The sequence below is a fragment of the Salmo trutta genome, chromosome 9 (genome assembly GCF_901001165.1).
Source record: "Salmo trutta chromosome 9, fSalTru1.1, whole genome shotgun sequence".
Lineage (NCBI taxonomy): Eukaryota > Metazoa > Chordata > Actinopteri > Salmoniformes > Salmonidae > Salmo > Salmo trutta.
The window spans coordinates 28,278,366-28,422,544 of record NC_042965.1 but is presented as its reverse complement, the minus strand read 5'-3'; the positions used below and the strand labels follow the sequence as shown (position 1 = coordinate 28,422,544).

The following is a 144,179-nucleotide window of genomic DNA, read 5'->3' as shown; positions in this document are numbered from 1 at the left end:
CTGTAAGTCGCTCTGGATAAGAGCATGTGCTAAATAACTAAAATGTACTGTCTAGGGCTACTAGCTACTAATACAGACTATCTGGACATGCACCTAGTCAGAGTGAATGGCCTATGAGAATGCATATACAATACAAAGTAGTAGCATTTCTATTGACTGAACTTAGTATTGTATCTCAAGTGTGAATCAGTGAGAGTAGTTGAACATGCCTTGACTTGAGTGGTGTATCTAAGTCAGGGATAGGCAACTAGAGAGAGTCAGCTGCAGCTGGTCAGGGGGCCAGAAAATAATTATTACACTTTACACTACAAATTGACCACAATTAAGCCCCCCAAAAAATGGTATTTGAAAATAACAAATGGAGACCTGTCCCAAAGCCACTCCTGCATTGTCTTAGGTGTGTGTTTGGGGTCGTTGTCCTATTGGAAGGTGAACCTTCGCCCCAGTCTCAGGTCCTGAGCATTCTGGAGAAGGTTTTCATCAAGGAGCTCTCTGTACTTTGCTACTTTCAGCTTTCCCTCAATCCTGACTAGTCTCCCAGTCCCTGCCGCTGAAAAACATCCCCACAGCACTGTAACGATGGAGCCAGGTTTCCACCAGACATGAAGTTTAGCAATCAGGCCAATGAGTTCAATCTTGGTTTCATCAGACCAGAGAATCTTGTTTCTCATGGTCCGAGTGTCCTTTAGGTACCTTTCGGCCAACTCCAAGCAGGCTGTCATGTGCCTTTTACTGAGGAGTGGCTTCCATCTGGCAACTCTACCATAAAGGCCTGATTGGTGGAGTGCTGCAGAGATCGGAGAACCTTCCAGAAGGACAACCATCTCCACAGAGGAACTCTGGAGCTCTGGCAGAGTGACCATCGGGTTCTTCTACCATTTAAGAATGATTGAGGCCACGGTGTTCTTTGGGACCTTCAATGATGCAGACATTTTTGCTACCCTTCACGAGATCTGTGCCTCGAACACAATCCTGTCTCGGTGCTCTAGGGACAATTTCTTCAACCTCATGGCTTGGTTTTTGTTCTGACATGCACTGTCAACTGTGGGACCTTTATATAGACAGGTGTGTGCCTTTCCAAATCATGTCCAAACAAATGAATTTACCACAGGTGGACTCCAATCAAGTTGTAGAAACATCTCAAGGATGATCAATGGAAACGAGATGCACCCGAGCACAATTTTGAGTCTTACAGCAAAAGGTCTGAATACTTGTGAAAAAAAAAGAAGGTATTTCTGTATTTAAATGTTTAATACATTTGCAAAATTTTCAAAACTTGTTTTCGCTTTGTGATTATGGGGTATTGTATGTAGACCGAGGAAAACAATGAATTTAATCAATTTAAGAATAAGGCTAACGTAACAATGTGGACAAAGGGAAGGGGTTTGAATACTTTCTGAATGCACTGTATGTCTCCATTTGTGGGAATACTTGGGAGCATATTTTTTTTAATGGTGATTTTAGTATTTTTAGGCCAACAATTAATAACAATTTTTACAAAACACTTGGGGGGACCCCAAAAAATGTAAATCGCCTGCGGGACGGTTGCCGACTCCTGATCTAAAGTGTCTTCATAAGTGATTGTGGGTGTAGTCCAAGGCCTGTTCGAATACTTCCTTGATGTATACTGTAAATCCAACAGTGGAAGCCTGGCTCTCACCAAACATGTTAGATCAATGATTAGTTCATGGAAGGAATGATTGTTCCTGGGTATTCGAACAGAGCCCAACAGCTGTGCGCTTACCTGTGCGTTTGCAGTTGTGGGGGTGTTGAGGAGAGTGGCTAAGGGAGGACAGGATCTCTGTGATGGGACTGAGTGTGGGATTCTTGGATGCATAGTCTCTCTTCCCATACAGAGAACGGTCCACCGCCTTCTTCGCAAAGCAACGCTTTGCTGAGTTCTAGAGAAACAAACACAGTGAACACCTAAGCTGGTTTGCCCCATTCTTACATCACTCCTTGTTTATTCATTGTTTTACTGTCACCTCTGAGGAATGCAGTTATTACAAGTGTAGCTCAGTTGGTAGAGCACGGCACTTGTAACGCCAGGGTAGTGGGTTCCATTCCCAGAACCAGCCATACGTAAATCGTATGCCAACATGACTAAGTCGCTTTGTATAAAAGCTTATGTTAACTGGTATATACTACAGTGCATTCGGAAAGTATTCAGAGACGTTGACTTATTCCACTTTGTTACGTTATAGCCTTATTTATTCTAAAATGGATTAAATAAAATGTTTTCCTTATCAATCTACACACAATACCCCATAATGACGAAGTGAAAACAGGTTTTTTGACACTTTAGCAAATGTATATATTTTTTTTATACAAAAATACCTTATTTACATAAATATTTCAGACCCTTTGCTGAGACTCAAATTGAGTTCCGGTGCATCCCGTTTCCATTGATCATCCTTGATGTTTCTACAACTTGATTGGAGTCCACCTGTGGTAAATTCAATTGATTGGACATGATTTGAAAAGGCACACACCTGTCTATATAAGGTCCCACAGTTGACAGTGCATGTCAGAACAAAAACCAAGCCGGTTGAAGGAATTGTCCGTAGAGCTCCGAGACAGGATTGTGTCAAGGCACAGATCTGGGGAAGGGCACCAAAAAATGTCTGCAGCATTGAAGGTCCCCAAGAACACTGTGGCCTCCATCATTCTTAAAAGGAAGAAGTTTGGAACCACCAAGACTCTTCTTCCTAGAGCTGGCCGCTCGGTCAAACTGAGCAATCCAGGGAGAAGGGCCTTGCTCAGGGAGGTGACCAAGAACCTGTGTTTTAATAAAATCAACTATGTGCGTTGAGCTTGTCTGATGCCTCAAGAGGGCGCCATAGCTAGATAACCAGAAGAAAAAAAACAACCCAACTACTCTCCTCCTGCTGGCTTACGCAGATTCTGCCATTACTCTCCTGAAGTTGCCGTAATAGGCTACACGAAGAGTCTGCAACCTTTCTCATGTAGAATACTATTTCTACCGATCTGCCTGCCAGTTATGGTTTCACATATGCACATTTGTCAAAGTTTCATTTAAATTTATAATACTGCCTTTATATCTCAAAACCATTGTCATGTGGTTAATAAAAATTCTATCCAAATTAATTAAAATGATAAAGCTAAAAAGTAACTTCTATTGCCATCTATGTAAGAACAGCCTACATAAAGCCAACAAATAACATTGCAGCCTGCAGGTAGAAAATATCCAGATTAAAATAAATATCCAATAAATCACATTGGCTACACATTGCCCATCTGCAATGAACTTGAAACATTGTATCAACTATTAACTTGGGTCCTGCCCAAAGCTTGCCTAGCGAACATTGTAGAAAATATTCTCGGCCCTCATTTTCCCATGCCAGTGAGCTCTGGACAGACACAGCTGTTGGCTATTTGCGCAAGGGATAAGAAGCAGTGTTTGACTTAGGCAGTAGCTCGCTGAGTACTGGCACCTCAAATGTTCTACTGCTTGGGCTCCTGCTCCTCTTATAGAATAATAGCTCAAAACTATTGTGAAGCTCCTGCACCTAAATATAAACAGTACCCGCAGCCAAAATAAGTACCGGAACCTATTTCAGTCCAAGTCAAGCACTGATAAGAAGCCTATTTTATGACATTTCCACTGGATAAGAGCATTACATTTTCCCCTTTCATGCCAAGTGCTTATTGAAAGGGAGAGAGCTGGAAAGATTTTTCAAATACATTGAGGAACTATTGTAATTCTCAATGGATGTAAAAACAAACTTTGTTTGCTTACTGTTTGAGGTGAAGAAAACATTACTTTGGGAATTTCCACAGGTTATTAGTAGTGGTGCATTAAGCCAATCAGAAATACTATCAGATCCCCAAATGGGCACATTTATATACCTACATTTGCACACAGGCTAGGTAAACTATAGGCCTACTTCTATACGTGCGCGTCTTTACTCAACATTGACAGGAGAGCTCCAAACAAAAGACAATGACTAAATTGACAGAACTAGTAAATGGAATGAAATAAACCAAAACGTGTTTCTCACAAGTGTAGCATAGGTTGTGCACTCTGCAAACAACGTGTCCACTCCGACAATGAGAACAGGGAGACTGAAATAATAATATTGAATGCATTAAAAGAAATGACCGTAACAAACATTGTAGATTAGCAATGACAAGAATTAACAGTAAATGTTAACTGGTGACATACAATACCAAGAAACACGAGCAATGGACATTAGACCGGTGGAAATCTGTCCTTTGGTCTGATGAGTCCAAATGAGATTTTGGGTTCCAACCGCCGAGTCTTCGTGAGACGCAGAGTAGGTGAACGGATGATCTCCGCATGTGTGGTTCCCACCGTGAAGCATGGAGGTGGTGTGATGGTGCTTTGCTGGTGACACTGATTTATTTAGAATTCAAGGCACACTTAACCAGCATGGCTACCACAGCATTCTGCAGCGATAAGCCAACCCATCTGGTGTTGCGTTTAGTGGGACTATCACTTGTTTTTCAACAGGACAATGACCCAACACAGCTCCAGGCTATGTAAGGGCTATTTGACCAAGAAGGAGAGCGATGGAGTGCACAATCACCCGACCTCAACCCAATTGAGATGGCTTGGGATGAGTTGGACCGCAGAGTGAAGGAAAAAGCAGCCAACAAGTGCTCAGCATATGTGGAAACTCCTTCAAGACTGTTGGAAAAGCATTCCAGGTGAAGCTGGTTGAGAGAATACCAAGAGTGCGCAAAGCTGTCATCAAAGCAAAGGGTGGCTACTTTGAAGAATCTCAGATATAAAATATATTTCTTTAACACTTTTTGGGTTACTACATGATTCCATGTGTTATTTCATGTTTTGATGTCTTCACTAATTATTCTACAATGTAGAAAATAGTACAAATAAAGAAAAACCATTGAAAGAGTTGATGTGTCCAAACTTTTGACTGGTACTGTATGTAATGGGGAATTGACATACACCAACAATCAAATGCAAACAATTCACACAATGAAGTTGTATAACAAGGAATATGCACAAATTGGCAAGAGAGCGCATTCTGGAGAGAACAGTGCATTGTGCATCTGGGGCCATGATCAATCCCACGTCTGCATTGGCCATGCAGCATTTACGGTGATACGACCTCAGCAAAAGTCAAGCCATTCATACTTCTTGCACTTCGCAGAGCTGTTATCAAGGAAGTGAGTTTGTATTTATACAGGATGTACCACCCCCACCTACCGTCAACCAATCATGTCAATGCGGAGCTTTACAAAGCCCTCTGCATTGTTACAACATTTGGGAGGCACATAGTGATGGGTACAGAGCTGGATTTAGCCTCTGCATGCTCCGCAATTGCGTCACACCCTCCATATGGAGACTCCGACCACATTTTCGTATCGAGCATAAATTGGCTTTTAGTCTTGGCCGCCGCAATAGATTAGTTCACTGAGATGGGTGCAAATGTTACCGCTCGACTAAAACAAATCTCGGTCAACCAACAGCCCAACGACCAAACAATCGACTAATTGGGGTCAGCCCTACCAGAAGGACAACCATCTTTGCAGCACTCCACCATTCAGGCCTTTATGGTAGAGTGGACAGACTGAAGCCACTCCTCAGTAAAAGGCACGCGACAGTCCGCCAAAAGGCACCTAAAGAAACAAGATTCTCTGGTCTGATGAAACCAAGATTGAACTCTTTGGCCTGAATGCCAAGAGTAAAGTCTGGAGGAAACCTGGCACCATCCCTACGGTGAAGCATGGTGGTGGCAGCATCATGCTGTGGGAATGTTTTTCAGTGGCAGGGACTGGGAGACTAGTCAGGATTGTGGCAAAGATGAATGTAGCAAAGTACAGAGAGATCCTTGATGAAAACCTGCTCCAGAGCACTCAGGACCTCAGACTGGGGCAAAGGTTCACCTTCCAACAGGACAACGACCCTAAGCACACAGCCAAGACAACGCAGGATTAGCGTCGGGGCAAGTCTCTGAATGTCCTTGAGTGGCCAGCCAGAGCCCAGACTTAAACCCGATCAAACATCTCTAGAGAGACCTGAAAATAGCTGTGCTGCGACGCTACATATCCAACCTGACAGAGCATGAGAGGTTCTGCAGAGAAGAATGGAAGAAACTCCTCAAACACAGGTGTGCCAAGCTTGTAGTGTCATACCCAAGAAGACTCGAGGCTGTAATCGCTGCCAAAAGGTGCTTCAACAAAGTACTGAGTAAAGGGTTTCAATACTTATGTAAATGTGATCTGTTTTTTTGTAATACATAAAAAAACATTGTCTTTATTCGGTATTGTGTGTAGATGATTTAATCTATTTTAGAATAAGGCTGCAACGTAACAAAATGTTGAAAAAGTCAAGGGGTCTGAAAACATTCAGAATGGACTGTATATATTATTATAACAATCCCAGTAGTTTCTTCTTTGGCCCTTTAATGCTCATTCCCTTCCTTTCCAAAACTAAAGTAAATACCACAAGTACTCCAAACACCACCACCTTCTAAATTAAGTTTAATTCTTGCAGAAATTTGAATGAAGTAACCACCTAAATTCCTTGAGTATGAGAAAGGCAGATTGACTGTGGCTTACAACGAGGCAAGTAGCTTGGTATATGTAATACCTCCCTGAGGCTTAGCTCACTGTACTACCCACAGCCACAGTGTGTAATATTATACATCTCTGTAGAGAAACTTATGAGTGATGAGCAGAGCCCAGACTGACCTTCATCCTCCCACAGGCAGACTTGGCAGCAATACGAGACGACCTCTTCTTCACAGGCTCACTCTTCTCCTCTGGTTGCTGAAAGAACAGAGATAGATAAGAGAGATATGAAGAGATATACATTTAGAGAGGTGGCATTAGGATAGGATCTATTTGGATACACTCACAAGCTCTTCCATTGAGATTAACCCTAGATCATCAGATTAAGATAGCAATAATATTATGATAATCTTATCTCTGGACCAATATTATCTAATTGGTGTGTAAGTGGAGGGAATGAGGATATCCTGTTCAGTGAATGAGTGGTGTGTTACCAGACCTTTCTCTTTCTGCTGCGAGAGCGGGCTGTGGCGGCTGGTTCTGGCTCCAGGGCAGGGTCAGGCATTGGGGCAGGGTCAGGCACTGAGGCAGCATCTACAGCAAACACACCTCCGCTTAAGCCTCTCATTTGACCTCACTGACACCCCTGTAAACACTAAGCCAATGACTTGAGGCTGAGGAGGAGAGGTGCTGTTACATAAGGGGAGGGAGTGAAAGGTGGGTGGAATAGAATTTGAAGTCTGACCATACGTCCCAAATGGCACGATATTCCCTATATAGCGCACTATTTAGGAAATAGGGTGCAATTTGAGACACACCACCAGTCTAAACTGAAGTAACTAGATCTCACCTGACATTTCCTCACAAACAGAGTCCTCCTCTTGAAAAGCTGAGGTCAGATCCAGAGGTCCAGTCTCCAGCTCTGGAAATACATACAGCAAGTGACAACAATGTGAAGTTTTACACAGAGCTTGACTAGAAACAGCTTCCTCTCAGCAATGATCACCGTTCAACAACCAACCTGCATTGTCCATCCATGAACTGTCAACATCTTCTTCCATTGAAGGGAAAGGGATCTGAGGGCATAGAGAATTACTGCATTATTTACATGGTCAATAACTAACCTACATGCTGGATTACCAGAAAGAACAATTCAATGATTGGTCGTACTCATTAGGGAACACTGTAGCAAAACGTTTGGCAAAGGAATACAAGTGTTTCTTATTGGAAGTTCAGGTAGTCCCTTCCTGTTTCAGTACCCGTCTGCTTCCGTTTGGTGCCTAATGAATACGACCCTGGCCTCATCATTTTGGGGCAGGTCAATCACTGTGTTGGTGATTGACAGGTACCTTTCCCTGAGTGTGGGCGCTCTCCTGTTCCCCACAGCAGGGTCCCATAGTGAGCGGTGGGGAGGCTCCAGTTAGACAGGGGCTGCTGAAGTCCGGCTGAGCCAGGGTTAAGGGGGTCTTCAGCAGTGACCTCAGCTGGGACCCCCCGCTAGATGTTAGGGCGCGGGCCGGGGTTCCCCCCTTCCGTAGAGGGGTGCTGGGGGGCAGGTTCTTGTCAAACAGTTCAGGGGGCAGTAGGATCCCGAAACGCACCTGCTTCTTCATAGTGGAGTTAACGTTACCACCCTCAGCTTCATCTGAAGGACAAATAAATATTGTTTACTCATCAACATCACTTGACCATAACAGCTTTATTCAACCTCCTGCTTCTCGTACAGATAAATGTTAGAGGAATCATGACCAACAACAGTCTTTGCTGCTCTCAGAAACAAGCCTTTTCTTGCTTAGTCAATACTGTCTGTAGTATGCTTAACTTGCACTGGGCTTCAAAGCATGATAAAGATGAAAGGATAGGATCCTCTTTAACAGAGGAGAGCAGCATATTTACCAGTGGTGTTCATCTCCAAAAGAGCTGGCATGGCGAACAGCTGGGGCAGAGTTGTCCTGACTCGTCCTGAATGCAAAACCAGAGGTTGGCTGGGGCTGTGCAGTTCAAAAGAGCACTCCTGTGGGGTGAGAGGGAACCAAAGATAATGTTTGTGAGCCAGGCAGGAACCTGTGGTGAAAGTAGCAGTTGTGTTCGCTGCAGAACTGTGAGGGCTTCACAGAGAGGAAAGGAGGCTGGGGTGTTGTGTCCCAAATGGGACCCTATATAGTTCATTACATTTGACCATTCTTCGGCCCTGGACAAAGTTATTATTATTATTTTTTTTTTTACACCAGGTGAGTTGACACTACATACGGAATAGGGTGCCATTTGGAACACATATTGGTGTGTGTGTGTGGATGAGGCTAGATGAAATCTTACCTGGTCCTGCTCCTCCTTGGTGGGAGTGCAGTGCTGCTGCTTCATAGGAGAGGGCTGTGGCTTGCCCTGGGACACAGCATCAGTACCCAGGGCTGGTGACAGAGACACACTAGAAGGTTCTACATTGAGAGCTGACTGATGGTCCTTGTTCTGGGCAACTGCAACCTGAGGAGGTGATCATGATGGGTTAGTGGTTGTCAGAACATAGTGGTCACAGTATAATGGTTCATAATAATTCATTTAGTTTATAAAGACTTTTCTTACCAGTTGCTCAACATGCACACGACAAAGTTGAAAAAAAGACACCAACAGATTCTGAATGGTTTGCCAAGTTATATTAGTCATTTAACAGAGAAATGTTTTGCCAGTGTGATGAGGTTACCTCCTTGTTCTGTTGCTGCTTCAGTATGGTGGCAGTGCGTTTGAGGACAGGAGTGGTGGCCTCCCTAATCTCCTCCACACACTCCCCCAGAGTGCGTGCTGTGCAGCGCCTCTTACTGGGTGGGGAAGTCAGAGAGGGATGCTGGCTCACTGGGGACATGTTCTCCTTCCCACCACCATCACAGCTCCACCCACCTGATAGTTAAGACAACACCCATCAACAACTACAGCCCAGAATAGAAAACTCTTAAAGAATATACTAAAAGGGACAATCTGTAGTATCTGGATGAGACATTTTCAGGAGCTCCAAAAACATTACACAAGAAAAATGCTGGTTTCTCCATGCCCTCACTGAAGTATAACACATATATTAAAACTTAAAAGGTGCTACACATAGGATTTGTATTTTTGCACTGTAATTTTAGAAAAACGTCCATAATACATCTTCTGCTAATAGTGGAATGATAGTGTTTCACAGTATTACTTACCCACCAGTGTTGTGATTGAGAAAACAAGCAGTGAATAGTGTAGGGAATCATTGTACCACAAACTGAAATTGAGGGAACAGTGTAGAATTTTAGCAACCAGGAAATGACAGAACAGCTTTCCCAGTTCGACAACAAATTCTGCTCCTTCTGGAAAAATCAATAGGCGAATATCACAGCCAATCACAACACTGGCGTAATACTGTAAAACACCATCATTCCACTATTAGCGCCAGATACTGTATATTATGGACATTTTCTGAAATTACAATGCAAAAAATATCTTACAAATCCTGTGTGTAGCACCTTTAAACATTTTGGGGGGAAAAAGTCCAACATAATCTGATAACTTTTAAATAGTATACTCAGACAAAGCACCAGTTTCAGTTCACGTAATAATATGTGATTAATAACTGATTTATCCTTTTTCATTGAACCAGACTGACCACCAGACAGAACATCTCTTGTTTTGATGCATCCCCCTGTGTGATTGTCCTGTTTCAGCACTGCTTCATTCTCCACATTCATAATGCTCTGGAAGATGGCCATCTTCTGCTTTAGAGTAGAGGGGACTCTGGGAAAGAAGGGGATGGCTTGGGTATCCTACGAAGAGAGAGAAAAAAGAAATGCACGGTAAACACAAATGTCTTCACATTTTATGTGACGCAATTGGTTAATTTTCAATGACAAATGCAGTGTAGCAAGAGACAGCTTATAGGCTTGTCATAAATGTAACTAAGACTATTATAGCTCCAACTCAGATGAACCCAAACCGTCCTAGAGGAACTTTTATCTGCAGTGCACTAGTTATGTTTATTGCCATCTTTGAGTATGAATGAATGAGCAAACTCATCTCACCTGTGGTGTTGTGGGGGGAGTTTTCATCCTTTGTTGGGCAATGTAGCGGATTAGGGAGTTGGTCTCTGGTGAACTCCGTACACCAACATTGGACCTCCGCTTCACCTTCAGCTGAGCTAGGCGAGATTTTTCTGGGGAAAGACAATACATGCACCATTCAATGGGACATTCTTGATTCAGAAAAACAAACAATTGTCTTGTGTCTTGACAAAGCAATGTCTAGACCTTGAACATATAGCTAGCTACATTGCCCAGATACATTTGTGTTTAGGGTTATAATAATGAGTTAATTGCAGGGTAAAGTCGGAAAGAGCAGTGGACCCAGTGGAATGATATCAACAGAGTCAACTCACTTCTTCTATCTGAATTACCTTTGACGTTAGAAGATGGGGTGAAGCTTTGAGTGGAGATACCCAGTTGGGAGGGTGTGAGCAGGGTGAAATCCAAGGGTGATGTGATGTTGCTCATTGGAGAAAGACACGAGGCCTCCAGTAGAGTCAAGTTGTCCATTTTCAACTCTGAACTTAACGTTAGCTACCTTCAACAGAAAGGATTGGAAGCACCTTAAGTGGGTTCTGTCATCTAAACCAAGAAAGCACGCAACTGTTGTCAATAACAGTTGATAAAATTGGGTCGATAATGCATTCAAGGGCAAGAAGGCTGACAAACCAAGCAACGACTGATGATCACACAAAAGTTTAAACGAGTGCTAGCGAGGAAAGGTGATGCGACAGGCGTTTGTAGCTTACAAGTTATTGACGCTATGCATCCAACAAGTACATATTAAAACGAAGTAAAGCCATTTAACACCTTTAAAAACCAGCTCTGACGTTAGCGAAATACAAGTTCACATTTACGTTACAAAATGGCTAGCTAACGTTAGCTCAGAGTTTCTTGGCCAGCTAACTTTAACAATACATTCACTGAATTGACAAACATATTACCTAGCGAAACAGATCAGCGACCATAATAATAATAATAAGCTAGCTAAATGACTAGATAGCAACAACGAAACCGTTTCCAGCTAGCTAACATGTTATAGCTGGCTAGCTAGCTATAACATGCTAGCGAAATTTGAATTTCGCAACACTCACTGTAGCCGTGGCACGAAATTCCTTCCGCGACTCGAATAAAGGCGAACATTTTGTTGAACGTAAACATGTCCAACAAAATCATTACATGTACGTTTAACAAACGTAAAAGTAAATTCAAAAACGTTTGCATTCAAACGTATCAAGATACTGACATAATGCGATAGTTATGGACATTTGGGGACTATTTCATATGTCTACAGAAGGATCTAATTTCATACGAACTCGCCAATGAATGTGAAAACACGTGTCACGTGTCTCTGCAATATCCAATGAATCACATTTGATTTAGTACTCCAAAATGTGTCCCTACGCATTCAAAATAAGTATGAACAGCTCAACTATCCCAACGTATTCCCGAAACAAATCTAAGCTAAAGAAACGTCCCGACTGTTCAGAAATACAGTGGTATTTTCATGCACTCTTCTTTGTATTACAACTTAGTCTCACATAGCCTATATAATGCATCTAAAATGTCAAGAAATTGTGATGAAAACCAAATAGGCAAACAGTTGGATTGGTTAGATCCCAAACTTGTTATAGTCCGGTGCCTTCAAGCATACAACTTCCAGCTGCGTACCCCCTCTAGCACCAGTGTCAGCGCACTCTCAAATGTTGTTTTTTGCCATCAGTGTAAGCCTGCCACACACGACATATTTATTAAACATAAGAATGAGTGTCAGTTTTTGTCACAACCCGACTAGTGGGAAGTGACAAAGAGCTCTTCTAGGACCAGGGCACAAATAATATAATAATAATAAATAAAACATCTCTTTATTTAGCCATTTTACATATAAAACCTTGTTCGTTCATCACAAATTGTGAATAACTCACCACAGGTTATGAGAAGGGTGGTCTTGAAAGGATGCACATAACTCTGCAATGTTGGGTTGTATTGGAGAGAGTCTCAGTCTTAAATAATTTCCCTATCCAGAAATCTGTCAGTGTCTTCTGATTAAATTCAATTTTCACAGAACGCTTGTTGCAATTTCGATGAGGCTCTCTCGTTCAGATATCAGTAAGTGGACTGGAGCCAGGACATGAAAGGGATAACGAATCCAGTTGTTTGTGTCATCCGTTTCGGGAAAGTACCTGCTTAATTGCGCACCCAGCTCACTCAGGTGCTTCACTATACCACATTTGACATTGTCCGTAAGCTTGAGTTCATTTACACACAAAAAAATCATACAATGATGGAAAGACCTGTGTGTTGTCCTTGTTAATGCAGACAGAGAAGAGCTCCAACTTCTTAATCATAGCCTCAATTTTGTCCCGCACATTGAATATAGTTACGGAGAGTCCCTGTAATCCTAGATTCAGATAATTCAGGTGAGAAAAAACATCACCCAGATAGGCCAGTCGTGGGAGAAACTCGTCATCAGGCAAGCGGTCAGACAAGTGAAAATTATGGTCAGTAAAGAAAACTTTAAGCTCGTCTCTCAATTAAAAAACACGTGTCAATACTTTGCCCCTTGATAACCAGCGCACTTCTGTATGTTGTAAAAGCATTACATGGTCGCTGCCCATATCAATGACTAATGCAGAAAATACACGAGACTTCAGGGGCCTTGCTTTAATTAACAAAGTTAACTATTTTCACTGTAGTGTCCAAAACGTCTTTCAAGCTGTCAGGCATTCCCTTGGCAGCAAGAGCCTCTCGGTGGATGCTGCAGTGTACCCAAGTAGCGTCGGGAGCAACTGCTTGCACGCCACTATGTCTCCCTGTCATGACTTTTGCGCCATTAGAACAGATACCAACACATCTTGACCACCACAGCCCATTTGATGTCACAAAGCTATCCAGTACTTTAAAAATATCCTCTCATGTTGTCCTGGTTTCCAGTGGTTTGCAGAAGAGGATGTCTTCCTTAATTGACCCCCCCCCCCCCCCCCCCCCCCCTGCGAAGCAGTAATTGTTTCAAAACCTCTCCGGCCATGTCAGTGATGCGTCGTGAAACAGCGTCGTTTGATGATGGCATTGTCTGTTTAGTTTTTCGGCCTTTTCCCTAAGCATTGTCCCAGCCATATCCGTGGTAGCAGGAAGAATTAAGTCCTCCACAATAGTATGGGGCTTGCCTCTCCTAGCCACTCGGTAGCTCACAATATAAGACGCTTCTTGCCTTTCTTATTTGGTATCTGTTGCTTTTATACATGTCTTACTACTCGAAAGTCGTCTTTATTCTCACTCAAAAACTCCCATGGCTTATTTTTCAAATGGTCATGTTTCGTTTCAAAATGTCTGCGCAAGAGTGAAGGTGATTGGATATCATTATTATACTAGGTTACCTGTATTTGACATTGTGTTGTTATTTCGCTGAACACTAGATGGTTTAATTTCATTTTTGGCAGTGAAACGAGACTAATCATGCGAGAAAAAAACCTCACCCAAATGTATTGCCCCATTGGAAAATATAAATGTACTGTTTGAAAATGTGGAAAAGAAAAAAAAGAAAATGTGAATAACATTTTTATTTGGCGTACCCCCGACGGCATTGCACGTGTCCCTGGGGGTACTCGTACCCCAGTTTGGGAATACCTGGGTTAGATGAATTGGTCCCTCTCCTGATAGGCCCTACTCTGACTCATCTGCTGCTACTCATACAGAGTTGTACTGTGTATTTCTCCTCAGTCTGTTCACAGTTGACTTGATAATTGCCTCCTCCAATCTGTCTGCCAGATAAACATCTTTATGCATTTACCTTTTTCTAAACAGGGAAGGGAGAGTTTGTGTTCCTATCTCTGTAGTATTTGTCTATGAGTACAAGACCGAGGACATCCAGGATTGTAGGAAGAAAGACTACAGAAAATCTGATGTACTGTTTTCTTCCTTCCACTCACTATCTCTCCCTCTACAGCACATCCACCTCCTAATTCACATCTGCAGAGCAGTCTGCTTCCCTTCATGTCCTCTAAATTCAGTTCCAATTCAAGGGGCTTTATTGGCATGGGAAACATATGTTTACATTGCCAAAGCAAGTGAAATATATAATAAACAAAAGTGAAATAAACAATAAAAAGTGAACAGTAAATATTACACTCACACAAGTTCCAAAATAATAAAGACATTTCAAATGTCATATTATGTCTATATACAGTGTTGTAACAATGTGCAAATAGTTAAAGCACAAAATGGAAAATAAATAAACATAAATATTACACTCACTGTCGTGTCTTTGGCTATGCCGGATTAAGTGATATGACATGCTATCCTATAAAATCCTTTCTCTGTAATTAATATCACCTGATTAGCTAATCATGTAAATGTAATTAACTAGAAAGTCGGGACACCACGGAAGAGTGTTTATAGAGCTGTTATCTTCCGAATAAACTCTTAAAAACGTAGTATTATTTTACATCGATAGCAGTCAATATTAATCGTCACCTTATTTTCAGTCTCATAATGAAAGTTGTAAATTCTTGGTTATCTTCACGAACCCTGGCTAACAAGTTGAATCAGCAATACAAAATTGGGTTTAATTATTTATTTACTAAATACCTAACTAATCACACAGAATTACATATACACAGAATACAAATGATGTCATACAGAAAACGACCCTGGTGGACGGGGCCGACATGGCGGCTTGTTACACAAAGAAAGGGGGTTGGGCTTGAATGAAAGAGCGGGAAGACTGAGGAACAAAAGAAACAGCAGCTATGCTATCGTAAATACAGTATCTTATGCATTCTAAATTACCGCCCATTTGGAAAAGGAAAATGCAATAAATATTTACTCTGAGCTGCGCTTCGGTAGGTTGGTCGTAGATGCTGGCCGGGTTGGCCAACAGGGATCTTCCTGTCCTCGGAAGAATGTCAATGGTGGTAAAGTGGATACGTTGTAGTATCTTCGTCTGTGTTAGACTGGATCCGTCGTCCGTCCTTTCCTAGCCCACGTCTACAGCGGCTGCTGCTAACTCAACGGCTAGGAAGTATCACTTCTGTAGTGAATAAGTTCAAAGTTCATACCATTCACAACCAAAGCTCACGCCGAGGTTGGCTTAGTTCTGTACTTGACATGTGTGTCCTTGTAACGCAGAGGCTGCAGACCTCACGTAGTGGAACTCCTGGTTACATTGTGTCATTGTCTTATATAGTGGCGAGTGGAGAAGGGTGTGTTTCATCGTTTATAACCCCTGTCTCTTCACAAGGGCGGGCCACTGATTTAAGCAGGGCACTTTCCTTATGAAAACCCAATTCTTTCATTTGGAAGCTAAAATTACATTTAATCTCCTAACAAACAATTTCAATATCAAACATTTCAATTGCATAACAATTCCATGTGACTCTGATAACTAGAGGGTGCATACTTTCCCAGGTACAGTTTATGTCGTCCTGTCATCAGTCATAATGTCTCAGATGACAACCGAACTGACATCCATACTCATTAAGTTCCAACGCATATTTCCAACTGGTTCTATTACCGAAATATGGTTCCTTTTCCCCATTTGTTTGATGTTCCCAGATTCTCTATATTTAACAAATGCTATTCAACAGTCCTTCAGTAGGGTCAGAGAGAGAGGGGAAGGGGGAAAGGTATTTATGGGGGGTCATAAACCTTACCCACAGGCCAACGTCATGACACTCACACTAGTTCCAAAATAATACAAACATTTCAAATGTCATATTATGTCTATATACAGTATTGTAACGATGTGCTAATGTCACGACTTCCGCCGAAATTGGTCCCTCTCCTTGTTCGGGCGGCGTTCGGTGGTCGACGTCACCGGCCTTCTAGCCATCGCCGATCCACTTTTCATTTTCCATTTGTTTTGTCTTTGTCTTACACACCTGGTTTCAATTCCCCAATTACTTGTTCATTATTTAACACACTGTTCCCCCATGTTTGTTTGTGAGTATTTGTTTATTTGTATTGCTGGCTGTATTTGTGGCCTTGTATTTATACAACGTGTATTGTGATATTATTGAGTAAATTGCTTTCATTACTCATATCTGCTGTCCTGCGCCTGACTCATCTCACCAGCTACACACAGATGCTTTACAGAATTACTCACCTGAAATGGAGTCAGCAGGAGCAGACGACCCCCCCTTTTGCGGTTGAAGAGCGCGTCCAGCAGCACGCGACCATGTTACAATGTCTGGGCACCGCCATGGATCGCGTGCTTCAGACGATGGATAGATGGGAGAGAGAAGGAGGTCTTTCAACGCCTCCACCAGCCCCACTACAGCAGGCTCCACTGTCCACCACTCCTTCACCCGGTCCCAGCGGGATTTGGCTCGCACTCCCAAGGGAGTATGATGGGACGGCTGCCGGATGCCAGGGGTTCCTACTCCAGCTGGAGCTCTACCTGTCGACCGTCCACCCGGCTCCTTCAGGACGTGAGACCGTGACCGCCCTCGTCTCCTGCCTCTCAGGCAAAGCCCTGGAGTGGGCCAACGCCGTATGGAGTGAGGGAGACGCAGCGTTGGACCATCACGCGGAGTTCAACCGCCGCTTTCGGGCAGCTTTCGACCACCCGCCTAAGGGTCGAGCGGCGGGTGAACGTCTGTTCCACCTGAGGCAGGGGATGAGGAGCACGCACTATTTCGCTTTGGACTTCCGGACCCTTGCCAGCAGCGCGGGATGGAACGACAGGGCCCTGATCGATCACTACCGGTGCAGTCTGCGCGAGGACGTCGGTCGGGAGTTGGCCTGCCGAGACACCACCCTCACGTTGGACCAGCTGGTGGACCTGTCCATCCGGCTGGACAACCTGCTGGCCACCCGCGGACGTCCGGATCGGGGCCCGTCAGTTCCATACCCCAGCACCTCCGAACCGATGCCCATGGAGCTGGGAGGTGCTGCGTTTAGGGCGTCCGGAGGAATGGTCATTCCCTGCACCATCTATGGCCGCAGAGGGCACACTGCTGGTCGGTGCTGGGGGGGTTCCTCAGGGAGTCGAGGCAGCAGGCAGGGCACTATCGTGTCCCCCCAGGTGAGTCGGCACCAGGCTCACCCAGAGCCCCCTGTTGCTCATGTGTATGTGTATTACATTTCCTGAGTTTTCCCCGCATTCCCAGCATAAGGCACTCGTAGATTCAGGCGCAGCTGGGAATTTTATTGACTGTTCATTTGCCCATAGTTTAGGGATCCCCCTTGTTCCTGTGGATATGCCCTTCCCTGTGCACGCCCTAGATAGTCGAACATTAGGGTCAGGGCTGATTAGGGAGGCCACCGCTCCACTAGACATGGTTACGCAGGAGGGTCACAAGGAGAGAATCAGTCTCTTCCTTATTGATTCTCCTGCGTTTCCCGTGGTGCTGGGCCTACCCTGGTTGGCCTGTCACGACCCCACTATTTCATGGCAACAGAGGGCTCTCAAGGGGTGGTCATGAAAGTGCTCAGGGAGGTGTGTAGGGGTTTCCATTGGTGCGACTAAGGTGGAAAGTCCAGACCAGGTCTCCACCATGTGCATCCCCTCAGAATATGCCGATTTGGCTCTCGCCTTCTGTAAGAAGAGGGCAACTAAATTACCCCCCCATCGACGGGGGGATTGTGCAATAAATCTCCTGGTAGACGCAGCACTTCCCAGGAGTCATGTGTATCCTCTGTCACAGGAGGAGATGGCGGCTATGGAAATATATGTCTCCGAATCCCTGGGGCAGGGATACATTCGGCCCTCCACTTCACCTGCCTCCTCGAGTTTTTTTGTTGTAAAGAAGAATGATGGGAGTCTGCGCCCGTGTATTGACTATCGAGGTATCAATCAGATCACTGTGAGGTACAGCTACCCGCTGCCTCTCATCGCCAGTGCGATCGAGTCAATGCACAGGTCGCGCTTCTTCAAAAAATTGGATCTCAGGAGTGCTTACAACCTGGTGCGTATCCGGGAGGGGGACGAGTGGAAGACGGCATTTAGTACCACCTCAGGGCACTATGAGTACCTCGTCATGCCGTACGGGTTGATGAATGCTCCATCAGTCTTCCAGGCCTTTGTTGACAAGATTTTCCGGGACCTGCACGGGCAGGGTGTAGTGGTGTATATCGACGACATTCTGATATACTCCGCTACACGTGCCGAGCATGTGTCCCTGGTGCGCAGGGTGCTTGGTCGACTGTTGGAGCATGACCTGTACATCAAGGCTGAGAAATGTCTGTTCTTCCAACAGTCCATCTCCTTCCTAGGGTACCGCATTTCCACTTCAAGGGTGGAGATGGAGAGTGACCGCATTTCAGCCTTGCGTAATTGGCCGACTCCCACCACGGTAAAGGAAGTGCAGCGGTTTCTAGGGTTTGCCAACTACTACCGGAGGTTTATCCGGGGTTTTGGTCAGGTAGCGGCTCCCATTACCTCACTGTTGAAGGGGGGACCGTTGGGGCTGCAGTGGTCGGCTGAGGCGGACAGGGCTTTTGGTCACCTGAAGGCTCTGTTTACCTCGGCTCCCGTGCTGACTCATCCGGATCCCTCTTTGGTGTTCATAGTGGAGGTGGACGCGTCCAAGGCTGGGATAGGAGCCGTGCTCTCTCAGCGCTCAGGCTCGCCACCAAAGCTCCGCCCCTGTGCTTTCTTTTCGAAGAAGCTCAGCCCGGCGGAGCGAAACTATGATGTGGAGGACCGGGATCTGTTGGCTGTTGTTAAGGCTCTGAAGGCGTGGAGACATTGGCTTGAGGGGGCTAAACACCCTTTTCTCATCTGGACTGACCACCGCAATCTGGAGTACATCCGGGCAGCGAGGAGACTGAACCCTCGCCAGGCAAGGTGGGCCATGTTCTTTACCCCTTTTGTTTTCACTCTGTCCTACAGACCAGGTTCCCAGAACGCTAAGGCAGACGCGCTGTCCCAGATGTATGACACAGAGGAGCGGTCCATGGATCACACTCCCATACTTCCGGCCTCTTGCCTGGTGGCACCGGTGGTGTGGGAGCTGGATGCGGACATCGAGCGGGCGTTACGCACAGAGCCCACTCCCCCCCCAGTGTCCAGCTGGGCGCCTGTACGTTCCGTCTGCTGTCCGCGACCATTTGATCTATTGGGCCCACACGTCACCCTCCTCTGGTCACCCTGGTATCGGTCGGACGGTGCGTTGCCTTAGTGGGAAGTACTGGTGGTCCACCTTGGCCAAGGATGTGAGGGTTTATGTTTCCTCCTGCTCGGTGTGCGCCCAGTGCAAGGCTCTCAGGTACCTGCCCAGAGGGAAGTTACAACCCCTACTCGTTCCACAACGGCCGTGGTCGCACCTGTTGGTGGACTTCCTGACGGATCTTCCTCCCTCACAGGGCAACACCACGATCCTGGTTGTTGTGGATCGGTTTTCTAAGTCCTGCCGTCTCCTCCCTTTGCCCGGTCTCCCTATGGCCCTATAGACTGCGGAGGCCCTGTTCACTCACGTCTTCCGGCACTACGGGGTGCTTGAGGACATAGTCTCTGATCGGGGTCCCCAGTTCATGTCCAGGGTCTGGAGAGCGTTCATGGAATGTCTGGGGGTCTCGGTCAGCCTCACCTCAGGTTTTCACCCCGAGAGTAATTGGCAGGTGGAGAGAGTAAACCAGGATATGGGTAGGTTTCTGCGGTCATATTGCCAGGACCGGCCGGGGGAGTGGGCGGCGTTCATCCCCTGGGCAGAGATGGCCCAAAACGCACTCTGCCACTCCTCCACTAACCTCTCTCCCTTCCAGTGTGTACTGGGGTATCAGCTGGTTCTGGCACCTTGGCATCAGAGCCAGATCAAAGTTCTTGCTTTGGACAAATGGTTTAAGCACTAGGAGGAGACCAGGGACGCCGCCCATGTGCACCTGTAACGGGCCGTGAGGCAGCAGAAGGCGTGCGCCGACCACCACCGCAGAGTCCCCGCTCTTCGCTTCGGGGGACCGGGTCTGGCTCTCGACCCAAAACCTGCCCCTCCGCCTGCCCTGTCGGAAGCTGGGTCCGCGGTTTGTGGGGCCATTCAAAGTCTTGAGGAGACTGAACGAGGTATGCTACAGGTTACAGCTTCCCCAGATTACCGTATTAATCCCTCGTTCCATGTGTCTCTCCTCAAGCCTGTGGTGGCTGGTCCACTCCAGGAGTCTAAGGTGCGGGAGGTTCCTCCGCCCCCTCTGGACATCGAGGGGCCCCGGCGTATGCTGTTCGAGCCATCCTGGACTCGAGGCGTCGGGCGAGGGGCCTTCAGTACCTCGTGGAGTGGGAGGGGTACGGTCCGGAGGAGAGATGCTGGGTGCCGGTGGAGGACGTCTTGGACCCTTCGTTGCTGCGGGAGTTCCACCGTCTCCATCCGGATCGCCCTGCCCCTCATCCTCCGGGTCATCCCCGAGGTTGGTGTCGGCGTGCTGCTGCTGAAGCCGCGCGTCAAGGGAGGGTAAAGTCACGACTTCCGCCGAAGTCGGTCCCTCTCCTTGTTCGTTCGGCGGTCGACGTCACCGGCCTTCTAGCCATCGCCGATCCACTTTTCATTTTCCATTTGTTTTGTCTTACACACCTGGTTTCAATTCCCCAATTACTTATTCATTATTTAACCCTCTGTTCCCCCATGTTTGTTTGTGAGTAATTGTTTATTTGTATTGCGGTCCGTATTTGTGGCCTTGTATTTATACAATGTGTATTGTGATATTATTGAGTAAATTGCTTTCATTACTCATATCTGCTGTCCTGTGCCTGACTCGTCGCACCAGCTACACAGAGACGCTTTACAGCTAATAGTTAAACCACAAAAGGGAAAATAAATAAACATAAATATGGGTTGTATTTACAATGGTGTTCGTTCTTCACTGGTTGCCCTTTTCTTGTGGCAACAGATCACAAATCTTGCTGCTGTGATTGCACACTGTGGTATTTCACCCAATAGATATGGGAGTTTATCAAAGTTTGATTTGTTTTCGAATTCTTTGTAGTCTGTGCAATCTGAAGGAAAAATGTTTCTCTCTAAAACGGTCATACATTTGGCAGGAGGTTAAGAAGGGCAGTTCAGTTTCCACCTCATTTTGTGGGCACTGTGCACACAGCCTGTCTTCTATTCAGAGCCAGGTCTGCCTACAGCGACCTTTCTCAAGAGCAAGGCTATGCTCACTGAGTATGTACATAGTTAAAGCTTTCCTTAATTTTGGGTCAGTCACAGTGGTCAGGTATTCTGCCACTGTGTACTCTCTGTTTAGGGCCAAATAGCATTCCAGTTTGCTCTGTTTTTTTGTTAATTCTTTCCAATGTGTCAAGTAATTATCTTTTTGTTTTCTCACGATTTGTTTGGGTCTATTTGTGTTGCTGTCCTGGGGCGCTGTGGGGTCTTTTTGTGTTTTTGAACAGAGCCCCACGGCCAGCTTTCTTAGGGGATTATTCTCCAGGTTCATCTTCTGTAGGTGATGGCTTTGTTATGGAAGAATTTAACGTCTCTTTTCTGGATTTTGATAATTAGCGGGTATCGGCCTAATTCTGCTCTGCATGAATTATTTGGTGTTTTAAATTGTACGCTTAGGATATTTTTGCAGAATTCTGCATGCGGAGTCTCAATTTGGTGTTTGTCCCGTTTTGTGAATTCTTGGTTAGTGAGCGAACCCCAGACCTCACAACACAAAAGTGCAATGAGTTATGTAACTGATTCAAGTATTTTTAGACAGATCCTAATTGGTATGTCAAATTTCATGTTCCTTTTGATGGCATAGAAGGCCCTTCTTGCCTTGTCTCTCAGATCGTTCCCAGCTTTGTGGAAGTAACCTGTGGCGCTGATGCTTAGGCCGAGGTATGTATAGTTTTTTGTGTGCTCTAGGGCATTGGACTCTAGATGGGATTTGTATTTCTGGTCCTGACAACTGGACCTTTTTTGGAACACCATTATTTTTGTCTTACTGAGATTTATTGTCAGAGCCCATGTCTGACAGAATCTGTGCAGAAGATCTAGGTGCTGCTGTAGGCCCTTCTTGGTTGGGGACAGAAGGACCAGATCATCAGCAAACAGTAGACATTTGACTTCAGATTCTAGGATGGTGAGGCCAGGTGCTGTAGACTGTTCTAGTGCCCTTGCCAATTCGTTGATATATATATTGAAGAGGGTGGGGCTTAAGCTGCATCCCTGTCTCACCCCACGACCTTGTGAAAAGAAATGTGTGTGTTTTTTGCCAATATTAAATGCACACTTGTTGTTTGTGTACATGGATTTTATAATGCCGTATGTGTTTCCCCCAACACCACTTTCTTTCAATTTATATAGCAGACCCTCATGCCAAGTTGAGTCAAAAGCTTTTTTGAAGTCAACAAAGCATGAGAAGACTTTGCCTTTGTTTTGTTTTGTATGTTTGTCAATTAGGGTGTGCAGGGTGAATACGTGGTCTGCCGTACAGTAATTTGGCAAAAAGCCAATTTGACATTTTCTCAGTACATTGTTTTCACTGAGGAAATTTACAAGTCTGATGTTAATGATAATGCAGAGGATTTCCCCAAGGTTGCTTTTGACGCATATCCCACGGTAGTTATTGGGTTCAAATTTGTCTCCACTTTTGTAAATTGGGGTTATCAGTCCTTGGTTCCAAATATTGGGGAAGATGCCAGAGCTGAAGATGATGTTAAAGAGTTTAAGTATAGCCAATTGAGATTAGAAAAGTGGTTAAACCACACATCTCCATTTTGGATAGATAACTCTTCATGTTGTTGTTTGTTTAGTGTGTTAAACTTTTCCCAGAATTGGTTCTATTCTATGGATTCTAAAATGACATTGAGCTGATTTCTAGCATGCTGTTCCTTCTTTTTCCATAGTGTATTTCTGTATTGTTTTAGTGATTCACAATAGTGAAGGCGTAGACTCAGGTTTTCTGGGTCTATGTTTTTGGTTGGATAGGTTTCTCATTTTCTTTCTTAGGTTTTTGCATTCTTCATCAAACCATTTGTCATTGTTTTAGGTTGTCTGCTTGAAATTTTTAGATTTGATAGGGAAGCTGAAAGGTCAAATACACTTTTTAGGTTTTGTACTGTAAAGTTTACACCTTCACAATTGCAGTGAACTGTTTTGTCCAGGAAGTTGTCTAAAAGGGATTGCATTTGTTGTTGCCTAATTGTTTTTTGGTAGGTTTCTACACTACTTTCCTTCCATCTATAGCATTTCTTAATATTGTGCAGCTCCTTTGGCGTTGATGCCTCATGATTGAGTATTGCTCTGTTCAGGTAGAGTGTGATTTTGCTGTGATCTGATAGGGGTGTTAGTGGGCTGACTGTTAACACTCTGAGCGACTCTTGGTTGAGGTCAGTGATAAAGTAATCTACAGTACTACTGCCAAGGAATGAGCCGTAGGTGTACCTACCATTGGAGTCACCTCGAAGCCTACCATTGACTATGTACAGACCCAGCGTGTGACAGAGCTGCAGGAGTTGTGACCCATTTTTGTTGCTTGTTTTGTGATAGTTGTGTCTAGAGGAGCATATTTAGAGGGAATACTGTTTGTTTCCCTGTGTGCTGAGAGTGTCAGGTTCTTGTCCGGTTCTGGCATTAAAGTGGCAACAGACTACTACATGTCTCTGGGCCTGGAAGTGGTTGATCTCACCCTCTAGGATGGAGAAGATTTCATCGTTAAAGTATGGGGATTCTATTGAGGGGATATACTGTAGGTAGCACACAAGGAAATATTTCTCTGTTGAGATAATTTCCTTATTAATTTCAAGCCAGATGTTGTGACTAATTTAATGGAGTGAGTTAGGTCTGCTCTATACCAAATTATCATACCCCCTGAGTCCCTTCCCTGTTTCACACCTGGTTCGCTTGGTGGATGGGACTACCAGCTCTCTGTAACCTAGAGGGCAACCAGTGGGTCCGTCTCCTCCATACCATGTTTCTTGTAGGATGACAATGTCTGTATTTCCAATTTTTTTGATGAAGTCTGTTCCTGCTCTTTAGGCCAAAGGCAGATAACCTCAGACCTTGTATATTCCAGGATGAGATAGTAAGCTTTGTGTTCCATAGTGTCTAGTGTTGTTTTCGTGTGGTTTAGGCTGGGTCCATTACAGTAGGTGTGAGCAGAGCATGTTGAGCATCTGATACATACCTCTTAGGTCACGGGATGGTGTTTGGGCGGGTGTACTAGTGGGGGTTGGGCCTGTTGCTCTGCTCACGGCCTGGGCATATGTGCGGCTGTCATGTTCTCTCTCTCTCTCTGTCTCTCACTTTATTTCTCTCTCTGTAGCCCGTGTGTTTCTGTGTGCGTGCATGTGAGTGCGATGAGATGAGTAAGAGCATACATAGCCGTGGTTGTTGACCTATAAAGAGGAGATTAAAGCATTCTCTGTGGCCCAGCTGTGTACTCTGTGACATCACACTCCCACCTCTCCCTCCCCACAGCTGGGTCTCTGGGTCTGGCACACTGAGAGCATGTGGCTTCGCTAGCACCAGGCATACGGGCAAGCAGCAGGCACAACGTGGACAGGGAAGAGGAGACTGGATGAACACTAGACATGGTAATGCAGGCCTTGAAACTGGAGAGAGAATAGGCCTGATAGAATAGAATAATAGGCCTTATACTGTATCAGGCCTAATAAAATAGAACCAGGCCTATTAGAATATAGCCAGGCCTATTAGAATATAGCCAGGCCTATTAAAATATAGCCTTGGCTCCCAGGCTTTGCTGAAGGTGAGTTGAACGGCTCTGACAGAGGCTTAATAGAATATAATAATGACTCAACCTAATATCAGGCCTAATAGAACATTATATTGAGCCTAATAGAATAATAGAATGAATGACATGTTCAAAAAAGGACTCCAAAAGCACAGGGCCAGTAGGCCTCATTTAAGATGTTAGGGTGGCAGGTAGCCCAGTGGTTAAGAGTGTTGGGCCAGTAACTGAAAGGTCACTGGTTTGAATCCCATATGTGTAAAATCTGTCAATGTTCCCTTGAGCAACTTAACCCAAATGTTGGGTTGCTCTGTATAAGAGTATAGGCTAAAATGTAAGTGTAATGTTACTAATTGGTTCAGTTTCTTTACGAAGCCCTTATATAACCATTATAATTCCCCTGTGTGATAAAGAAGAATCTTTCCTGAGGTATCTTAAATAAGTTCCTACATAACATGTGTGATGTGATGCGCTCTCTTTTGATGACTTCTGTAACCGTAATAGCCTTGGTTTCATGCATGTTAACATTAGAAGCCTCCTCCCTAAGTTTGTTTTATTCACTGCTTTAGCACACTCTGCCAACCCGGATGTCCTAGCTGTGTCTGAATCTTGGCTTAGGAAGTCCACCAAAAACTGTGAAATCTTCATCCCTAACTACAACGTTTTCAGACAAGATAGAACGACCAAAGGGGGCGGTGTTGCAATCTACTGCAGAGATAGCTTGCAGAGTTCTGTCCTGCTATCCAGGTCTGTACCCAAACAATTTGAACTTCCACTTTTAAAAATCCACCTCTCCAAAAACAAGTCTCTCACCGTTGCCGCCTGCTATAGACCCCCCTCGGCCCCTAGCTGTGCTCTGGACACCATATGTGAACTGATTGCCCCCCATCTATCTTCAGAGCTCGTGCTACTAGGCGACCTAAACTGGGACATGCTTAACACCCCAGCCATTCTACAATCCAAGCTTGATGCCCTCAATCTCACACAAATTATTAATGAACCCACCAGGTACAACCCCAAAGCCGCAAGCACTGGCACCCTCATAGATATCATCCTAACCAATGTGCCCTCTAATTACACCTCTGCTGTTTTCAACCAAGATCTCAGCGATCACTGCCTCATTGCCTGCACCCGTAATGGGTCAGCGGTCAAACGACCTCCACTCATCACTGTCAAACGCTCCCTGAAACATTTCAACGAGCAAGCCTTTCTAATCGACCTGGCCCTGGTATCCTGGAAGGATATTGACCTCATCCCGTCAGTAGAGGATGCCTGGTTATTTTTTAAAAATGCCTTCCTCTCCATTTTAAATAAGCATGCCCCTTTCAAGAAATTTAGAACCAGGAACAGATATAGCCCTTGGTTCTCCCCAGACCTGACTGCCCTTAACCAACACAAAAATATCCTGTGGCGTTCTGCATTAGCATCGAACTGCCCCCGCGATATGCAACTTTTTAGGGAAGTTAGAAACCAATACACACAGGCAGTTAGAAACGCCAAGGCTAGCTTTTTCAAACAGAAATTTGCTTCGTGCAACTCCAACTCTAAAAAGTTTTGGGACATTGTAAAGTCCATGGAGAATAAGAACACCTCCTCCCAACTGCCCACTGCACTGAGGATAGGAAACTCTGTCACCACCGATAAGCCCACTATAATTGAGAATTTCAATAAGCATTTTTCTACGGCTGGCCATGCTTTCCACCTAACTACCCCTACTGCATTCAACAGCACTGCACCCCCCACAGCTACTCGCCCAAGCCTCCCCCATTTCTCCTTCTCCCAAATCCATTCAGCTGATGTTCTGAAAGAGCTGCAAAATCTGGACCCCTACAAATCAGCTGGGCTTGACAATCTGGACCCTTTCTTTCTAAAATTATCTGCCGAAATTATTGCAACCCCTATTACTAGCCTGTTCAACCTCTCTTTCGTGTCGTCTGAGATTCCCATAGATTGGAAAGCAGCTGCTGTCATCCCCCTCTTCAAAGGAGGTGACACTCTTGACCCAAATTGCTACAGACCTATATCCATCCTACCCTGCCTTTCTAAGGTCTTCGAAAGCCAAGTCAACAAACAGATTACCGACTATTTCGAATCCCACCGCACCCTCTCCGCTATGCAATCTGGTTTCAGAGCTGGTCATGGGTGCACCTCAGCCACGCTCAAGGTCCTAAACGACATCGTAACCGCCATCGATAGGAAACAATACTGTGCTGCCGTATTCATTGACCTGGCCAAAGCTTTTGACTCTGTTAATCACCACATCCTCATCGGCAGACTTAGTAGCCTTGGTTTCTCAAACGATTGCGTCGCCTGGTTCACCAACTACTTCTCTGACAGAGTTCAGTGTGTCAAATCGGAGGGCCTACTGTCTGGACCTCTGGCAGTCTCTATGGGGGTACCACAGGGTTAAATTCTTGGGCCAACTCTTTTCTCTGTATACATAAATGATGTCGCTCTTGCTGCTGGTGAATCTCTGATCCACCTCTACGCAGACGACACCATTCTGTATACTTCTGGCCCTTCTTTGGACACTGTGTTAACAACCCTCCAGGCGAGCTTCAATGCCATTCAACTCTCCTTCCGTGGTCTCCAACTGCTCCTAAACACAAGTAAAACTAAATGCATGCTCTTCAACCGATCGCTGCCTGCACCTGCCCGCCCATCCAGCATAACTTCTCTGGACGGTTCTAACTTAGAATTTGTGGACAACTACAAATACCTAGGTGTCTGGTTAGACTGTAAACTCTCCTTCCAGACTCACATCAATCATCTCCAATCCAAAGTGAAATCTAGAATTGGCTTCCTATTTCGCAACAAAGCATCCTTCACTCATGCTGCCAAACATACCCTCGTAAAACTGACCATCCTACCAATCCTCGACTTCGGCGATGTCATTTACAAAATAGCCTCCAATACCCTACTCAACAAGCTGGATACAGTCTATCACAGTGCCATCCGTTTTGTCACCAAAGCCCCATATACAACCCACCACTGCGACCTGTATGCTCTCGTTGGCTGGCCTTCACTTCATAATCGTCGCCAAACACATTGGCTCCAGGTCATCTACAAGACCCTGCTAGGTAAAGTCCCCCCTTATCTCCGCTCACTGGTCACCATAGCAGCACCCACCTGCAGCACGCGCTCCAGCAGGTATATCTCTCTGGTCACCCCTAAAGCCAACTCCTCCTTTGGTCGTCTCTCCTTCCAGTTCTCAGCTGCCAATGACTGGAACGAACTACAAAAATCTCTAAAACTGGAAACACTTATCTCCCTCACTAGCTTTAAGCACCAGCTGTCAGAGCAGCTCACAGATCTCTGCACCTGTACATAGCCCATCTTTAATTTAGCCCAAACTACTACCTCTTCCCCTACTGTATTTATTTATTTTATTTATTTTGCTCCTTTGCACCATATTATTTATATTTTAACTTTTAACTTTCTTCAAACTACAAATCTACCATTCCAGTGTTTTTCTTGCCATACTTTATTTACTTTGCCACCATGGCATTTTTTTGCCTTTACCTCCCTTATCTCACATCATTTGCTCACATTGTATATAGTCTTATTTTTTCTACTGCATCATTGATTGTATGTTGTTTTACTCCATGTGTAACTCTGTGTTTTTGTATGTTGTCGAACTGCTTTGCTTTATCTTGGCCAGGTCGCAATTGTAAATGAGAACTTGTTCTCAACTTGCCTACCTGGTTAAATAAAGGTGAAATAAATAAAAATGTTTGTGTTTCCTGTTCTTTTCCCATAGCTACTTGTTTCAATTAGTGAGAGTATACGACTAGGCCTACATCCTTCCTCTGCACATTCTGCCTCTAATGCACTGAATGCCCAGGCTGTTATCTCACTAATGAGTTGAAGCTCACTCTGATTTAAATTTATAGTATCATTTTGTACCCTTGAATGTTGGATAACTGGGATGTTTATGCTTACACCCAGTCTCTTGGTTTGATGGTTCATTTACATGAACCCCCAGCACACACATACACAATTTGAGTAGATTTCTACTTTTATTCATGTATATATACACATATAAAAAAATAAGGACATATGTACAATGATAATAAATATCGACATGTTTTTACAAGCAAAATAAGTTACTTAACATCCTTTCATAAACATTAAAAGATTAAGAACAAACAGCCAGAGGAACTTTTGCAACTTAAATCCAAAAAGGACATTAATAATAATGGTAATATAATAATATTATTGAAAAACAACAGAATAAAAAGGCTTAGGTGAGAAGATTGTGGAAAGCGTTGTTTTTGACAGGCAGAGTGTAATCTCCAAAAAGGCAGTAACTGCTCATTTGGTCGAAAATTAGTTAATGTCATTTTTGCTACATTAAATGCTTAATCATGTGGACATGTATCCTGCCTCTATTGTATTGTGGTTTGGAGAAATTAGGGGTCATGTTAGCAGTAACTGCATAAAGTTACTGTGAAACCAAGGTAAATAAAAGCCATTTTTCTCAGATCCACTATGAGCAGTCACTGCCTTTTTGTTTGGTAGGGCAGTAATAACGAGCCTATATAGATCCAGAATTGCACATGCAGATTTTTTGGGGGGATTGTGCCTTACATCACTTTTGTGAGTTTGATGGATAATTTTCTTCTAAGAGAGTTTTATGACATATCAGACATAATGTCCAAGGATTTTAAAAAATACATAATTGTAAGACAAATCAGTTAAATATCTATACCAATCTTAACAGCTCCAGTAACTTGAATTCACAGCAATGTTAACAGATTGTAAAGTGTCTGAACCAGTGCTTGGTAACATATTCAATCTATACATATTAAATGGGTGTATAAATATTTAAGATTTTATATCAAACCTCAGATCATGAAATCACGAGTTATCATGTGGTTAAAAGGAAGTTGCTTTGCTTGGTTGGTCCTATGACGCTCTGATGATTTGTTTACTTTCTCATGTGGTAGGAAGTCAGGGATCGGCTTCAGTAGATTACTACTGACATCTAAACAGGATGTTGACCATCCACAAGCTTGTTGCCTTCTGAAGAAAATTAAGCTCTAAATAAAATATGCAGGAAAGTTCCAGGCATGAGAGTTCTTTGAACTGAAGTTGGACAGACTGTTGAAACTTAAATATCGAAGTGGAATAATAAAATAATATCTAATAATACACCTTTTCAAAAAAGCAACTGCAGTCTACTTTGGCTTATCCGAAGGTGAAGAGGCACAGCGAAAGTAAACATGTTAAGAAGATGGACAAATTCATGAACAAGTCCTTAACAACTCTTAATCATAAATTAAACTTTTTTTAGTAGAAAACATTAGTGTCTGCAAAAGTTTGAAACATGATACACTTCTTTTACAATTATGATCATGTCATCAGAGATGTGTACAGTATATTTGCAGAGAAGATCATGCAACACTAGGATGAACTAACCACTGATGGCCAAGTAAGTACCTCTTCAACCCAGCGATCATTACAATATTCTACATCCCCTTCAGCTGTCTCTAGTATACATTTTGGTGAGAAAGAAAGAAACATCGTACTCCTCTTGTTCCTCCTTTGTGTTGTGTTGTTCTCTGGTCCCTGCAGATGTGTCACAAAGCCACCCCTGGAAGACAAAGCACAGGAAGAGGAACAGGTTAGAGTGGGCACACAGTGATATGTAGTCCCTGGAGCAGTAGATTTAATTGTATATGCAAGGCTGTAAAACTTGATCATGGCAGTTATTTTTCTGGCTAGGTCTTTAGGTGTCTCTTAGGCTGGTCCCAGATTTGTTTGTACTGTCTTGCCAACTCCTACATCAACTCCTACGCCAAGTCATAACAATGACCTAGTAGTTGGAATGACAGCACAAACAGATCTGGGATCAGGATAGGTGTCTGTAGGCTTTCAGAGAGAGAGAGAGAGAGCCATACCTCTGATTGATGAGCCTCTGATCGCTCTCTGGAGCCGTTGGTTTGTCACAGGCCATTCATCTATCTTCCATCTGTTGTCTGCTTGTCCCTCTAACAGCACAGGCAGCGTGGGTTTACAGTTCAGTGTCCATCCTTCTCTCTGAATTCAGGCTTTCCACAGTAGCGCCAGGTCATTCTCTGGACATCGGTAGGTAGGTAGGTAGGTAGGTAGGTAGGTAGGTAGGTGGGTGGGGTTTAGGGAAATAAGGGGTTATTAAAGGGTGTGTCTAGGACAGGTACAGTGCTGTGGCCCGTCCCCTCCAGGACACACTACTACATCCACCAGGTTTGGCATTCAGGGCAGTGCAGGGGAGGGAGGGCTCCTTTTGGCAGTTCAACCCGCCACCAGCCCCACCCATACACATACATATTATAAAGCACTTGTTGAGACATCCACTGCAGTCGCAACAGTTTAGTGAGTTTACCTACATTCCCCCGTGCCGTCTCCACTACATGACTGAAAGCAATGCCTTCGTCTCATCTCAAATTCTGAATAATAAGTGAATGTGCTGTTGTAGGTTCTGTTGTGGGATTATGTCAAACAGAAATTTCCATAATCACATCACAAGGAAGTGTATCTGAATGGGTTTAACTGAAATTCCCATGAACCACTTGTGTAAATGTGTAGTGCAGTTATTGTAAAAGTAGTACTAAAATGTATTTACTAGTGTGGAGGTTATTTGGGGAGAGATCTACCTTGAGCAGGGATAGGAGAGGTTTGTACATGCTTCTCTCACATTCTCATTCACAGAGGGGTGCTTTAAAGCCATTGGTCTCCATTTGTTGTTTCTGTAGTCCGTAAGACATAGAAAAACAACACATAAAAATGTCTTAATTTAAATTGTCACAATATATCAATGTGGCAGGGATTGAAGACTTTCTCAGAGGAAAGACTGACAACATAAAAAAAAGTACAAATCGAGCCGAGAAAGTCTAATTGAGAGTTTGTCCTTCATGTAAACCCCCTGTGTCTTTCACGCAAAGCTCCCTTCATTTTCTCTCTCTTCATCTCTCCCTCTCCTTCCCAGGTTTTACCCCCGGAGAGAGGAACGTGATTGTCGTCTTGCTTTTGAGATTAATTTGTCTTTTATGTGACTCTCTCACTCTCTTTGCTCACAAATACAAAATCGACTCCCATGTTAAGTGCAGAAAGCGAAAAATTCTCCAACAGAACAGAAAAAAGTCAAGCTAGCTCCTCTCATCTTTCAGTCAGTCGACTCATACTGCTTGATTATTGGATGATTGGTATAGCGCTGAAGCTACAACCTTGTCATGAGTTCTTGGTCCTCTCTTATCATGAAGCAGTGCTCTCAGGAAACCTTTCCATTTGTTTGACTGCCATGCTTGAGGTGTAGGCCCTCTGCGTTCAATTGTCTTTAAATACAGAATTTACACAGCTTGAGATTTCCAAAAGCAAGTTAAACTGCTGAAGAAGTTAAAATGTGACAGCCAGTTTGGCGTATGGAACACAATAATAACAGGAGCGGATGGAACACAATAATAACAGGAGCGGATGGAACACAATAATAACAGGAGCGGATGGAACACAATAATAACAGGAGCGGATGGAACACAATAATAACAGTAGCGGATGGAACACAATAATAAAAGGAGCGGGTGGAACACAATAATAACAGGAGCGGATGGAACACAATAATAACAAGAGCGGATGGAACACAATAATAACAGGAGCGGATGGAACACAATAATAACAGGAGCGGATGGAACACAATAATAACAGGAGCGGATGGAACACAATAATAACAGGAGCGGATGGAACACAATAATAACAGTAGCGGATGGAACACAATAATAAAAGGAGCGGGTGGAACACAATAATAACAGGAGCGGGTGGAACACAATAATAACAAGAGCGGATGGAACACAATAATAACAGGAGCGGATGGAACACAATAATAACAGGAGCGGATGGAACACAATAATAACAGGAGCGGATGGAACACAATAATAACAGGAGCTGATGGAACACAATAATAAAAGGAGCGGGTGGAACACAATAATAACAGGAGCGGATGGAACACAATAATAACAGGAGCGGATGGAACACAATAATAACAGGAGCGGATGGAACACAATAATAACAGGAGCGGATGGAACACAATAATAACAGTAGCGGATGGAACACAATAATAAAAGGAGCGGGTGGAACACAATAATAACAGGAGCGGATGGAACACAATAATAACAAGAGCGGATGGAACACAATAATAACAGGAGCGGATGGAACACAATAATAGCAGGAGCGGATGGAACACAATAATAAAAGGAGCGGGTGGAACACAATAATAACAGGAGCGGATGGAACACAATAATAACAGGAGCGGATGGAACACAATAATAACAGGAGCGGATGGAACACAATAATAACAGGAGCGGATGGAACACAATAATAACAGGAGCGGATGGAACACAATAATAACAGGAGCGGATGGAACACAATAATAAAAGGAGCGGATGGAACACAATAATAACAGGAGCGGATGGAACACAATAATAAAAGGAGCGGGTGGAACACAATAATAACAGGAGCGGATGGAACACAATAATAACAGGAGCGGATGGAACACAATAATAAAAGGAGCGGATGCTGATGAATATTCGGCGTGTGTGTCACATCACATGCTCTGTGCTAAAAGCATCTTCTGCCAGTCACAGAGTCAGCCAAACAAGCATTGGCAGAAAGAGAGAGAGAGAAAGAGCATGGAGTGACAGTGGAGCCGAGAAAGAGAGAGAGAGGAGGGAGGTAGGTTAGTTGCCGTTCGTTGTCTCTTGTTTTGTTTTTTCATTACGGCAGGCGCGGAGAAATACTACACAGACGACTCTTCAGGGTTGGCGTCAGGCAGCACGCTCCTCTGCTGCAGGGTCCGACGCAGCTCCTCCTTGAAGGGGCTGGAGTAGTCGTTCCCGCCCCCACTCAGCCCCAGCCCTCCTCCACCAGAACCAGCCCCGCTAACCCTCTCCTCCCCGGCCGAGCTTAGGTTGAGGCGGATGTAGCCGTTGCTGCCGGAACCCCTGATGTTGGTAAGGCTGAGCCGGCTGGGGGAATGGATGGGCTGGCCGGGGATGGTGCTGGGAGACGCCGTTGGAGCGTGGTGGTGAGACTGGCTGCTGGGGCACAGGGCGTGGCCCGGAACGATCTTCAGAGAGCCGTCTGAGTAGTAGTAGTTGGCACCCGTCTCCCAGAAGCGGTCCTCGTCGCTGGGCATTTTACTGGGCACGAAGGTGGGTGGCTCCTTGGGCAGGGTGATGGGGTAGACCAGGGTGCTCTCCAGAGGCTTCATGTCCGCCCCTTTACCTAGGGCCAGCTTCAGACGTCTCCTCAGATACAGAGCTGCCACCAATAGTAATAAACAGGCAGCCCCCAGGGTGATCACCAACACCCAGAACAGACCCATGCTGCCATCAGGAGCCCGGGCCGCCATGACCACAGGGGCGCTGGCCACCACCGACACCTGGTAGCGCTCCGTCTGGAACTTGACCCCCTGCTCCTCGGAGTAGCACACGTAGCGTCCCGCGTGCACTGGCATGGCGTTGGGGACCACCAGAGCCTTCAGGGCCTGGTCGAAGCGTGGCCCCCCGGCCTCCTCATCTCCTAGCTGCAGCTCGCGGTCGTTGAGGATCCAGGAGGGCTGGGCCAGGTTGGACACCAGCTGGCAGGGCAGCACCATGTCTGATTCTACCACTACTGTCACATTCCTCAGCCGAGAGTTGTCTGGGAGAGAGAGAGAGGGTATGTGTTAGCCAAGATGTTTATATCCTGAACTCTAAGTTCAACTCATCAACTCTAAGTTCAATTGAGTTCAATTACCTCTATTAGATTTCAATTATCAACTCTTAGCTCAACTCAACATTTAAAAACTCCATTCAACAACTCAGCTGTAGTGACAAGCTATCACCACCAGGGGCCACCAGTCCAGTTTGTCTTTCCCACTCACCAGGGCTGGGGATGGCCACAGGCTTGTCAAACTTGGCTTTGCTCCTGCTGAATCTCTCCAGCATCAGATCTTGGGATAGGGAGGAGGTAGACCTGTGGGAACAGAGAGCACAGAGAACAGGCATTAATAACATGTATTTTTGCTATACTGTCTGAGAAGCCTCCACTGAGCTTCTGCTGGCACAGTCAGACCCAGCCCACTGAGCAGGGGCAGAAGGGAGAGGAGGGGAGGGAGCGAAGGGGGGAGGCAGGACCCCTGAGCAGGGGCAGAGGGGAGAGGCAGACATGCTCACCCACGGTGGAGGTCAATGCGGACACAGGCACGGCCCTCGCTGTCCCAGGCGCAGTAGGGGTCCCGGGACAGAAGGCAGTCTGGCTGCGACTGATAGCGGCTGCAGTTAGCCAAGGGCAGCTGGAGCACCTCTGAACGTGAGCCAATGTACAAGTACTTCTGCAGACATAGACAGAGAAAGAGGGAGAGAGAGGGGTGGAGACAAGAGGGTAAAAAGAGAGGGGGGAGAGCAAGAGAGGAATGGAAAATAGAAAAAGAACAATTCAGAGAGAGGGCAGCAGAGATAATAGGATAATCACTCTAAATTACAATAACATTTTGTTCTGCTAGAGAGAAGAGTTTGTTATGAAATCGCTGGCCATGAAAAGCCTGGTTTAGTTCGATAAGGATCAGCATGAGTGTAATGCCAGTCAACATGTGTGTAATGCTGTGAAACAGAGGTGATGAGTAGGGCCAGGAGTCACATGGTAATCTGATGGGATAATGGTGATGAGTAGAGCCAGGAGTCACATGGTAATCTGATGGGATAATGATGATGAGTAGGGCCAGGAGTCACATGGTAATCTGATGGGATAATGATGATGAGTAGGGCCAGGAGTCACATGGTAATCTGATGGGATAATGGTGATGAGTAGAGCCAGGAGTCACATGGTAATCTGATGGGATAATGATGATGAGTAGGGCCAGGAGTCACATGGTAATCTGATGGGATAATGGTGATGAGTAGGGCCAGGAGTCACATGGTAATCTGATGGGATAATGATGATGAGTAGGGCCAGGAGTCACATGGTAATCTGATGGGATAATGGTGATGAGTAGGGCCAGGAGTCACATGGTAATCTGATGGGATAATGGTGATGAGTAGGGCCAGGAGACACATGGTAATCTGATGGGATAATGGTGATGAGTAGGGCCAGGAGTCACATGGTAATCTGATGGGATAATGGTGATTAGTAGGGCCGGGAGTCACATGGTAATCTGAGGGGATAATGGTGATAAGTAGGGCCAGTAGTCACATGGTCATCTGAGGGGATAATGTTGATAAGTAGGGCCAGTGGTCACATCGTCATCTGGTGGGATAATGGTGATAAGTAGGGCCAGTAGTCACATCGTCATCTGGTGGGATAATGGTGATAAGTAGGGCCAGTAGTCACATCGTTATCTGAGGGGATAATGGTGATAAGTAGGGCCAGTAGTCACATGGTCATCTGAGGGGATAATGGTGATAAGTAAGGCCAGTAGTCACATGGTTATCTGAGGGGATAATGGTGATAAGTAAGGCCAGTAGTCACATGGTTATCTGAGGGGATAATGGTGATAAATAGGGCCAGGAGTCACATGGTCAGAGAAGACTCTTGTCTCCAGTGATGGTCTATGTGTAAGTAAGCCTTGCCCAAGCCAGAACGGCCCATAGGTAAGGACCCTATCTCCTGTTTCTGTAGTGTGAGAAAGCTTGATGCACATATACACCTTGTTGGTCTGTCTATGTGTAAAGCTGGGGAAAACTCCAGATCCTAGCGATGGTCCATGATGGTTTAGGGCCAGGGATACCTCCTGGGCCTAGTGACAGTCTACTATATGGAGGGCTGGGGAAAACTCCAGACCCTAGCGATGGTCCATGATGGTTTAGGGCCAGGGATACCTCCTGGGCCTAGTGACAGTCTACTCTACGGAGGGCTGGGGAAAACTCTTATGCCTAGTATAGGGTTGCAAAATTCCTGGAACGATCAATAAATTCCAATTTTATCTGAAATTCTGGTTGAAGGAATCAGGAGGGAATAAGCAGGAAATCCAGAATCCTCCAACCAGGATTTCTGGAAAAGCAGGGAATTTATTGAAACCCTAGCCTAGTGGTGAGTGTTACCTTGGTGTGAGAGATGGTTAGGCTGTCCACTGGCTGGGGAGAATCAAACAGCTGTATCTCTTCAATCACATGGGCCTCCGAGCCAAAGATCACTACCCTCTGTAACCAGCCGTCTGCTACAGAAGGAGAGGAGAGGGGGAGGGGAAAAGGAGAGAAAAGAGGATAGGACGATACGAGAGAACAGATGGAAAGAGAGGAGAGGAGGAAAGATTGTGGAAGGAAAAGATAAGAGGGAATACAGAGGAAAGGTAGGAGGCAGGAGTTGGTAAGATGAGAGGAGAGAGATACATAATGTCAGAATATTGTACTGTAGTTTTCTATATGGGTAGTATTGGGATCCCCTGCTTTGAATGGCGATTGAGCTGCTGCTGCCGGCGGTGTGACATTGTGTGTCTGTCTGGGTGTATGAGGCTTTTATGAGCAGAGATGTGCTGTGTGTGTTGTGCCTGCCCTCACCACAGTGGGACTGTTAAGGATAATGTGAGGGACTGACCCTGCACACTACAGGAGCCTGGCACAGAGCAGAGCAGCAAAACACACACACACACACACACACACACACACACACACACACACACACACACACACACACACACACACACACACACACACACACACACACACACACACACACACACACACACACACACACACACACACACACCCACACACCATGCTCATCTCTCGTTGTGTCGGGAATTTCGGCTAATCCCCCAATCCCATCCTCCGTTTCTAACCGCCCTCGCCAGATTTGTTCTCTCGGCATAAGCTATCGTCCTGCTGCAGTTAATAGCTAATCAAGCCTGCAGCCCAATTGGCAGTGTGTACGTCTGCCAAGGGCCCCATTGAGTTTGTGCTGTGAAGCACAGCAGCAGGGGGCCTGCCAGGCTACTGAGCCCATCGTCACTCTGACAGTTATGGGCCTCCAACACACCGCAGGCACAGTAAGGGAAACACTCTGCACCGCACTGCAGTGAGTGAAATTATAAATAGCTAGTAGGCTATTATAATTAGCTAGTAGGCTATTATAAATAGCTAGTTGGCTATTATAAGTAGCTAGTAGGCTATTATAAATAGCCAGTAGGCTATTATAAATAGCTAGTAGGATATTATAATTAGCTAGTAGGCTATTATAAATAGCTAGTTGGCTATTATAAGTAGCTAGTAGGCTATTATAAATAGCCAGTAGGCTATTATAAATAGCTAGTAGGCTATTATAAATAGCTAGTAGGCTATTATAATTAGCTAGTAGGCTATTATAATTAGCTAGTTGGCTATTATAAGTAGCTAGTAGGCTATTATAAATAGCCAGTAGGCTATTATAAATAGCTAGTAGGATATTATAAGTAGCTAGTAGGCTATTATAATTAGCTAGTAGGCTATTATAAATAGCTAGTAGGCTATTATAAATAGCTAGTAGGCTATTATAAGTAGCTAGTAGGCTATTATAAATAGCTAGTAAGCTATTATAAATAGCTAGTAGGCTATTATAAATAGCCAGTAGGCTATTATAAATAGCTAGTAGGATATTATAAGTAGCTAGTCAGAAGTACTGTAGTTGGAGTAAGATGAAGTTGTCCTGAAACTGCCTGAACACTGATCTCTTGTAAATTGTGGGTCTCTTGTTTTTTGGGGGGGATTGGGGGTAAATTGATCATACATCTGTGGTTCAGGGCAATTTCTCTAACATATTTAGTGAGCATACGGCTTCATCTGGGCCCTGTCAGAAGGTACCATAAACATACTTACTGTATATTCATCATTGGTAGGTACTTATAGAGCATGTTGTATTCCTTGTCAGTGGTTACCTGTTCCTATGAACAGTATATAGTTCTACATAGTTACAGTGCCTTCAAAAAGTATTCATACTCCTTGACTTATTTTGTGTTACACCCGGAATTCAAAATGGATTTAATATATTTTTTCTCGCCCATCTACACACAATACCCCATAATGACAAAATTAAAACATGTTTTTAGAGATGTTAGCCAATGTATTGAACATGAAATATCGAAATATCTCATTTACATAAGTATTCACACCCCTGACTCAAAACATGTTAGAATCACCTTTGGCAGCAATTACAGCTGTGAGTCCAACCTGTACCATAGATTTTCAAGCTGATTTAAGTCAAAACTAACTAAGCCACTCAGGAACATTCAATGTCGTCTTGGTAAGCAACTCCAGTGTATATTTGGCCTTGTGTTTTAGGTTATTGTCCTGCTGAAAGGTGAATTAATCTCCCAGTGTCTGGTGGAAAGGAGACTGAACCAGGTTTTTCTCTAACATTTTGCCTGTGTTTAGCTCCATTCCATTTATTTTTTATCCTGAAAAGTGCTTAACGATTACAAGCATACCCATAACATGATGCATCTACCACTATGCTTGAAAATATGGAGAGTGGTACTCAGTAATGTGTTGTGTTGGATTTGCCCCAAACATAACACTTTGTATACAGGACCAAAAAAGAATTGCTTTGCCACATTTTTTGCAGTATTACTTTAGTGCCTTGTTGCAAAAAGGATGCATGTTTTGCAATATTTCTTATTCTGTACAGGCTTCCTTCTTTTCACTCTGTCAATTAAGTTAGTATTGTTGATCCATCCTCAGTTTTGTCCTATCACAGCCATTCAATTCTGTAACTGTTTGAAAGTAACCATTGGCCTCATGGTGAAATCCCTGAGCAGTTTCCTTCCTCTCCGGCAACTCTCTGTTCTTTGTGATTGAATCTGTGTTTGAAATTCACTGCTCGACTGAGGGATCTTACAGATAATTGTATGTGTGAGGTACAGAGATGAGGTAGTCATTCATAAATCATGATAAATACTATTGTTGCACACAGAGCGATTCCATGCAACTTATTATGTGACTTGTTAAGCAATTAAGCCCATTTTTACTCCTGAACTTATTTAGGCTTGCCATAACAAAGTGGTTGAATTCTTATATTTAGACATTTTAGATTTTCATAGAAAATTAATTTGTACAATTTTCTAAAAACATAATTCCACTTTGACATTATGGGGTATTGTGTTTAGGCCAGTGACACAAAATTTAAGCCATTTTAATTTTAGGCTGTAACACAACAACATTTTGAAAAAGTCAAGGGGTATGAATACTTTCTGAAGGCACTGTACCTGCACCAATGAACAGTATATAGGTGTATAGTTATATAGTTGTATTTAGTTATCTGTGACTATGAACAGTATATAGTTGTATAGTTATATAGTTGTATATAGTTATCTGTGACTATGAACAGTATATAGTTGTATAGTTATATAGTTGTATATAGTTATCTGTGACTATGAACAGTATATAGTTGTATAGTTATATAGTTGTATATATAGTAACCTGTGCCGATGAACAGCATGTTGTATGCACGCTGGTCCAGGGAGCTGACCCGGTCCACTGCCAGGCGGGTGAAGTTGATGCCCTTGGTGAGCAGTAGGGGGCGAGCCTGAGCCTTCTCCTCCATCAGAGGGTGCTTCTTGGCAAAGTTGAGGGTGGCGTCTGGCAGCTGAAGAGAGCTGTTGTAGCCGTTCTCCCTATGCCAGCTTGTAATGCACTGCACCGTGAAGAAGAAAGGAGAGAAGAGACAGAGAGAAGGAACAGAGAGAGGTGAGGGAGAGAGGAAGAAACAAGGAATGTTGTTAGTTGTGGGACAGACTGGCATCGCTTGTTGGCTCTGATCGCTCTCCAGACTCCCTTCTCCCTGTCCAACTCACTCTCCATTCCTCCACTATACCCCTTCTTTCATACCTCTCTCCCTTTCTCCCCCCCCCCAAAATCCATCACTCACCGCTCCGGGCCGTGGGCTGGGGACAGTGCCAGTGTATCGCCCCCATCTCTGGGAGCCCTCTCTGTACTCCTTATACGGGCCGTCAAACACCTTCTTCACCTCCCCTATCTGGTACTGACACACCACAGACACATCCACATCACCCCTGGGACAGGAGAGAACAACAAAAAAATGGGCGTAAGATGATCAAATTATATTTTATTTGTCACGTGACGAATACAACAGGTGTAGACCTTACCGTGAAATGCTTACTTACAAGCCCTTAATCAACAATGCAGTTCAAGAAATTGAGCTAAGAAAATATTTACTAAATAAATTAAGTACCATTTTTTATCAAAGTAACACAATAAAATAACAATAACGAAGCTATATTTTTATTTATTTCATTTTTTATTTATTTTATTTAACTAGGCAAGTCAGTCAGTTAAGAACAAATTCTTATTTTACAATGACGGCCTACCCCGGCCAAACCCTCCCCTAACCCGAACAGCGCTGGGCCAATTGTGCGCCACCCTATATACAAGGGGTACAGGTACCGAGTCAATGTGCAGGGTTACAGGTTAGTTGAGGTAATTTGTATATCTAGGTAGGCATAAAGTGACTATGCATAGATAATAAACAGCGAGTAGCAGCAGTGTAAAAACAAAGGGAGGGGTCAATGTAAATAGTCCGGGTGGCAAGGGGGTAGCAGGTAGCCTAGTGGTAAGAGCATCGGGCCAGTAACCGAAAGGTTGCTAGATCGAATCCCCGAGCTGACAAGGTAAAAATATGTTTTTCTGCCCCTGAACAAGGCAGTTAACCCACTGTTCCCCGGTAGGCTGTCATTGTAAATAAGAATTTGTTCTTAACTGACTTGCCTAGTTAAAAACATTTTTTTTTGTATTAATTGTTCAGCAGTCTTATGGCTTGGGGGTAGAAGCTGTTGAGGAGCCTTTTGGACCTAGACTTGGCGCTCCGGTACCACTTGCCTTGCGGTAGCAGAGAGAACAGTTTATGACCTGGGTGACTGGAGTCTTTGACAATTTTTGGGGCCTTCCTCTGACACCACCTAGTATATGGATGGCAGGAAGCTTGGCCCCAGTGATGTACTGGGCCATACACACTACCCTCTGTAGCGCCTTACGGTCGGATGCCGAGCAGTTGCCATACCAGGCAGTGATGCAACCAGTCAGGATGCTCTCGATGGTGCAGCTGTAGAACCTGTTGAGGATCTGAGGACCCATGCTAAATCATTTCAGTCTCCTGAGGGGGAAAAGGTGTTGTCGTGCCCTTTTCATGACTGTCTTGGTGTGATTGGACCATGATAGTTTGTTGGTGATGTGGATACCAAGGTACTTGAAACTCTCGACCCGCTCCACTGCAGCCCTGTCAATGTTAATGGGGGCCTGTTCGGCCCTCCTTTTCCTGTAGTCCACGATCAGCTCCTTTGTCTTGCTCACATTGAGGGAGAAGTTGTTATTAGCTAGGTGTGTTGTTTCTGTAGTCATTTTACATTGTCTGTTTGTATGACATGCGGGAAGTGTTTTATTAGGAGAGAATAACTTATTTTTTTATAACAGAATTGTAAAAGTCCATCACAGGATGTTGGTGGCACCTTAATTGGGTAGGACGGGCTCGTGATAATGACAGGAGCGGAATAGGTGTAATGGTATCGAGCACGTGGTTACTATGTATTTTATGCCATTCCATTAGCACCGTTCCAGACATTACTATGAGCCGTCCTCCCCTCAGCAGCCTCCACTGAAGTCCGTCTATACACAGAGAAGACACATTAGCTGACTCAAGGCTAGTAAAACTGTAATTTTGGGTATAAAATAATATCTTCAAAAGAATTGGAAAAGTTTATTGACTTAGAAGTCACGCCAGGCCAGTGTTAACAAAAGTGCTAAGTTGGACAGAGAGATTCTCTTTGGCACATCTAACTCCCTGGCAGTGCTATTGTGTCTGCGTCCCAAAAGGCACCATATTCCCTATATAGTGCACTAATTTTGACCTGGGCTCACAGGGCTCGGTTTAAAAGTAATGCACTATTTAGGGAATAGGTGCCATTTGGGGACGCAGACAAACGCTATTCTCTTTGGCACATCGACTCCCTGGCGTTAGTGTGATTGTGACTCACCACTGGGCGTGGAAGATGCCATAGAAGGTGGTGGTGCGCCAGTCAATGCCTGGCAGGGTGAAGACTTCCCGCAGGTTGTTGAAGGTGACGTGGCGTTCAGGGAGAGAACACACCAGCCTGGCCTTCTGGAAGGTGGTCCACTTCTTCTGCAGGGTCCTGGTGCCCCCCAGATCACCCTAAGAGGAGAGACACATAGTCAGTCAAGGGCCAGGAGTCAGAAGAGGTGCCATAATGCCAGTAGGGTGTAAAAATCTGTTTACTTCCATAATATTTACTGATGGTTTTTGACAGAATGGGGTGAGAAGAGTGATTGTAAAGGAGAGAGAGATCACCCTGCTGTGATAAACAGACAGACTGGGAACAGAGGAGTTAGGACGTAGTCTAGGGCAAGGAGTTAATCCAGACCACCAGGAAAAACAACGGGTTATATAATGTAATGATAGTGGATGGTCAACTCTGAGCTCATAACTCGTAACTTCTCCTGATAACCATTGAACCCTAATAAGGATAGAACTGGGTGAGAGGAGTGAGTGTAAAGGAAGAGTAAAACGGAAGTGTGTGTGTCTCAGTGTAAATAGCCAGTTAGCATTTACTTACCAGTACCCAGAGTAGGGTTGAGTGGTGTGTGTGTTCCAGTGGCTGTGTGTGTCTGTTGGTGTGTGTGTATGTGTATTCTGGTGGCTGTGTGTGTGTGTGAGAGAGACTGCGTATGTGTGTGTGTCAGAACCACAATGGCCTAACAATTCACCAGAATGTCCTGACAAGGTAGGAAAACAAGAACATTTTTGAAAAGTCAGGACTTTTTTCATGTCCTGAATGTGTTAAAATGCAATTTTAGGCTTAAGGGTGAGGTTTAAGGTTTGGGGTTAGAAGAGTTAGAGTTTGGAGTTAGGGTTAGGAGTTAGGATAAGGATTAGTTTAAGGTTAGGAGTTAGGATAAGGGTTAGGTTAAGGGTTAAGGTTAGGTAAGGTTTAAGGTTAAGTTTAGGAGTTAGGATAAGGGTTAGGATAAGGGTTAAGGTTAGGTAAGGTTTAGAGTTAAGGTTAGGAGTTAGGTGAAGGGTTAAGGTTAGGTAAGGTTTAAGAGTTAGGATAAGGGCTAGGATCAGGTTTAGGGTTAGGTTAAGGTTTAGGGTTAAGGTTAGGAGTTAGGATAAGGGTTAGGTTAAGGGTTAAGGTTAGGTAAGGTTTAGAGTTAAGGTTAGGAGTTAGGTGAAGGGTTAAGGTTGGGTAAGGTTTAGGAGTTAGGATAAGGGCTAAGATCAGGTTTAGGGTTAGGTTAAGGTTTAGGGTTAAGGTTAGGAGTTAGGATAAGGGTTAGGTTAAGGGTTAAGGTTAGGTAAGGTTTAAGGTTAAGTTTAGGAGTTAGGATAAGGGTTAGGATAAGGTTTAAGGTTAGGTAAGGTTTAGGGTTAGGAGTTAGGATAAGGGTTGGGTTAAGGTTAGGAGTTAGGATAAGGATTAGGTTAAGGGTTAAGGTTAGGTACGGTTAAGGGTTAAGGTTAGGAGTTAGGATAAGGGTTAGGTTAAGGGTTAAGGTTAGGTAAGGTTTAGGAGTTAGGATAAGGGCTAAGATCAGGTTTAGGGTTAGGTTAAGGTTTAGGGTTAAGGTTAGGAGTTAGCATAAGGGTTAGGTTTAGGGTTAGGTTAAGGTTTAGGGTTAGGATAAGGGTTAGGATTAGGTTAAGGGTTAAGGTTTAGGGTTAAGGGCTAAGGAAAATACGATTTTGAATGGGAATTAATTTTTACTCCCCAAAAATTCCTGAAAACAAATCTGTATGTGTGTAACCATATATGCGTGTAGCCTACCTTGCAGACGCGGGCCACCCTGGCCACAGTGAGCTCTGTGTCACAGTCCAGCTCTACAGCTCTCTCACTGAAGAAGAAGTAGATCTTGTCATCGTCCCCTTCCTTACTGCCACTGCTCTCCCTCACCAGGGCCGAGCCCACAAAGTCAGGCTCTGAGAGGACAACACACACGCAGGAGCATGAGATGTGCGCACACACACGCACACACGTACACACGCACAGACACACACACACACACACACACACACACACACACACACACACACACACACACACACACACACACACACACACACAGAGCCACCTACACTCCCTCTAATATAATGTAATGTTTTACCCTCTAACCTCATCTCATTTAATACCCTTCCATCATCTTCCATTATCTCTCTCTAACACCTCTTCCCCCTCTTCCCTCATGTATCACTCCTGTCCACTCCTCTAACCTCATCTTTCCACCTCTCACCCCTCTACCAGGCTTTTTCACACTCACCTGCTATTTCCATCTCTCACTGCCTCTGAGGTCCTATTAGCTAGCCCCTAACCTCTCCATTTCTCTTCTCCCTCTCCAACTCTTTCACCATATCTACAGTTCCATCTTCCCCTCTCCCTCACTTGCTCCATTTACCTCTCTCATTCTATCCTTGCTTTCTTTTTACATACCTCTCCTTCTCTCTCCTCATTTACCCCCCCCACACCCTTTACATACCTCTCCTTCTCTCTCCTCATTTACCCCCCCCCCCCACACCCTTTACATACCTCTCCTTCTCTCTCCTCATTTACCCCCCCCCACACCCTTTACATACCTCTCCTTCTCTCTCCTCATTTACCCCCCCACACCCTTTACATACCTCTCCTTCTCTCTCCTCATTTACCCCCCCCACACCCTTTACATACCTCTCCTTCTCTCTCCTCATTTACCCCCCCACACCCTTTACATACCTCTCCTTCTCTCTCCTCATTTACCCCCCCACACCCTTTACATACCTCTCCTTCTCTCTCCTCATTTACCCCCCCCACACCCTTTACATACCTCTCCTTCTCTCTCCTCATTTACCCCCCCCTCACCCTTTACATACCTCTCCTTCCTCTCCTCATTTACCCCCCCCCACACCCTTTACATACCTCTCCTTCTCTCTCCTCATTTACCCCCCCCACACCCTTTACATACCTCTCCTTCTCTCTCCTCATTTACCCCCCCCCCCCTCACACCCTTTACATACCTCTCCTTCTCTCTCCTCATTTACCCCCCCCCCTCACCCTTTACATACCTCTCCTTCTCTCTCCTCATTTACCCCCCCCCCCACACCCTTTACATACCTCTCCTTCTCTCTCCTCATTTACCCCCCCCACACCCTTTACATACCTCTCCTTCTCTCTCCTCATTTACCCCCCCCCCCACACCCTTTACATACCTCTCCTTCTCTCTCCTCATTTACCCCCCCCCACACCCTTTACATACCTCTCCTTCTCTCTCCTCATTTACCCCCCCCACACCCTTTACATACCTCTCCTTCTCTCTCCTCATTTACCCCCCCCACACCCTTTACATACCTCTCCTTCTCTCTCCTCATTTACCCCCCCCACACCCTTTACATACCTCTCCTTCTCTCTCCTCATTTACCCCCCCCCACAGCCCTTTACATACCTCTCCTTCTCTCTCCTCATTTACCCCCCCCCCCCACCCTTTACATACCTCTCCTTCTCTCTCCTCATTTACCCCCCCCCACACCCTTTACATACCTCTCCTTCTCTCTCCTCATTTACCCCCCACACCCTTTACATACCTTCTCCTTTCTCTCCTCATTTACCCCCCCCCCTCACCCTTACATACCTCTCCTTCTCTCTCCTCATTTACCCCCCCCCACACCCTTTACATACCTCTCCTTCTCTCTCCTCATTTACCCCCCCCCACACCCTTTACATACCTCTCCTGCTCTCTCCTCATTTACCCCCCCCACACCCTTTACTACCTCTCCTTCTCTCTCCTCATTTACCCCCCCCCACACCCTTTACATACCTCTCCTTCTCTCTCCTCATTTACCCCCCCCCACACCCTTTACATACCTCTCCTTCTCTCTCCTCATTTACCCCCCCACACCCTTTACATACCTCTCCTTCTCTCTCCTCATTTACCCCCCCCCCCCCCACACCCTTTACATACCTCTCCTTCTCTCTCCTCATTTACCCCCCCCCACACCCTTTACATACCTCTCCTTCTCTCTCCTCATTTACCCCCCCCCACACCCTTTACATACCTCTCCTTCTCTCTCCTCATTTACCCCCCCCCTCACCCTTTACATACCTCTCCTTCTCTCTCCTCATTTACCCCCCCCACACCCTTTACATACCTCTCCTTCTCTCTCCTCATTACCCCCCCCCACACCCTTTACATACCTCTCCTTCTCTCTCCCTCATTTACCCCCCCCCCCCACCCTTTACATACCTCTCCTTCTCTCTCCCTCATTTACCCCCCCCCCCACCCCTTTACCTACCTCTCCTTCTCTCTCCTCATTTACCCCCCCCTCACCCTTACATACCTCTCCTTCTCTCTCCTCATTTTCCCCCCCCCCCACACCCTTTACATACCTCTCCTTCTCTCTCCTCATTTACCCCCCCACACCCTTTACATACCTCTCCTTCTCTCTCCTCATTTACCCCCCACACCCTTACATACCTCTCCTTCTCTCTCCTCATTTACCCCCCCCCCACCCTTTACATACCTCTCCTTCTCTCTCCTCATTTACCCCCCCCCCCCACACCCTTTACATACCTCTCCTTCTCTCTCCTCATTTACCCCCCCCACACCCTTTACATACCTCTCCTTCTCTCTCCTCATTTACCCCCCCCCCACACCCTTTACATACCTCTCCTTCTCTCTCCTCATTTACCCCCCCCACACCCTTTACATACCTCTCCTTCTCTCCTCATTTACCCCCCCACACCCTTTACATACCTCTCCTTCTCTCTCCTCATTTACCCCCCCCCACACCCTTTACATACCTCTCCTTCTCTCTCCTCATTTACCCCCCCCACACCCTTTACATACCTCTCCTTCTCTCTCGTCATTTACCCCCCCCACACCCTTTACATACCTCTCCTTCTCTCTCCTCATTTACCCCCCCACACCCTTTACATACCTCTCCTTCTCTCTCCTCATTTACCCCCCCCCCCACACCCTTTACATACCTCTCCTTCTCTCTCCTCATTTACCCCCCCCACACCCTTTACATACCTCTCCTTCTCTCTCCTCATTTACCCCCCCCCACACCCTTTACATACCTCTCCTTCTCTCTCCTCATTTACCCCCCCCCCCCTCACCATTGAGCCAGGCCGGCAAGTATTCACTCTTCATGCTGTAGTGTTGCTGTCCCAGGTTCCTCAGGATCACAGGCTCAGTACCCAGGAAGTTATTCAATGTGGCTGAGTACAGCTCCTTGTCTGGGAGACACAGAGACAGGCAGGATGAGCACCATTCCAGAACATTTACACATAGAATAAAATAGAGTAGAGTAGAGTGAAATAGATGGCCTACCCACTATGAGGCCTGTGTGGCCTTTAGCAGGGTCGTAGGGACACTTGCCCTTCCCATCCTCCAGGGAGCCAGGGTTGAGACTGAAGTGGTCTGCATTCTGTGGGTTGACAACAGGACACACGCAGAGACACACACACAGACACACAAACACACAGAGACACAGGTGGTCAGTGCATGACTAACACAGCTCCGGGCTCTGTCTGTCCGTGACAACCGTTCTAACAGGAGCCACAGTCCTCGCTCCCTGCCTTCGCCACACCGTCTTATCATATCTCCGTCAGGCAGGCGCACACACACACACACACACACACACACACAAACACAAAGCCAGATACCACTGCCTCGTTTGCATGGGATATTCTTTCCTTTGATACAGATGATTCAGCCGTATGGGGAGGATGTGGTGTGGAGGTGTCAGACAGAAGATAGAAGACATGACACCATGTCACTGGTGCTGCTAGCTGTGACACCACCACAAGGACAGATCAACTCTAATATTACCTCCAGACAGAGTGGGATGAAGACAGATTTAAGGTCAGGAAGTGATTGAGACCTTGTTGGTCCCAAATAGCACCCTATTCCCAGGGCTCTGGTCAAAAGTAGTGCATTAAGAAGGGAATAGGGTGCCATTTGGGACTCTGCCATTGAGAGCCACTCACGATGTAGGTGCACTTGGGCTGGAAGGCGAAGGTTCCACAGGTGTAGAGGTGGGTGTGGTTGTAGCTCTGCAGGAAGCGGATGTAGTTGAAGCACTCCGTCTGTGGGAGAGGAGACTAACACTGAAGAATAATATTCCACCATTCATAGCAATAATCATCAATTCAGTCTAATGAAGTACTCGAATGGCAACAGAAACTTTTTAGGATCCTTACCTGGTTGTTCTTGCCCTTGGCAGAACACTCTCTCTTCTTCTCCTGTGGTGCTGGCCACTCAATCTGCAAGAGATAAAGAGAGGGAGCGATAGAGGGATGGGAGAGAGAGAGAGAGAGAGAGAGAGAGAGAGAGAGAGAGAGAGATGAGTGCAAGAGAGACAGTCACAGATAGAGAGTTGGAAGAGGTAGAGATGTCTTTATTCTTTTGGAACTTCTGTGAGTGTGATGTTTACTGTTCATTTTTTTTCTTTTTTTTTCTCACTTTTGTTTATTATCTATTTCACTTGCTTTGGCAATGTTAACATATGTTTCCCATGCCAATAAAGCCCTTAAATTGAATTGATAACAGCGAGAGAGATAGAGAGAGATGGATTTAGAGACAGTGGGAGAGAGAGAGAGATGGTGGGGGAGAGAGAGAGATTGATCAGAGAGAGAGAGATTAATTTAGAGACAGTGGGAGGAGAGAGAGAGAGATGGTGGGGGAGAGAGAGATGGGTCAGAGAGAGAGAGATGGATTTAGAGACAGTGGGAGAGAGCGAGAGATGGTGGGGGAGAGAGAGATGGATCAGAGAGAGAGAGATGCATTTAGAGACAGTGAGAGGAGAGAGAGAGATGGTGGGGAGAGATAGAGAGAGATGGAATTAGAGAGAAAGAGAGAGATGGTGGTGGAGAGAGAGATGGATCAGAGAGAGAGATGCATTTAGAGACAGTGAGAGGAGAGAGAGAGAGATGGTGGGGAGAGATAGAGAGAGATGGAATTAGAGAGAAAGAGAGAGATGGTGGTGGAGAGAGAGATGGATCAGAGAGAGAGATGCATTTAGAGACAGTGAGAGGAGAGAGAGAGAGAGATGGTGGGGAGAGATAGAGAGAGATGGAATTAGAGACAGTGGGAGAGAGAGAGAGAGATGGTGGTGGAGAGAGAGATGGATCAGAGAGAGAGAGAGATGGATTTAGAGACAGTGGGAGAGAGAGAGAGATGGTGGTGGAGAGAGAGATGGATCAGAGAGAGAGAGATGGATTTAGAGACAGTGGGAGAGAGTGAGAGATGGTGGGGGAGAGAGAGAGATGGATCAGAGAGAGAGAGATGAATTTACAGACAGTGGGAGGAGAGAGATGGTGGGGAGAGATAGAGAGAGATGGAATTAGAGACAGTGGGAGAGAGAGAGAGATGGTGGGGGAGAGAGAGAGATGGATCAGAGAGAGAGAGATGGATTTAGAGACAGTGGGAGGAGAGAGAGAGATGGTGGGGAGAGATAGAGAGAGATGGAATTAGAGACAGTGGGAGAGAGAGAGAGATGGTGGGGGAGAGAGAGAGATGGATCAGAGAGAGAGAGATGGATTTAGAGACAGTTGGAGGAGAGAGAGAGATGGTGGGGAGAGATAGAGAGAGATGGAATTAGAGACAGTGGGAGAGAGTGAGAGATGGTGGGGGAGAGAGAGAGATGGATCAGAGAGAGAGATGAATTTAGAGACAGTGGGAGGAGAGAGATGGTGGGGAGAGATAGAGAGAGATGGAATTAGAGACAGTGGGAGAGAGAGAGAGATGGTGGGGGAGAGAGAGAGATGGATCAGAGAGAGAGAGATGGATTTAGAGACAGTGGGAGGAGAGAGAGAGATGGTGGGGAGAGATAGAGAGAGATGGAATTAGAGACAGTGGGAGAGAGAGAGAGATGGTGGGGGAGAGAGAGAGATGGATCAGAGAGAGAGAGAGATGGATTTAGAGACAGTTGGAGGAGAGAGAGAGATGGTGGGGAGAGATAGAGAGAGATGGAATTAGAGACAGTGGGAGAGAAAGAGAGAGATGGTGGTGGAGAGAGAGATGGATCAGAGAGAGTTAGAGATGGATTTAGAGACAGTGGGAGGAGAGAGTGGGGGAGAGAGACAGTGGGAGGAGAGAAAGACAGTGGGGGAGAGAGAGAGAGATAAGAGGATGACACAGCAGATGGTGAGATAGGTGCAGAGCGGGGACATAGTGAGACAGTTGGCATCCAGTGGCCCTATCATCCCTCTAAACCACACCAGAACAGCAGCAAACAGGTGGGCTGCTTATTACTGGGATGCTCACAACACAGAACTATTGGATGTTCATAATCAGTCACACAACAATCCAATTAACTCTCATTTTATAGTTAAATCAAATAACAATCTCTATACTGCTGTTCAAAGACGCATTTGTCTCAGTGGATATAAGATGTGAGGTACAGAGGCACGTTAACAAGTTATACCAAGCCTTCATTGTACTAAGCTTTTCATGGACTAATTACATTGATTAACATTCATATAGATAATCATGTAATCACTGTGTTACACCTCCACCACTGAACAAACGACATCAGAATCAGGCCACTTTAATTCCATTCAACATTGTTAAGGAATGTTGCACAAGAAACTGACTGCACTCTTGTCGCAGGTCTATGGGGTTGAGGTTGTAGCGGTGGTTGATGTCTGCCGTGCTGAGGTGTGTGTGTCTGTCTGTGTGTATGTGTGTGTGTCTGTCTGTGTGTAGTTACCAGAGGTCGTAGCTGTCTGCTGATGTCGTTAGGGTCCAGGGCGAACAGGACCTCTCTAGCTCCTACATACAGAACCCTCTCGTGTTCTGCTAGAGTCACCATGGTGTAGTTCCACACGCCTAGAGCCCGGAACCTGGCCATGCTGTCCAGCACCTCTGTAGAAAAGCACACATACAGCGCCTTCAGAAAGTATTCATACCCCTTTGAATTATTCCACACATTTTTTTCCCCCACCCATCTATGCACAATACAAAGTGAAAACATGTTTTTAGAAATATTTGCACATTTATTGAAAATGAAATACAGAAATATCTCATTTACATAAGTATTCACACCCCTGAGTCAATACATGTTAGAATCAACTTTAACAACGATTACAGCTGCGAGTCTTTCTGGGTAAGTCTCTAAGAGCTTTGCACACCTGGATTGTACAATATTTGCACATTATTCTTTTTTAAATTCTTCAATTCTGTCAAGTAGGTTGTTGAGCATTGCTAGACAGCCATTTTCAAGTTTTGCCATAGATTTTCAACATGATTTAAGTAAAATTTAACTAAGCCCCTCAGGAACATTCAATGTCGTCTTGGTAAGCAACTCCAGTGTAGATTTGGCCTTGTGTTTTAGGTTATCGGCCTGCTGAAAGGTGAATTAATCTCCCAGTGTCTGTTGGAAAGCAGACTGAACCAGGTTTTCCTCTAGGATTTTGCCTGTGCTTAGCTCCAACTATTTTTATCCAAAAAAACTCACTAGTCCTTGCCGATGACAAGCATATCCATAACATGATGCAGCCACCAACATGCTTGAAAATATGAAGAGTGGTACTCAGTGATGTGTTGGATTTGCCCCAAACATAATGCTTTGTATTCAGGACATAAAGTTAATTTCTTTGCCACATTTTTTGCAGTTTTACTTTAGTGCCTCAATGCAAACAGGATGCATGTTTTGTAATATTTGTATTCTGTACAGGCTTCCTTCTTTTCACTCTGTCATTAAGGTTAGTATTGTGGAGTAACTACAATGTTGTTGATCCATCCTCAGTTTTCTCCTATCACAGCCATTAAACTCTGTAACTGTTTCTTTGTAGTGACTGAGTGTATTGATGCACCATCCAAAGTGTAATTAATAACTTCACCATGCTCAAAGGGATATTCAATTGTTATTTTAAATTTATTTGTACCCATCTACCAATAGATGCCCTCACAAGAATGGCACCTATTGGTAGATGGGTCCAAAAAAACATCGAATATCCCTTTGAGCATTGGAAAACCTCCCTGGTCTTTGTGGTTGAATCTGTGTTTGAAATTCACTGCTCGACTGAGGGACCTTATAGATAATCGCATGTGTGGGGTACAGAGATGAAGTAGTCATTCAAAAATCATGTTAAACACAATTATGGCAAACAGAGTCCATGCAACTTATTATGTGACTTGTTAAATACATATTTACTCCTGAACTTATTTAGGCTTGCCATAACAAAGAGGTTGAATACTTATTGACTCAAGACATTTCAGCTTTTCATTTTTAATTAAAAACAATTCCACTTTGACATTATGGGGTATTGTGTGTAGGCCAGTGACACAAAATCAATTTTTAATACATTTTAAATTCAGGCAGAAACACAACAAAATGTGGGTGTGAACACTTTCTGAAGGCACTGTACCTAGATAATACAGTTTGAAACACACACGTTTCACTTAACCTAAGATTGGCAATGCACATCGAAGCGTCGTACATGTTTATGTCACAAATGAAACACCTTTGAGGTCATAATTATCAGAGTTCAGCAGCAGTGGGATGTTGATGACTTTTTCTGTCATCAAAGTGGCACACACACACGCACATACACACACTCACACACACAGAGACACATCCTCCCAACACACACACAGCGACACATCCTCCCAACACACACACAGCGACACATCCTCCCAACACACACACAGCGACACATCCTCCCAACACACACACAGAGACACATCCTCCCAACACACACACAGCAACACATGAATAGACACAACCACACACACACAGAGACACATGTCTAGACACAACACACACACACACACACACACACACACACACACACACACACACACACACACACACACACACACACACAGAGAGACACATGTCTAGACACAACACACACACACACACAACCACACACACACACACACACACACACACACACACACACACACACACACGTCTAGACACAACACACACACACACACACAGAGACACATCCTCCCAACACACACACAGAGACACATCCTCCCAACACACACACAGCGACACATCCTCCCAACACACACACAGCGACACATCCTCCCAACACACACACAGAGACACATCCTCCCAACACACACACAGCAACACATGAATAGACACAACCACACACACAGAGAGACACATGTCTAGACACAACACACACACACACACACACACACACACACACACACACACACACACACACACACGCACACACACACGAGACACATGTCTAGACACAACACACACACACACACAACCACACACACACACACACACACACACACACACACACACACACACACACACACACACACACAGAGACACATCCTCCCAACACACACAGACCCACACACACAGCAACACATGAATAGACACAACCACACACACACAGAGACACATGACTAGACACAACACACACACACACCCACACACACACAGAGACACATCCTCCCAACACACACACAGCGACACATCCTCCCAACACACACACAGCGACACATCCTCCCAACACACACACAGCGACACATCCTCCCAACACACACACAGAGACACATCCTCCCAACACACACACAAAGAGACACATCCTCCCAACACACACACAGCGACACATCCTCCCAACACACACACACAGAGACACATCCTCCCAACACACACACGGCGACACATCCTCCCAACACACACACACAGAGACACATCCTCCCAACACACACACACAGCGACACATCCTCCCAACACACACACAGCGACACATCCTCCCAACACACACACAGCAACACATGAATAGACACACACCCACACACACAGATACACATGACAAGACACAACACACACACACACACACACACACACAGAGACACATGACTAGACACAACACACACACAGAGACACATGAATAGGCACAACCACACCTACACACACACACACACCCAAACACACAATGCAGCAAAACACAAACACACAGAGCCACAGACAGTAAGAAACCGATAGAGCGGAAATGAAAATGCAGTGTAGTTTCCATTATCCACGCCTGTGTTCCCTGCCGCGTCTCCGTGCCTCGCTCTTATCAAAGGGAAGTCATGTGCGAAACGTCAGACAAGCCTCAGTAAAGTGATATCATGAATTGAATAATATTTCTGTTCCTCTAAAAATAAGACCTGAGCTCCTTCAGGAGGAGTAATGATTTATGGTGACGACATCATGTTACTTCCTTCCTGGCTTAGTTTGAGGGTATAGCAACGAACCAGAACTATAGAGGCGATGGGTTGGAGGACAACAAGTCAGAGACAAAAAGAGAGGGGGAGGGAGAGAGATGGAGAGAGAAAGAGAGACCATGGAGGTATAGAAATCCAGGATAAGGAAGAGAGGAGGGGAAACTTGAGGGGATAGGCAGTGGGGAGAAGGGAATAAACATGGACTAGAGTTATTATCTAGAGAGCAGCAGCGTATAAACATTGGAGGGTATGGGCGCGTGTGCTGGATGAGGAGAGACAAGATGAGAGGAGAAGAGATCCTCAAGGGAGCCAAGAGCACATCTGCTAGGTTCTACCTTGCCAGAAAAGGTCTGGTGTTGACACACACACACACACACACACACACACACACACACACACACACTCCCAAACAACCCTCCGGGGTACCTGCTTAGTGACTTGAACGTTTCCCCACAATAACGGAACATTTTGCAGAGCTTGAAGGCGGTTGTTTAAAATGATTAGTGCCACTGTCATTACCAGTTGCTATGGCAGGCTGCACTTCCCATCTGTCACCACACAGCGTCAGTCCTGAGGCCAGTCTGACTGCCTGCGTGTTAGGGGGGCTTAATGAGGGGTCTCTGTCAGATTAAGCAGGTATTATGAAAAGATACTAGATATTAAAGGCCCTACATAAGAGAAGAGACTAAACTAGTAAGGGAAAATATAATGAAAGGGAGAGAAGGAGTAACATGCCACAGAAATGAGAGCAAAGAGAAGGTCTAATGATTTCAACAGATGAAACACACACACACACACCACAGACCAAAGGGAAAACTGCAAACCCATAAAATGTTGACTGTGGGTGAGGCAGCAGAGGTCTGTGTCTCTCCACAGTTGAACTCTTGAGATGTGCCAAGGTCACTTCTATGGGTTCTATGGAAACAGAGTACCGGTGTTCCATCTGTCTGGGACTTTAGCTAGCCACTCCGCTATAAGAGTTCTATACTCCCATCTCTGTGATGTCTTGCTCCAGCTCCCATCTTCACTCTAGGTGTGTGTATGTGCGTGTGCTGCGTTATGGGAGAGCGCAGGTTCAGGCTGGTGGAGGGAAGGGCCAGAGCAGCAGAGAAGCCGACCAGGGAGCAGGGCTTGGCTGGTGGAGGGAAGGGCCAGAGCAGCAGAGAAGCCGACCAGGGAGCAGGGCTTGGCTGGTGGAGGGAAGGGCCAGAGCAGCAGAGAAGCAGACCAGGGAGCAGGGCTTGGCTGGTGGAGGGAAGGGCCAGAGCAGCAGAGAAGCAGACCAGGGAGCAGGGCTTGGCTGGTGGAGGGAAGGGCCAGAGCAGCAGAGAAGCAGACCAGGGAGCAGGGCTTGGCTGGTGGAGGGAAGGGCCAGAGCAGCAGAGAAGCAGACCAGGGAGCAGGGCTTGGCTGGTGGAGGGAAGGGCCAGAGCAGCAGAGAAGCAGACCAGGGAGCAGGGCTTGGCTGGTGGAGGGAAGGGCCAGAGCAGCAGAGAAGCCGACCAGGGAGCAGGGCTTGGCTGGTGGAGGGAAGGGCCAGAGCAGCAGAGAAGCCGACCAGGGAGCAGGGCTTGGCTGGTGGAGGGAAGGGCCAGAGCAGCAGAGAAGCAGACCAGGGAGCAGGGCTTGGCTGGTGGAGGGAAGGGCCAGAGCAGCAGAGAAGCAGACCAGGGAGCAGGGCTTGGCTGGTGGAGGGAAGGGCCAGAGCAGCAGAGAAGCAGACCAGGGAGCAGGGCTTGGCTGGTGGAGGGAAGGGCCAGAGCAGCAGAGAAGCAGACCAGGGAGCAGGGCTTGGCTGGTGGAGGGAAGGGCCAGAGCAGCAGAGAAGCAGACCAGGGAGCAGGGCTTGGCTGGTGGAGGGAAGGGCCAGAGCAGCAGAGAAGCAGACCAGGGAGCAGGGCTTGGCTGGTTCAGAGCTCCTTTAGGTCTCCTCCTTTAGGTCTCCTCTGATGTGCCTCCATGCTGCTGCTCCAGCCTCTCCTCTTCAGTTAGCTAGCGCTCCTTTCAATGAGAGCTTTACTGGAGATACTGCCAGGCTCTGCTTATAGCTGCTAACCATGGAGGAGCTCACACACTGCACTATAATTAAAGGGCTATTTTAGGCTCTTTGAAGCATCAACATGCAGACTAAAATGATTCAGACCAAGAAAGAAGGAAACCTACACTGTACAGCACCCGACCACTACAAAAGAATACACACACAAACCCTGGTCAAAAGCAGGTGGGTCATTCCATGAAATGAGTGCATTTTGCATCCCTTTGATATTTTAAGTAGAAGTTGTGCAATAATATTGAATAGAATTTTAAAAGCCTGCTATACTCAATAGAGTGCCCTTTAATATAAACCACATGGAAAATTAAATACATTTTTTTTAAATAATCTTGCTAAAGTGCCAAGATTCTGCATTTTGACACGTCCCTCTGTGCCTCCACTGTGACTTCTAGGAAGATTTTAACCCACTTAACACCAACATTTATCCAAGTTTTCACCATCATTGTAAAGCCCTAGTTATTCTGTTGACAATGTCATTTTTGAAGATCGTTATTCACTTTAAGGTAAAAAAACAACACCATGTTCCTCATTTTAAGGGCAACCCTGTTTTGTGAATTGAACTCTTGTTTTAATAGGGTGAAACTATTCCTTTTTTTTATTCTTCAAAAGAAACATTGAACATCTAATAGTCAAATCATAGTGTAAAAGCGGGTGAACTGGTTTTACTCCTTTTGGCCATTTTGTGGTGGATAACTAAGCAGGTTGCACATAACACATCAACCCTATTACCCATAGACATGTTTAACAATAAAACAAATGTGAAAGCTTGAATTCAATTGCCCTTCCCTGTTGCACACAACAAGCTTCCATTCCCTCTGTCACAGGAGAATTTATGGATGATTTAAGATGAAGTCGTCAACCCTGTTATGGTCAACCCTGTTACTTTACTTGGCACTTAATAGGCACCTACTATAGTATTTATTTGTATTATTTTTTTTTAGATGGGAAAACATGTTTTTTTTTAAGTTGAAAATGCACTCTTTATGACAGAATGTTAAAATTAGGTGACCAAGTTACACCAACTCAAAAGGCACCTAATTGGTGGAACAACCCAGGTACCCACAAGGAGATAAATACACAGACAAACAGTAGTTTAAACAGTAGTTTAACGGACACACACACAAGCCCAGTTGTTGCATCAGGAGACAAGAGGAACTTCAGAGGAGATTGTATTGAAAGTCAAGGCATGAGACAATGAGTACATGGAGAGAGATGGGAAGAGCTGTGTAAATGCTGTAGATTGGGGGGGAGTGGTGAGAGAGGGGTGAAGTGGACTAGGATATATGGGGGAGGAGAAGTGGGAGGGCAAACATGGAGAGGAAATGCTAAACGTGGATTAACACAACAACAGGACAAGTGGAAGACCAGGGGTGATAGGAGGAGAGATGAGTGTGATGAAAGCAGAAACAGGGCCGTGACTGAAGCAGTGGGAGATTGCAGTTCAATTCTACACAAAGACGATTAAATCAAGTTGATTTATTCCACAAATGACCTTGCTGAAAAAGAGTGCCATGGTTAAGAGTGCCCACTTCATGCTGCCTAGCCGCCTTGCTTTGGCAATGTAAACATATGTTTCCCATGCCAACAAAGCCCTTTGAATTGAATTGAGAGGGACAATGAGAGAGAAAGACAGAGAGAGAGAGAATGGCGCAAGGATGGATTAATGATAATCATAACTGTTTTGTGATGGACCCCCAGTAGTTTACAGAACAATATGACTATTTATATTTTGCTCTGTCAATCAAAAGTGTTGGAAAAACTTGTCAATAATCAACTGACTGGCTTTCTTGATGTCTATAGTATTCTCTATGGTATGCAATCCGGTTTCCACTCAGGTTATGGATGTGTCACTGCAACCTTAAAGGTCCTCAATGATGTCACCATTGCTCTTGATTCTAAGCAATATTGTGCTGTTATTTTTATTAACATCCTTGTGGGCTGGCTAAGGAGTATTGGTGTCTCAGGGGTTTTTGATCTGGTTTGCTAACTACCTCTCTCAAAGAGTGCAGTGTATAAAGTCAGAAAATCTGCTGTCTCAGCCACTGCCTGTCACCAAGGGAGTACACCAAGGCTCGATCCTAGGCCCAACGCTCTTTTCAATTTACATCAACAACATAGCTCAGGCAGTAGGAAGCTCTCTCATCCATTTATATGCAGATGATACAGTCTTATACTCAGCTTACCCCTCCCCGTTAAATGCTCTACAACAGGTATTCCCAAATTGGGGTACGCACAATGCCATCGGGGGTATGCCAAATAAAAATGTGATTCACATTTAAAAAATTATAATAATTCAAACAGTCCATTTATATTTTCCAACGGGGCTATACATTTGGGTGAGGTTTTTTTCTCACCTGAGTAGCCTCGTTTCACTACAAAAAATAAAATTAAACCATCTAGTGTTCAACGAAATAACAACACAATGTCAAAAACAGGTAACCTAGTCAAATAATTAACATCCAATCACATTAACCATTACTCTCTCGCGGGAATTCCACTAATGGTCCATATGTAGTCAAAAGCTTGCATGATGACGAGTTTCTCACACAACTGGCCTATCTGGGTGATGTTTTTTGTCGCCTGAATGATCTGAATCTAGGATTACAGGCACTCTCCGCAACTATATTCAATATGCGGGACATTAACAAGGACAACACACAGGTCTTTCCTTCATTGTATGATTTTTTGTGTGCAAATTAACTCAAGCTTACGGACAATGTCAAATGTGATTTTTTGTAAAGTGGTTGTTCCACTGGATAGCATAAGGTGAATGCACCAATTTGTAAGTCGCTCTGGATAAGAGCGTCTGCTAAATGACGTAAATGTAAAATATAGCGAAGCACCTGAGTGAGTTGGGTGCGCAATTACGCAGGTACTTTCCCCCGAAACGGATGGCACAAACAACTGGATTCATTATCCTTTCATACCCTGCCTCCAGTCCACTTACAAATATCGAAACAAGAGAGCCTCATCGAAATTGTAACAAGCTGTTCTGTGAAAATTGAATTCAATCAGAAGCCACTGCCAGATTTCTGGATTGGGCTGCGCTCAGAGTGTCCTGCCTTAGCAAATCGTACTGTTAAGACACTGATGTCCTTTGCAACCACGTACCTATGTGAGAGTGGATTCTCGGCCCTCGCTAGCATGAAAACTAAATACAGGCACAGACTGTGTGTGGAAAATGATTTAAGACAGACTCTCACCAATACAACCCAACATTGCAGAGTTATGTGCATCCTTTCAAGCACACCCTTCTCATTAACCTGTGGTGAGTTATTCACAATTTTCGATGAACAAATAAGGTATTATATGTAAAATGGTTAAATAAAGAGCAAAATTATGGATTATTATTATATTATTATTTGTTCCCTGGTCCTACAAGAGCTCTTTGTCACTTCCCACAAGCCAGGTTGTGACAAAAACTCACACTCATTCTTATGTTTAATAAATGTATCGTATAGTGTGTGTGGCAGGTTTACAATGATGGCAAAAAAGAACATTTGAGAGTGCGCTGACCCTGGTGCTAGAGGGGGTACGCAGCTGGAGGTTGAATGTTTGAAGGGGTACGGGACTATAACAAGTTTGGGAACCACTGCTCCACAAACAAAGCTTTCTTAGTGTCCAACAAGCTTTCTCTACCCTTAACCTGGTTTTGAACACCTCCAAAACAAAGGTGATGTGGTTTGGTAAGACGATTGCCCCTCTCCCCACAGGTGTTATTACCTCTGAGGGTTTAGAGCTTGAAGTAGTCACCTCATACAAGTACTTGGGAGTATGGCTAGACGGTACACTGTCCTTCTCTCAGCACATATTAAAGCTGCAGGCTAAAGTTACATTTCCTCCATCGTAATCGCTCCTCTTTCACCCCAGCTGCCAAACTAACCCTGATTTAGATGACCATCCTACCCATGCTAGATTACTGAGACATCATTTATAGATCGGCAGGTAATGGTGCTCTCGAGCGGCTAGACGTTCTTTACCATTTGGCCGTCAGATTTGCCACCAATGCTCCTTATAGGACACATCACTGCACTGTATACTCCTTTGTAAACTGGTCATCTCTGTATACCCGTCGCAAGACCCACTGGTTGATTCTTATTTATAAAACCCTCTTAGGCCTTACTACCCCCATCTGAGATATCTACTGCAGCCCTCATCCTCCACATACAACACCTGTTCTGCCAGTCACACACTGCCAAAGCACACACATACCTGGGTCGCTCGTCTTTTCAGTTCGCTGCAGCAAGCGACTGGAACGAGCTGCAACAAACACTCAAACTGGACAGTTTTATCTCAATCTCTTCATTCAAAGACTCAATCATGGACACTCTTACTGACAGTTGTGGCTGCTTTGTGTGATGTATTGTGGTCTCTACCTTCTTGCCCTTTGTGCTGTTGTCTGTGCCCAATAATGTTTGTACCATGTTTTGTGCTGCTATAATGTTCTGTTCCTACCATGTTGTTGTTATGTTGTGTTGCTACCATGCTGTGTTGTCATGTTTTGCTGCCTTCTATGTTGTTGTCTTAGGTCTCTCTTTATGGTGTTGTGTTGTCTCTCTGGTCCCTGTAGCTCAGTTGGTAGAGCATGGTGTTTGCAACGCCAGGGTTGTGGGTTCGATTCCCACGGGGGACCAGTATGGGAAAAAAAAAAAATAATGTATGAAATGTATGCATTCACTACTGTAAGTCCCTCTGGATAAGAGTGTCTGCTAAATGACGTAAATGTGTGTTTTGTCCTATATTTATATTTTATTTATTTTTAATCCCAGCCCCCGTCCCCGCAGGAGGCCTTTTGCCTTTTGGTAGGCCGTCATTGTAAATAAGAATTTGTTCTTAACCTCTCTGGGACACACTATTCAACAGCCAGTGAAAAGCAGGGCGGCAAATTCAAAACAACAAAAATCTCATAATTCAAATTTCTCAAACATACAACTATTATATCCCATTTTAAAGATACACTTCTCGTTAATCCAAATACATTGTCCGATTTCAAAAAGGCTTTACGGCGAAAGCATAACATTAGATTATGCTAAACAAAAAAAAACACACAGCCATTTTCCAAGCAAGGAGAGGCGTCACAAATACCAGAAATACAGCTAAAATTAATCACTAACCTTTGATGATCTTCATCAGATGAAACTCCCAGGACTCAATGTTCCACAATACATGTATGTTTTGTTCGATAAAGTTCATATTTATATCCATAAACCCCATTTTACATTGGCGCGTGATGTTCAGAAAATGCTTACCGACCCAATAGGTCCACAGATGACGCAATCGCCATCACACTGCACACTGCCCTAACCCATCTGGACAAGAGGAATACCTATGTAAGAATGCTGTTCATCGATTACGGCTCAGCATTTAACACCATAGTACCCTCCAAACTCGTCATTAAGCTCGAGACCCTGGGTCTCGACCCCGCCCTGTGCAACTGGGTCCAGGACTTCCTGACGGGCCGCCCCCAGGTGGTGAGTGTAGGTAACAACATCTCCAACCCACTGATCCTCAACACTGGGTCCCCACAAGGGTGCGTTCTCAGCCCTCTTCTGTACTCCCTGTTCACCCACGACTGCGTGGCCATGCACACATCCAACTCAATCATCAAGTTTGCAGACAACACTACAGTGGTAGGCTTGATTACCAACAACGACGAGACGGCCTACAGGGAGGAGGTGAGGGCCCTCAGAGTGTGGTGTCAGGAAAATAACCTCACACTCAATGTAAACAAAACAAAAGAGATGATTGTGGACTTCAGGAAACAGCAGAGGGAGCAGCCCCCTATCTACATTGACGGGACAGTAGTGGAGAGGGTGGAGAGTTTTAAGTTCCTTGGCGTACACATCACGGACAAACTGAAATGGTCCACCCACACAGACAGAGTGGTGAAGAAGGTGCAGCAGCGCCTCTTCAACCTCAGGAGGCTGAAGAAATTCGACTTGTCACCAAAAACACTCACAAGCTTTTACAGATGCACAATCGAGAGCATCCTGTCTGGCTGTATCACCGCCTGGTACGGCAGCTGCTCCGCCCATAACCGGAAGGCTCTCCAGAGGGTAGTGAGGTCTGCACAACGCATCACCGGGTGCAAACTACCTGCCCTCCAGGACACCTACACCACCCGATGTCACAGGAAGGCCAAAAAGATCATCAAGGACAGCAACCACCCGAGCCACTGCCTGTTCACCCCACTACCATCCAGAAGGCGAGGTCAGTACAGGTGCATCAAAGCTGGAACCGAGAGACTGAAAAACAGCTTCTATCTCAAGGCCATCAGACTGTTAAACTGCCATCACTAACATTGAGTGGCTGCTGCCAACATACTGACTCAACTCAAGCCACTTTAATAATGGGAAAATTGATGTAATCAATTTATCACTTGCCACTTTATATTAGATAATGTTTACATAACCTACATTATTAATCTCATATGTATATACTGTACGCCATACCATCTACTGCATCTTGCCATCTTGAAATAATTAGATGTATCACTAGCCACTTTAAACAATGCCACTTTATATGTTTTCATAACCTACATTACTCATCTCATATGTATATACTGTACTCTATACCATCTACTGCATCTTGCCATCCTGATGTAATGTATCACTAGCCACCTTAAACAATGCTGCTTTATATGTTTTCATACCCTACAATAGTCATCTCATATGTATATACTGTACTCTATACCATCTACTACATCTTGCCTATGCCGTTCGGCCATCACTCATTTATATATTTTTATGTGTATATTCGTATTAATTCCTTTACACTTGTGTGTACAAGGTAGTTGTTGTGAAATTGGTAGGTTACTTGTTAGATATTACTGCATGGTCGGAACTAGAAGCACAAGCATTTTGCTACACTTGCATTAACACCTGCTAACCATGTGTATGTGACAAATACATTTGATTTGATTTGAAATGTATTGCCTCCAAAACTTCCGGTGAATGAGCACATCAATTTACAAAAATACTCATCATAAACGTTGATGAAATTTACAACAGTTATTGAAAGAATTATAGATACACTTCTCTTTAATGCAACCGCTGTGTCAGATTTCAAAATAGCTTTACGGCGAAAGCACATTGTTCAATATTCTGAGTACAGAGCTCAGCCATCAACGCAAGCTATACAGTTACCCGCCAAGTTCTGGAGTCAACAAAACTCAGAAATAGTATTATAAATCTTCACTTACCTTTGCTGATCTTCGTCAGAATGCACTCCCAGGACTCCCACAAGAAATGTTTGTTTTGTTTGATAAACTCCATATTTATGTCCAAATACCTCCTTTTGTTCGCGCATTCAGATCACTATCCAAAGGCAAAATGCACGAGCGCAAAACCAGAGACGAAAAGAAACATGTCAAACGATGTTTACAATCAACCTTAGGGTCTTTTTAACATAAATCTTCGATAATATTCCAACTGGACAATAGCGTATTCATTACAGAGGAAAAAGAAGGAACGGCGCGCCTGCACAGTAAACAACTCATTGGTCCCAGGCTTGAGACAGCTCTTATTCTCTCCCCAGTAACAGTAGAAGCATGAAACAAGGTTCTAAAGACTGTTGACATCTAGTGGAAGCCTTAGGAAGCGCAAAATGACCCCACAGACACTGTAGTTTGGCTAGGCAATCACTTGAAAAACTACAAACCACTTCCTGGTTGGATTTTTTCTCAGGTTTTTGCCTGCCATATGAGTTCTGTTATACTCACATACATCATTCAAACAGTTTTAGAAACTTCAGAGTGTTTCATATCCAAATCTACTAATAATATGCATATCCTACCTTCTGGGCCCGAGTAGCAGGCAGTTTAATTTGGGCACGTTATTCATCTGAATTTCCGAATACTGCCCCCTGTCACCAAGAAGTTAACTGACTTGCTTAGTTAAATAAAGGTTAAATAAATAAATGACTATACTCCACTTTAGATCATGCCATAGTCTCCATCTCAATTCCATTCAACCAGGGACATAGTGGAGGATGGAGGGATCCTCTCTCGATTCAATTCCATTCAACCAGGGACATAGTGGAGGATGGAGGGATCCTCTCTCGATTCAATTCCATTCAACCAGGGACATAGTGGAGGATGGAGGGATCCTCTCTCGATTCAATTCCATTCCATTCAACCAGGGACATAGTGGAGGATGGAGGGATCCTCTCTCGATTCAATTCCATTCCATTCAACCAGGGACATAGTGGAGGATGGAGGGATCCTCTCTCGATTCGATTCAATTCCATTCAACCAGGGACATAGTGGAGGATGGAGGGATCCTCTCTCGATTCGATTCAATTCCATTCAACCAGGGACATAGTGGAGGATGGAGGGATCCTCTCTCGATTCAATTCCATTCAACCAGGGACATAGTGGAGGATGGAGGGATCCTCTCTCGATTCAATTCCATTCAAAGGGCTTTATTGGCATGGGAAACATATATGTTTACATTGCCAAAGAAAGTGAAATAGATAATAAACAAAAGTGAAATAAACAAAAAATGTATTAAAAAAAGAACAGTAAACATTACACTCTCTCTGTCTCTGTCTGTCCTCTCTGTCTGTTCTCCCCCAATCACACACCCCACCTCCATCCATCTATCCCTCCCTCCATCCCTCCCAACCACTCATTACCGTAATTGGTGGGCAGAGAGAAAGACTTCGAAAACAAATCCAATTTTGATAAACTCCCATATCTATTACGTGAAATACCACAGTGTGCATCACAGCAGCAAGATTTGTGATCTGTTGCCACAATAAAAGGGTACCCAGTGAAGAACAAACACCATTGTAAATACAACCCATATTTATTTCCCCTTTTGTACTTTAACTATTTGCATCATTACAGCACTGAAATAGCCATTATATGACATTTGAAATGTCTCCATTCCTCTGAAACTTTTGTGAATGTAATGTTTACTGTTAACTTTTGATTGTTTATTTCACTTTTGTTTATTATCTATTTCACTTGCTTTGGCAATGTAAACATATGTTTACATGCCAATAAAGCCTGTTCAATCAGTGTCACTCATTTGCATTGGTTTTCCTTTTAAGTTTTAGTGTCATTCTCTGCATCAAAGCATCCTGCTGGCATTTCAAACAAACCCCCACCCCTCTCCCTCTCTCAATTCAATTCCATTCAGAGGGGCTTCATTGGCATGGGAAACATATGTTTACATTGCCAAAGCAAGTGAAATAGATAAACAAAAGTGAAATAAACAATAAAAATTAACAATAAACATTACACTGTTGTAACGATGTGCAAATAGATAAAGTACAAAAAGGAAAATAATTAAACATAAATATGGGTTGTATTTACAATGGTGTTTGTTCATCACTGGTTGCCCTTTTTCTTGTTGCAACAGGTCACACATCTTGCTGCTGTGATGGCACACTGTGGGATTTCACCCAGTAGATATGGGAGTTTATCAAAATTGGGTTGTTTTCGAATTCTTTGTGGATCTGTGTAATCTGAGGGAAATATGTGACTCTAATATGGTCATACATTTGCCAGGAGGTTAGGAAGTGCAGCTCAGTTTCCACCTCATTTTGTTGTCAGTGTGCACATAGCCTGCATTCTCTTGAGTGCCAAGTCTGCCTACGGTGTCCTTTCTCAATAGCAAGGCTATGCTCACTGAGTCTGTACATAATCAAAGCATTCCTTAATTTTGGGTCAGTCACAGTGGTCAGGTATTCTGCCACTGTGTACTCTCTGTTTAGGGCCAAATAGCCTTCTAGTTTGCTCTGTTTTTTGGTCAATTCTTTCCAATGTGTTAAATAATTATATTTTTGTTTTCTCATGACTTGGTTGGGTCTAATTGTGTTGCTGTCCTGGGGCTCTGTGGAGTCTGTGAACAGAGCCCCAGGACCAGCTTGCTTAGGGGACTCTTCTCCAGGTTCATCTCTCTGTAGGTGATGGCTTTGTTATGGAAGGTTTGGCGCTCTCTCTCTCTCTCTCTCTCTCTCTCTCTCTCTCTCTCTCTCTCTCTCTCTCTCTCTCTCTCTCTCTCTCTCTCTCTGACTACAGATGCTGTGCTTTGTATAGAGCTGGTTTACAGGGCTGTCAGTGGGGTTGGGCTAGGAGAGTTAAAGTACACACACCAAACTCCATTTTAACTGCTCCTGACTGGGCCACAAGAAAGGCTGGGGCGAGTAGCATCTAGCGGGGCTGTGTCTATGTCCGTTAAGTGTTCGAAAATAACCAGCTAATGGATACTCCAGTCAGGCGTGCTCAAATCAGGGAACAACGAGGGAGGTGTACTGGAGTGTGTGTGAGAGATGAAAGAGAGAAGAGTGGAAAAGAAAGAGAGGAGAGAGAGAAAGGGAAGGGAGGATAGAGAGAGTGAGAGAAGAAGTAGAGAGAGAGGGAAGAAGCAGTTAAAAGTGTCTGTGTTTTTTCCTCTTCAGAGCCCAAATTACTTAGCCACACATAATTCTAGAAGTGGGGCTTAGGCCTGGGTGGGGTGTGGGGGAGAGGGAATAAATATTATCTCTGCTCCCATCTCCCTACTTCCCCCTCCCTAACCCTCCCGATCACCACCCACCCCAAACTGCCTGGGAGCACTAAATCCCTCAGACTGCTAGGCTAAGCATTATACACACTCTGGTAGCTCTCTCAATTCAATTCAATTTAAAGGCTTTACTGGCAGGGGACACATGTTTACATTGCCAAAGCAAGTGAAATAGATAATAAACAAAAGTGAAATAAACAATAAAAAATGTAGAATAAACATTACACTTACAAAAGTTTCAAAAGAATAAAGACATTTCAAATGTCATATTATGTCTATATACAGGGTTGTAATGATGTGCAAATAGTTAACCTCTTGGACTTACCCTAGGATAGGGGGCGCCACAGCGCATTTTGAAAGAAATTCGTGCCCATTTTAAACGGCCTACTAATCAAACTCAGAAGCTAGGATATGCATATAATTAATACCTGTGGATAGAAAACACCCTAAAGTTTCTAAAACTGTTTGAATGGTGTCTGTGAGTATAACAGAACTCATATGGCAGTCAAAACCCCGAGACCGATCGAAACAGGATGTGGAATTCTGAATTGCGGACTCAACTTCATCACTTTGCCTATAAATCACACCGTGAGCAATGGTTCATTGAGCACTTTCTATTGCTTCCACTAGATGTCCCCAGTCTTTACAAAGTGGTTTGAGCCTTCTACTGTGGAAACTGACAGATTGACACGCTGTTGAAATTGGTCACAGGAGGAGGGCCATCACCATTATGACGCCTGTCTACCCCCTCCTTTCGAAACGTTTTGAAACACAATACAATCGTCCCCCTCGAATCTTATTGGCTCTCTTGTTGAAACAGGCCCTGAAGATTTATGTTATACAACGTTTGACATGTTTGAACGAACCTAAATGGGGGGAAAATGTTTTTTTTTTCGTAATTGCTGTCCCGCGGCCGACGGAGCATTTGGATACAGCCTTCAGACGCGCTAACAACAGCAAGCTAATGGAACATAAAGGATGGACTTTTTTGAACTAAAATACATTTGTTGTGGACCTGGGATTCCTGGAAGTGCTTTCTGATGAAGACAACTAGTGGTAAGGGATTATTGACAATAGTATACAAGATTAGATGTGATATGCGATTGTTCCAAGATGGCGCCGAGCTGTATTTACTAGCTAATTTTCTGAGTATCGCATCCCCTTTTATCGCAAAGTGTGATTACCCAGTAAAGTTATTTTTAAATCTGGTATTACAGGTGCTTTCAAGAGATATTCATCTGTAAATCTTAGAATGACAATATTACATTTAAAAAATGTTTTCGAATAGTAATTGAGTAAATTGTAGCCCTGTTTCCCGGGATGCATTTGAGGGAAAATAGTTAGTCAACGTCAGGCGCCGATGTAAAATGCTGTTTTTATATATAAATATGAACTTTATCGAACAAAAGAATGCATGCATTGTGTAACATGATGTCCGAGGTGTGTCATCTGATGAAGTTTGTAAAAGGTTAGTGCTGCATTCAGCTGTTTTTTGGTTATTTGGGATGCATGTGGTTGGTCGGAAAATGGCTATGTTGCTACTTTTACCATGTACTCCTCTAACATAATCGAATGTTTTGCTTTTCCTGTAAAGCCTTTTTGAAATCGGACGACGTGGGTCGATTCAGGAGAGGTGTATCTATAAAACGATATGAGACAGTCCTATATTTGAAAAAAAATTAAATAAATTTCGTTATGCTAATGTCGATAGGAGTTTTTCGCTGGATATTCGTCCCAAGAGGTTTTTAAAGTACAAAAGGGAAAATGAATAAACATAAATATAGGTTGTATTTACAATGGTGTTTGTTCTTTACTCTCTCTCCCCCTCTCTGCTTCGTTCTGCTTTTCTCTGCCTCACTCTTTATTGGCCTACTCTTGCTCGCACCACCAAACACACACACACACACACACACACACACACACACACACACACACACACACACACACACACACACACACACACACACACACACACACACACACACACACACACACACACACACACACAGTTGATGTTTATGTGATCTGTGTGTGCAGAGACAGCTCCACCGTGACATAAAGCACTTTGTAGATGTTAAGCTCTGTGTGTTTGTCTTTTCTGTCTCTTCATCACTGCGTTGCTCCTCTTACTCCTGTGAAGATATTTCCTCTCCTTTTATGGCTATCTGCTCCTCTCTTTCTCTAACTCTCTCTTTCTAATCTATTCTCTCTTTCACTCTTTCTCTAACTCTCTATTTCTAATCTATTCTCTCTTTCTCTAACTCTCTATTTCTCTCTCTCTCTCCCTCTCTCTCTTTCTAATCTATTCTCTCTTTATGCTCTCTCTCTTTATTCTCCCTCTCTCTCTTTATGCTCTCTCTCTTTATGCTCTCTCTCTTTATGCACTCTCTCTCTCGCTGATATTGACTGCATGTCAATTGCTGTTTCCATTGTGTTTCCATCCACACCCCTCACACTAACAATGACGGTTGAGAGTCAGGGATAGGAAAAGTAGTGTGGGGGAGAGGGGGATAAAGAGAGAGAGAGAGAGTGGAAAGAGTGTGACGGAAAGAAAAGAGGCTGCTTTTATATAATAGAAGTCTTGATAAGTACAGCTGAAGTGTGATGTCTTTGTGAGAATAGTACAGGCAGTTTGGTTCTTATCAGGGCTGAAAGCAAAGAAAGGAGGGAGGAGTGGGATAAAAAGGAGAAGAAAGAGAAGGAAGTGAAGGAAAAGAAAGGACAGAATAAAGGTGTGAGGTGGTTATGTGGTATATGAGTGACAAAGAGGCAGAAGTAAATCAACTTCCCCTTCTGAAATGATATTTTCTCAGCTTCTAACAATTGCTATTGTTTTCCATTGACAGCTGGACTTAAAACAGACAGATGAAAACAGCAAACACAGTGACTGTGAACAGTTAATATTTTAAGTGTGAGAACTAGTGTGCTCTCGCTGGAAATAGAAGGCATTTGAGAGAAAACAGCGTCAACAGCGTCTACGGCATCACAGCATGTCAAATTGGAAAGCAAGTCTATTTTTCTTGCGTCTACACGGAGCAATCTGGTAAAAGCAAATAAATTGCGTGGGTCGTTTGTAGAAATGGAATTAGAGGAACCGTTATGTCTTCCCAATGCTAAGTAGACTAAAGATGTAGTTTAAAATGTATTGGGCTATAAGCTAAGATTTATCAGTCAAATAGGCTACTAGGCAGGGTAGCCTAGTGGTTAGAGCTTTGGGTTAGTAACTGAAAAGTTGCAAGTTCAAATCCCTTAGCTGACAAGGTACAAATATGTCGTTCTGCCCCTGAACAAGGCAGTTAACCCACTGTTCCTAGGCCGTCATTGAAAATAAGAATTTGTTCTTAACTGACTTGCCTAGTTAAATAAAGGTAAAAAAATTTTTAATAAAATTGAAAACACTTGCAGCCTACCTGTGTTGATTTCAATCAAAGGCATATAGCCTAGTCAGGCTACAACTAGAGGACTCGGATTTCAATAGAGAATACTGTTTATGTATAAGAACGAGATATGGTTGTTTATAAGCAACTCTGGTTTATTAGCTATAACATCCTTGTGAGCTAGCAAAGCAACAACAGTTTAGCACTGGTACGGTGGCTCTCGTAGGACATTTCAGGAACTCACAACAGTAACGCTGAGGGGCTACATAGCGAACAAGCATCACTGTTTATTATGGATTTTCATGACAACGTTGGCATATAGAGTGTATGTGAATTGACACTGGCTACTCTGGGGTCTCTCCATGTGATTTTGGCTTTAGAGTAGTGAGTACATCCATTTTTCATACTGATCCCCCATGGGAATCAAACCCACTAACCTAATGTTACAAACGCCATGCTCTACCAACTATGAATGAGCCCTATGGACCCTGGTTAAAAGCAGTGTACTATACTGTGAATAGCGTTTGACTTCAGGTAGACACTCACCATGGTATCTGACGGTCTTGCGTGGTATTGGGTTCCAGTTGAGACTCAACGACTTCTCCCAACCAATCAGAAGAAGAAACATCAGGACCTTAGCCTCACCCATGGCTCCGATATAGCCAGGCAGTCTCAGCGAGGCCGTTGATTCGCTGGTTGATGTTGAGTGACAGTGGAGATAAACAGTGTGGGAATAGCCTCTGGCAGCCTGCCAAAGACAGATGAAACATAAAGTCAGTTAAAGCGTCATGAACAACCACCACTATGTCTCCCCAGCCGAGCAGCCGGACGACATTCACAAACATCTTATCAAACGAGGTGGGAGATTTTAATACGGTTTTAAATACCTCTATGGACCGGAAAGGAAATCACACTACAAACTATCACCCTCAGGCACTTAAGGAAATCATGAATGTCATGGATATATTGGAATTAGTGGATATATGGAGACTTAAATACCCTGACCTAGTGAGATATACATGGCAGAGGCTTAATCAAGCTAGTCGTCTTGACTACTTTCTTATGTCATTCTCTCTGGCACCAAAAGTTTAAAAAGTGTTGATAGGGAACAGAATGCGGTCGGCTCATCACGTAATTGGCATATATATTACTCTTACAGAATTTCCACGTGGGAGAGGATATTGGAAATTTAATCAAAGCCTACTGGATGATAACTTGTTTTTAACTAGTACAGAAGAATTTATAACAGATTTTTTTCAGACATAAAATAGGTACAGCAGATCCCCTTATTGTATGGGACACTTTTAAATGTGTCTTTAGAGGCCATGCAATTCAGTACTCATCTATAAAACAAAAGCAATTTAGGTCAAAAGAGTATATTAACAAAGGAAATTGAAGAACTAACAGTACAGATAGATAGCAATAAAAACGGTACCATAGAGGCAAAGAATAAGTTAGAGGAAAAACAAAAAGAAATGGAGGAACTTATTCAAGAAAGATCCATATAAAAATAAAGTGAACTGGATGGAATATGGGGAAAAATGCACCAAATTATTTTTCAGTCTTCAACATAGAAATGCTACCAATTTTTTTTTATTGAAACTTGTTACAAATGATGGAGTCACTCATGATTCACCAAACTATATTTTGAAAGAGGAAGTAAAGTACTTTAAGAATATGTTTTCGTTTCAGCTCCACTAACTGAAACTAATTGTATGCATATTTTTCCTATTAATAATGTAAAATTAACATCTGTACAGAAAGACTCATGTGAAGGTCAAATTACAGAAGAGGAACTTCGTGATGCAATTAAAGCCTTTAAGGCTGGGAAAACTCCAGGGCTGGATGGCATACCAGCGGAAGTATACCAAACATTTTTTTATATACTCAGAGGACCACTATTAGTATGTTTTAACCACTCCTGTATAAATGGTAGATTATCGGACACGCAACAAGGTCTGATTTCATTATTACTGAAACAGGATCCAAGTGGTATATATAAAGATCCAGTCCATTAAAAAAATTGGAGACCTCTTACACTTCAGTGTTGTGATGCAAAAATTCCAGCTAAATGCTTGGCACATAGAATGAAAAAGGTTTTGGCAGATATTATTCAACCTAATCAGACAGGTTTTTTACATGGACGATACATTGGAGATAATATAAGACAAGTACTGGAAACAATAGAATACTATGAAATATCGGGGAAACCAGGCCTAGTTTTCATAGCTGACATTGAAAAGGCTTTTGATAAAGTACGACAGGAGTTTATATATAAATGCCTGGAATATTTCAATTTGGGAGAATATCTTATAAAATGGGTTAAAGTTATGTATAGTAACCCTAGGTGTAAAATAGTAAATAATGGCTACATAGTTTGTCACGCTCTGACCTAGGAGAGCTGTGTTTTTCTGTTTATTTAGGTCAGGGTGTGATATGGGTGGGAAGTCTATGTTTTTTGTTTCTATGTTTTGTTCTTGATTTTCTAGTTCTAGGTTGAGTTTTGATGATCTCCAGTTAGAGGCAGCTGGTTTGTGTTGTCTCTAATTGGAGATCATATTTAAGTTGGGGTTTGTCTATGGGGTTTTGTGGGTAGTTGTTTTCCGTTTTGTAAGTATTACCTGACGGAACAGTTGGCTGTCGTTTTTGTTGTTTTCTGTTTAGTGTCTTCATTAAAGTAAATATGAGCACTCTACACACCGCGCCTAGGTCCCCTTCATATGACGAGTGTTACATAGTTTTAAACTGTCAAGAGGAGTAAAACAAGGTTGTCCACTATTGGCATTTCTATTTATTATGGCCATCGAAATTTTAGCTGTTAAAATTAGATCCAACAATAATATCAACGGATTAGAAATCCGTGGCTTAAAAACAAAGGTGTCATTGTACGCTGATGATTCATGTTTTCTTTTAAAACCACAATTAGAATCCCTCCACAGCCTCATAGAGAATCTAGATACTTTTGCTAACCTCTCTGGATTAAAACTAAATGATGATTAAGTGTACTATATTACGTATGTGGATGTGGACATACTCGGTATACATATCCCGAAAGAAAGAAATTATCTCACTCTAATAAATTCTAATAGAAAGTTAGCAAAAATAGATAAGATCTTGCTACCATGGAAAGGAAAACACCTGTCTATTTGTGGAAAAATCACCCTGATTAACTCTTCAGTCATATCACAGTTTACCTATTTGCTTATGGTTTTGCCTACACCTTGTGACCTGCTTCTAAATTATATGAACAAAAAATATTCCATTTTATTTGGAATGGTAAGCCAGACAAAATTAAAAGGGCCTATTTATATAATGAATATTCGGAGGGCAGAAAATATGAAATATTAAGCATTAGACCTCTCACTAAAGGCATCAGTCATACAAAAGTTATACCTAAATCCGAAATGGTTCTCTAGTAAATAAGAATGTCTCACCCTATGTTCAAGAATGGCCTTTTCCCCTTTATTCAGATTACAACTGCTCACTTTCGGTTATTTGAAAACGAAATAATCTCCAAAATATAGTTATTTTTTAAACAAGCCTTAGAAAGTTGGTTGTAATTTCAGTTTAATCCACCTGAAAAACAGAACAAATAAAATAACAAATATTGTGGTTAAACTGAAATATACTAATTGATTCAAAAAAACGTATTTTTCAATATATATATAAAAAAGTTATAATCTTTGTAAATTATATCATAAATAGGACTGGTGGAGTTATGTCACACATGCAGCTAACACAGACATATGGAAATGTCAGCTCTACCCAAAATTACAATCAATTAATTGCAGCATAACCACAAAAATAGAAGAGGCAAGTGGAAGGGGGGAAAGTAAGGAATTTGTCTGTCGGACCTGCATTAAAGACCAAAAATGGTTATAGAAAATTGTGACAAATAAAAATATATACCAGTTTCATTTAAGGACCAAAAAACTGACAGCTGTGTCATATAAATTGCAAAATCATTGGGAAGAGATTTTTGATGTACCCATTCCATGGCACATGGTTTATGAATTGACACAGAAAACGATGCCAGATTGTAAACTTCAAATTTTTCAATTAAAATTATTATACAAAATTCTTGCAACCAATAGAATGTTATATATATGGGGGATACAATCTTCCCAGCTCTGCAGATTCTGCTGTGAGGAGCCAGAGTCATTAGATCCTTTGTTTTGGTACTGTCCATATGTAGCTCGTTTTTGGTCACAGGTCCAGGAATGGCAACATTTACCTAGAACTAACGCTGCAGATAACAATACTGGGTTATTTGAAAAGTCATAGTCAATCGATTAATAATATAATAATTATTTTAGCAAAAATGTTTACCTTTAATTTACAATCTGTAGAAACTATGAGAATAGAAAGGTTTAGGACTTTTGTGAAGCATCACAGCACAGTTGAAATATATGGCAAATAGAAATCCAAAATGGATGATGTTAAGAGATAGATGGGAGGGGTTGAATGGAGCTGAAGGGTGGGACTAATAACAATAAGATAACAAATCTAAAAAATACTTGGTCTGTAAAATGTATATAGGTTCAGAACTTTTGTAAATAGCACAGTTAAAAATAGAAATCAAACTGGATGGACATCAGAAATAGAGGAAGGCCAGGACTAAAAACAAACAAAATATAACTATTGTAAAATAGATTGTGTCTGTAAAATGTGAATAGTATGTATAAACTGAAGGTAGAAGCCTAAGTGTTATTGTTTATTAGTTCACTCCAATTGGGGGAGGGGTGGTAGGGTTTGTGGGGAATAATAAAGGATAATAGATCAATCAATCAATAAAAAAAGGAAACATCTTATCAGAGCTCTGTCAAGCCAATTCAAAGACAGTTACTACATTGAAACACCAGGTAGCAAAGTTAATGTATGTTGGCAGCCCGTCAACTACACAGAAAATGAATGTCAAAGCAAGGACAATTCAACACACAATGTAGTGGATGATAATTCTCCTAAATGGGTATGTCAAACGACAAAGTTGTTTTGTCTTTGACAGGCGATGCTAACAGCAGCATGTTTTAATAATGGAGGTAAACAATACAAACATTACCACAGACGCAGTTTGAAACACTCAAAATGCAACAGGAGTACACTATAAAACGTAACCCACTTTCCCTCCTTCCATGGAATCGTCATTCCACACCTGCTGGTGTCTATCAGAGAGCCAAATCAACACTTTGATGCTGTTTACTGATTTGAGAAGGTTGACTTCAAAATGTGCATAAAATGTCAAATTGTGTTTACTCTTGGAGATGGATGAAAAATGTCTGTCTGTGCCGATGCATTTTATTGCTCGATGTAAGTCAGCCCCAAATGTTATGTGAATTTTAAATGTCTGCTTTAATGGGCAGACTTTATGTCTAGTTTGCCATTCAGGAGACCGGGGTGTGAATTTAGATGCAAAGCCTGTACAGCACATTCTGCACCCAATCTGACTTCTATTGATTTAGTTTTTGGGAAAGAAAGAGCAGCCGCACAGAGAAAGTCCAAGATTATCTAAATGTGCTTTAAATGACTAGACTTAGTGGAGGGCCGGGATAAAACTATTTGATGACTTACAGCTCACAGTTCTGACTTCAGGTTTTATTGGATCGATGGAGAGGCCTTTGGCTTAGGGTTGAGTAGAGAAAGAGAGAGGGGGAGGGAGGAATGGAGAGAGAGAGAGAGAGAAGAAAAGAGAGAGATAGAGAGAGGAGGGAAATAGAGAAAGAGAGCCTGTGTGTTTAGAAACATGGAGGGTGTCTGGAAGCAGCAGCGAAAGGCTTCACATTATCTCCCAAGCTGCTGCGAGTCCTCAAATCTCAAATGGCATTCTCGCCTCTTTTTTTCACTCTTTCTGCTGAGAGATAAGACATTGACTGAGTGAGCATCCTGGAGGTCGGATTAAGAGGACTAGACCTGTGTAAACATACTGTAGCTGGGGGAGGTGAGGGTAGAGAGATGGGTGAGGGTGGACTCAGGGTGTTTCTCCTCAAAAGCCTATAGCAGATTCCAACTCAGGGAACTGCTAAGCTTTGCAAAACATGTCTGTCATGACTGTAGCTATTTCCCAGACAGACAGACAGACAGACAGACAGGCAGACAGGCAGACAGACAGACGGACAGACGGGCAGACGGGCAGACGGACAGACAGACAGGCAGGCAGGCAGGCAGGCAGGCAGGCAAGCAGGCAGACAGGCAGACAGGCAGGCAGACAGGGAGGCAGACAGCAGGATTGTGCTGAATTCAGAATTGAATTGAGAAGGCCTCAAATTCCAATTCAATTCTTGAATTTGAATTGAACTAGTAAACAATACAGAATTGCAATTGGAATTTTAATTAAAGGAAATATAATTGAATTCAGTGAAATTCAAATGCCTCTTCTGTTCTATATTAAGTGGAGTCTATATATCTTGTACATAAAACATCCAACATGTCATTATATACATGCGTATAAAATATTGTTGACACAATTGATTTTCAGGAAAAATTCTTAAAATAAATGATCAAGGAAAACAAAACCTGAATGTGAATATTATAGGTTATTGTATTTCATTAATCACAAACATTTAGTTAAATATGGGGGAAATACTGCATTTTCTAGAATGCGTTAGTTTAACGCTCAAGTTGACCCTAAAACCTTCAAAAAGAAGCCAATCAAATTAAATAGTTGGTGAAAATATAATTGGCTATTCTAACCACTAAGGTTAAAAGAGTTAATAAACACTGTTTCCAGAGAAAAGTTATATATTCTTTGGTATCTGGAAGTACTACCAGTGAGATTCAATGAAACTCTCATGTTCTATTACTAAGTGGAATTTATTTGAATTGCACGGAATTAAATTATACTTCCTGTCACGCAAATTCAAAACATGCAGACAGGCAGACAGGCAGGCAGGCAGGCAGGCAGGCAGGCAGGCAGGCAGGCAGGCAGGCAGGCAGGCAGGCAGGCAGGCAGGCAGGCAGGCAGGCTGTATCCAATCACCTTTTAATGATTGGTGGTGGGGACTTGTTTTCACTGGGCTGCCTAATGACGTTCAACAAATTAGAAACGACACGGCAGGCTAATAATATCAGTCAGTGTTCCGACAAACGCTAGCTAATTAGTCTGCCGTCTCCCCTTCCCTCCCTGCCCTACTCTCCCCCCTCCCTCCCTGCCCTACTCTCTCCCTCCCTGCCCTACTCTCTCCCTCCCTGCCCTACTCTCTCCCTCCCTCCCTCCCTGCCCTACTCTCTCCCTCCCTGCCCTACTCTCTCCCCCCCTCCCTCCCTGCCCTACTCTCTCCCCCTCCCTGCCCTACTCTCTCCCCCTCCCTGCCCTACTCTCTCCCTCCCTCCCTGCCCTACTCTCTCCCCTTCCCTCCCTGCCCTACTCTCTCCCCTTCCCTCCCTGCCCTACTCTCCCCCTCCCTCCCTCCCTCCCTGCCCTACTCTCCCCCCTCCCTCCCTGCCCTACTCTCTCCCTCCCTGCCCTACTCTCTCCCTCCCTGCCCTACTCTCCCCCTCCCTCCCTGCCCTACTCTCTCCCCCTCCCTCCCCTACTCTCTCCCCCTCCCTCCCTGCCCTACTCTCTCTCTCCCTCCCTCCCTGCCCTACTCTCTCCCTCCCTCCCTGCCTTTCTCTCTCTGAGGGAGCAGGATCAAACACCCTCACACCCTCCATGATATGAGCAAAAAAGCTTGAGGAAACTTTTATGGAACATTTCCACTCAGTCTCAAAAGAAGTTTAAAGACTGTCTAGGGGTAGCAGAGGTGTATCAAATTGAGCATAAACACACATGGATACAAGCACACACACATACACTCCAGAGGGCTGCGTGTGAGCAGACCCCTCCAGACAGCAAGCAGGAAGTGAGAGGTCATGACCTGCCATGGTGCACTGCTTTATTCTGACCTGCTAGGCTGGCACATGAACAGTCCTCCTTGACCCAGCTCTGACACTGTTTGTCCTGTTGTCCTGAACAAAGCATCAGCTGATGGCTGAGTGTACTTGTGTGTGTGAGTGAGAGTGTTAAAGACAAAGTGAGCGTGGGTGTTAAAGAGCTGCATCTACCAGACAGCATAAAATACTGTGTCCTTGGATGTGTGTGTGTGTATGTGTGTGTGACGTACTGGCAGGTTATGCAGAGTTTGTATGAGAACAGGCCTAGATGAAAGAGTCATGATGAAAGGGGGTTTGATCAGCTGCAGACTGGGCGTGTGTGTGTCTCATGGGAGGAGAGCATCCATCCCCACAAGCCACAGATACACACACACACTTCCTGCCAACATCTCATTGCATCGCTCATGTCCCCATACTGTCACCACAGTACCTGTACACAAGCCCACTCATCTCTACTACATCATGTACGGGCTAGTTAACTGACCAGGGCTGGGGACAATTCTATTTCTGTATTCAGACAGTTCAGGAGATGAATTGAAATTCAATCCACGACCTGAACATTGCCCATTATTTTTCAATGTGGACATTCTCATTCGTGAAATACATGTAATCAAACCCTAATGACCAGTCAACAATCGAAAACTATGTAAGAAACCACAGCCCTGTCCCCTACCAGACACAAGGTATATCACTATATACACAGTTGAAGTCGGAAGTTTACATACACCTTAGCCAAATACATTTAAACTCAGTTTATCATAATTCCTGACATTTAATCCTAGTAAAATTTCCCTGTCTTAGGTCAGTTAGGATCACCACTTTATTTTAAGAATGTGAAATGTCAGAATAATAGTAGAGAGAATGATTTATTTCAGCTTTTATTTCTTTCATCACATTCCCAGTGGGTCAGAAGTTTACATACACTCAATTAGTATTTGGTAGCATTGCCTTTAAATTGTTTAACTTGGGTCAAACGTTTCAGGTAGCCTTCCACAACCTTCCCACAATAAGTTGGGTAAATTTTGGCCCATTCCTCCTGACAGAGCTGGAAGACCCATTTGCGACCAAGCTTTAACTTCCTGACTGATGTCTTGAGATATTGCTTCAATATATCCACATCATTTTCCTCCCTCATGATGCCATCTATTTTGTGAAGTGCACCAGTCCCTCCTGCAGCAAAGCACCCCCACAACATGATGCTGCCATCCCCGTGCTTCACGGTTGGGATGGTGTTCTTCGGCTTGCAAGCCTCCCTATTTTTCCTCCAAACATAACGATGGTCATTATGGCCAAACAGTTCTATTTTTGTTTCATCAGACCAGAGGACATTTCTCCAAAAAGTACGATCTTTGTCCCCATGTGCAGTTGCAACCCGTAGTCTGGCTTTTTTATGGCGGTTTTGGAGCAGTGGCTTCTTCGTTGTTGAGCGGCCTTTCAGGTTATGTCGATATAGGACTCGTTATACTGTGGATTTAGATATTTTTTATCTGTTTCCTCCAGCATCTTCACAAGGTCCTTTGCTGTTGTTCTGGGATTGATTTGCACTTTTCGCACCAAAGTACGTTCATCTCTAGGGGACAAAACACGTCTCCTTCCTGAGCGGTATGACGACTGCGTGGTCCCATGGTGTTTATACTTGCGTACTATTGTTTGTACAGATGAACATGGTGCCTTCAGGCGTTTGGAAATTGCTCACAAGGATGAACCAGACTTGTGGAGGTCAACACATTTTTTTCTGAGGTCTTGGCTGATTTCTTTTGATTTTCCCATGATGTCAAGCAAAGAGGGACTGAGTTTGAAGGTAGGCCTTGAAATACATCCACAGGTATACCTCCAATTGACTCAAATTATGTCAATTAGTCTAACAGAAGCTTCTAAAGCCATGACATAATTTCCTGGAATTTTCCAAGCTGTTTAAAGGCACAGTCAACTTAGTGTATGTAAACTTCTGACCCACTGGAATTGTGATACAGTGAATTATAAGTGAAATAATTTGTCTGTAAACAATTGTTGGAAAATGACTTGTGTCATGCACAAAGTAGATGTCCTAACCCACTTGCCAAAACTATAGTTTGTTAACAAGAAATTTGTGGAGTGGTTGAAAAATGAGTTTTAATGACTCCAACCTAAGTGTATGTAAACTTCCGACTTCAACTGTCTATCTATCTGTCTCGCTCACACAACCTGTCTGTCTCTATCTGTCTCACTCACACATACTGTCTCTGTCTGTCTCTCTGTCTCTATCTGTCTCACTCACACACTGTCTCTGTCTGTCTCTCTGTCTCGCTCACACATACTGTCTCTGTCTGTCTCGCTCGTACATACTGTCTGTCTCTCCGTCTGTCTGTCTCTGTCTCGCTCACACATACTGTCTCTGTCTGTCTGTCTCTCTGTCTGTCTCGCTCACACATACTGTCTCTCTCTGTCTGTTTGTCTCTATCTGTCTCTCTCATACATACTGTGTCTGTCTCTGTCTGTCTCGCTCACACATACTGTTGCTTTCTGTCTGTCTCTATCTGTTTCTCTCACACATACTTTCTCTGGCTGTCTGTCACTCTGTGTCGGTGTCTCACACACAATTTCCCTGGCTGTTTGCCTGTTTTTCACGCACATTATCCCTCTGTCTCTCTCCATTGCACTATGTCTGTCTAGTTCCGTCTCTCACAGATAACAAAATAAGACTGCACTCTGGTAAATGCACGAAACGTTTTGACCCTATCTGGGTCTTTGTCAGGACACCTTTCTATCCCATATACACTATTTCTATGGCTGCATTTGGCTTCTACCAACACTCACACTGTTTCTCTGTCGGACTGTCTCTGTTTCTCTCCATCTCCTATGTCGCTGCCTCTGGGGCATATCTACAGTACCTGTTGAACACTCTCTCTCTCTCTCTCCTCTCTCTCTCTCTCTCTCTCTCTCTCTCTCTCTCTCTCTCGTCTCTCTCTCTCTCTCTCTCCTCTCTCTCTCTCTCTCTCTCTCTCTCTCTCTCTCTCTCTTCTCTCTCTCTCTCTCTCTCTCTCTCTCTCCTCTCTCTCTCTCTCTCTCTCTCTCTCTCTCTCTCTCTCTCTCTCTCTCTCTCTCTCTCTCTCTCCTCTCTCTCTCTCTCTCTCTCTCTCTCTCTCTCTCTCTCTCTCTCTCTCTCTCTCTCTCTCTCTCTCTCTCTCTCTCTCTCTCTCTCTCTCTCTCTCTCTCTCTCTCTCTCTCTCTCTCTCTCTCTCTCTCTCTCTCTAGTCCTTTACTGACACTGCTGTTTGTGATGAGCATGCATGAGCGTGGAGAGACCTGCGGAAGATCACGTGCATGTTGCACCCTGCCCTGCCCCGTGCCTTGGCCCACCGGCTGCTGTGATAGCTCTCTGACCTGTCATTGAATCACTCTGTGTGTGTGTGATTTCACCGCTCGATCGTCCGTGCTGCAGGCGTTGTACTCGCTCATTAACACCAGCCAGCATAGCCATGTGTGAGAGCGTCACATACAAACACCCCTCCTCGCCACACACCCCCAAACACCACACACACACACATCTGCTGCATCCCTCACACTCACTAACCCCTCATTATGAGACAAACAGATAGAGTATGCATAGACACACATCTGGCTCTGACAGAACACAACAGAAAAACATGTACACAATATGCTCATCACACACCAACGCATCGCCTACCTATCATCAAACATCAAGCACAAACCATACTAGTCATACTTTCTTTCTGAGACATAAAAAATATACACCATTTTTTCCACATTCTTTTAAGCTCATTAAAAGTTGTTTTTCAATTTTGTACTTCAGGGCCGAATCAAAACAGAATACACAAGTCCTACCTAATATGAATGACTGTATCCACGCCTGCAGGCATTTGAATATTGCCTTATTTAATTGAGAGAGTGGAGAAGGAAGAGAGGAGATAACAGTGTTGTTGTGCTCTGTTCTGCTCTCTGGCTCTATAGGAGGAGACCGCCCACCCAGCTGCTAGGGGGATAATTGTACTTTAGCCCCCTACTCATCCTCCCTCTCTTCCTCCATCCCTCCCCACCACTTTCTCCTCCTCTCCACCCGACTGCTAGGCCCAGCTCATACTGAGTCCAGTGCAGAGCCCTCTCCATCACAGGCAGGGACCAGGGTCCTACTGAGCCCAGTGCAGAGCCCTCTCCCTCACAGGCAGGGACCAGGGTCCTACTGAGCCCAGTGCAGAGCCCTCTCCCTCATAGGCAGGGACCAGGGTCCTACTGAGCCCAGTGCAGAGCCCTCTCCCTCATAGGCAGGGACCAGGGTCCTACTGAGCCCAGTGCAGAGCAGAGAAAGGTTAAGCCTAGCTGGACTTTCACTAGCACACACTAAGAGAAAGAAGGAGATTGAAGAGGGAGGAGGGAGGAGAGAGAGAGAGAGGAGAGGTGAGAGGGATGGGAGAGGAGGAGAGATTGAGAGAGAAGAGATAATTATATATGAAGGAGAGATGGATATATAAGGGGAGAGGAATAGAATGGAAAGAGAGAAAGAAAGGAAAAACTGAAATGAAGAGAAGAGCGAACAGAAAAGGTAGAGAGCGTGGAGACTGAGTTAGCTGTCATACGATTGGAGCTCCTTTTTGAATCCATTAAGGGGAAATGGTGCTGGGAGCTGAGAGGCTGCATCAGTGCTCGGGTTCACTCTGGCATTACCTTGCTTTACATTAAGTGAGCCTGGCTTGCTCTGTCTAACATGTTCCCCTGATACATGAGCTGAGAGGGGGGGTGAGGAAATGGGGGTGGTGAGGCGAGGCGAAGCGGTCTTACGGGAAGATAAGACGGAAGATAAGAGCGAACATTAAGGGTATCTGCTGCTGGCTCACACCCACCATAGAGGGAGGGAGGAACACAGTTCCTGGTTACTCTCATTACCAGGATGATGGGCTGAGTGAGATTGTGATTGTGTGTGTGTGTGTGTGTGTGTTCCTTTGTTTCTATTTGTCAGTCATCAAAGGCAGCTCTCTTCCCTATAGTGTATTCCTCTCTCTCTCAACACCTATGAATCCCACCCTCCTCTTTTCCTGCCTTCTCTTCTTCTACCCCTATGTCTCTCCTCTTTATCTCTGTTTAACCTCCTGTCATCTCTCTCTCTCCTCCTGTCTTCCACTCTTCCCTTCCCCCAGCCTTCTCAGCATTCAAAAAGGCATCTTGTCAGTGAATAGCTATTTATGATCAGCAACCAATATCTCCCAACTGAGAGAGAGAGAGAGGTCCAGTTGCCAGACCAAAAATACAAATTCCACCTAGACACCGTTTCCCTAGAGCACACAAAAAACTATACATACCTCGGCCTAAACATCAGCACCATAGGTAACTTCCACAAAGCTGTGAACAATCTGAGAGACAAGGCAAGAAGGGCCTTCTATGCCATCAAAAGGAACATAAAATTTGACATCCTAATTAGGATGTGACAAAAAGTACTTCAATCAAGTTATAGAACCCTTTGCCCTTCGTGGTTGTGAGGTCTGGGGTCCTCTCACCAACCAAGAATTCACAAAATGGAACAAACAACAAATTGAGACTGCATGCAGAATTCTGCAATAACTGCATAACAACGTAAAACACTAAATAATGCATGCAGAGCAGAATTAGGCCGATACCCGCTAATTATCAAAATCCAGAAAAGAGCCGTTAAATTCTACAACCACCTAAAAGGAAGTGATTCCCAAATCTTCCATAACAAAGCCATCACTTACAGAGAGATGAACCTGGAGAAGAGTCCCCTAAGCAAGCTGGTCCTGGGGCTCTGTTCACAAACACAAACAGACCCCACAGAGCCCCAGGACAGCAACACAATTAGACACAACCAAGTCATGAGAAAACAAAAATATAATGATTTGACACGTTGGACAGAATTTAACAAAAAACAGAGCAAACTAGAAGGCTATTTGGCCCTAAACAGAGAGTACACAGTGGCAGAATACCTGACCACAGTGACTGACCCAAAATTAAGGAAAGCTTTGACTATGTACAGACTCAGTGAGAATAGCCTTGCTATTGAGAGAGGCCACCGAAGGCAGACCTGGATCTCAAGAGAACACAGGCTATGTGCACACTGACCACAAAATGAGGTGGAAACTGAGCTGCACTTCCTAACCTCCTGGCAAATGTATGACCATATTAGAGTCACATATTTCCCTCAGATTACACAGACCCACAAAGAATTCGAAAAAAAACTAGATTTTGATAAACTCCTATATCTATTGGGTGAAATACCACAGTGTGCCATCACAGGTATTTGTGAGGGGTTTTGACATGTTGAATGCACTGTGCTATCTGTATGAACTACTGGAACACAGCTCAGACACCCATGGATACCCTACAAGACATGCCACCTGAGGTCTCTTCACAATCCCCAAGTCAAGAACAGACTATGCGAGTACTAAATAGAGCCATGACTACATAGAACTCTGTTCCACATCAACATGTCAAAACCCCTCACAAATACCTGTGATGGCACACTGTGGTATTTCACCCAATAGATATTGGAGTTTATCAAAATCTAGGTGTTTTTCGAATTCTTTGTGGGTCTGTGTAATCTGAGGGAAATATGTATATAACTGATGCAAGCAGTAAAATTAAATAAAAAAACAGATCAAAATACACCTTATGGGTAGGGGGCGCTAGAGAGCGTGCTATGGAGTAGACGTGCTTTGCTAGAGCTCCGCTCTAATTTGAAACAAATACATATTTATCTTAACCTCTCACAACCCATAACTTCAAACATTGTCTGGCAATATGACAAAGGGAAATGGCACCAAAAAAGGGGGCGTTAAACAAGGTAATTTGAATAAGATAGACAACGAACCAATTTCAACATCGCCGACCCACGAGGAGTTAGCTGAAGATGCTAGCTCCCAAGAGTTCCCCACAGATCCTACTCAACGTGACATACTGGCTGCCATAAACTCACTAAGCAAGAAGGTGGACACAAGGTTGGCTGATATCTCAAAGAGTATTGGGACTTTGACTGAAACTGTGAAGGCAAGTAAGGGAAGGATGCATGAGGTTGAGCAGACGACAGCCGATCACGAGGCCAGGCTACAGGACACAGAGAAACAGTGTGCAACGTTCAAAAATGACAACAAAACCCTGAGAGCCCGATTGGAAATGCTTGAGTCGCATTCAAGACGCCAGAACATCTGAATATTTGGGATCCAGGTAGACACTGAGAAAGGATAACCCACTGATTTCGTCTCGGAGCTGATACTGGCATTGCTGGGGAGTGAACACTTCAAAACGGCCATCCTGATCGACCTCGCACACAGATCACAGGTAACGAAGCCAAGGGCGCGCCACCAAGGCCATTCCTTGTACGGCTGCACTATCCCCAGACCAGGGATCTCATCCTCAAGCTGGCTAGTCAAAAGTTCCCCCTTAACTACAACGGAGCCATGGTGTCTTTCTACCCAGATCTTACTTTGGAGGTGAGGAACCAACGGAAAGAGTATGATAAGTTACGCAACAAATGCAGGGCGGCCAACATCCGATATGGATTCCTCTTCCCAGCCCGGTTTAAGGTGACAGTCGAAGGATCAACACGTACGTTTGACAAATCCAAAAGAGGCGGATCTGTTCTTGTCAAGCAAGTTCCCTGGCTGAGGATACAGAACGGCTGTGTCAACCGGCTAAATGACCAAATACAGGCCAGGAATGTGTTTGAATTTCCTGCATATGTCTTTTCCATCAGAAGATCAGAAATTGGGACTTATATGATGGGTGAGATGTTGTGGCTTATATAGCATTGTTTAGCCTATCATGTTTTAGAGCCACTCACCCCCTAACGTGAGAGTTAAGTGTTATTTAATATTAGTTTATATGCAGAGCATCTATAGACGACGAGTTAGTCCAAGCTGTATGACTAGACACCCTAAGGTGTGTGTGTTAGTCAAGGAGTGCTTCGTTTGGGGAAGTCAATCGGTAAAGGGACGGGAGGGGGGGATGTGGTCTGTGTTTTATGTTCACATTTATTAATACAGGTGGCATGACAAGCTCCCGCACGGCGGGGCGGTTTTCTTTGGGTTTTGTATGACAGCAACAATTTGCTCTAAAATAAGAAATGCCACATAGTGACGGAGCACAGAGTAGACCTGGTGGAATAAAGATAGTCAGCTGGAACTGTAATGGCTTATGGCATGTCATGAAACCAGCCTTGGCATTGTAGTGACAAGAGACCTTGATCAGCTATTGAAAGCGAATTGGGACATGAAAATATATCAGCCTAAACAAAATATAGATTTTTGAAAAACTCTGCCTATCTCCTTGATTGGTCGTATAAACGCTATTAAAATGGCTGTCCTACGCAGGTTTCTTCACCTATTCCAATGTCTACCCAATTTCATACCACAAAGCTATTTTAAGAAACTGGATTCAATAGTAATTCCATTTTTATTGGATAACAAGGCAGCCAGAATTTCAAAGAAGCCTTTATGCAAGTACAAGATAGAGGGGGGCTTTGGCCTTCCTCACTTTAAACTGTATTATTGGGCTGCTAATCTGAACATTGTGTCTTTCTGGAGGGAAAGCTTACCTGGGATGTGACAGATTGATATGCCTTCATGGCTTTTGATTGAGCAGGCCTCCTATCAACGTTCCTCACTCCCTGCACTTGTTAATAGTCCATCATATGTGAAAAAAGCCATTTATGATCCAGTCATTTGTAATACTCTTAGGATCTGGAAACAGATTATGTATTTTCTTAATGAGAGCCCAGAAAACATTGACATTCGTTGTACTGTTGAATGGGATGGACAATTTAGATGACAAAACAAAACTTAACTCACACATACACAAAATAAAACAAAATCATGTATAAGAAGACAGCATATAGTCATTACAAGCAGTGTAATTAAGCCAAAAATAAATATTGAGTGGAGTACAGCACAGAGTAGCAGCAGATCAACCCAGTTATGAAGCAGGACTAGACCATTTATCCAGTATCGGCTGCCATATTTTGGAAAACTATGGACTTCTATTGGAGGCTCATATTGCAATTTTGGAAATTGGAGACTGTACCTACCTTTGAAATGTGGTTACGGGATTTAGGGAATGTTATACATATGGAAAAGATACGATACAATACCTCCAATAGAAGTCCATAGTTTTACAAAATATGGCAGCCGATACTGGATAAATGGTCTAGTCCTGCTTCATAACTGGGTTGATCTGCTGCTACTCTGTGCTGTACTCCACTCAATATTTATTTTTGGCTTAATTACACTGCTTGTAATGACTATATGCTGTCTTCTTATACATGATTTTGTTTTATTTTGTGAATGTTTGAGTTAAGTTTTGTTTTGTCATCTAAATTGTCCATCCCATTCAACAGTACAATGAATGTCAATGTTTGTATTGCTGTCTTTTGAAATGTATTTTTGGGGGAAAATAATAAACATTATAAAAAATTTAAAAATACACCATATGGAACAGCGGGGATTGTGAAGAGACTCACACATAGGCAGAGACACATGCATACAAACACACAATAACATACACACTATACACACACATACACATGGATTTTGTACTGTAGATATGTGGTAGTAGAGTAGGGACCTGAGGGCACACACTTAATGTGTTATGAATGTATTGTAATTTAGAAAAAATTGTATAACTGCCTTAATTTTGCTGGACTCCAGGAAGAGAAGCTGCTGCATTAGCAGGAACTAATTGGGATCCATAATACATACAACCGACCTATTGCCACACCAGTGAAGAACAAACACCAGTGAAGAACAAACACCAGTGAAGAACAAACACCAGTGAAAAACAAACACCAGTGAAGCACAAACACCAGTGAAGAACAAACACCAGTGAAAAACAAACACCAGTGAAGAACAAACACCAGTGAAGAACAAACACCAGTGAAGAACAAACACCAGTGAAGAACAAACACCAGTGAAGAACAAACACCAGTGAAGAACAAACACCAGTGAAGAACAAACACCAGTGAAAAACAAAACCCATATTAATGTTTATTTATTTTCCCTTTTGTACTTTAACTATTTGCACATCATTACAACACTGTTGTAACACATAATATGACATTTGAAATGTCTCTATTCCTCTGAAACTTTTGTGAGTGTAATGTTTACTGTTTATTTCACTTTTGTTTGTCTATTTCACTTGCTTTGGCAATGTAAACATATGAGAGAGAGAGAGAGAGAGAGAGACACAGACAGACAGACAGACAGACAGACAGACAGACAGACAGACAGACAGACAGACAGACAGACAGACAGACAGACAGACAGAGAGTAGAGGTCGACCGATTAATCGGAATGGCCGATTAATTAGGGCCGATTTCAAGTTTTCATAACAATCGGAAATCGGTATTTTTGGACGCCGATTTGGCCGATTTATTATTATTATTTTTTATTTTTTAGACCTTTATTTAACTAGGCAAGTCAGTTAAGAACACATTCTCATTTTCAATGACGGCCTAGGAACGGTGGGTTAACTGCCTTGTTCAGGGGCAGAAAGACAGATTTTTACCTTGTCAGCTCAGGGATTCAATCTTGCAACCTTACGGTTAACTAGTCCAACGCTCTAACCACCTGCTTTACATTGCACTCCACGAGGTTACTCGAATGCAGTAAGAAGCTAAGGTAAGTTGCTAGCTAGCATTAAACTTATCTTATAAAAAACAATCAATCAATCATAATCACTAGTTAACTACACATGGTTGATGATATTACTAATTTATCTAGCCTGTCCTGCGTTGCATATAATCGCTTAGGTACACGTTGCTCCAACCATAAACATCAATGCCTTTCTTAAAATCAATACACAAGTATATATTTTTAAACCTGCATATTTAGTTAATATTGCCTGCTAACATGAATTTATTTTAACTAGGGAAAATGTGTCACTTCTCTTGCAAACAGAGTCAGGGTATATGCAGCAGTTTGGGCGTGCCTGGCTCGTTGCGAACTGTGTGAATACTATTTCTTCCTAACAAAGACAGCCGACTTCGCCAAACGGGGATGATTTAACAAAAGCGCATTTGCGAAAAAAGCACAATCGTTGCACGACTGTACCTAACCGTAAACATCAATGCCTTTCTTAAAATCAATACACAGAAGTATATATTTTTAACCCTGCATATTTAGCTAAATGAAATCCAGGTTAGCAGGCAATATTAACCGGGTGAAATTGTGTCATTTTGCGTTCATTGCACGGAGTCAGGGTATATGCAACACTTTGGGTAATTTGTCAGAATTTTAAGTAATTATGACATAACACTGAAGGTTGTGCAATGTAACAGGAATAACTATTTGTTTTCGAGATGATAGTTTCCGGATTCGACCATATTAATGACCTAAGGCTCGTGTTTCTGTGTGTTATTATGTTATAATTAAGTCTATGATTTGATAGAGCAGTCTGACTGAGCGATGGTAGGCAGCAGCAGGTTCGTAAGCATTCATTCAAAATAGCACTTTCGTGCGTTTTGCCAGCAGCCCTTCGCAATGCATTGCGCTGTTTATGACTTCAAGCCTATCAACTCCCAAGATTAGGCTGGTGTAACCCATGTGAAATGGCTAGCTAGTTAGCCGGGTGCGCGCTAATAGCGTTTCAAACGTCACTCGCTCTGAGACTTGGAGTAGTTTTTTCCCTTCCTCTACATGGGTAACGCTGCTTCGAGGGTGGCTGTTGTCGATGTGTTCCTGGTTCGAGCCCAGGTAGGAGCGAGGAGAGGGACGGAAGCTATACTGTTACACTGGCAATACTAAAGTGCCTATATGAACATCCAATAGTCAAAGGTATATGAAATACAAATCGTATAGAGAGAAATAGTCCTATAATTCCTATAATAACTACAACCTAAAACATCTTACCTGGGAATATTGAAGACTCATGTTAAAAGGAACCACCAGCTTTCATATGTTCTCATTTTCTGAGCAAGGAACTTAAACGTTAGCTTTTTTACACGGCACATATTGCACTTTTACTTTCTTCTCCAAAACTTTGTTTTTGCATTATTTAAATCAAATTGTACATGTTTCATTATTTATTTGAGGCTAAATTGATTTTATTGATGTATTATATTAAGTTAAAATAAGTGTTCATTCAGTATTGTTGTAATTGTCATTATTATATATATATATATATATATATATACACTGCTCAAAAAAATAAAGGGAACACTTAAACAACACATCCTAGATCTGAATGAAAGAAATAATCTTATGAAATACTTTTTTCTTTACATAGTTGAATGTGCTGACAACAAAATAATCAATGGAAATCCAATTTATCAACCCATGGAGGTCTGGATTTGGAGTCACACTCAAAATGAAAGTGGAAAACCACACTACAGGCTGATCCAACTTTGATGTAATGTCCTTAAAACAAGTCAAAATGAGGCTCAGTAGTGTGTGTGGCCTCCACGTGCCTGTATGACCTCCCTACAACACCTGGGCATGCTCCTGATGAGGTGGCGGATGGTCTCCTGAGGGATCTCCTCCCAGACCTGGACTAAAGCATCCGCCAACTCCTGGACAGTCTGTGGTGCAACGTGGCGTTGGTGGATGGAGCGAGACATGATGTCCCAGATGTGCTGAATTGGATTCAGGTCTGGGGAACGGGCGGGCCAGTCCATAGCATCAATGCCTTCCTCTTGCAGGAACTGCTGACACACTCCAGCCATATGAGGTCTAGCATTGTCTTGCATTAGGAGGTTCCCAGGGCCAACCGCACCAGCATATGGTCTCACAAGGGGTCTGAGGATCTCATCTCGGTACCTAATGGCAGTCAGGCTACCTCTGGCGAGCACATGGAGGGCTGTGCGGCCCCCCAAGAAATGCCACCCCACACCATGACTGACCCACCGCCAAACCGGTCATGCTGGAGGATGTTGCAGGCAGCAGAACGTTCTCCACGGCGTCTCCAGACTCTGTCACGTCTGTCACGCGCTCAGTGTGAACCTGCTTTCATCTGTGAAGAGCACAGGGCGCCAGTGGCGAATTTGCCAATCTTGGTGTTCTCTGGCAAATGCCAAACGTCCTGCACGGTGTTGGGCTGTAAGCACAACCCCCACCTGTGGACGTCGGGCCCTCATACCACCCTCATGGAGTCTGTTTCTGACCGTTTGAGCAGACACATGCACATTTGTGGCCTGCTGGAGGTCATTTTGCAGGGCTGTGGCAGTGCTCCTCCTGCTCCTCCTTGCACAAAGGCAGAGGTAGCGGTCCTGCTGCTGGTTGTTGCCCTCCTTTGGCCTCCTCCACGTCTCCTGATGTACTGGCCTGTCTCCTGGTAGCGCCTCCATGCTCTGGACACTACGCTGACAGACACAGCAAACCTTCTTGCCACAGCTCGCATTGATGTGCCATCCTGGATGAGCTGCACTACCTGAGCCACTTGTGTGGGTTGTAGACTCCGTCTCATGCTACCACTAGAGTGAAAGCACCGCCAGCATTCAAAAGTGACCAAAACATCAGCCACGAAGCATAGGAACTGAGAAGTGGTCTGTGGTCCCCACCTGCAGAACCACTCCTTTATTGGGGGTGTCTTGCTTATTGCCTATAATTTCCACCTGTTGTCTATTCCATTTGCACAACAGCATGTGAAATGTATTGTCAATCAGTGTTGCTTCCTAAGTGGACAGTTTGATTTCACAGAAGTGTGATTGACTTGGAGTTACATTGTGTTGTTTAAGTGTTCCCTTTATTTTTTTGAGCAGTATATATATATATATATATATATATATATTTATATATAAATATAAAAAAATCGGCCGATTAATCGGCACCGGCATGTTTGGGTCCTCCAATAATCGGTATCGGCATTGAAAAATCATAATCAGTCGACCTCTAACAGAGAGACAGAGAGAGACAGAGAGAGAGACGGAGAGAGAGACGGAGAGAGACAGAGAGAGAGAGAGAGAAAGACACAGAGAGAGACAGAGACACAGAGAGAGAGACAGAGAGAGACAGAGAGAGACAGAGAGAGACAGAGAGAGACAGAGAGAGACAGAGAGAGACAGAGAGAGAGAGGGAGAGACAGAGAGACAGAGACAGAGAGAGAGAGAGAGAGAGAGAGAGAGACAGAGACAGAGACAGAGACAGAGAGACAGAGAGACAGAGAGAGAGAGAGAGAGAGACTATTCCCCCAGCTTGGGTTGTGTATAGAATGAGTGCAGGCTCTTATTGTATGTCTCTCTATTCTATACGATGGTGCTGGATACAAATCACTTGGTTTGTTTGCCTGACACTCTTATCCCGACCAATTTGCAAAAGTCTTGGCTCTAGAATCCATCTGAACACTTTCAAAGCGACAATGAGGCACACACGGCAGTAATTGAGTGGGCTCCCATCCACACTCTGTCTCACACTAAGACCCCCTGAACCTCAAACACATAGCTCCACATGGTAACCTCTCATAATCAAAGACACTCTCTGAAAACTAATGTTCTCCCCAGGCTCTCCCTCTCTTTCTTTCTTTCTTTCTTTCTTTCTTTCTTTCTTTCTTTCTTTCTTTCTTTCTTTCTTTCTCTCTCATTCTCTTTTTCTACACCCCTCTCTCTTCCTCCCTCCCTCTGTCTCTGACTACTGAAGGCTATCTCGCTGAATTATCATTTCTTTCTGGCAGTCCCTAAAATGTCTGTAATTTCCATGTCCCATTTTGAGAGAAAAAACCTCCCCCACTCTATTTTCTTTCCCTTCTCTCCCCATTTCCCCTCTCCTATTTATTTTAATTCCTCCCTTATTTCCACGCCCGCTCCCTGCTTTTGTTCTTCTTTCCTCCCCCTCTCCCTTTCTGATTCTCTCTCGCTCTCTGTCTGCTCCAGTCTCTGTTCTCTGTTTTCCTCTCTCTCTGCTACTAGCTTTTCCTCTCAACCGATTTCTCCATCCCCTTCTCTGATTCTCTTTTCTGTCTCAATCTGCTCCAATTTCTGTTTTCCTCATCCCATTCTCCCTCTCTTTCTGAGATTCTCTCTGCGTCTGTAAAGGTCTGTTTTTGTAGAGGCAGCAGAACAGCAGTAGCTGTAAAAGACGCAAGCTCAGTGTTTTCTTCTTCTCTGTGCTTTAAGACTTCCTGTGGGAGTGTCAGTTAGAGCCTGCCCTGCTCTGCCCTACTCACTGAAGGTCACTTTGGGCTGGCAGAAGGGGGGGGTCCCTCAGAGCAGAGAAGAGTGCACACACCAAAATATGAAAATCAAACACACGTAGGCACACAGACACGCTCACCCACCCTCTCACCCCCCGTCGACACCACACACACACCACACAAAGGGAATCCAGATAAAAGCAGAGCCCTGCTAGGTCTCTCATGGCTCTGGCTTCAAGAGCTTAGCTCAGACTCACACTGCATATCATATCACTGCCAAATGCCACAGAGCCTAGTGCTACAGGCAGGATTCATGTCAACATCAATGGCTTCATAATCATAATGAGAACTCTATATGGCTGGGTGACGGTTCAATAGCACACAGGCAGTCTACAATTACTATTAAGTATGCTTCAAAAGAGTACTAAACCTTTGACACGAAACTCCTCAATCAACTGAACAGAACAATGGCTAATGTAGTTTGTGGGTTTCTAGATTCTAAAACCTCACAGGCAAACACATAAAAAACACACCCACAAACTGATATTATGTAAAAGTAGACCATTACTTTTATCAAATGAGCTGTAAACTCAATTTAAGGACTGAATCAGTGGCGTTCTCCTTCTGGGAACCCACGCATGGTTTGTTTCTGCTGCAGTGTTTAACCCTTCAGCTAGTGGCCCCACCTGGGAGAGAACCCACAGTGCTGCTAACTCAAACCAGGTCAATGGCTTTACGATCTGTTTGGAAAATCTCTGTTGCACACGTGAACAAATAGACATTTTCTCAGGGTTCTACACACACACACACACACACACACACACACACACACACAGAGAGAGAGACAGAGAGAGAGAGAGAGAGAGACAGAGAGAGAGACGGACGGACGGACAGACAGACAGACAGACAGACAGACAGACAGACAGACAGACAGACAGACAGACAGACAGACAGACAGACAGACAGACAGACAGACAGACAGACAGACAGACAGACAGACAGAGGGAGAGAGTGAGAGAGGTCCAGTTGCCCACACACACACACACAGAGTGAGTGACAGCACATACAGCTGGTGGATTTTCTTAAATAGTGTAAGCAGGTCATCCAAACCCAGATGTCCATTCCTTCTCTCTTTAGAAGTGAGTAAGGAGACAATCCTCACGATGCTGCACTACACACACACACACACACACACACACACACACACACACACACACACACACACACACACACACACACACACACACACACACACACACACACATCCTGAGCTAAATACTCTCTCACACACACAAACACACACAGACACACACAGACATACACACATCCCTGAGCTAAATACTCTCTCTCTCACACACACACAAACACATACACACATATCACTGAGCTAAATACTCTCTCTCACACACACACACAGACTGGGGAAAGGTTAAGGCGGAGAGAGGGAGAGAGGGAGGGAGGGAGAGAGGGAAAGAGGGACAGGGGTAAATAAAGAGGAACACCTGTTTATAAAACACCTGCACACAAAACCGTACTCTCTCCGCCTCCAGCTGTTGGCTTAATCTGACAGGCTGACTGAGCACTGAGCAGAAACATGAAACTGAGCCAGGCTCGCATGAATTAGCTATGTTTGTATGTACACAGCCTTTAGTTTAATGGGAAATTGCCTGCGCAACTGTGATAAATTACATTTTCTATCAAGTGCAATGTGAGGAATGGGCCGCAAATCAATTTGCACCAATTTGACACCCTCCCTCACCTGCCGCGGTCATAGTCAGGCTGAGTGACTAGTGAAATGATGTCATCATAATGTCACATCCTCAAAAGAAAGTAGACAACAGCCTAACGTAGTATGACTTTGTTTCTTTCATCACTGGAGGAAGTCTGGGATATGACAAAATCAGATGCTAATCAGATGCAAGCACTCTGGAAGTGTGTGTGTGTAATGTATCCATAATGACAGCTGTAACCAGTGATGTGGTTCTGAGTGTGAAAGCCCGTATTGAAAAAGACATGTGGCAATAAACCATCTAAGATGTCTTCCAGCCAGTAGTTGAGTGGTAGACTGATATCCTCTTAAAAGGATCAGTGACAACCGAGGGGGGCCATATTGGGCCCATCTAGACAAGGTCAACACCTTTAGACTATAAAAAGGCCCCAAAAAGAGGGACAGCACTCCTAAACGAGCCAGGACAACAAGGATGTGTGCCTCCTAAACGAGCCAGGACAACAAGGATGTGTGCCTCCTAAACGAGCCAGGACAACAAGGCTGTGTGCCTCCTAAACGAGCCATGACAACAAGGATGTGTGCCTCCTAAACGAGCCAGGACAACAAGGCTGTGTGCCTCCTAAACGAGCCAGGACAACAAGGCTGTGTGCCTCCTAAACTAGCCAGGACAACAAGGATGTGTGCCTCCTAAACGAGCCAGGACAACAAGGATGTGTGCCTCCTAAACGAGCCAGGACAACAAGGATGTGTGCCTCCTTTGTCCAAAAGTCTCCTTCAGCTCTGACCTTTCACCTCTCGCTCTTAAGTGCCTCCAATTATTCACAGGATCTTGGTTTATGTGCTAAGATTAGCACTCTGTGACTGCATCACAAATGGCAGCCTATTCCCTATATAGTGCACTACTTTTGACCAGGGCCCATAGGGTACAGGGTGTCATTTGGGACACACCTGCTGTCTGTCTGCCCCAGAAATGACCATCGCTGACCCTCTGGCTCAGGTGAAAAATCAAGGAAAAACTCTCAGGTCTGAGAAAGAGTGTGTACGTGTGTAATGGATTTGAGACTGAGGAAGAGAGCATAAATGTGCATGTAAGTAATACAATACATAATGTACATTTAGAGCAGGGCCCTTATATACAGGACCAGTCAAAAGTTTGGACACACCTACTCATTCAAGGGTTTTTCTTTATTTTTACTATTTTCTACATTGTAGATTAATAGTGAAGACATCAAAACTATGAAATAACACATATGGAATCATGTAGTAATCTAATAAGTGTTAAACAAAGACAGATTTCCATCGGTCTAATGTCCATTGCTCGTGTTTCTTGGCCCAAGCAAGTCTCTTTTTCTTATTGGTGTCCTTCAGTAGTGGTTTCTTTGCAGCAATTAAACCATGAAGGCCTGATTCACGCAGTCTCCTCTGAACAGTTGATGTTGAGATGTGTCTTACTTGAACTCTGTGAAGCATTTATTTGGGCTGCAATTTCTGAGGCTAGTAACTCTAATGAACTTATCCTTTGCAGAAGAGGTAACTGTCATCCTTTCCTGTGGCGGTCCTCATGAGAGCCAGTTTCATCAGAGCGCCTGATGGTTTTTGTGACTGCACTTAATAAAGAAACTTTCAAAGTTCTTGAAATGTTCCTGATTGACTGACCTTCATGTCTTAAAGTAATGACGGACTGTCGTTTCTCTTTGCTTATTTGAGCTGTTCTTGCCATAATATGGACTTGGTCTTTTACCAAATAGGGCTGTGTTCTGTATACCACCCCTACCTTGTTACAACACAACTGATTGGCTCAAACACATTAAGGAAAGAAACTCCACAAATTAACTTTTAACAAGGCACACCTGTTAATTTAAATGAATTCCAAGTGACTACCTCATGATGCTGGTTGAGAGAATGCCAAGAGTGTGCAAAGCTGTCATCAAAGGATGGCTACTTTGAAGAATCTGAAATATAAAATATATTTTGATTTGATTAACACTTTTTTGGTTACTACATGATTCCCAATGTGTTATTTCATAGTTTTGATGTCTTCACTATTATTCTACAATGTAGAAAATAGTAAAAATAAAGAAAAACCCTTGAATGAGTAGGTGTGTCCAAACTTTTGACTGGTACTGTATGTTAATCTGTCTATACCATATCTGCGTATGTTTATATGTTTGTGCACTCATGTGTGTGTGAGTATCAGAGAGATGTGTGTGTGAGAGTGTTTACATAAGTGGGAGGATCTCATGCTAATGTATTGGCTTCAGCGTTAGTCTTTTCACAACAAAGCCCAAGGCTGTTGGAGATTTATCTGAATATTTCCCTCATAAAAAAGTAAAGCCAAACAAATCCCCAGTGGAGAGACGCCCACTGCTCTTTTCCCATACCTTTAGTTAGTTAACACTGGACATAACCACTCCCCTCTGGACATACAACCTCTGTATCCCCCTCTCTCTCCCCTGTCACTCTCTCTCCTTCTCTCCATCACTCTCAGCCCTCCTTTCTTCCCCTATCCATGTGTCCCTGGCTTTCTATTGCTCTCTCTCCATTTCTCCTTCTCTCCATCTCTCTCCGACCGCATCCGCTCCTCTCTCTCCCTTCTTTATCACAGGAAAATCCTGCTGAGATAAAAAAAAAAGATATATGACAAAAGAATTCATGCCCTTTCTGTGTGTCTGGAGGGAGAAAACGGTGAAATACAGAAGAGAGAGGTTTAGGATGGTATATGTTACAAGGGTAGGAACAGTGAATGAACAACAACAGGTTGCCCTACAGGCTCTATGCATAGTCAACCGGTGCCTGAGTAGAGGTTCTGTCTCTCCTGAATGAGTCCACAAATACAAAATAAGGAGGTGGCAAAAAATACAGTGTGAACGTTGGTGCTTAATTCATCTTTAGTGCACACTGCACATAGTGTTGAATTGCTTTGTGAAACATTGGATCTAACAAACACGTATATTTTGTGGTTGTGTGATTGGCTCTGCGCCGGGGTGACTCCAGGGCAGGGTGTTGTGGTGATGTCATGTGTCTGCTGCCTCCCAGTGTGTCCCCCTGGACAGCTGCTAGTGACAGAGAGGTACTGAAGCGAGGGGGTGTGGTATATGACCAGTATACCATGGCTAAGGGCTGTTCTTACGCACGACTCAACACGGAGTGCTTGAATACAGCCGTTAGCCGTGGTATATTGGCCATATACCTCAACCCCCCGAGGTGCCTTATTTCTGTTATAAACTGGCTACCAATGTAATTACAACAGTAAAAAGTCATTTTTGGTCATACCCGTGGTATACGGTCTGCTATAGCACAGCTTTCAGCCAATCAGCATTCAGAGCTATAACCACCAGGTTTATAATGTACTATAGAGCGTACAGGATAACAGGCTGCAGCAGCACAGCAGGCTAATGACAGAATACTGGTCACATGACTAGTCTCACAGCTCCCTATGTCTCTGTCTCAGTTCAGCTGTAATAAACACATTATCACATTCATATGGAAGTAGTGAGGGGGAGCCAACATCTATCTACTGCCACACACACACACACACAAACACACACACACACACACACACACACACACACACACACACACACACACACACACACACACCCTTCCGCACACATACTAAAAAGGGAGAAAATATGACAGAAGCTGAGAGTGCTTGCCAGGGAGAGGGAGGCTGAGAGCACACTCAAGAAGAAAAGTAAGAGGCCGACAGAAGGACAGGGAACAAGGGACAAAGACACACAGGGAAATGAGAGGAGCGAGAGAACAGAAGAGAGGAGAATGGGCGGGAGATGGAGAGGCAGGGCTGCACACACTCAAAGGCCCTTGATTAGGTCATCTTTATTAATATCCCCAATAACAAACAGCCCATCCAATGCTCCATCCCTCTCTCCCTCGCGTCCTCCCTCCTCCTCTCCTCTCCGGCTGTTCCTTTAGCTCCTTAAGAGATGGCGAGGCCTTCTCCGACACAATGGGTGGCCTGTGTGGGTACAGGGCTGTGGGCAAACACACACACAAAGGCAGAGCGTTCTGGGGGCTGTGTGGGGGTGATCTGTCAGAGGGTAACGGTGTGGAGTGGTGTATGGGTAGAGGAGGACAGACAAGAAGGGGACCGCAGACACACAGACAGATTTGTTCCTTCTGACAGGAGAAAGATGGTTCCCTTCTAGCCTTGTTGCAGGGAAGGGAACAGGTAGAAGTGTGTGTGTGTGTGTGTATTGTGAGGGAGGGAGCCGGTTAAAGAGCACAGGGGATGTTGTTCTCCTCCATGCGTGGCTGGGTCACATCTCCTGCCTGATGATGAACAGTTAGAGGCTGACCAACAGCCTAGAACACAACCAGGCCTTTGGTCTCGCGCTCTCTGTCTCACACTCTGTCTCGTGGGCACCCATTCAACAGAAACAGGCAGCCACCATCTAACATGTTACACCAAGAGTGAGGCCCAAATGGCACCTCATTCCCTTTATAGTGCACTACTTTTGATGAGAAATGCAATATGTATGAGGGTGTCATTTGGGACATAGTTCATCTGTACAACAGAGGCCTCGAAACTGTCTGATGCAATATACAACAAGGGCCTCGAAACTGTCTGGTGCAAAATACAACAAGGGCTCGAAACTGTCTGGTGCAAAATACAACAAGGGCCTAGAGGTCAGCAGCAGTGGCGGATTTAGGTATTGGCGACATGGGCAGCCGCCCATGGCAGCATCTCGCCCGTGGCGCCCACGGAATGGTGAAATTTGCTCGATCGGTTTTCTATCACTCATTTGCACGTCACGTAAATGATATCATTTCATCGTGTGGGACTGTGGGTTAATTAACCTTGTCGGAGTGGGCGCCCTGATTCTAGTTTGTGAGCTAGGCAGGCTACTGCCTGGGAAGGTCTCCCACTCAGAAGTACGAGATGGGGAGAGGGGCAGGGGTAGCTTGACCTCAGGTCTCCCCACTGGAAGCCGGAGGTGTGCAGACTGGTTTTATATTATTCTTAACGATTTCGCACAAACCAGAAGAAAATGCAACAATATGTCTGTGAAACTATATATTCACAGTATAATGAATGAATTGTGGTTTATTTGGTAGCATTTCATAGTGTGACTGATTTTACATATTGCATTAGTACTGTACACATTTAGAGGTGCGCTATTTGATAGATTCCCCTGCTCCCCCTACCACCAAGGTGAATTGGTTTAGTCTTGACTCCTGGTTGACGGTGTTAGGGGATGGCTAATGTATTGATGCTCGAGTGCCAAATCAACAAGAAGCAGTGGCGGTTCTAGACCATTTCAACTGGGGGGGCCAAGCTGGGGCCAGTTGTATTGTTAGAGGGGCCAGTTACATTAGACGTTATTGTTGTCATATCGTTTTGCATGTGGTACGATACTGTTGTGTTCCGCCTACAGCCGTCCCTCTAGAAAATGTGTGGGTTAAATTAGTGTTCTGCATTGCCACTGTCTAATAACAGATGTAAAAAAAGAACGATAGCGAAAATTACTTATGTAAAAATTATTTCATACTCCACATTTAGGGGGGCCACAAGGGGGACCAAAATTGTTTGTCACAGGGGCACTGGCCCCCCTGGAACCGCTAGTGCAAAGAAGAAGAGGAGAAACGTGCAAAAGATAAAGGTATGCAGCTACGTCATCTCTTTATGATTATAGTATTATGCATGTAATGAAATAGGCTAACAAACATATGTGTTATACTAGCCTATGTTGCTATGTTGCTTGCTATACTATTACACATAGGGCGACAATATTCAGTTTTCTGTCCAACTAGCTTACATAACATTGGATATAATTTCACAGTTTCATCATGATAATGTGCAGCAAAACTAGCACATTATTAATTTGGTTAACTTTCATTGAGGTGACATCGTAAAGGTTTTCTGTGATTGTATTGACTAGGTCCTGAGCTCAGCAAGGGGAATTTCCAATGCTGTAGGCTAACTTAAAAGACGCCTATATTGTCACGTCCTGACCAGCAGAGGGAATAGTTGTTTAGTATTGTGGTCAGGACGTGGCAGAAGTACTGGGTATGTATTTGTCTAGTATTTCTGTTTCTATGTTGGTCTGTGTGGCTCCCGATCAGGGACAGCTGGTTATCGTTGTTCCTGATTGGGAGTCATATATTAGGAGTGTGTTTGTCACCTGGTTTTTGTGGGTTGTTTTATTTTGCACTGCTGTATGTAAGTACATAGCCTGTGAAACTGTCTAGTCATTCATGTTTATTGTTTTCCTGTGTATGCTTTATTCTAAAGTAATTAAAAGATGAGCATTCATATCCCGGCTGCGATTTGGTCTATTCAACATGGCTACACCTGTGACATATATTATGCTGATATTTTGTATATTTTGTGATATATTGAGTCTTTTGGGGTTTCTTATGCCTAGAATTAGCCAAGGTGGATGTATTGTTCATTTGGTTCCTAGTCTGAAAGTTTGATAAATTGTGCATAATGACATGCATATTTAATTGTGCAACAAATGTATTTAGGATGTCAGACTCATGTACTGTATTTCAATGCAAATTCAGGGGCACTATTTTGGAGCACCTTCTGGCATTGGCCAGGATGAGGAGCCATCTACCTCCTCAGAAATGATCTCGGAGCCTCAGGATGAGGAGCCATCCACCTCCTCAGCCACACAGGCCTCTTCAGAAATGATCTCGGAGCCTCAGGATGAGGAGCCATCCACCTCCTCAGCCACACAGGCCTCTTCAGAAATGATCTCTGAGCCTCAGGATGAGGAGCCATCCACACAGGCCTCTTCAGAAATGATCTCGGAGCCTCAGGATGAGGAGCCATCCACCTCCTCAGCCACACAGGTGTCTTCACAAATGTTGTCTGAGCCTGTGGATGATGTGTGTGTGTGTGTGTGTGTGTGTGTGTGTGTGTGTGTGTGTGTGTGTGTGTGGGTACACGCACATGTGTTTGTGTGCATCCCTGCATAACAAACAAAATAAATAATTTCCCTTTTGCAAAGTTTTAAGTTTCCATATTGTAGGTAACAATGATGATTTTATTATTACTGGGTGTGTATGTGGGATGTTCCACCACTATAAATGCTGTGAATAACGTGTGTAAACTAATGCCCATGTGCTCTCCATTAGAAATACATGTAGCAGCATCCCCACCAAATCCTGCTGCTGAGGATGAACCACTGTCTACAGACCCTGCTGACTGGTCTTCAGTTCTGACTGACAGAATTTGGACACAACTAGTTTGCAGAGGACCAAAAACTCTGAAATCTTCATCCCTAACTACAACGTTTTCAGACAAGATAGAACGGCCAAAGGGGGCGGTGTTGCAATCTACTGCAGAGATAGCCTGCAGAGTTCTGTCCTACTATCCAGGTCTGTACCCAAACAATTTGAACTTCTACTTTTAAAAATCCATCTCTCTAAAAACAAGTCTCTCACCGTTGCCGCCTGCTATAGACCACCCTCGGCCCCCAGCTGTGCTCTGGATACCATATGTGAACTGATTGCCCCCCATCTATCTTCAGAGCTCGTGCTACTAGGTGACCTAAACTGGGACATGCTTAACACCCCAGCCATCCTACAATCCAAGCTTGATGCCCTCAATCTCACACAAATTATTAATGAACCAACCAGGTACCACCCCAAAGCCGTAAACACTGGCACCCTCAGATATCGTCCTAATCAATTTGCCCTCTAAATACACCTCTGCTGTTTTCAACCAAGATCTCAGCGATCATTGCCTGCATCCGTAATGGGTCTACGGTCAAACGACCTCCACTCATCACTGTCAAACGCTCCCTGAAACATTTCAGCGAGTAAGCCTTTCTAATCGACCTGGCCCTGGTATCCTGGAAGGATATTGACCTCATCCCGTCAGTAGAGGATGCCTGGTTATTTAAAAAAAATGCCTTCCTCACCATCTTAAATAAGCATGCCCCATTCAAAAAATGTAGAACCAGGAACAGATTTGGTTCTCCCCAGACCTGACTGCCCTTAACCAACACAAAAACATCCTATGGCGTACTGCATTAGCATCAAACAGCCCCCGTGATATGCAACTTTTCAGGGAAGTTAGAAACCAATATACACAGGCAGTTAGAAAAGCTAAGGCTAGCTTTTTCAAGCAGAAATTTGCTTCCTGCAACACAAATTCAAAAAAGTTCTAAGAACATCTCCTCCCAACTGCCCACTGCACTGAGGATAGGAAACTCTGTCACCAACGATAAACCCACTATAATTGAGAATTTCAATAAGCATTTTTCTACGGCTGGCCATGCTTTCCACCTGGCTACCCCTACTGCAGTCAACAGCACTGCACCCCCCACAGCTACTCGCCCAAGCCTTCCCCATTTCTCCTTCTCCCAAATACACTCAGCTGATGTTCTGAAAGAGCTGCAAAATCTGGACCCCTACAAATCAGCCGGGCTAGACAATCTGGACCCTTTCGTTCTAAAATTATCTGCCGAAATTATTGCAACCCCTATTACTAGCCTGTTCAACCTCTCTTTCGTGTCGTCTGAGATTCCCATAGATTGGAAAGCAGCTGCTGTCATCCCCCTCTTCAAAGGAGGGGACACTCTTGACCCAAATTGCTATAGACCTATATCCATCCTACCCTGCCTTTCTAAGGTCTTCGAAAGCCAAGTCAACAAACAGATTTCCGACCATTTCGAATCCCACCGCACCCTCTCCGCTATGCAATCTGGTTTCAGAGCTGGTCATGGGTGCACGTCAGCCACGCTCAAGGTCCTAAACGATATCATAACCGCCATCGATAAGAAACAATACTGTGCTGCCGTTTTTATTGACCTGGCCAAAGCTTTCGACTCTGTCAAACACCACATCCTCATCGGCAGGCTCAAAAGCCTTGGTTTCTCTAATGATTGCATCACCTGGTTCACCAACTACTTCTCTGATAGAGTTCAGTGTGTTCAATTGGAGGGCCTGTTGTCCGGACCTCTGGCAGTCTCTATGGGGGTGCCACAGGGTTCAATTCTTGGCCCAACTCTTTTCTCTGTATACATCAATGATGTCGCTCTTGCTGCTGGTGAGTCTCTGATCCACCTCTACGCAGACGACACCATTCTGTATACTTCTGGCCCTTCTTTGGACACTGTTAACAACCCTCCAGACGAGCTTCAATGCCATACAACTCTCCTTCCGTGGCCTCCAACTGCTCCTAAATACAAGTAAAACTAAATGCATACTCTTCAACCGATTGCTGCCTGCACCTGCCCGCCTGTCCTGCATCACTACTCTGGACGGTTCTGACTTAGAATATGTGGACAACTACAAATACCTAGGTGTCTGGTTAGACTGTAAACTCTCCTTCCAGACTCACATCAAACATCTCCAATCCAAAGTTAAATGAAGAATTGGCTTCCTATTTCGCAACAAAGCATCCTTCACTCATGCTGCCAAACATACCCTTGTAAAACTGACCATCCTACCGATCCTCGACTTTGGCGATGTCATTTACAAAATAGCCTCCAATACCCTACTCAATAAACTGGATGCAGTCTATCACAGTGCCATCCGTTTTGTCACCAAAGCCCCATATACTACCCACCACTGTGACCTGTATGCTCTCGTTGGCTGGCCTTCGCTTCATAATCGTCGCCAAACCCACTGGCTCCAGGTCAACTACAAGACCCTGCTAGGTAACGTCCCCCCTTATCTCCGCTCACTGGTCACCATAGTAGCACCCACCTCTAGCACGCGCTCCAGCAGGTATATCTCCCTGGTCACCCCCAAAGCCAATTCCTCCTTTGGCCGTCTCTCTTTCCAGTTCTCTGCTGCCAATGACTGGAACGAACTACAAAAATCTCTGAAACTGGAAACACTTATCTCCCTCACTAGCTTTAAGCACCAGCTGTCAGAGCAGCTCACAGATCACTGCACCTGTACATAGCCCATCTATAATTTAGCCCAAAAAACTACCGCTTCCCCTACTGTATTTATTTATTTTATTTTATTTTGCTCCTTTGCACCCCATTATCTCTATTTCTACTTTTCACATTCACCTACTGCAAATCTACCATTCCAGTGTTTTACTTGCTATATTGTATTTTGCCACCATGGACTTTTTTTGCCTTTACCTCCCTTATCTCACCTCATTTGCTCACATTGTACATAGACTTATTTTTCTACTGTATTATTGACTGTATATTTGTTTTACTCTGTTGTTGTATGTTGTCGAACTGCTTTGCTTTATCTTGGCCAGGTCGCAATTGTAAATGAGAACTTGTTCTCAACTTGCCTACCTGGTTAAATAAAGGTGAAATATAAATAAAAATACCACCTGACTTTGTTTTTCCAAGGAATGAGAGTGATGGAAGAAGTTGCCACCACCAGTATTTCAGGAAGACCTTGGTGAGTGGTGAAAAAATCCCTAGAAGTTGGTTGGTGTATTCTGAAAGAAACAACAGCCGCTTCTACATTTACATTTAAGTCATTTAGCAGACGCTCTTATCCAGAGCGACTTACAAATTCTGCTGCAAACTCTTTTCTAAGAAGAAAATGAATTTATCAAACTTAGGACTGACAGACTGGAAACATGCAAATTCTTTGCTGACTTCACACGACAGCAGTCCAGAACACCAAAACTACATGGAAAGAACTGGCAATGAGGATCAAAAAGGAAAAACTATTGATAAGCCTGAGATGGCACTTATGGAGGCTGACAGGATAAGATGGACAGAGGTGTTGACACATCTGACTGCTTTTGTGCAGTCTCTGGCAATTAGAAATCTGGCATTAAGGGGACACAGAAACATTGTCCTCTCCATCAAATTGACATTTCCTCAAAGAGGTTGAACTGATGGCACAATTTGATCCAGTCATGAAAGAGCACTTTAACCATGTCCAAAAAGGGACCCCGAGTCACACCACCAGCTACCTTGGCCACCAAATACAGAATTAACTCATTGATTTGTTGAGCAGCAAATTCATTTCAATAAGGGTGAGTGACATCAAGCTGGCAAAATTATTCTCTATGATTCTAGATTGCACCTCAGATGTCAGCCACACTAAACAGTTGTCAGTTGTCATTAGAATTGTGTCACTGAAGGAGGAGCCCCACATAAAGGGACATTTTATGGGGTTTTTGGAGGCAGAGGAGTCCACGTGCCAAGAGTTGGCATACCTGATTCTCCACAGATTAGAGGAGCTAAAAATTCCTTTTGAGGACTGCAGAGGACAGTCTTATGATAATGGGGCTAACATGAGAAAAAAACTAAGGTGTCCAAGCTAGACTCCTGGAAATGAATCCAAGAGCGCTATTGGTGCCATGTGGGGCTCACACATTGAACCTGGTTGTGGCTGATGCTGCTAAAAGTTCTGTCGATGCCACAGGTTACTTTGGCATCTTACACAAACTGTACACCTTGTTCTCAGCCTCCACACAGCGATGGGCCATCCTGAAAAAACATGTGGACATCACTTTGAAGATGTGGACTGAGACAAGGTGGGAGAGTAAAGTTAAGAGTGTCGAGCCACTGAGGTATCAGGCAGCAGCGGTGAGAGAGGCACTGATTGAGGTGAGGGATCAAACCAAAGACCCTGTGATAAAGGTTGAGGCCCAGTCCTTGTCAGAGGAGGTGGGATCATACTGCTTCAGCATCTGTACAGTGGTGTGGTGTGACATCTGGTGCCAGATCCAACATGTAAGCAAGCTGATGCAGTCTCCCAGTGACTGCAACATCCACATGCATAGTCTTCTCAGAAAGGCAGAAAGAGGTCTCAGCAACTACAGGGCAACAGGCTTTATGACTGCACAAAAGTCAGCCAAGGATATTAGCGAGGGTATGAATGTAGAGGCTGTTCTACAACAAAAAAGGCTGAGGTCCACAAAGTGCCACTTTTCATACGAATCATTTGATGAGCCTTTTGAGTGATGCCCTGAAGAAGCTGGAGGTGACATTTTTCAATGTCGTTGTTGATGCTGCAACCTCAGCCCTTCAGGAAAGATTTCCCACATTGGAAAATGTGGGAGAGAAGTTTGGAGTGCTGTCAACCTTCCAAAGTCTCTCCAATGAGGAGCTGACAGAACAATGTGAGGCCCTTAGTATGACACTGCACTATAAAGAACACTCAGACTTGGATGGCAGAGAGCTTGCACAGGAACTAAAGAACTTGCCATCGAAGACCATGACCCTGCTTGAGCTGCTGATATTTATACACGAAAGGGAGCTCTCAGAAATTGTCTTACTCTTCCAGTGACCGTAGCTGAAGCAGAGAGAGGAGCTTTTCAAAGCTGAAGCTCATCAAATCCTACCTGAGGTCCACCATGTCATAGTGCCTTAGTGGCTTTGCTGTCATCAGTATTAACCATGCAATTGGTGGGAAGATTTCTTATGATGATGTAATTGATGACTTTGCATTAACTTCTTTGGGACAGGGGGCAGTATTTTCACGGCCGGATAAAAAATGTACCCGATTTAATCTGGTTACTACTCCTGCCCAGAAACTAGAATATGCATAGAATTAGTCGATTTGGATAGAAAACACTCTGAAGTTTCTAAAACTGTTTGAATGGTGTCTGTGAGTATAACAGAACTCATATGGCAGGCCAAAACCTGAGAAGATTCCATACAGGAAGTGCCCTGTCTGACAATTTGTTGTCCTTCTGTTGCATCTCTATCGACATTACAGCATCTGTGCTGTAACGTGACACTTTCTAAGGCTTCCATTGGCTCTCTAAAGCCGCCAGAAAGTGAAATGGGGTGTCTGCTGTCTCTGGGCAAAGTACAGCAGCTCTGTTTGTGAGTGGTCAGCCTGGGGACAGTGAGACTGGAGATGCGCGGTCACGAGACTTCTCCATTTTTTTCTTTCAGCCTTTGAATGAATACAACGTTGCCCGGTTGGCATATTATCGCTATTTTACGAAAAAAATAGCATAAAAATTGATTTTAAACAGCGTTTGACATGCTTCTAAGTACGGTAATGGAATATTTTGAACATTTTTGTCACGAAATGCGCTCGCGCGTCATCCTTCGGATAGTGACCTGAACGCACAAACAAACGGCGGTATTTGGATATAACTATGGATTATTTGGAACCAAAACAACATTTGTTGTTGAAGTAGAAGTCCTGGGAGTGCATTCTGATGAAGAACAGCAAAGGTAATCCAATTTTTGTAATAGTAATTCTGAGCAAGAGGACAAGTACATTAGTGTCTAGTTTAAGAAACAGACGCCTCACAAGTCCTCAACTGGCAGCTTCATTAAATAGTACCCGCAAAACACCAGTCTCAACGTCAACAGTGAAGAGGCGACTCCAGGATGCTGGCCTTCTAGGCAGAGTTCCTATGTCCAGTGTCTGTGTTCTTTTGCCCATCTTAATTTTTTATTTTTATTGGCCAGTCTGAGATATGGCTTTTTCTTTGCAACTCTGCCTAGAAGGCCAGGATCCCGGAGTCGTTTCTTCACTGTTCACGTTGAGACTGGTGTTTTGCGGGTACTATATTAATGAAGCCTTTCTTTGTTACTTCTCTTTGATATTTATCTTATTTTTGTATATATTTTTATACTTATATAGTTTTAAATGTTATTATTATTTATTTGTGTTGTTTCACATGTCTGAATAAAAATGACAGTTAGTGCAGAATGGTGCTGAAGGGGGGGTTCCCCAGGGAGCCATACAAGCTAGAACCACCACTGGTTGGCAGCAATGCTGTTTTTCATCCTTTCTCTTCAAATCAGGCACTGATTCAGACCTGGGGCCACAACAGAGTGGTCTCTGTGCCCAATCAATGATATGAATCAATCAATTACCTGAGATTAATTAAATGAATTAACCAGAGAGAAGAGAAAATCAGTAACACTGCGTACCTTGAGGCCTTGATTTATATTCCTGGTCTAACCTCCTAGTCCATGGTTGCGGCCCTAATGACACCCTTCAGTCTCCACATGGCTTCATTCTCCTCTAATCTCCCCTTCCACAGAAGGAGTGCTTCAACTACATCCGCTTCCTGCATAGCTACAACCACACCCACCTCTACACCTGTGGAACCTTCGCCTTCCAGCCCAAGTGCAACTTCATCGTGAGTGTCATTCTCAATATCTGCGTCCCAAAAGGCAACCTATTCCCTATACAGTGTATTCGGAAAGTATTCAGACCCCTTGACTTTTTCCAGATTCTGTTACGTTACAGACTTATTCTAAAATGTATAAAATTGTCCCCCCCCTCTTTTCTACACACAATACCCCATAATGACAAAGCAAAAACAGGTTTTTAGACATTTTTGCATCAAATAAAAAAAGTTTTCAGACCCTTTACTCAGTACTTTGTTGAAGCACCTTTGACAAAGATTTTAGCCTCACATCTACTTGGATATGACACTACAACCTTGGCACACCTGTATTTGGGGAGTTTCTCCCATTTTTCAGTCAGTTAATAACAAATTCTTATTTACAATGATTGCCTACTGGGAAACAGTGGGTTAACGACAGATTTTTAGTTTGTGAGCTCGGGGATTCGAACCAGCAACCTTTTGGTTACCACTAGACTACCTGCTGAGCCTCTCAAGCTCTGTCAAGTTGGATGGGGAGTGTCACTGCACAGCTATTTTCAGGTCTCTCCAGAGATCTTCGATCAGGTTGATGTCCGGGCTCTGGCTGGGCCACTCAAGGACATTCAGAGACTTGTCCCGAAGCCACTCCTGCATTGTCCTGGCTGTGTGCTTAGGGTCATTGTCCTGTTGGAAGGTGAACCTTCGCCCCAGTTTGAGGTCCTGAGTGCTCTGGAGCAAGGTTTCATCAAGGATCTCTCTGTACTTTAGCTCCGTTCAATTTTAATTTAATCAATTTTAGAATAAGGCTGTAACGTAACAAAATGTGGAAGGGGTCTGAATACTCCCCGAAGTGCACGGTGTAGGGCAGTAGATTTGACCGTAGGGTACCATTTGAGATGCATATCATACCAACGATTACACTGGGTATATTTCAGGTTATGATGGAATCAGTGGGTCTGTAACTGAGTAGCTGATGGACTAGAGGCAGACTCTGTGATCAGATAAAACACACTTTAACACAGTCCTCCTCTTCCCTCATCCGTCTCTCTCTCTCTCGCCCTCTCTCTCTCACTTACTCTCTCTCTCTTTCTCTATATCTCTTGCTCTTATTCTCTTTCTCTCTCTCTCCCCCCTCTCCCTCTCTCTTATCAATTTACAGTGGGGGAGAGCTTAGAGAATCAATGTCCTGAATGCACTGTGAAATGATGTTAAAGTGTAACGCCAGCTATTAAATGCTGTTTAAGTTGCGAAGAGATCGATAGACGCCATAGAAAGGCCCTCAGTAATGATCGGAAATTTCTCTCCTCGTTCAAAAGACCGCAACCACTAGGAGACAAGAGGAGGAGGAGAAGGATGAGGAGGACGACACATGAGGAAGAGTAGGAGGTGGTTGTGGTATGTATCAAACTAGAAGAAAAAGTATTGGCTGGCCCTTTAAGTAAAAACAACAGAGCACATTTTATTATTGCCGCAATGTAAAAACTAAAACTGTAGGGTGGCTTACTAGTGGCAAAAGGGTTTGAAAATGAAACAGACTGATGAAGAATAAAGTGCTAAGCTGGCCTGCGGTCAGTTAAAGAAGCCCCAGGAGCACGGACGCAAAGATTCAGCATCGATAGTTATGTACAGTACCAGTCAAACGTTTAGACACACCTACTCATTCTAGGGTTTTTCTTTATTTTTGCTATTTTATACATTGTAGAATAATAGTGAAGACAACAAAACTATGAAATAACACATATGGAATCATGTAGAAACCAAAAAAGTGTTATAAAATACATTTTGATTTGTTTATTTCAGATTCTTCAAAGTAGCCACCCTTTGAGATTTGGAAAGAAAGAAGAGGGAGGTGGTAAGAGATTGAGAGAGAGGGAGATGAAGAGAGAGATTCCTGTGCTAAGCTAAACACTGTCCTCCTGTGCAGTCCATTGATTGAATAAGCGATGGGAGAGAACCCTAACACCACATTATCCTGCTTGCCAATAAATCAATAGACCAGTTCCAATTACTGCCTCTGCTGCTATATACTGCTGCTATATACTGCTACTATATACTGCTGCTGCATACTGCTGCTATATACTGCTACTATATACTGCTGCTGCTATATACTGCTGCTGCTATATACTGCTGCTATATACTGCTACTATATACTGCTGCTGCTATATACTGCTGCTGCTATATACTGCTGCTATATACTGCTGCTGCTATATACTGCTGCTATATACTGCTGCTATATACTGCTGCTGCAATATACTGCTGCTGCAATATACTGCTGCTGCAATATACTGCTGCTATATACTGCTGCTGCTATATACTGCTGCTATATACTGCTGCTGCTATATACTGCTGCTATATACTGCTGCTGCTATATACTGCTGCTGCTATATACTGCTGCTGCTATATACTGCTGCTATATACTGCTGCTATATACTGCTGCTGCAATATACTGCTGCTGCAATATACTGCTGCTGCTATATACTGCTGCTGCTATATACTGCTGCTATATACTGCTGCTGCTATATACTGCTGCTATATACTGCTGCTATATACTGCTGCTGCAATATACTGCTGCTGCTATATACTGCTGCTGCAATATACTGCTGTTGCTATATACTGCTGCTGCTATATACTGCTGCTGCTATATACTGCTGCTGCTATATACTGCTACTATATACTGCTGCTACTATATACTGCTGCTACTATATACTGCTACTATATACTGCTGCTGCTATATACTGCTGCTGCTATATACTGCTGCTGCTATATACTGCTACTATATACTTCTGCTGCATACTTCTGCTGCATACTGCTGCTGCTATATACTGCTATATACTGCTGCTGCTATATACTGCTGCTGCTATATACTGCTGCTGCTATATACTGCTGCTGCTATATACTGCTGCTGCTATATACTGCTGCTATATACTGCTGCTGCTATATACTGCTGCTGCTATATACTGTTGCTGCATACTGCTGCTATATACTGCTGCTGCTATATACTACTACTGCTGCTATATACTGCTGCTGCTATATGCTATATACTGCTGCTGCTATATGCTATATACTGCTGCTGCTATATACTGCTGCTGCTATATACTACTGCTGCTATATACTGCTGCTGCTATATACTACTGCCCACCTGGCATCACTACTCTGGACGGTTCTGACTTAGAATATGTGGACAACTATAAATACCTAGGTGTCTGGCTAGACTGTAAACTCTCCTTCTAGACTCATATTAAGCATCTCCAATCCAAAATTAAATCTACAATCGGCTTCCTATTTCGCAACATAGCATCCTTCACTCATGCTGCCAAACATACCCTCGTAAAACTGACTATCCTGCCGATCCTTGACTTCGGCGATGTAATTTACAAAATAGCCTCCAACACTCTACTCAGCAAATTGGATGCTATCTATCACAGTGCCATCCGTTTTGTCACCAAAGCCCCATACACTACCCACCATTGCGTCCTGTATGCTCTCGTTGGCTGGTCCTCGCTACATATTCATCGCCAAACCCACTGGTCATCTAAGTCTTTGCTAGGTAAAGCCCCGCCTTATCTCAGCTCACTGGTCACCATAGCAACACCCACCCGTAGCACGCGCTCCAGCAGGTATATCTCACTGGTCATCCCCAAAGCCAACACCTCCTTTGGCCGCCTTTCCTTCCAGTTCTCTGCTGCCAATGACTGGAATGAATTGCAAAAATCACTGAAGCATGAGACTCATATCTCCCTCACTAACTTTAAGCATCAGCTGTCAGAGCAGCTCACAGATTGCATTGCATCTGTACATAGCCCATCTGTAAATAGCCCATCCAACTACCTCATCCCCATATTGTTATTTTTATTTTTTGCACCCCAGTATCTCTACTTACACATTCATCTTCTGCACATCTATCACTCCAGTGTTTAATTGCTAAATTGTAATTACTTCGCCACTACGGCCCATTTATTGCCTTACCTCCCTAATCTTACCTCATTTGCACTTACTGTATATAGATTTTTTCCCCTATTGTGTTATTAACTGTTTATTCCATGTGTAACTCTGTAACTGTGTGTTGTTTGTGTTGCACTGCTTTGCTTTATCTTGGCCAGGTCACAGTTGTAAATGAGAACTTGTTCTCAACTAGCCTACCTGGTTAAATAAAGGTGAAATATATATATATTTTCAAATCTGCATATCTATCACTCCAGTGTCAATTGCTAAATTGTAATTACTTCACCACTATGGCCTATTTATTGCCTTACCTCCTTACTTAATTTGCACACACTGTATACAGATTTTCTATTGTGTTATTGACTGTACGTTTGTTTATCCCATGTGTAACTCTGTGTTGTTTTTGTCGCTCTGCTTTGCTTTATCTTGGCCAGGTTGCAGTTGTAAATGAGAACTTGTTCTCAACTGGCCTACCTGGTTAAATAAAGGTGAAATATATTTTTTTAAACTGCTGCTGCTATATACTGCTGCTGCTATATACTGCTGCTGCTATATACTGCTGCTGCTATATACTGCTGCTGCTATATACTGCTGCTGCTATATACTGCTGCTGCTATATACTGCTGCTTGTAACGGCTGTCTTCGTGAAGAGAGGACCAAGGCGCAGTCGGTTGAATGTTCATCATTATTATTTATTAAATAAATGTGAACACGGATAAACAATAAACAAAGAGAACGACAGATGACAGTTTCACAGGCTACGACAACGAGCAGTGCGAAATACAACTACCCACAATTAACAAACAAAACACATCCCTATATATAGGACTCTCAATCAAAGGCAACTACAAACACCTGCCTTCAATTGAGAGTCCAACACCCAATACCTAACATAGAAAATACTAAACTAGAAAGAACATAGAAATACAAAAACATAGAACAAAACCCAGAAATAATAAATCAAACACCCTTCTAAACAAACCACCACCCCGAACCACATAAAACAAATACCCTCTGCCACGTCCTGACCAAACTACAATAACAAATAACCCCTATACTGGTCAGGACGTGACACTGCTGCTATATGCTGCTATATACTGCTGCTGCTATATACTGCTGCTGCTATATACTGCTGCTGCTATATGCTGCTATATACTGCTGCTGCTATATACTGCTGCTGCTATATGCTGCTATATACTGCTGCTGCTATATACTGCTATATTACTGCTGCTGCTGCTATATACTGCTATATACTGCTGCTGCTATATACTGCTATATTACTGCTGCTGCAGCTATATACTGCTATATACTGCTGCTGCTATATACTGCTGCTGCTATATTACTGCTGCTGCTATATACTGCTGCTGCTGCTATATACTGCTGCTGCTGCTATATACTGCTGCTGCTATATACTGCTGCTGCTATATACTGCTGCTATATACTGCTGCTGCTGCTATATACTGCTGCTGCTGCTATATACTGCTGCTGCTATATTACTGCTGCTGCTATATACTGCTGCTGCTGCTTTATACTGCTGCTGCTATATTACTGCTGCTGCTATATACTGCTGCTGCTATATACTGCTGCTGCTATATACTGCTATATACTACTGCTATACACTGTTGCTGCTATATACTGCTGCTGCTGCTTTATACTGCTGCAGCTATATTACTGCTGCTGCTATATACTGCTGGCTGGTCCAATACACTGAATCACACCACCACCTCTCATGATGTTCTCATTGTGCATGGGCCAGGTGGGATTGAGGACAGCAGGCTGGTGTGTGTACACACGAGACAGGTAAGAGAGAGAATTAGAAAGTGAGAGATGTTATATTTTAAAATACTTTTATTGGCCCAATAGTTGCATCATTAAAAGTACAAAAATGACTTCATTGTAATGAACGAAGAGAGAGAGAGAGAGAGAGAGAGAGAGAGAGAGTAATAGGGGAAATAAAGATCAATAGATGGGGATCAGTGTGTACAGTCGTTCAGCCCTCTCCCTCCCTGCTGCTGTCAGGATGACTCAGTCTATCAGTGACTCTGCATCTTAATTCGCCTTCTGAGAAAAACACACTGAAGAGGACTCATAAACCTGTCAATAAGGCACTGTGGACTCGCTGAAGTCACAACACACACAAGCACACACAGCCACATTTCAATGTAGATAAAACACCGTGTGAGACACACGCTCACATACAATCTGTGCAGTGCACAACACCATAGGAGGTTGTGGGGGAAACGTTAGCGGACTGGTTCCCCACGATATGCAGCGAGTGTCCATCAGCTGGTGATGTACCATGGAGCTCAAACAACAGACACTACGAGCACTGTCATACAGCACATAGAAACACTACGAGCACTGTCATACAGCACAGAGAAACACTACGAGCACTGTCATAAAGCACAGATAAACACTACGAGCACTGTCATACAGCACGGAGAAACACTAAGAGGACTGTCATACAGCACAGAGAAACACTACGAGCACTGTCATACAGCACATAGAAACACTACGAGCACTGTCATACAGCACGGAGAAACACTACGAGGACTGTCATACAGCACATAGAAACACTACGAGCACTGTCATACAGCACGGAGAAACACTACGAGGACTGTCATACAGCACAGAGAAACACTACGAGCACTGTCATACAGCACATAGAAACACTACGAGCACTGTCATACAGCACGGAGAAACACTACGAGGACTGTCATACAGCACATAGAAACACTACGAGCACTGTCATACAGCACATAGAAACACTACGAGCACTGTCATACAGCACAGAGAAACACTACGAGCACTGTCATATAGCACAGAGAAACACTACGAGCACTGTCATACAGCACAGATAAACACTACGAGCACTGTCATACAGCACATAGAAACACTACGAGCACTGTCATACAGCACAGATAAACACTACGAGCACTGTCATACAGCACATAGAAACACTACGAGCACTGTCATACAGCACATAGAAACACTACGAGCACTGTCATACAGCATATAGAAACACTACGAGCACTGTCATACAGCACATAGAAACACTACGAGCACTGTCATACAGCACAGAGAAACACTACGAGCACTGTCATACAGCACAGAGAAACACTACGAGCACTGTCATACAGCACAGAGAAACACTACGAGCACTGTCATACAGCACAGAGAAACACTACGAGCACTGTCATACAGCACAGAGAAACACTACGATCACTGTCATACAGCACGGAGAAACACTACGAGCACTGTCATACAGCACATAGAAACACTACGAGCACTGTCATACAGCACATAGAAACACTACGAGCTCTGTCATACAGCACATAGAAACACTACGAGCACTGTCATACAGCACAGAGAAACACTACGAGCACTGTCATACAGCACAGAGAAACACTACCAGCACTGTCATACAGCACAGAGAAACACTATGAGCACCTGTCTTACAGCACAGAGAAACACTATGAGCACTGTCATACAGCACAGAGAAACACTACGAGCACTGTCATACAGCACAGAGAAACACTATGAGCCCTGCCATACAGCACAGGAAAAAACACTATGAGCACTGTCATACAGAACAGAGAAACACTATGAGCACTGTCATACAGCACAGAGAAACACTATGAGCACCTGTCATACAGCACAGAGAAACACTATGAGCACTGTCATACAGCACAGAGAAACACTATGAGCACTGTCATACAGCACAGGGAAAAACACTATGAGCACTGTCATACAGCACAGAGAAACACTACGAGCACCTGTCATACAGCACAGAGAAACACTATGAGCACTGTCATACAGCACAGAGAAACACTATGAGCACTGTCATACAGCACAGGAAAAAACACTATGAGCACTGTCATACAGCACAGAGAAACACTATGAGCACTGTCATACAGTACAGAGAAACACTATGAGCACTGTCATACAGCACAGGAAAAAACACTATGAGCACTGTCATACAGCACAGAGAAACACTATGAGCACTGTCATACAGCACAGAGAAAAAGCACAGAGAAACACAGAGAAACATCATACAGCACAGAGAAACACTACGAGCACTGTCATACAGCACAGAGAAACACTATGAGCACTGTCATACAGCACAGGGAAAAAACACTATGAGCCCTGTCATACAGCACAGAGAAACAATATGAGCACTGTCATACAGCACAGGGAAAAACACTATGAGCCCTGTCATACAGCACAGAGAAACACTATGAGCACTGTCATACAGCACAGAGAAACACTATGAGCACCTGTCATACAGCACAGAGAAACACGACTCAATACAGCTCTCTCTCTGCAGGGCGGCTCACTACATTGCATAGCAGACAATGGTAATGTTAACCCCGGGTGGAGCAGCCGGCGACCAGCCACACACACAGCAGAACAAAGGAAACGTCTACACAGCATAGTACAACATAATACAGCACAGTAGGTCACACACACATAGACAACATGTACACACACACACACACCGGCCGCACCCTTGAGACCCTGCTGGGTTGCCGACTGCCACACACACCACAAATAATGTGAGTGCCACACACAGACAGAAACACACAGTGAATGTCATTCAACATAAATTCATTAAAAAGAGGGCCCTCTCCCACAGGGAGCGAATGACAAATTTAAGGAATTGAATCCTGGCACACAAATCACGGTTCATCAGTAGATAGAACTCAGCACAGCTGAGGCTGGAACACTGAGAATTTTAATAGGGGACAAACTGAATGTGTTTACTTTACAGGTTGGCCCCCTTAAATGTTTCCCAGGCACAGAGAGAGAGAGAGAGAGAGAGAGAGAGAGAGAGAGAGAGAGAGAGAGAGAGAGAGAGAGAGAGAGAGAGAGAGAGAGGTAGAGGAGGAAGAGATAGGATGAGGAGATAAAAAGAGGTAAAACAGAGGTGGAGAGGTAACCGATGGGAGGTATCCATCTGCATTTTGGTCTCTCTCATCCATTATTTCTCAGGCCGCTTTTAAAGAGACACTTTATAGATTTTTTGATGTGTAGAAGCAGCAGGTTTAAGAGCTTAGCAGGAGGGGGCGAGCACAAAATAACTAACTCACTCCTCCCAGCTACCAACGGTCTAGGTCTCCTGCCACTATGGGCCTGACCTGGGCTCAGTGCTGGTAAAATATCATAATAATAACAGTTTGCCTTTCTCTCTCCTTTTTCAGGAAAAAAAGAGACTGCTTAATAGGCACAAAACATAATCTCCCAGATATACTGTTCCATATGCCACGAGTCAGTGTGTCTATGTGCTGAGGGAGGGAGGGAGGGAGGGCGGCACAGGAAAGGGTCTATTACAAATACAGGGATTGTGGGAGAAAAAGAAAAGGAGAGAGAAAAGAGAGGAAAGCAGAGGGAGAGAGCTAGGTCGGAGATTGATGGTGGAATTGTTGACTGCTGGTCCAGCCTTATCTAACTCTCTCAGAACCTATGTGCAAGGCTATTCTCCGCCCTCGCTCACTCCATTTCTTTCTGTCTGACCTCCTCTCACTCTCCCCAGGTCTGTGTCACCTGTTTCTCTCTTCCATCTCCCTCAACTCCTCCTCTTCATTTCTCACTCCGTCTTTCTTCCTACTATATATATTGAGGTCTTTGAGTTCATCCTCCCCCTCTCTCCCTCACTTTCTCCCTTCCTGTCTCTCCCTCTCTTTCTCTCTTCCTGTCTCTCTCTCTCTCTCCCTATCAATATTGTTCTCCCTCCTCACCATCTCTCTCCATCTTTCTCACTCCCTCAATTCCCTCACCCTCTTTCCCTTTGTCTTTCACCCCCCTTCCCACTGCCTCCATCTCAGTGAGCCAGATAGGGTGCAGCGGCTGGAAAAGATCAGCATGGGGTCTGCAGGGTGCAGCCAGCCCATGGTCTGAGGTCAGGCTGCTACAGGCTGGGAGGACAAGGGGGTAAACACATACACACACCCCTGTGGGGCCCCCATCGCCACAGCGACGGGCCTGGCCCCAACACCCCTAACAACAGCCCCATTATTGGACCTAGGTCTGGCATTGGCCCTGCCTGCAGTTTACGCAGCTGGGAAAGGGAGCATTGACATTGGACTGGACTGGCATTAGGCTGCCAACAGGAGGCGCTAGGCTAGGCTAACACCACTCGCCAACTCACCATACCCTGAGAGATAAGCTGTCTCAGTCCAGCCATGGTGGCTGAAGCTCAGCTGGGGTTTGGCGGGAACTTGGCTGGGGTTTGGCTGGGTCTCTAAAGGGTGAGACCCAGTGATAAGCTGTGGCCCTGTGCCTCCGCCCACTCTCCTCCTCCTCTTTGCTCCGGCTCTCCCCTGGAGAAAAGGCCTACAACTCAACTCAGCTCAGCCTCACTCCTTCCTGGCTAAGCTCCTGCTCCATACCAGCTGCAGGGCTACTTTTTATTGTTATTTTGTGTGTGTGTGTGTTTTAATGAGTGTGTAACAGGCGTGCTCCTGGCACTTCCTGCTGCTAACGGCTTGGTAGCGCAGTCACACGGGAAGGCAAGGCAACTATATCGGAACAGAACAATGCCCAAAAAGGCTCTAATAAAAACAAACTGCGATGCTCAACTGGGAAAATGGGCTCGTCTCCTGCTGTTCATCGGCATGGACCACAGTCTGCATACACAATGAAGGGCCCACAGTCAGGCTAGACACAATACACACACACTCCTACCCCAGCACCACCATGTTTACACGCAGACACGTACACACACACAACAGCCACACACACAACAACACACACACACACTACAACCACACACACACACACACTACAACCACACACTACAACCACACACTACAACCACACACACACACACACACACACACACTACAACCACACACACACACACACTACAACCACACACACACACACACACAGGCAAATCTCATAAAGTAGGGTACAAAAGATAACCATTACATTGGTGCTCAGTAAACACAATGCACTTTAGAAAGACAGGCTGCTGAAAACATCTGTTCAAGGTGAACAACAACAGCAGGGCTTCCACCATCTACCTCCTCTCTGAACAACATTCCAGTGAATAATTACTATGGTTGCGTTCCAAATGGCACCCTATTCCCTACATAAGAGTAGTGCACATTATAGGGAAGAGGGTGCCATTTGGGACGCAGCGACACAGTACGTAGGCCTAATACTGCCGGAGCTTGTTGGCAAGCCTTTGGCACAAAGGAAATCATTGCCCAACTGTCTCCAATACAACCTAGCTTCCAGCTGCTTCAGGGGAGCACACCAAGCAAATGCTGAGATGAGACAAATGGAAGAAATAAAAGGTGACCCCATTTAAGGTTGTTTTCAGAAGCTGTTATGAGAAGGTTTAGCACACAAACTACGATCAAACAATAGCATTATGCCAGGCAAAGCTCACACACAAATGCTCATAAAATAACACAAACACCTGCACATGCACTTGACCCAACCTCCGCCCCCCCCACCAACACAGTCTGGGAGCCTTGAGGGAGGACAGGGAAACAGCAGATGGTCTGTATTGGTCAGCTAGTAACAAAGAAGCAGGTCATTGCTCTCTCCACCTCTGCTCTCTCTCCCATAAATAATGTAATGCCTCAGTCAGAATACTGGACTTGTTATGAACTGCGTAGGGAGTGGGAGGGTTTCTCTAAAGCTCAATAACTCTGACTACAGTGTACGTCCTCTGGGTATTTTGACCAAGAAGACAGACCAAAGCTTCTCATCTTTTGTAGAGCTAGGAGGGTAGAATCAGAACCGGTGCCAGAAACCACCAGCGTGATTTATTCACAGGACCGCTCCTATGCTAACCAGCCCTGAGGCCTACTGTGTAATGGCCTGTAGTTTGTGTGTGTGTGCGTGTGTGTGTGTGCGTGTGTGTGTGTGTGTGTGTGTGTGCGTGAGTGCGTGTGTTTAACTATACTTGTGGGGATATCTGAAGGATAGTAAACAAAGAACATTTTGACCATCTGGGGACATTTTGTTAGTCCCCACACGGTCAAATGCTATCTAGGGGGTTTAGGGGTTAAGGTTCAAATGAGTGTTAGAATTATGTTTAGGGTTAGTTTTAGGGATAGGATCTAGGGTTAGGGTTAGGAACTATGGTTAGGTATAGGATTTTGAATGTGACTGAAATGTGTCCCCCCACAAGGTTAGTTATACAAGTCAGTGTGTGTGTGTGTGTGTGTGTGTGTGTGTGTGTGTGTGTGTGTGTGTGTGTGTGTGTGTGTGTGTGTGTGTGTGTGTGTGTGTGTGTGTGTGTGTGTGTGTGCTGCAGAGAGAACCCAGCCACACTTCACAGTCTGTCGATGAGTGTTTCTTTCTCTGGCCCACAGCTGTGCACACAGAGCAGCCTCCCTCCAGCCCACAGGCCTCTGGGAGCACCATCAAAACACAGGCCTATATCAGCCCCCAACCCCTAGCCCTCCCCATGGTGCTCTTAAAATACCCCACTTCTCTACACATAATGCTGTGTCCAGCCCCAGCCCCCTTCCACTTCTCTTAAGGCCTAACACACACATCCAGATGACCCATCTGCTCCTGTTCCACAGACCTCTCAGCTGGCCTGCCTCGCACCATAACAGCTCCAGCCACTGGCACTGACTGCACTCTTGTCCTCTCCGACCTGCTACAGAGCTGATACAAGACCATCCCACTCATTACACACCAGGATAAAGAGAGCATAGGGAGGATGGATAGAGGATGGGAGGATGGAGAGAGGATGGGAGGATGGAGAGAGGATGGAGAGAGGATGGGAGGATAGAGAGAGGATGGGAGGATGGAGAGAGGATGGGAGAATGGAGAGAGGTTGGGAGGATGGAGAGAGGTTGGGAGGATGGAGAGAGGATGGGAAGATAGAGAGAGGATGGGAAGATAGAGAGAGGATGGGAAGATAGAGAGAGAATGGGAGGATGGAGAGACGATGGAAGGATGAGAGAGGATGGGAGGATGGAGAGAGGATGGGAGACAGGATCAGAGGATGGTAGGATAGAGAGAGGATGGGAGGATGGAGAGAGGTTGGGAAGATGGAGAGAGGATGGGAGGATGGAGAGAGGATGGTAGGATAGAGAGAGGATGGGAGGATGGAGAGAGGATGGGAGGATGGAGAGAGGATGGGAGAATGGAGAGAGGATGGGAGACAGGATCAGAGGATGGTAGGATAGAGAGAGGATGGGAGGATGGAGAGAGGTTGGGAAGATGGAGAGAGGATGGGAGGATGGAGAGACGATGGGAGGATGGAGAGACGATGGGAGGATGGAGAGAGGATGGGAGGATGGAGAGAGGATGGGAGGATGGAGAGAGGATGGGAGACAGGATCAGAGGATGGTAGGATAGAGAGAGGATGGGAGGATGGAGAGAGGTTGGGAGGATGGAGAGAGGATGGGAGGATGGAGAGAGGATGGGAGGATGGAGAGAGGATGGGAGGATGGAGAGAGGATGGGAGGATGGAGAGAGGATGGGAGGATGGAGAGAGGATGGGAGGATGGAGAGAGGATGGGAGGATGGAGAGAGGATGGGAGGATGGGAGACAGGATCAGAGGATGGTAGGATAGAGAGAGGATGGGAGGATGGAGAGAGGATGGGAGGATGGAGAGAGGATGGGAGGATGGAGAGAGGATGGGAGGATGGAGAGAGGATGGGAGGATGGAGAGAGGATGGGAGGATGGAGAGAGGATGGGAGAATGGAGAGAGGATGGGAGAATAGAGAGAGGATGGGAGGATGGAGAGAGGATGGGAGGATGGAGAGAGGATGGGAAGATAGAGAGAGGATGGGAAGATAGAGAGAGGATGGGAAGATAGAGAGAGAATGGGAGGATGGAGAGAGGATGGAGAGAGGATGGGAGGATGGAGAGAGGATGGGAGGATGGAGAGAGGATGGGAGAATAGAGAGAGGATGGGAGGATGGAGAGAGGATGGGAGGATGGAGAGAGGATGGGAGGATGGAGAGAGGATGGGAGGATGGAGAGAGGATGGGAGGATGGAGAGAGGATGGGAGACAGGGTCAGAGGATGGACAGAGTGGAGGGAAGGATGGTGGAGGAGAGAGACAGGGCCAAAATTAGGGGAAAGGAGACCTGACAGAGAGACAGGGATTGGAGAGGAATGAAAAGTAAAAGATGGAGAAGGGTCCAATCCTTCCAAAGGAAAGCAATGAAACAGTTTGTGAAGAGAGGGGCTCTTTTTTAATCTCGTCCCCAGATTGCTGTGGCAGCACAGAGGTAAAATCTAACTGTTGCTCACTGAGCTGTGCAGTAAATCTCAATCAAACAGATCAGTGCCTGCGAACTGCGAACAAAACATGCTGAAACCAGTCATGCATATATATGGAGGTGTTATGTCACCTCTAGCATCAACAAGGGAGAGTAAAGAGATGTATTTAACCATGTAATTCACATGCATTCACGTGTTTGCATGGCTGTTTGCCACGCGTGGTCCTTCACTACAGTATCGGTTGCATTTAAATGTCACAAGTGGCACAGGGATGACTGAATACGCTGTAGCAGCCAGACACAGGACATCTGTTGGTGCTCCATGTAGACTACAGTATGTCCCAGCCTCCCAGCCATGATGCAACCGCCACTCTGCACCCACGTCTCAGCTAACTCCAGCTTCAGCTTAACCAAACACATGCTAGCTGTGAAAAATGGAGATAAAGAGGGCCAAGCCATTACAAATCCATCTCTCGCTGCTTAACCTAAAGAATGACGGTATCACAGTATTAAAAGCTCTTTATAGGCCAACCATGAGGCTGCCTGCGAGGCTGAGAGGGGGCTGAAGAGTGGGGGTTCTGGGCCTAGGAGGAGGGCAGGCAGCAGGATGTGGGGCCCATTGTGTGGTAACAATGAAGAGATCAACCCGGCAGGAGCCAAATCGGACTCTCAATAGACACTTTAACATCTGGGGTGAGGGAGGGAGGGAGCTGAGTGTGCCTGCTTCCACCACCATTTCCCCTGCCTGCCAAATGGACACACACAGGCTCTGGAGAAGTGTGGTAAATAGGCATACACACAAGTATTTTGCTACACTCGCAATAACATCTGCTAACCATGTGTATGTGACCAATAATATTTGATTTGATGATCATCACTAACAAGATGGCCATTGTAATTTCCATGTTGCATTATATTTGGGTGTACGCACACAGACAGAGACTAGTATAATTACATGATAATATTCTTACCATTCCCTATACCTCACTATACCTCTTCATTTTCAGGAACTTCAGCTTTCCCTTCCCCAGTCCTATTCTTAAATGTAATGAACTAAACTGAACCAGCACCAGTCGTTAGGAATACAGTCACCACATATCCCCATGCACAAACCTTGTTGTCCAGCTAGTCAGTTCAACCGTTCTGCTCACACTGGTCTGGCCATGCTGTAGCCTAATTACTGTAATCTGCCAGCCGAAGCTAACACTTAATTCATTATCGTTAAAAAGAAAGCAAGACAAAACAAGAGGCCGAATGAATGTGTTAAGTCACTGTGAACTGGAGAATTGTAATAATGCAGGGTTCCCCCACCTGGCGGCCCACTGGAGGAATTTGGCCCACTGCTGATTTGATTTTATAGTAGAACACAAAAGACTGTAAAAACACCAGCTCCAAGTGATTTAAAAAAAAATCTGTTCCAAAGTATTCCCACTCATAATAGAGAGATATATGCGATAACACAAATGTAAGCAAGGTTTGAATGTATTATGTTTTAGTCAAATATTATATATTATGGTCTTCTTGCGCTGAATTTGCAGTCTACAAATGATTTGTAATTATGTTCTGGCCCCTTGACCATCCGTCCAAGAAAAAAATCGTCCCGTGGCTGAATCTAGTCGATGATCCCTGTAATAACCGTTCAAATAAAGTCCTCTCCAAAACAGCCATAAGGTGACAACAACATAGGCATGTTAAGACACGTGATGGTTATTTCGAATCCAAGCTAATTGCAATCCAGTTTATTCAAATGGCTACAACAGTTCAGGTCCTCTATGCCCGAATTTGAATAGAATACAGACTGTTTTGTTCCAAGAGTACCAATGATATACCTCACTACAAACGCGACACACATCAAAAATACAAGTCGAGTGAATATGTAGAGAAAATGGGGAAAACGTCTCTCCAGATGATCTCTAACTGTGTCGAATATACATGGTGTAAATCAGGATTTGAATGTGGTTTTGGAACAAAAAACATTTGATTCGCTTCCAACTGCTTCCCAAACGCAGTGCGCTATGTTTACAGTGGACTAAACAGAGATAAAGTTGCATCAATACGCAATTAAATTGGTTTAAAATATTGTCCAGTGTGCGCATAACCCGGTATAAGACTACCTTTAAAGCTTCGGGCAACAGTTGGAGCCCTGCCGACTAAGCCAAAGACAGAATCAGATGTTTTTCTCATTTTCTTCCCCCTATTCGGTTACGTTAAATAGCAAATATTAGGCAGTCTCACAATGTATCCAACATACAGGATAACGCTCATATGATTGTAATAATGTTGCAATGATTGCAACAAACTTACCGTAGTATTCGTTCACTTCTGCTCCTCTGTTCAGCAGCTGTGGTGATAATAATGTCAGTTCCCTCCGCGTAAACTAACGACAGACACCGTATCCTTTTCCTTTCCGCTATCGCGGCTTTGTTTTTGGACGATTCAGTTAGTTACAAATTATTCCACATACTAACAAATGTCAGCTGAAGGCTATTCGTTCGCGTTTTTCCTTTAGATGTTTTGCGAAACATCGGTAAAACATGTCATGATGCAGTTAGTTTACATAGCGATACTCGCGCTGCTTCACTCACTCCCTCTGTAATACGAAACCAAGGAGGAATCATTCGCAAATAAGATTCACTTCCAAAGAAAAAAACCTGGCCTTGGTGCTCTCTCGACGTCTCTCCGACGCAGAACTGCACAACTCTCGATATGTAGAAGTTTGTACAGATGTAAAATAGTCAGCAGAGAGGCAGGGATATGGGTTGGTCGTGGCGCTGGCAAGCAGATATTCCAGTGGAATACCGGTGGTGTAGTCTGCCGTTACACTGCAGTGTGCCATACTTCTGCAGTACGTATCACTGTAGGGACCGACCAGGGATGATATAAAGGCATAAACAGGTCCCCATCCATACACCCCCCCTGTGCATTGCCCAGACTCGGCTACCCGATATTCCCAAAAGTCACGTTACAGAAGAAAAGCCAATTTGATGAGTAATGGTAACTTCACGCTATGACATTAGAAGAAGATATGCATAGTCTATGAATATTATACCATTATTGTGATTTGTTGTAGGAAGTGGACTTTGTTGTTAACACAATAGAGGTCTATCTGTCTGTCTGATGACGACGAGCAAGGACTAAATATTGTATGAGGATATTGCATGATGGAGGGGAAGAAAACAACAGATCTCAAAGAGTAAACATACAAAACATGGGATTACGATTGGCAGATTCGGTGGGGCGATTATTAGGTACAGGAAAGAAGCTCGATTTGATAATCCCACATTCCCATGACATTTCACACAAATAGATTTATACAAAAGTTTGATCTTCTTTGTCTCTTCGTATGGGAATGTGTGATTAATGTGGGCCCGTGTGAATGCATTTGGCATTATATGTACTGTAAACGATGTTGTCACAGTGAGCCAAGTATTATAATAATATGTCAATATTATTGGTTATTTTTCTTATATACCTTTCATATACAGACACAAATCCCACTATTTTACCAAGCCTGCTTTTTTATACATGATTTTTGTATATCTGAACATGGTATTGGGATAAAGATATATATAATTCTACTTGGTAAATTAAAACTCATCTGTAGACCTGGTCATGATTCCTGCATTTGTGAATGGTTCTCTGTGTCTTTGTCAATAAAATCATTAACATTTCCATTGTTTAACACCTCCCTAATTTGAAATGCAAATTGGCCCCATGGTTTAACAACACCCCCCACTCCTCCCAATTTGCCATTACTCACAGATGTATAAAAGGGGTATACTTTACCTGCAAGAAAGTGGTGAATAAGAGGCTTTGAAAGGGGGTCATATAAACATTGTCTTATATTTTTAAATGAAATCTAACACATCTTCTGCCTGAACGACTGTGTGATCACGCTCGCCGTAGCCAATGTGAGTAAGACCTTTAAACAGGTCAACATTCACAAGGCCGCTGGGACAGACGTTACCAGGACCTGTACTCTGAGCATGCGCTGACCAACTGGCAAGTGTCTTCACTGACATTTTCAACCTGTCCTTGTCCGAGTCTGTAATACCTACATGTTTCAAGCAGACCACCATAGTCCCTGTGCCCAAGAACACGAAGGTAACCTGCCTAAATGACTACCGACCCGTAGCACTCATGTCTGTAACCATGAAGTGCTTTGAAAGGCTGGTCATGGCTCACATCAACACCATCATCCCAGAAACCCTAGACCCACTCCAATTTGCATACTGCCCCAACAGATCCACAGATGACGCAATCTCTATTGCACTCAACACTGCCCTTTTCCACCTGGACAAAAAGAATGCCTACGTGAGAATGCTGTTCATTGACTACGGCTCAGCGTTCAACACCATAGTGCCCTCAAAGCTGATCACTAAACTAAGGACTAAACACCTCCCTCTGGAACTGGATCCTGGACTTCCTAATGGGCCAAACCCAGGTGGTTTGGGTAGGCAACAACACATCTGTAACCTTGATCCTCAGCACGGGGGCCCCTCAGGGGTGCGAGCTTAGTCCCCTTTTGTACTCCCTGTTCACCCATGACTGCGTGGCCAAGCACGACTCCAACACCATCATTAAGTTTGCCGGCGACAAAACGGTGGTAGGCCTGACAACCAACAACGATGAGACAGCCTATAGGAGGAGGTCAGAAACCTGGAAGTGTGGTGCCAGGACAACAACCTCTCCCTCAACGTGATCAAGACAAAGGAGATGATCGTGGACTAAAAGGATGGCCGAGCACTTCCCCATTCTCATTGACGGGGCTGTAGTGGAGCAGGTTGAGAGCTTCAAGTTCCTTGGTGTCCACATCACCAACAAACTATCATGGTCCAAAGACACCAAGACAGTCGTGAAGAGGGCACGACAACACCTATTCCCCCTCAGGAGACTAAAAAGATGTGTCATTGGTTCTCAGATCCTCGAAAGGTTCTACAGCTGCACCATCGAGAGCATCCTGACCCGTTGCATCACCGCCTGGTATGGTAACTGCTCGGCCTCCGACCGCAAGGCGCTACAGAGGGTAGTGCGTACGGCCCAGTACATCACTGGGTCCAAGCTTCCTGCCCTTCAGGACCTCTATACCAGGCAGTGTCAGAGGAAGGCCCTAAAAATTGCCAAAGACTCCCTAGTCATAGACTGTTCTCTCTGCTACCGCACAGCAAGCCATAAAACTGCTGAACAGCTAATCAGATGGCTACCCGGACTATTTGCATTGACCCCCCCCACCCCCCCTTTTTTACGCTGCTACTACTCGCTGTTTATTATCTATTATCTATGCATAGTCACTTTACCCCTACCTATATGTATCTATTACCTTAATTACCTCGACTAACCGGTACCCCCACACATTGACTCGGTAGTACCCCCTGTGTATGGTTATTTTACTGTTGCTCTTTTATTTTTTACTTTAGTTTATTTAGTACATCTTTTTCTTCACTCTTATTTTTCTTAACTCCATTGTTGTCTTACAGGCTTGTAAGTAAGCATTTCATGCTAAGATCTACACCTGTTGTATTCGGTGCATGTGACAAATAAAGTTTTATTTGATTTTTGATTAGATTTTTGAAATGGTTACTATAGACTGCAAAGAAATAGTTTGCATTAACACTGTAGGTACAGTAGCTTATGTCATCACAGTGGGCTAGGTATTGTACTGCATTATGTCCTGTGCTGTTTTTCTGACAGACTCATAGTAAATAGTTGGCTCATGATTGGAAATTTGCCTATACCAGTTACAGAAATATCAAAGTGAAATGACAAACATCTCAGTCAGTTCATATGTTTGACAGAAATCTCAAGACAGTGTGGTTTCGTAGCGTCAAGCGATTCTGGCATAGATAAAATGTATTTAAATAATGTAGAGGGCCCATTTAACTAAAATCCCAGTTGGGCAAAGTACATTTTGATACTTCAGTTATAGTTCAGTATAATGTTGATGTATGATGCCTACCAATAGGAACAGTAAGCAGGTGGTTACATAAACACTAAGTAGCATTGAGAAAAACAAGGGACATTCCACTTTAGCATACCAATTCACACCTCCAATCCATGGAGTGTTTTTGCTTAAATCAAACACCTGTGAGAAGTGGGAAGGCGGAGGGGGAGCTAAATCAGTTTTAGTTTAGTTGGCATCGTTTTTTACTGTCAGAGTTAATGTAGAGGCCTTTGCAGTTTGAAACAACTCTTAAAGCATAAATTAGAGTTGCTGACAGAGATGGCAAGAAAGATGGTCAAAATCCAACAGTCAGCTTGTAAAACACCCAATATGTAGTTAGAGCGATGATAGAGCAGTTAGGAAAGACAATAACATTTAAATTTCAAACAATTCAATAGGCTACAGTCAGACAGTGTTTTTGTAGCCCAAAGTTAATTAAAAGGGATAAAATATGCAGATTTGTATTATTTTGTATTTATTTAATCAGGAGCTTAAATAGATCATATAGATTTAAAGGGTATTTTTTGTAATATCTGGTTTGATAAGCCACCATCGACCTTACTGCCTTGGCATGTTCATGCTTTAAATGAAATGTAATGGATGTGAATCTATAAGCTAGCAGGGTTATGTTATCAGCTGAAAAAAGAGACAGAGAGAGAGACAGAGAGAGAGACAGAGAGAGAAAGGGCTTTCATCATAGAGACATAGAGACAGAGAGAGAAAGGGCTTTCATCAGTCATGTGGTGATGAATTGGTCTCAAAGGGAAACATAGGAGCTAAATCTATGAGATCCAGTGTGCGAAAACAACACTGTAAAAACACATAGTGCCAGGCAGGTCAATCAAATCACATACAGACACAAACCTCTATATCTGTGGCTAAATAAATCCCTTGTGAAGAGATTGACGGATGATTTGTGTGAGGCCAACTCTGTGAAGGTAGTGTAAAGATTTGGATTCACATCGTAAACATAGGAGGGATTACCAAAGGGGGATTCACAAATCAGGTCAATCTTCCTGGCAACAAGAGAGAGATTTGGACTGTTGTATTGATGGGAGTTAAACCCTGTAGAGCTCCAGCTTCAAGGGGAGAAAATATCCCCAGACGTATTATAAGCGAGATAGCAACACACTTGAAATGCTAAATCATTGTATTGTTCAATTCTTCTTATTTCAGTCCCAGAGTGGAGCAAGTCTGTCTTACCCAGTTTAAATGAGTCATGAGCGGCAGTAGAAACAGTATTAGAACAGTATTGAGCACATGGTGACACAGACAGCTGTAGAAAGAAGGCCAGGGCTGAGTGAGAAGTGGGGTACAGCCTCATTATGACAAAGGTCAAAGGTCAACTCCCAGGAGCCTCCGCTGTAGTGTCTGCAATCACTCAGTTTGCATCTCAAATGGCACCCTATTCCCTATGTAGTGTACTACTTTTGACGTGAGCCCTGGTCAAAAGTAGTGCACTAAATAGGGAATAGGGTGCCATTTGAGACATAGCCTCATTCTACCTGGTTTTTGCTCCACTTTAAATTCCCATTACAATGAGCTAGGGCCCAGTTTATAGAGGCTACAGTTTATATGAGGTAAGTTTTATAAAGGGTGAGGTTTATGGTGTTTAAAGACATAAAGTACTTATTCTGCTGGATTTAACATATTGTAATACCCTATTTCTTAGCATGTTAGGCCTTTTAGCTACTGTACCGGTTCATAGCAATGATTGAAATGCACACCTGAGGCCACAGCTAAAACATGACAGAGCTTACATAATATACATTTGCACTATTATGTCTTTGTTTTTATACTCTACCAGGTAATTATAGTCTACAACCAAGCTGTAGAACAGAAGCTGCTGTAACTGTATGGGATTATTATTGATGCTTAAGCTACTAAATCATGATTAGTATTAAATAGCTAATAAGGCAGATTTTTTTAGTCAAGACAAATATGAATTACTGAGGTAGGAGGTAAGAAAGTAACATACAGTATTGACGTTTTGATTCTGAACACTGAATAAGGGATCCGTCATAACCGCTTCATAGGCCTTTTTGCAACTTTAGCTTTTTGACAGCCACCATTTTCCTCAAATGCTGACCTGTCACATTTCATTATATAGCAATTTCACGAGTAAACATTTCAGGAGAGATGCAGAGAAATGACAAGATTTCATTTAGAAAAATGGCTCCAATATTTCACTGCTATGCCATCTACTGCAGAAAATCGTTTACATTGAGATGAGAGTTAAAACATGTCTGATATGATGAGTTGCACCTCTCGTTTTTGGATGAGCCAGGAAAGGAATTTACAGCCCAGCAGTGCATGATTTCATTTGAGTAGGCATATTCATTACAGGAAGATATGATTTGACACACACGTTTTTTTAATCCAAGTGCTTCCTAGACTGAAAATGTAAATTTTACAATTGCCCTTCATTACTTTAACTCACAAATATCCTAGATCTTTTGATCTGACCTACTGTATGAAAATAAATATGCTTTCTTGAATCACCTTGAAAGACAGTGAGTTATTAGAAGTCCCAAATGGAGTAATTTCTTAATTGAAGCAGGACAGATCAACCTGAATCCAACATTACCAGCCGGCTGTCTTTAAATACTGCCATAGCTAATTTCCTTAAAAGTAAAAAACATGAACTCTCCTCCACTTAATTTCAGTAAGTCCCTACTTCTATAAATCCGCTTTAGTGCTGTTAAAATTGGTTGTCTGGCACACAATATTCCTCTTCACCGCACTTTGTGTCTTATGTCTCTTATGGCGTAACAGTATGCTAATTTTCTTCTCTTATGTAAAGAGAAAAGTTTGGGGTCTGTTTAATTCTGTTGTAAACTGTTAAAAGTGAAGTTGGCTCGGCGGCTACGGTGGCTGGGTCCCCAGGCCGCTGGCTGCATTGTTCCTGTGCGTGCTCAGTCAGTCTATGAGCTGTGGTAAAGTTGCTGGGGGAGGCAGAGCTGGGGCCCAGGGGACCCTACACTTACTTCTCAGTCACTCTGTCCTCCCGCAGCCACTGAGTCACCATAATGAGCAGCACCACCAGCCTCCCATCCCTCAGCTCCCTCTCCTCCCTGCTACCCCGCTATCACCCCCTTCTCCCTATGATACTCACTGCCTCACTGCCTGGATCCCTGCTCAAGACCTCACTTTTTAATACATAGCAAACACAGTGCCTTCAGAAAGTTTCCATACCCCTTGACTTATTCCACATTTCATTGTTTTACAGCATGAATTCAAAATGGATCAAATGTATTTTATAATAATAAAAAATGTTACCCTATTTTTTATCCCCAATTTTGATCTTGTCTCTTCGCTGCAACTCCCCAACGGGCTCGGGAGGCAAAGGTCGATTCATGGGTCCTCTGAAACATGACCCGCCAAACCACACTTCTTAAAACCCACCCGCTTAACCCAGAAGCCAGCTGCACCAATGTGTTGGAGGAAACACTGTTCAACTGACGACCGATATCAGCTTGAAGGCGCCTGGCTCGCCACAAGGAGTTGCTAGAGCGCAATGAGCCAAGTAAAGCCCACCCGGCCAAACCCTCCCTTAAGCCGGACGACGCTGGGCCAATTGTGCGCCTCACTATGGGACTCCCGATCACGGACGGTTTTGATACAGCCCGGGATTGAACCCGGGTTTGTAGTGATGCCTCTAGCACCACAATGCAGTTCCTTAGACCGCTGCACCACTCTGGAGGCGCTTTAGATAAATATGTTTTTTTTGTTGCACATATATTGAAAGTGAAATACAGAAACATATAATTTACATAAGTATTCACTCCATCGAGTCAATACTTTGTAGAAGCACCTTTGTCCTGCTGAAAGGTGAATTCATATACCAGTGTCTGGTGGAAAGCAGACTAAACTAGGTTGTTCTCTAGGATTTTGCCTATGCTTAGCTCCATTCCATTTATTTTTTAACCTGAAAAACTCCCCAGTCCTTAATGACTTAATGAAGCATACCCATAACATGATGTGTAACCGATGTGAAATGGCTAGTTAGTTAGCGGTGGTGCGCGCTAATAGCATTTCAATCAGTGACGTCACTAGCTCTGAGACTTGAAGTAGGGTTTCCCCTTGCATGGCAAGGGCCGTGGCTTTTGTGGCGCGATGGGTAACGATGCTTCGTGGGGTGTCAGTTGTTGATGTGTGCAAGGGTCCCTGGTTCGAGCCCGGGTTGGGGCGAAGAGAGGGACGGAACCTACACCGTTACAGATGCAGCCACCACTATACTTGAAAATATGGAGAGTGGTACTCAGTAATGTATGGTACTGGATTTGCCCCAACACTTTGAATTCAGGAGAAAAATGTAATTTCTCTGAGGCATTTTTTGCAGGATTACTTTAGTGCTTTGTTGCAAACATGATGTATGTTTTGTAATATTTTTTTTCTGTACAGGCTTCCTTCTTTTCACTCTGTCATTTAGGTTAGTATTGTGAAGTAACTACAATGTTGTTGATCCATCCTTAGTTTTCTCCTATCACAGCCATTAAACTCTGTAACTGTTTAAAGTCACCATTGGCCTCATGGTGAAATTCCTGAGTGGTTTACTTACTCTCCAGCAACTGAGTTAGGAAGGACACTTGTATTGTTGTAGTGACTGGGTGTATTGATACACCATCCAAAGTGTAATTATTAACTTCACCATGCTCAAAGGGATATTCAATGTCGTCTTTTTAAAACGTTGGTTGAATCTGTGTTTGAAATTCACCGCTTGACTGAGGGACCCTACAGATAATTGTACAGTTGAAGTCGGAATTTACATATACCTTAGCCAAATACATTTAAACTCAGTTTTTCACAATTCCTGACATTTAATCCTAGTGAAAACTGTCTTAGGTCAGTTAGGATCACCACTTTATTATAAGAATGTGAAATGTCAGAATAATAGTAGAGTGAATGGTTTATTTCAGCTTTTATTTTTTTCATCACATTCCCAGTGGGTCAGAAGTTTACATACACTCAATTAGTATTTGGTAGCATTGCCTTTAAATTGCTTAACTTTGGTCAAACTTTTCGGGTAGTCTTCCACAAGCTTCCCACAATAAGTTGGGTGAATTTTGGCCCATTCCTCCTGACAGAGCTGGTGTAACTGAGTCAGGTTTCTAGGCCTCCTTGCTCGCACAAGCTTTTTCAGTTCTGCCCACAAATTTTCTATAGGACTGAGGTCAGGGCTTTGTGATGGCCACTCCAATGCCTTAACTTTGTTGTCCTTAAGCCATTTTGCCACAACTTTGGAAGTATGCTTGGGGTCATTGTTCATCTGGAAGAGCCATTTGCAACCAAGCTTTAACTTCCTGACTGATGTCTTGAGATGTTGCTTCAATATATCCACATACTTTTCCTCCCTCATGATGCCATCTATTTTGTGAAGTGCACCAGTCCCTCCTGCAGCAAAGCACCCCCACAACATGATGCTGCTACCCCCGTACATCACGGTTGGGATGGTGTTCTTCGGCTTGCAAGCCTCCCCCTTTTTCCTCCAAACACAACGATGGTCATTATGGCCAAACAGTTCTATTTTTGTTTCATCAGACCAGAGAACATTTCTCCAAAAAAGACAATCTTTCTCCCCATTTGCAGTTGCAAACCGTAGTCTGGCTTTTTTATGGCGGTTTTGGAGCAGTGGCTTCTTCCTTGCTGAGCGGCCTTTCAGGTTATGTCGATTTTGAACTCGTTTTACTGTGGATATAGATACTTTTGTACCTGTTTCCTCCAGCATCTTCACAAGGTCCTTTGTTGTTCTGGGATTGATTTGCACTTTTCACACCAAAGTACGTTCATCTCTAGGAGACAGAACGCATCTCCTTCCTGAGCGGTATGATGGCTGCGTGGTTCCATGGTGTTTCAACTTGTGTACTACTGTTTGTACAGATGAATGTGGTACCTTCAGGTGTTTGGAAAGTATGAACCAGACTTGTGGAGGTCTACAATTTTTTTTCTGAGGTCTTGGCTGATTTCTTTTGATTTTCCCATGATGTCAAGCAAAGAGGCGCAGAGTTTGAAGGTAGGCCTTGAAATACATGCACAGGTACACCTCCAATTGACTCAAATGATGTCAATTAGCATATCAGAAGCTTCTAAAGCCATGACATCATATAAATATATTAAAGTACACACACTAAAGGGAAAAAAATCTGTTTTGAGCAAAATTATGGTTTTTGGACACAACTTTAAACTTTAAGGAGTAGGGCATTCAAGGAGTTGGTCTGATGGGAATTTGTGATGTCATCAGCCTCCTTGCTTGAGGAGAACAAAAAAGCAAAGGCCCACCCTCCCACTTGTGTTATGTCATGACATAAAGCTCCTTTAAAGCCCCCATGTAGTCTTTTTAAATATTTTTTAAATCATTAGTTTATGTCTAATAAATCACTGTGTTTATTTTTTTATATAACTCCAGACTTGTGGAGGTCTACAACTTTTTTTCTGAGGTCTTGGCTGATTTCTTTTGATTTTCCCATGATGTCAAGCAAAGAGGCACTGAGTTTGAAGGTAGGCCTTGAAATACATCCACAGGTACACCTCCAATTGACTCATATGATGTCAATTAGCATATCAGAAGCTTCTAAAGCCATGACATCAATTTCTGGAATTTACAGTGAGTTATAAGTGAAATAATCTTTCTTTAAACAAATGTTAGAAAAATTTGTAAGAAATTTGTGGTATGGTTGAAAAACGAGTTTTAATGACTCCAACCTAAGTGTATGTAAACTTCCGACTTCAACTATATATATATATATATATATATATATATATATATATACACTGCTCAAAAAAATAAAGGGAACACTAAAATAACACATCCTAGATCTGAATGAATGAAATAATCTTATTAAATACTTTTTTCTTTACATAGTTGAATGTGCTGACAACAAAATCACACAAAAATAATCAATGGAAATCCAATTTATCAACCCATGGAGGTCTGGATTTGGAGTCACACTCAAAATTAAAGTGGAAAACCACACTACAGGCTGATCCAACTTTGATGTAATGTCCTTAAAACAAGTCAAAATGAGGCTCAGTCGTGTGTGTGGCCTCCACGTGCCTGTATGACCTCCCTACAACGCCTGGGCATGCTCCTGATGAGGTGGCGGATGGTCTCCTGAGGGATCTCCTCCCAGACCTGGACTAAAGCATCCGCCAACTCCTGGACAGTCTGTGGTGCAACGTGGCGTTGGTGGATGGAGCGAGACATGATGTCCTAGATGTGCTGAATTGGATTCAGGTCTGGGGAACGGGCGGGCCAGTCCATAGCATCAATGCCTTCCTCTTGCAGGAACTGCTGACACACTCCAGCCACATGAGGTCTAGCATTGTCTTGCATTAAGGAGGAACCCAGGGCCAACCGCACCAGCATATGGTCTCACAAGGGGTCTGAGGATCTCATCTCGGTACCTAATGGCAGTCAGGCTGACTCTGGCGAGCAAATGGAGGGCTGTGCAGCCCCCCAAAGAAATGCCACCCCACTCCATGACTGACCCACCGCCAAACCGGTCATGCTGGAGGATGTTGCAGGCAGCAGAACGTTCTCCACGGCGTCTCCAGACTCTGTCACGTCTGTCACGTGCTCAGTGTGAACCTGCTTTCATCTGTGAAGAGCACAGGGCGCCAGTGGCGAATTTGCCAATCTTGGTGTTCTCTGGCAAATGCCAAACGTCCTGCACGGTGTTGGGCTGTAAGCACAACCCCCACCTGTGGACGTCGGGCCCTCATACCACCCTCATGGAGTCTGTTTCTGACCGTTTGAGCAGACACATGCTTCGCTCCACAGGTAATATTACACTTCATTACATTACAACGGTTTGGTTTGTTTGATCTGAGCAATTTTTCTTAGCTAGCTACATAGCCGTCTTTGTATCAAAGATAATTGTGTAGTTTAGAGTAATTAGAGTAATTATCGAGGCTAGCTATTTTTTCGTCCTCCTAACGTCGGAACGACTTGATTAGTGTAGTGTTAATGTTAGTTAGCTAGCTACATAGTTGTCTTTGCTGTCTTTGTATCTAAGATAATTGTGTAGTTTAGAGTAATTATCGAGGTTAGCTAGCCAGCCGCGACGCGATGCCTTGTCCAGACTCCAGACTTAGTCAACACACCTAGTCATCAAACCCACTGCTAGCTAGTGGGTTTGCTAGCTAGCCAACCGTTACCGACTAGCAGCGCTGTAGATACTAATACATTACAACGGAACGATTTGACTAGTGCAGTGTTAGCTAGCTAGCTACATAGTTGTCTTTGTCATAGCTTGATAATTGTGTAGTTTAGTAATTATCGAGGTTAGCTAGCCAGCTATTTCCGTCCCCCGCGACGCCATTATTCCATACCTAGCCAACTATTACCGACGAGCAGCATTGTAGAAACTAAATACATTACAAAGGAACGTCTTAATTAGTGTTATGTTAGCTAGCTACAAAGTTGCTTTTGTATCATGACAAGGTGTAGTCCTGAAACTATCGAGGTTACCTAGCCAGCTACACGTTCAAACAAAGTCAACAACGCAGCCACTGCTAGCTAGCCTACTCCACCAGCCAGCAGTACTGTATCATTTTCATCATTTTAGTCAATAAGATTTTCGCAACGTAAGCTTAACTTTCTGAACATTCGAGACATGTAGTCCACTTGTCATTCCAATCTCCTCTGCATTAGCGTAGCCTCTTCTGTAGCTTGTCAACTATGTGTCTGCCTATCCCTGTTCTCTCCCCTCTGCACAGGCCATACAAACGCTTCACACCGCGTGGCCGCTGCCACTCTAACCTGGTGGTCTCAGCCCGCACGACCCACGTGGAGTTCCAGGTCTCCGGCAGCCTCTGGAACTGCCGGTCTGCGGCCAACAAGGCTGAGTTCATCTCAGCCTATGCTACCCTCCAGTCCCTAGACTTCCTGGCACTGACGGAAACATGGATTACCACAGATAACACTGCTACTCCTACTGCTCTCTCCTCGTCTGCCCACGTGTTCTCGCATACCCCTAGAGCATCGAGCCAGCGGGGTGGTGGCACTGGAATCCTCATCTCTCCCAAGTGGACATTCTCTCTTTCTCCCCTGACCCATCTGTCTATCTCCTCATTTGAATTCCATGCTGTCACAGTTACCAGCCCTTTCAAGCTTAACATCCTTATCATTTATCGCCCTCCAGGTTCCCTTGGAGAGCTCATCATGAACTTGACGCCTTGATAAGTTCCTTTCCTGAGGATGGCTCACCTCTCACAGTTCTGGGTGACTTTAACCTCCCCACGTCTACCTTTGACTCGTTCCTCTCTGCCTCCTTATTTCCAATCCTCTCCTCTTTTGACCTCACCCTCTCACGTTCCCCCCTACTCACAAGGCAGGCAATACGCTTGACCTCATCTTTACTAGATGCTGTTCTTCCTCTAATCTCATTGCAACTCCCCTCCAAGTCTCCGACCACTACCTTGTATCCTTTTCCCTCTCGCTCTCATCCAACACTTCTCACTCTGCCCCTACTCGGATGGTATTGCGCCGTCCCAACCTTCGCTCTCTCTCTCCCGCTACTCTCTCCTTTTCCATCCTATCATCTCTTCCCTCTGCTCAAACCTTCGCCAACCTATCTCCTGATTCTGCCTCCTCAACCCTCCTCTCCTCCCTTTCTGCATCCTTTGATTTTCTCTGTCCCCTATCCTCCAGGCCGGCTCGGTCCTCCCCTCCTGCTCCGTGGCTCGACGACTCACTGCGAGCTCACATAACAGGGCTCCGGGCAGCCGAGCGGAAATGGAGGACAACTCGCCTCCCTGCGGACCTGGCATCCTTTCACTCCCTCCTCTCTACATTTTCCTCTTCTGTCTCTGCTCCTAAAGCCACTTTCTACCACTCTAAATTCCAAGCATCTGCCTCTAACCCTAGGAAGCTCTTTGCTACCTTCTCCTCCCTCCTGAATCCTCCTGCCCCTCCCCCCCTCCTCCCTCTCTGCGGATGACTTCGTCAACAATTTTGAAAAGAAGGTTGATGACATCCGATCCTCGTTTGCTAAGTCAAACGACACCGCTGGTCCTGCTCACACTGCCCTACCCTGTGCTTTGACCTCTTTCTCCCCTCTCTCTCCAGATGAAATCCTCGCGTCTTGTGACGGCCGGCCGCCCAACAACCTGCCCACTTGACCGTATCCCCTCCTCTCTTCTCCAGACCATTTCCGGAGACCTTCTCCCCTACCTCACCTCGCTCATCAACTCATCCTTGACCGCTGGCTACGTCCCTTCCGTCTTCAAGAGAGCGAGAGTTGCACCCCTTCTGAAAAAACCTACACTCGATCCCTCCGATGTCAACAACTACAGACCAGTATCCCTTCTTTCTTTTCTCTCCAAAACTCTTGAACGTGCCGTCCTTGGCCAGCTCTCCTGCTATCTCTCTCAGAATGACCTTCTTGATCCTAATCAGTCAGGTTTCAAGACTGGGCATTCAACTGAGACTGCTCTTCTCTGTGTCACGGAGGCTCTCCGCACTGCTAAAGCTAACTCTCTCTCCTCTGCTCTCATCCTTCTAGACCTATCTGCTGCCTTTGATACTGTGAACCATCAGATCCTCCTCTCCACCCTCTCCGAGCTGGGCATCTCCGGCGCGGCCCACGCTTGGATCCTACCTGACAGGTCGCTCCTACCAGGTGGCGTGGCGAGAATCTGTCTCCGCACTACGTGCTCTCACCACTGGTGTCCCCCAGGGCTCTGTTCTAGGCCCTCTCCTATTCTCGCTATACACCAAGTCACTTGGCTCTGTCATATCCTCACATGGTCTCTCCTATCATTGCTATGCAGACGACACACAATTAATCTTCTCCTTTCCCCCTTCTGATAACCAGGTGGCGAATCGCATCTCTGCATGTCTGGCAGACATATCAGTGTGGATGACGGATCACCACCTCAAGCTGAACCTCGGCAAGACGGAGCTGCTCTTCCTCCCGGGGAAGGACTGCCCGTTCCATGATCTCGCCATCACGGTTGACAACTCCCTTGTGTCCTCCTCCCAGAGTGCTAAGAACCTTGGCGTGACCCTGCACAACACCCTGTCGTTCTCCACTAACATCAAGGCGGTGACCCGATCCTGTAGGTTCATGCTCTACAACATTCGCAGAGTACGACCCTGCCTCTCACAGGAAGCGGCGCAGGTCCTAGTCCAGGCACTTGTCATCTCCCGTCTGGATTACTGCAACTCGCTGTTGGCTGGGCTCCCTGTCTGTGCCATTAAACCCCTACAACTCATCCAGAACGCCGCAGCCCGTCTGGTGTTCAACCTTCCCAAGTTCTCTCACGTCACCCCGCTCCTCCGCTCTCTCCACTGGCTTCCAGTTGAAGCTCGCATCCGCTACAAGTCCATGGTGCTTGCCTACGGAGCTGTGAGGGGAACGGCACCTCCGTACCTTCAGGCTCTGATCAGGCCCTACACCCAAACAAGGGCACTGCGTTCATCCACCTCTGGCCTGCTCGCCTCCATACCTCTGAGGAAGCACAGTTCCCGCTCAGCCCAGTCAAAACTGTTCGCTGCTCTGGCACCCCAATGGTGGAACAAGCTCCCTCACGACGCCAGGACAGCGGAGTCAATCACCACCTTCCGGAGACACCTGAAACCCCACCTCTTTAAGGAATACCTGGGATAGGATAAAGTAATCCTTCTAACCCCCCCCCCTTAAAAGATTTAGATGCACTATTGTAAAGTGGTTGTTCCACTGGATATCATAAGATGAATGCACCAATTTTTAAGTCGCTCTGGATAAGAGCGTCTGCTAAATGACTTAAATGTAAATGTAAATTTGTGGCCAGCTGGAGGTCATTTTGCAGGGCTCTGGCAGTGGTTCTCCTGCTCCTCCTTGCACAAAGGCGGAGGTAGCGGTCCTGCTGCTGGGTTGTTGCCCTTCTACGGCCTCCTCCACGTCTCCTGATGTACTGGCCTGTCTCCTGGTAGCGCCTCCATGCTCTGGACACTACGCTGACAGACACAGCAAACCTTCTTGCCACAGCTCGCATTTATGTGCCATCCTGGATAAGCTGCACTACCTGAGCCACTTGTGTGGGTTGTAGACTCCGTCTCATGCTACCACTAGAGTGAAAGCACCGCCAGCATTCAAAAGTGACCAAAACATCAGCCAGGAAGCATAGGAACTGAGAAGTGGCCTGTGGTCACCACCTGCAGAACCACTCCTTTATTGGGGGTGTCTTGCTAATTGCCTATAATTTCCACCTGTTGTCTATTCCATTTGCACAACAGCATGTGAAATGTATTGTCAATCAGTGTTGCTTCCTAAGTGGACAGTTTGATTTCACAGAAGTGTGATTGACTTGGAGTTACATTGTGTTGTTTAAGTGTTCCCTTTATTTTTTTGAGCAGTGTATATGTCATAGGCATAGTAAGGATAGGACCAAGCCCCTTTTACTGGTCAGGACATGACAGTACCCCCCCCCAAATGTGCAGACCCCGAATGCACCTGAAAAACAAAAACCCCACAAAAACAACCCCAAACGTAAAGGGAGGGAAGGGAGGGTGGCCACCGTCAACGACGGTCCCTGTGCTACACCCCCCTTTCCCAATCCTCCCACTACGGAGGTGGCTCTGGCTCTGGGCGTAGCTCCCATTCAGAAGACTCTAGGCTGGGGAGCGTCGCTGGAGGCTCAGGGCTGAGGAGCGTCGCTGGAGGCTCAGGGCTGAGGAGCGTCGCAGGAGGCTCAGGGCTGAGGAGCGTCGCTGCAGGCTCAGGGCTGAGGAGCGTCGCTGAAGGCTCAGGGCTGAGGGGCGTCGCTGGAGGCCTGATGCGTGGGGCTGGCATAGGAGGTGCCAGACTAGTAACACGCACCTTCAGGCTCGTGCGGGGAGCAGGAACAGGACGTACTGGGCTATGGTGGCGCACTGGAGGAAGAGTACACGGAGTAGGCACAGGGTACACTGGGTCTTGGAGATGCACTGGAGGTCTGGAGCGCACGGCCTGCACAACCCATCCTGGCTGGATGGTCACTGTAGCCCGGCACGGGCGGAGCGCTGGCACAGGGCGAACTGGGCTGTGCTGGGGAATGAGGGCTGCCGTGCGTAGAGCAGGCGCAAGGTAAACTGGGCCGAGGAGACGCACTGGAGACCAGATCCGTTGTGCCGGCACACTTCTTCCTGGCTGCCGGCCAACTTTCGCCCGGCAACGCTAGGGAGCACTTATTGACCATACCAGACTGTACATGCGTATGGGCGACACCGTGCGCATTTCTGCGTAACAAGGTGCTTTCTTGATCCGTCGCTCCCCATAATAAGCACGGGGAGTTGGCTCAGGTCTCCACTCTGACTCTGCCCAACTCCCCGTGTGCCCCCCCCCCCCAAATGTATTTTGGGGCTGCCTCTCGCACTTGCCTTTGGGCCTATACATCGCCTCATAATAGCGCCGCTCTGCCTTTGCTGCCTCCAGTTCCTCCCTCGGTCGCCGGTACTCCCCAGCCTGCCTCCAGGGTCCCTTTCCGTCTAAGATCTCCTCCCATGTCCACGACTCCAAATATTTTTCCTGCTGCTCCTTCTTCCGCTGCTTGGTCCTTTTTTGGTGGGTGGTTCTGCCATAGGCGTCGTAAGGATAGGACCAATGCGCAGCGGGTATAGTGATCATCTTCTTAATTTATTTAAAGATAACACTTAAACAAAATAAACAAAAAGACGAAACAGTTCCGTAAGGCAACACAGGCTATACAGGAAAACAACCACCCACAAAACACAAGTGAAACAAACACCACTAAATATGGCCTCCAATTAGAGACAACAACAACCAGCTGCCTCTAATTGGAGGTCATTGCCAAAAACCCAACATAGAAATAGAAAACTAGATTTAAACATAGAAATAGATAACATAGAACCTAAACCCAAAAACCCCGAAACACACAAAACAAACACCCCCTGCCACGCCCTGACCAAACTACAATGACAAATAACCCCTTTTACTGGTCAGGACGTGACAATATATATATATATATATATATATATATATATATATATATATATATATATATATATATATATATATAAACAAAACATATAAAACCGAAACATAATTCCACTTTGACATTATTCGTTATTGTGTGTAGGCCAGTGACAAATCTAAATTTAATCCATTTTAAATTCAGGCTGTAACACAACAAAATGTAGAAAAGTCAATGGATGTGAATACTTTCGGAAGGC

General features: G+C 44.4%; 2 protein-coding genes and 1 non-coding gene across 3 annotated transcripts in view; 1 reads left to right on the top strand and 2 right to left on the bottom strand.

Annotated features, from left to right (window-relative positions):
- cdca2 (cell division cycle associated 2) overlaps positions 1-11,906 on the bottom strand; it is a 13,816-nt gene extending 1,910 nt beyond the window's left edge. The window contains exons 1-13 of the mRNA XM_029763338.1: positions 11,657-11,906; positions 10,934-11,100; positions 10,563-10,693; positions 10,151-10,307; positions 9,221-9,414; positions 8,839-9,003; positions 8,419-8,536; positions 7,872-8,167; positions 7,544-7,598; positions 7,373-7,444; positions 7,022-7,116; positions 6,703-6,780; positions 1,745-1,901 (exon numbers count right to left, since the gene is read on the bottom strand). Of these exons, the coding sequence (XP_029619198.1) occupies positions 1,745-1,901; positions 6,703-6,780; positions 7,022-7,116; positions 7,373-7,444; positions 7,544-7,598; positions 7,872-8,167; positions 8,419-8,536; positions 8,839-9,003; positions 9,221-9,414; positions 10,151-10,307; positions 10,563-10,693; positions 10,934-11,072 (1,657 nt within the window). The 5' untranslated portion in view covers positions 11,073-11,100; positions 11,657-11,906. The remainder of the gene's footprint in view (positions 1-1,744; positions 1,902-6,702; positions 6,781-7,021; positions 7,117-7,372; positions 7,445-7,543; positions 7,599-7,871; positions 8,168-8,418; positions 8,537-8,838; positions 9,004-9,220; positions 9,415-10,150; positions 10,308-10,562; positions 10,694-10,933; positions 11,101-11,656) is intronic.
- A 17,269-nt stretch (positions 11,907-29,175) lies between these two features.
- sema4c (sema domain, immunoglobulin domain (Ig), transmembrane domain (TM) and short cytoplasmic domain, (semaphorin) 4C) lies at positions 29,176-126,965 on the bottom strand. The gene is made up of 16 exons (XM_029763337.1): positions 126,388-126,965; positions 71,839-72,040; positions 51,867-52,021; positions 49,357-49,419; positions 49,144-49,242; positions 48,485-48,581; positions 48,271-48,390; positions 44,953-45,104; positions 43,144-43,319; positions 41,025-41,169; positions 40,577-40,790; positions 37,229-37,344; positions 35,366-35,523; positions 35,074-35,165; positions 31,079-34,850; positions 29,176-30,771 (listed from the first exon to the last, which is right to left on the bottom strand). Exons 2-15 carry the CDS (start codon positions 71,939-71,941, stop codon positions 33,946-33,948), a joined length of 2,595 nt encoding a protein of 864 aa, XP_029619197.1. The 5' UTR covers positions 71,942-72,040; positions 126,388-126,965; the 3' UTR covers positions 29,176-30,771; positions 31,079-33,945.
- Positions 61,965-62,037, top strand: trnaa-ugc (transfer RNA alanine (anticodon UGC)). The gene has a single exon. It is a non-coding gene; the product is annotated as a tRNA-Ala (tRNA).
- Positions 126,966-144,179: the final 17,214 nt, after the last annotated feature.

Bases quoted from the DNA above. Each gene is read 5' to 3' on its own strand.
- sema4c (XM_029763337.1), bottom strand. From the start codon at position 71,941: ATGGGTGAGGCTAAGGTCCTGATGTTTCTTCTTCTGATTGGTTGGGAG. The intron at 45,105-48,270 runs GTGAGGGGGGGG...TTGTCCTCTCAG, and splicing joins CTTGCCGGCCTGGCTCAATG to AGCCTGACTTTGTGGGCTCG. The intron at 37,345-40,576 runs GTTACTATATAT...CTCCTTCTGTAG, and splicing joins CATGCTGTTCATCGGCACAG to CAGACGGCTGGTTACAGAGG.